Source organism: Aphidius gifuensis, linkage group LG3 (assembly GCF_014905175.1).
Source record: "Aphidius gifuensis isolate YNYX2018 linkage group LG3, ASM1490517v1, whole genome shotgun sequence".
Classification (NCBI taxonomy): domain Eukaryota; kingdom Metazoa; phylum Arthropoda; class Insecta; order Hymenoptera; family Braconidae; genus Aphidius; species Aphidius gifuensis.
The window spans coordinates 16223995-16345890 of record NC_057790.1 but is presented as its reverse complement, the minus strand read 5'-3'; the positions used below and the strand labels follow the sequence as shown (position 1 = coordinate 16345890).

The 121896-nt window shown below is 27.9% G+C and overlaps 5 protein-coding genes and 1 non-coding gene across 8 annotated transcripts; 4 read left to right on the top strand and 2 right to left on the bottom strand.

Annotated features, from left to right (window-relative positions):
- Positions 1-1096: 1096 nt before the first annotated feature.
- Positions 1097-97657, top strand: LOC122852144 (zinc finger protein rotund-like). 3 transcript variants are annotated; one of them, XM_044151763.1, is made up of 6 exons: positions 1097-2642; positions 37250-37519; positions 51003-51074; positions 51165-51216; positions 60216-60394; positions 94039-97657. In XM_044151763.1, exons 1-6 carry the CDS (start codon positions 2466-2468, stop codon positions 95305-95307), a joined length of 2019 nt encoding a protein of 672 aa, XP_044007698.1. In that variant the 5' UTR covers positions 1097-2465; the 3' UTR covers positions 95308-97657. The 3 variants fall into 3 exon arrangements, with proteins under 3 accessions (XP_044007698.1, XP_044007697.1, XP_044007696.1); XM_044151762.1 differs by having other exon boundaries at positions 37226-37519; positions 51180-51216; XM_044151761.1 differs by having other exon boundaries at positions 37226-37519.
- Positions 97658-102637: 4980 nt separating this feature from the next.
- On the top strand, positions 102638-104289 carry LOC122852142. Its single transcript, XM_044151759.1, has 2 exons — positions 102638-103893; positions 103969-104289. The coding sequence occupies exons 1-2, from the start codon at positions 102757-102759 to the stop codon at positions 104257-104259; spliced, it is 1428 nt and encodes a 475-aa protein (XP_044007694.1). The 5' UTR covers positions 102638-102756; the 3' UTR covers positions 104260-104289.
- LOC122852141 (vacuolar protein sorting-associated protein 11 homolog) lies at positions 104289-108258 on the bottom strand. Its single transcript, XM_044151757.1, has 3 exons — positions 108021-108258; positions 107832-107900; positions 104289-107760 (listed from the first exon to the last, which is right to left on the bottom strand). The coding sequence occupies exons 1-3, from the start codon at positions 108033-108035 to the stop codon at positions 104539-104541; spliced, it is 3306 nt and encodes a 1101-aa protein (XP_044007692.1). The 5' UTR covers positions 108036-108258; the 3' UTR covers positions 104289-104538.
- Positions 108259-108400: 142 nt separating this feature from the next.
- On the top strand, positions 108401-110794 carry LOC122852143 (carnosine N-methyltransferase). The gene is made up of 7 exons (XM_044151760.1): positions 108401-108769; positions 108979-109186; positions 109402-109559; positions 109618-109758; positions 109823-109985; positions 110057-110290; positions 110372-110794. Exons 1-7 carry the CDS (start codon positions 108657-108659, stop codon positions 110540-110542), a joined length of 1188 nt encoding a protein of 395 aa, XP_044007695.1. The 5' UTR covers positions 108401-108656; the 3' UTR covers positions 110543-110794.
- Positions 110795-111136: 342 nt separating this feature from the next.
- Trnal-uaa lies at positions 111137-111220 on the bottom strand. Its single transcript has one exon. It is a non-coding gene; the product is annotated as a tRNA-Leu (tRNA).
- A 1445-nt stretch (positions 111221-112665) lies between these two features.
- Positions 112666-114704, top strand: LOC122850953 (carboxypeptidase N subunit 2-like; the record flags this gene model as incomplete). The annotated part of the gene is made up of 3 exons (XM_044149995.1): positions 112666-112812; positions 114036-114340; positions 114569-114704. Coding segments are annotated over exons 1-3 (588 nt in total), but the record flags the coding sequence as incomplete, so codon positions are not given.
- Positions 114705-121896: the final 7192 nt, after the last annotated feature.

Sequence of the window (121896 nt, the reverse complement as noted above, 5' to 3'; positions counted from 1 at the left end):
TTTTTTTTGCAACAAGTCAGTTTCATTAGAGACTTGTTTGTGTGATAAATTTTGGAAATTGATCTTTAAAAATAACAACACAAACCCAATAACTAAAATGCAATTTATTATATAAAACGTTTATAGTAATTTTTACGCAGAACATATATTTGCAATTTTAAATTTAAAATATTCAAATTTAATTAATAGAAGAGATATACGTCACTAAAGTCTTCCTATATAAAAATACATATAAACTAAAAAAAAGTTTGAAATATTAATTAATTTAATAGTACACCAATAACGATGATAATAGTAATTTTTCAATTATTTTAAATTTAAAAACACATCAAGAAAACCAATTTAATATTTATTAACAACTTTATGTGGTCAATTTAATAGGACTATTTCAAACATGTATTATATATTTTAATTGTAATTCAAGTCATAGGTATATATTTATTTAAAAAAAAAAAAATTAAATTAAAGTAAATTACAGTGTTGTTTTAATGACAATAATATTTAACCTTAAAAAAAAAAATATAAATACATGTAATTAAAAAGAAAAAAAAAAAAAAATGATAATAATTTTAAAAAACAATTATAGGGTTGTTAGTTTCAATATATATATAAATTAAATAGAAGCTATAAAACGTTATGATAAAATTAGGGTGTAGAAAGTAAGATAAAAAAAAAAAAAAATACTACTGAATGATTTTATATGATAGTTATACAGAAGCAGCCGAGAGATATTGAGCCGGAGTAAAGCCCATCATGAGAATAGGGCAGTTAAGTGTACAAGGGTGTGTTGACTGTCCAAGAAACACCCGTAAACTCCCACCCTCTAATTTTGGTTATAACCCAAACCATCTTTTTCCACCACTTTGCAATTCTCGGAATTTTCTCCCTCTCTTTTAACTTGTGTGCAATTTTATTCTGTGTGCGAATATACAAACAATCATAAGCATGTATAATCCCGAGTGCTTTCAAGCATCGTATAAGCTATATAAATAATATATATATATATATCTAAAGAACCGAATTAATACGACAATTTACGAAGCTACACGAAGTTATGTTCGAATATTGGATCCCGCGTCAGTGTAGTAACCGCGTTCGCGGTCCACGGTTCACAATATTTCCGGGTGCTAGTGCCGGATTTGTTTATATTCATCATTATTATATTTAATTTAACATAATAATTATTATTGTATATGAAATGACACTGACAAGTTCCTACAATCAATAAATACTTTTACAATAAAATACTTTTAATAATTAAAAAAAAATAATTATTAATCATCTAATCATTCAAATAAAAAAAAAAAAAAAACTCACGTTTTTTTTTCCCGCCATTTTTCTTTCCTCTTTTTTTATTGTTATTATTATTATTTTTTTTTTACTGTATGATGCTGAATGACGGCTCAATGCTCCCGCCAAATTGCGGTGGTCAAGGTTACTGGTTGAAAGAAAATATAAATAAAATAATTATTAATAATATTAATTATAAATAATATATATATATTTCGAAATTAATTAAATAAATTTGCTCGTTTTTTAAATTTATTTTGTGTCGTGGCGGGAAAAAATAATTGGGGGGAGGGATTTAATATTGACTTAATAGTGTGTGATGAAAATGTGATTGTATATTGTCATATCGATGAACATGTGAACATAAAGACAAGTGTTCAAAAATTTAAAAATATATTTATGAATTATTAGACAGTTTTTATTTAATTATATATTGTTATTAATATGACTGTTTCAATATTATATCGAAGCTTGAAGAATCTAGTCAAAATTAGGTGTTGAAAAAAATTCATTGAAAATAATTAACATTATTATTAAATTTAATAATTATTTTTACACACAACCAAACGTGTATAATATTTTTTTGTCATATTTATTTATTTATATTTATTGTTGAAAAAAAAGTGTGTTCATGTGTGACGAGTTTGAAGACTGAACAAAAACAATATATAGAAAATGCATTCGTTGCACCTGAATTATATCAAGTGATAAACAAAAAAATTTAAAATTCAATTCGAATCAATACTAATGAATGAAAACACATTGATATTATTATTATCAAATAGTAAATTAACCTTGAGTGTTAAAAAAGAATTTTAAAATTTTTTTTATCACCTACTTATTAATGATATAAATAAAATATAAACATTTTTTTCAAGCAACTTCAAGTGATATTATTTTAACAAAAAAAAAAAAAAAAAACAAATGAGTTGTTGTAATATTAGTATAATTTTTTTTATAGTGACGTGCAATTTACTGTTATGAATTTTTCGAAAAAATATATATACAAAAGTTTAGTTGAAATATTATTCTTTTATTTATAAAAAAAAAAAAAAAAAAAGTGCTGATAAAATGAAGATGTTACTGTGAATTAGTTGCCAACGAAAAAAAAAAAATAAATATTAAGTGAAGAGTGACTACTAAATAATAATAAATAATAACTTAATTATTGTAAAATGTATCCATGGTATAGAGAAAGTGTCGCAGCGGCTGCTGCTGCTAGTCTTGGTGGTCCTGTTGGTGTTGTTGGTTCTGGATTCTGTTCTACAGCACCTGGACAAGGTGCAACAACAATTAAGACTGAGAGCGGATACTCCGACTGCATGCTGGCCCTTGATTACGTCCAGAGCAAGGTGAGTTTAATCAAATTAAGTATTAATTTTTGCTAAATGCATGAATACTAATAATTTAAATATAAAATAACGAGTCTTTACAGAAAAAATTAACCCTTAAACATGTGTTGAAAAGTTACTGCTCTAACAGTTTACCACACATGTCTATATACAATGATGACTGAGGGACTATTCACTTACTATAGCATAATCATGGTGTCATTTATTTCGTAGTCATGATGCAATCAATGTTATCATTGAAATTATTTATCTACAATTATTTGTAGTCATTTTATCGATAGTTAAATATGCAGTCAATCATCTAAAAATAAATAAAAAAGCTTCGCTGAAATATTAATATTCATTAGTCTTTAAATAATCATCATGATGAAATAAATGAGTCAATTATTTACATCAGTCAAAGGTAGTCAAGTGTATTCATGTATTCACAAATTTTTTTTATTTGTATAGCCACATAAAGTCAGATGCCATCACAAACATCTTCAGTCAAACTTCACTATGAAATTGATTACGTTTCAACTGCACTTTTTCATCATGATTTCAATAAATCAAGCAGCAAATAGCTTCATATAGTAATGACATAAAAAAAAAAAAAACTATATATAGTTAGTGTAAATTCAATTCTGATAATTCTTGTCTATTATATATTGCTAATAATATAATGAGCATACAGTAGTTTCCCCTTCGTCTTGTCTCGTCTTGCCACTTTTCCACTTGACAACCATAAATATATATTTATACTGCTGCATCGTCCATTAACTTTTGCATAAAAAGACTAAGCATTATCACCGTTTGTACACTGCAAAGTGTCTTTTTTTATAAAATCAAAAATTTAAATATATATAAATTGTTTTTACAAATTAAGTTTTAAATATTTATATTATGATAAATAGAAAGGTCAGAAATTAATACTTTTCTCAATCATCACTAGAAATCAACCACCTTTGATTATAACACTCCCTTTTCTTTCCTTCTATTAAAATTTTTGAGTCTTATCTCGTTTAAGTTCTTTTTCATTTTCTGTTAATAAATAACCATATTTTGTTAGATCAATATAGCTTTTAAAATTTTCTAAATTTGTAGTTATTTTCAAGGTATTTAATTTTAGCAAATAGATATTTCCACGGTGTGAAAAGAAATTTTCTTTTGTTCAAGAAAAATATGAAAATTTCATAAGACTCATTGCATTGAAAGCTTATATTTTATATTTTTTGTTTATAAAATTTTTTTCTTTGTCAATAAATTTATTTCAAATCAATACTTCTATGTAAAAAGAAATTAGAAATAAAAAAATTTATTTGTATGAAATTTATCATTATTAAAATTAAAAAAATTAATTTAAGCAAATTTCTTAATTTAATTAATCTTTTTTCATGAAAAATTATTTTTTCAGTTCTCTTATCATGCTCTAATATTATTTGGTGTATTTATGTGTTGTGTTAATGTTCATTTCAAGTCTCACTTATACAAACCACTGCTCTTCATGATATTATCTTTTATATATATGTGATTTTGCTAAGCTGTTGTTGGTAAATAAATTATGACTCTTTTGACTTGCAATATATGCTTATTTAGATAAACGCAGTTCTATTGAATCGTTAGCAAAATAGAGGTGGGAAATAAAGGTAATTAAATATATATATTTATGTACATATAGATGTCATTGAACCCTGTCAACATGATATTCACACACTTCACCCTCGTATTTTTTTTTTTTTTTATATATACGCACATTATCTCGAGTTATTGTATCAATCTTTTCTGTATTTTCCTTGTCATTTTCCATAAACGACTTGAAGAATAAATTTTTATCTACACGGTAAATAACATTCTCATTAATTTTATGTTAAAAATATTATCTGTTTCATTGTTGCATTCTTATAATTATTTATTCAAAGGAAATATTATTCTGATAAGTTTATAATTCAATTTTTTATGTCCACAATAATGACAATAGTACAATACTTTGCTAATTATATTATGTTGAAATTGTCTCAATTGAATTGACAATAAAATCATCAATTCTTTGAAATATTTATTTAAATTTAAATCAACAATCATCAGCTAAATGTAATTTAATTAAAATTGAATCATGTTTTTGAAATAAAATGTTTATTAATGTTACTCAATGTCAAGTTGAATGTGGCTGTATATTTTTCAACACGCTCTAACCAGCTTTACCAGTGCTTTCCATAAATGGCTTATCCCAGACTTGAATGACTCATATGATTTATATTATTTCAAGCTATAGGTATGTTCTTTGTACATAGACTTTGAATTTTTTTCTATTTTTGTTCGTATATACTTTTTCTAATTTTTTATGTACTTTCATCTTTTAAATGCATTTTATATATACTCTATTTGGATTTATATAACATTGTGCAATTCAAGTTGTACTTTATAATTAGATTTTTTTTTATATTTGTCAAGGTTGGACAAGGTCACGTCTTAGCTAACAATTGGAAAAAAAAATTCAATTAAAATTGCTATTATCGCTTCTGCAAAAATTATCAAATTGCAATTAACTATATATCAGTCTATGAGAATATAATTTAAAGACTCTTTTTTATTTGTAAAATTATCTTTCAAAACTACTCAACAGGATTATTGTTATATTAATAATCACAATTCAAGTGGAATTTCAATTGAAACGAAAAGAATGTATTTATAACAAAATCAGTTGACTCAAATTGCACTGAAAAAAATTTAAGGTTGTACCCATCAGAACGTTACTTGAATTAAGAAGCTTGCTTCATTTTTTCAGTGTGGTAGGCGATCAACAATCCATTTCTTCTTTAGAATGTTATACTAACAAGTCAAAATGGACAGAACCAAGCACCCCGGGTAAAAAAATTAAGTCTGTTTGAGGTCTCATAGAGATCCCTTCTAAATCTCGTTTGTAAGACAGGATAAATTGAACAAGTTAATAACGAATAACTATTTTTGAACTCCGACTCTACGTTTTTATTCGAGTATGGATTCTAACATTGATCTAAATATGTGTAAATAAATTCTTTTAATTTAATAATAACACAATTAAATAGAAAAACACCTAAATTTCAAAATTCAACAGTTTCTACTTGCACCGGCTCTAACTCTGATCCAGTCCGACTCTGACCTTAAATCCGACTCTACGTTTTTTTTGAAATATGGATTCTAGATAATCGATACCTAAATGAATTAACATACTTAAATAATATATATATCTAAATAATTTAAATATAGATAAACATCAAATATTTAAAATTTAATAATAACACAATTAACTCAGTAAACATTCAAATTTCAAAATTCAACAGTTTCTACTTGCACCGGCTCTAACTCTGATCCAGTCCGACTCTGACCTTAAATCCGACTCTACGTTTTTTTTGAAATATGGATTCTAAGATTAACCTAAATATGTGTGAATAAATTCCCTTAATTCTATAATATCTCAATTAAATAAGTAAACACTCAAATTTTAAAATTCAACAATATCTACTTGCACCAGCTCTAACTCCGACCTTCAGTCTGACTCCGACTCCGACTCTGACCTCCAGTCTGACTCTACGTTTTTTTTTATCTGTTTTGTCACTGGGAAATTTTTTCATCGTCTATAATTTTTCTTTAATTCTTCTTCGAATTGTCTCTGAAAAATCTCTATCCGTCTCACAAACAAGATTTAGGAGAGATCTTTATATGAGATCCCAAAAAGACTTAATTTTTTTACCTTAGTACGTATACTAAGCAGTTTTTTTTATGCAACTTTGAGCCTTCCTACACCTTATTCTATTGAAAACAATTATGAAGTTCAATAACATTTTGTTCTGCAAATTTAACTCTTTTTGAATTTAAACGAATAACTTTTTTCGATTTTTTAATTAGTTTTCGAGTTGCTGGTGTATGAAGATAAAAAAATCTTTGCATTATTTTTATCGTTCTATTTTTTTATTTGAATGTTAAATTTATAAATTATAACTTTATTAAAATTTGTTACAGTATTTTACATAAATACTTAACAATACAATTGTTAAGTCAAGAATTTCTCTTTGAATTTCCACTCAAGTCCATAAGGAAAATTAAGAATGTAAAGTTGAAAAATTACTGAGTTTAAAAGAAATTCATCCCTCAAATAACGTCATTTACTAACACTTTAGTATTCCTATTATCAAAAATCCACCACCATAAATGTTTCCTAAAAATTTATATATAAAATAAAATAATTTTCAACTTTTTTTCGTAAAAAAAATCTCTAATTTCAAAGCTTTTATATTAACACAAAGCAAAAGCTCATGCATCATGGTATTATTTAAACTTATTTTAGCAAATTTTATAAGAACAAAAATTCAACAAAAAAAGTGTTGTATAAAAACAAAAAAAATAAAATACAATTTAAAAAGCTGACAATGGTATATGTAGCAAATACAGGGAGATAAAGGAGAGCCACAAGGGTGTGGATTAAATCTAGCATTCTGGTATTCTCTTACTAGCAGGGATCAAAAGAAAAAAAAGAGTTAAAGCATTGGCGAATGCAATAAAAAAAAAAAAAACACACACACACACACACACATCAGTCTTGATAAGTTGAAATCGAAAGAGCGAAGGATTAAAAGGCGTGTCTGCAGGTGCGCGTAGGTGGATAGGCGTGGTCTCAGACTCCATTACAATTGGTTGCATGAGAAAGCTTCGCGGAAGTGGGGCGTTGAGTTGCAAGATTGTGGAATCAAGTAGTTGTGTTTCGCGCAGACAAAAACAATAATGCTCAATGCAGAGCAAAAACAAAAAACAAAGATAAAAAAAAAAACAAAAAAAAAGCAGTCAGGTGGCATTGCGCACCGTGTTCTCCACTTAGGGTTGAGTGGTAGCTTGGTTGTGCGCGTCAGGTATTATATGGGTTCAGTAAAGAATTGCAAAATGAATAAAGAAAATAAAAGAATGAGAATCATGTCTGATTTTTTGATGAGGCGTTTGGGAAAATGTGAAGAAGGTGGGATGTGAGTTTACGATTGGATTTAATTTTAAATCGATACTTATTCAAGAGTTTTTTTTTACATATACATCCAGCTACCATATTAAGACTATGCAGTAGAGCTTGTTTAGAGTTTCTTTGTTAAGAATATTTAATAGAAATTGGGTGGTCCTGTCTCTGCTAATATATAAAATTAACCATAAATTTGTATGAATTATTTCATTTGATGAATCGTATAATGAATTGATTTCGTTATTTTTTTGTTAAACATTTTAATTCAAAGAATAAATAGATTATTCATAAGTTCAGGCCAATTACAAAAAAATATATATGTACACTCGATAACATCACAAATATATATATCCGTTTTATTTATTTATTAAATTTTAATTAGACAAAATAAGTATATATCTTTTTAGTGAATACAACATATATATTTCGTATCCACCTGGTTTGTTTTGCAGCTAAGAAATACATTGGACTCTTGAGTGTATAGATCATTAAGCGGAAATGTTTTCTTGTTGAATAACTTAAAAAGGGACGTTGTTTGTATAGTCCACGCGGAAACTAAAATTCCATATATACACAATTCATAGATGTTTGTATAATATATCTGTCGATCTGTGGGAATTATATACAGTCGGTTTTAAATGGCATCAAGCGCGAGTGAATATGCATATAATATATACATACAAGTATATGCGAGATGTGTTCTATCTGATAACGATCGTGATCTTTACAAGACCTGGCTTCTCTTGCGTACATGCGTTCTTTTAAGTTGTGCACTGCATGCCCTCTTCACATTATATACTTATACCCTGTCACTAACGAATTTAACCACAGCCGGATACTCGTACTTTTCCCCTTATAACGTTTATACATACATATATATATACTCTTCTCATTATTATACTATAATTAAGTGGATAACATTGTTTTAATTTCAATTTCATGGAAACGTGTAATCGAAATAGGTGTATATATACTGCAGTGTACAACGTGTGGTACGTGCATGAAGTTGAATTGAAAATGAATTTAAAAAAACTTGCTAAATGCCGTCATCCTTATAGCATGTGTATACACTATAGTTTGTATAGTTACCACAAATGGATTGTACTATACTTCAAGCACTTCAATCTTTATCTTGTCATGAGATCCTAACTCTGACCCTTCACCTTATACATTGACTTTTCTGCTGGATGTTTAATTATTTACACAAGTTTGAGGATTACTTACCTTCTACCTTCACTTATTATTAAACATTTTAACATAAATATATTAAGAAAAAAATAGAAAAATATTTGATCTATAATTTGAATTAGCGAACAACAGACTCCGCAAAATTACCTGACTGCATCTCTTTGTTATAAAAAAAAAAAATATTCTCGAAATAAATACCAGTATATTTTTTACGGTGTTTTACCTTTATATTACAACGATATATTTATTATTTATCCATTTTACATAAACCAATATAGCTACACATAAAAATACAAATGTATAAATTAATTAGATAATTAATCATGTAATCAGCTTTTAATTAAACCTTGTAAAGTGTCAACTTAAACCGTACCAACACTGCAATCTTTTTCATCGAATCTTTTATAGATAATATACTCTTAAACTTACATTTACAAACATTTATTTATATCTGAATTGCATCCTCACAAACCCAATCTTGTTTTGATTAAAGATAAGCAGTAATTTAGCTTCAATAATACTTTCTTTTTATTTTATTAGAGTGTATATTACATTTTAAAGTTCGATAAGAACCAACTTATAAACATCTTTACATGTTTGTAAATATATATGTGGGTATTTATCTATGCATAGATCATGCTCTTCGATGTTGTAAATTGGAATCTATAATTTTCCGTAATTTTCGTGCTTAATCTTAATAAATTCTTCAACTTTTTACGTAGTCGGATTTCAATAAAAAAGTTCATTTCCTTAACAGGAAAATTTCATTTTTTTGAGAGTCAAGTCTTTAAACATTTCAGCTGTTATAATCACTGTTAAAAATTTGACCATAGATATATAGAGCAGGCTCTTAAAAAAATAAATAAATTTACATGTTAATTTACTCCTCAAAGTTATAAGTCAATTTTCACCTTCTTGGATTTTCTCACATACAGTGGTATTATATTGTTTAACGAGTGCTCGAATTTTACCATAACAATACTATAGCTAATCTCTCTGATTTTAAATCATGTTCTGATATTTAATTGTTTTGATATCTCATAATTTATGCCGTAGTATTTATTTATCTATTGATGCTTAATACATTATTCTTCTTCGTAAATATGCTTAAACATTACTTAAGTAAATTTCGGTAATTCTGTTCGATAATTAAGTGTCACATTTCACATATTTAATAAGTAATAATTATCATATTAATTAATTCTGAGTGAGTTATCTAAGTACTTAATTTGAGTACTTTTGTCTATTTATAGATATCACTTTAATGAACAAATTGCATTTCATTTATCGTGAATTATCAAGTCACATTTAAACAAATTTTTGAAACATCAATATATTTTATACATTATACTGTATTTTTATCAAGCATTATCTCATTCTTGTATATAATTATGTTAACTTATATCCATACAGATTGATTGATATAAATCATTAAATAAATTAGTCACTCTTAAGCAAGATATATTTGGAATTTAATCATTTAATATAACTTTACATCGACACAGTGTGTATATATATTATGTTTAAATGTAGTGCACGAGGTATTAGTTATTGTATTGTTAAACTTATATACTAGAGTAAAACTAAAAATACATAATATATTCACCAAAACAATAATAAAATTAAAAAGAAATGCACAGTAGTTTTTTAAAGATTCTGCAGAGTTTCATGCTCAATTGTTTTTCATAAATATACACCAACTAAGCATATTATTATATGGATGAAGATGTCACTTGAAAAGATTCATTGTTTTGCCGTCGCTTGGCATTAGTATACATACCTCTCATTTAATCTGAGTCTGTTTAAATCAGATAAGTTTATTTGTTTATTATATATTACAATGCTGCGTATAGAATCAGTATAGCCTTGTGTTGTTTATTGACTCTTCGAAAATTCTATTACGCTAACTGTTGCGAACATGAAGAACACGAGCTCAACATTGTGATGAAAGTTCACTGAAAACTTGGGTCTATTAAAGCGACAATTATTGTTTATATTACTCGTTTAACAGAAAAAAATCTTTCATCATAAATTTATCATGGATTCTACGAGGAAAGTTCAAGTTTTTAGAATCCATGACATATTTATGATGAAAGATTTTTTCTGTTAAACGAGTAATATAAATGATAATAATTGTTGCTTTTATAGACCAAAGTTTAGATTTTGAAACTGTTAATGTAAATGTTGATGAGGTGAACAATCATGCTGAATGATTGGACGTTCACTGAAATTTTAACTGCAATTGTTTTTCATTGATAAAATCATAATAAACAATCTATTTGAATTTTCATTGGTGCAATAATTCATTATTATGATTCCCTTTTTTTTCATTGTTTAAAAAAATAAATCATAGACTTTTTATTTAGATTTTTAACACTTAATTTGAAATTATCGAGTCGGAAATATCAGAGAATCAGATAATCTTTCCTATGATGAATTGATTAATATTTTTATTTTTGTCGATAATGATTACTTGAAAATATAGAGAAAGAAATTATTTTTGCATTTATCAATTTTCATGTCAGACAATTTTTTATACGTCCCTTAAGAATATAAACTATATACAGTATATATAATTACTTGTTCCTTCAGAAACAGATTAATGAATGAATAAATGAAATGAACAAAAAAATAAATAAATAAAAATTTAATGTCATTAAAAAAACAACTACTTTATTGCTTATTCTCTCGGAAACCAATAAATAAATACAAACATAGTCACACTTCAATCTTCATGTTGTTTATAAATAATAAAATAAAAATTGAAGGAATAAAAAATTATATTGCGATTAAATAAAAAATCACACTGACAATTAAATGATTTTTTTGAACATGTTTTCTCGATTCTTTTTAAACAATTCAAGGACGACACGCTTGTGAAAAAAGTTAATTTTTAAACTCCAAAATATTGAAAAGCACTATAAAGCAATGATGATGAAAATAACCCTCGAAGTAAATAATTTATTATCCACTTCCAAATACAAATATAAATGTTTTTTATCATTCGTTGAATCAATTACGATGATTGTTTCAAAATTTGAACTTTCCTTGGTTAACATGAGCTCCTAAAACTTGCCAGATTGAATTATTTATAAAAAATTTAGTAAATACCTTCAAAAGCTCTAAATTCTGGCAAGTGATTCCCACCAGGGTCAATGAGTCATCAGTTATGATCACCGAAAAAATTCGATGATGACTTATGTGCTTGGATCTATATTTTACTGTTCGAAAGACTTTCCAATGATCTTGGCAGGTGTCATCCATGGCCTGCATCTTTCGAAGGTTCTATTTTGATGATAAAACAAAACAAGTTTTTAAATTCTTCATTTACTGGATCATACTTGTCATAATCCGTGTGGTAATTTCAGTCTGATTTGGATTCAGCTTACCTGTTATAAGGTCCGATTCAGATACGAATGTAACACAGGTAAGGGATCCAGATCGGATCAAGAATACCGGATCCAAATTAAGCAAGGAAGTTTTAGCCATTCTAGATGTCAAAATTTGAATTCAGCATGATTGCTTCAGTGATCACTGTAAATCGATCTATTTGAATCTTTTGACAAGCTACTGGTCAATAACTACCTACCTTACAAGGTGCATATAGTTTTATAATAATCAAATTGGCGAATCATTCAAAATTGCAACAAACTCAAGAAGCCGGATCGACATGACAATTCTACATTTCATCACAATACGCCTTCTTTATTCTATACCTACTTCCTATTTTTATTTATTTATTTATTTATTCATTTTTATTTCGTTTTTTTTTTTTTGTTCTTGCCTTCGACTTCATTTCATTTTTTTATTTTATTTTGAGTCGCTGGCATGCCTGCCGACGCCGCGGGGGCTCGTTCAATTTTTTTTTTTTTTTCTCTTTTTTAAAAAATCTTGTTCATCTTTTTCGTCTCATTTTGCCGCGATGTTGCTGTACACCAGAAGGAATAGAATAAACGCGAAGTAAGAAAGAGTGAGATAGTTGAATTTCATGAAAGGATGCCGACGCTACCGTACGGTTTACGGTAGCCGTATATATACCGCCAGACTGTACCCAATTATTCCAGCGTGCTATACTAATGCTGTGGATCTCCCCACTTTTGTCTTGTCCCATAATGTGGTAGTGCACCCAGAACATATTGGACCCTTTGACTTACCCGACACGACGCAAGCAACCAAACCTATATAAGTTTATTTAATTCTTTTTTTTGTTTTTTTCAAATAACATTTGCGAATTTATTTTATATATATTTGCTAGTTTGTGTTTTTTTTTTTTTTTTTATAATAAAATGATTACATAGAACTAAACTTATAAATTAAATAATTTTTATAATTCATCAGTTTAAATAAATTGTTCTTCATTATTTTGACTGGGTAGTATATAATTTTGTAAAAGTAAAATTTTATTAAAATTATTTTGGGACTCTAGCTATTATCTCAATTGAACGAATCATATTTCATGTAAGTGTGTATATGAAGACAAGCACAAAACATCATTTATTAATCCTTTAATCCTCCCTTTTTTTTAGTTAAAAAAATAATAAATAAAAATAAGAAATCATCACTATATACACAAGTGAGATGCCAAAGAATACAGCCAGACATTAAGGATTGTATTAATCAAGTAAGTGTCAGTTGCTAGATGGTGCAACTTTTTTTATTTTTTTTGTTCATGGATAGAGAGATATCGTGGCTATCAAGCTGAGGGTTGAGGAGAGGCAAACTGAGGCTGCCACAAGACAACTCAACGAGTAGACATTGTCAAGGCAAAAGTAGGTAGTGGAAAAAGTGGAAAGAGCAAAACGGAAACTAGCAAGATAGACATGCTATGAAAGTTTGGGGTGGATCTGCCGATGACGTCGAAAAATGACACAAAAAAAAAGTTACCAGACACGACGGCGACTGGCCCACTCTATATATACAGGCAATTATTTTATTCCACACATAATATTATTTTTTTTCTGCCTAAAAACTCAATGAAATTTTTAATTTTAAATGATATTTTAAAATTGTAAATAGTTCACATAATGATATCATCTTTTTTTTCATTAATTACTCAATTTTTCTATTTATTTTAGTTTTACATTTGAATTATCTACGAAATAAATGATAGACTTTTTAAATACTGTAAATTTTAGAGTTCAAAAGAGGGAGTATTATTATTATTATTATTGTTATTATTATTTTTTTTTTTTGGTCAGCATCCAAATTATGAATGTCATTTTTTAAATAGAATCATATGTTTTTTTTTCGTTAGCCTAACCACCAAAAACCTCGAAATAAAAATGAAAAGTACTTGTGATTGTTAAAAATTTATGTCAAAAGGGGATATAATATCCACAAATTGGAGCTTTTTTTGTTCTAAGGATTTTTCATTTTTTTATTTGCTAATAAAAGAAAAAAGTAACTGCCATTTAATGGATTTGAGCTTATTTTATCTGGAGAACTCCTAATTTTATTTTGTGGAATGTTAAGAAAAATTGAATTTCTATTATCTAATATTATTAGTAAACACCTGAAACTTGTATAAAACAATGAGGAATAAAAAAAGCTTCTATTCTATAAGTAAGGCTATGATATACAGCCACAATATTTTAGATTGATTTTCTAATTGCAAGTCCAATTTAAAAAAAAATCAAATGAAATTCTCCAATGCAACTAGTTTTTATCTATATACATATATATACATTTTTGCTCGTTTGATTTTATTTCAGCAACTTTTAAATGCATCTTTATTTATCCTTTCTCACATATTGAGAAAAATTATTGATATTGTCCCACCAAATTTTCCAATGAGTACTTCCGACCGGAACCTCTTCAAGTAGATGAATGTCGTCTATATATATTCTAACCCTCACCATCAATATCATCATCATCTCCTTCACTTGAAGTGAAATAAAATATATATATATTTAAAGCAGTACTCAACCGAGGTTGCTCCTTTTACCAGGCAGTTTTATTTTATTGGTTGTCCGAGACTCGATTATAATACTGCCGACTTTAAATAGCTTATGTTCAACAGCATCCAAGTATTTCCAATATCCTGCAGGGAGCCAGTTTGCTTTTCTATCTCTTTTTTTTTGTATTATATGAACTCATCACTTGCATCTTCAATTCATTCTTTTTTCCATCTCTCTCTCTCTCTTTGTTTTTATTTTATTTTTTTATTTAACATTTTTACCTTCATTCATGCATCCTAATAGTGGTGGCGAGAACCTCATTATACCCGTTGCGTAAGTACTTTTTTTTTTTTTTCAGTATATTTTTTTTTTTTTGTTTATTCATCTTCTTCTTTTTCTCTCGCTCTGTCTTTATCAATAATCAAATCACAAACCTCAAGAGTCATTTTCCACTCATTTTTATCGATACAAAATAATTGGATACTGAAGTTATTTCTTTACTTAGCATCTATACACAGTAGTATTATAAAAAATAATATAAATTTCATCTGAAAAACCACAGGTCCAGTTCTTATTCTTCTGAATCGCATCATCATAATTCAGTGTGACTTCCGTTATTTGCAATAATCACATTCCTACCGTGCGTGCATCAATGAAAAATATATATATATCAGTGGATATAATATTACTACATAAAATTACTTTGAAAAAGAAAAAAAAATAAACATAAAATTGTGGTAACGTCAAAATTACATGAATAGTTTTCGTTGGTCGTTGAAAATAATTATGTTCAATTGGATTTAGTGAAGAAATTTATACATTGACCTGGACCTAACTTAACAAATAGTTACAAATTTAAAATTTATTTTTGCAATAATCACATTCCTAAAAATGAAAAATATATATATATCATAAAATTACTTGAAATAAACATAAAATTGTGGTAACGTCAAAATTACATGAATAGTTTTCGTTGGTCGTTGAAAATAATTATGTTCAATTGGATTTAGTGAAGAAATTTATACATTGACCTGGACCTAACTTAACAAATAGTTACAAATTTAAAATTTATTGATCAGCTAGTTAGATAGCACAAGCACTGAGCTGCCAGTCGATAATTAATCATCATCAATTTCTTCAGTCGATAGAGTAGACTGTGAATAATTTTGAATTTTAAAATATAACGGAGTACATAATTTATCTCAAACCAACACGCAATTTGTCTTGAAAAAATAATAACAGTGAATTTTTATAGATAATATATTATGTTGATTTAAATAAAAAATATAATCAAAAAATTATATTTATAATGAATTTGGTGTATTTGGATGTGGTTTAATTATGTTGCCATGCAGAGCAATATGAGGGTAGAAAGACGAATGTCATTGGGACGACGTGGAGAGTATATATGGTACGAAAGATTGCGTGCATACACTGGGCGGGTATTTTGATGCTGAGATGAATCTAAAGTCCAAGGACTAGACTGTAAGACATAAATAATTTCATCGTCATGCCAGAGATAATCAGATTGCAGCAGGTAGCTAAATGTAAAATGGGTGGTGGTAGATGATGCCTGACTAATGATTGAGATCATATTTGCAAGTTGTAAAATTGAGTATAGTGGAAGCCATGATGACCAAATGAAAAAAACCTTGAAACTATATGTACAGTAGTTAAACTACTGATTGTTTTTGTCCGTGACACTAGACATGCGTATAATTTATCTTGTTTTTTTTTTGTTTATATATATTTTTTAACCTTTGAAAAATTATTTCTATATTTTATTTTATATATAGTATATGTAACAATCTGTCGTTATTCATTGAAAAAGTGTGTTAAAATACTTTCAAATTTCTTATTTTAATTTATTCCATTGATCGTAAATGAGAATATTTAATCGTTATATTCGTTTACTTGAACAGTATAAATTGCCTATAAAATTTTTAATGATCAACCTCTGATGGTTGCGTATGAAGTTGTATTTCTTTGAAAATTACGATGCACAATGTTGTTGAGTTTTTTTTACAAAGAATTTTCTAGTTGAAATTTTCTGACAAGCTATCTACACGATGTGGATTTAAAATATCTATCGATGAAATAGCAAAACGAATTACTCACCTACCAAAAATATAACAATATAGTCTCTTTAATTTACAAACAGGTCTTGATTTTTTGTTTTTTTTTTTTTCTTCTGTTAATTTGTTCATATTACATCGTCTGATACGTGGTCTGTTAATTTCAAGTAAAAAATAAACAAAAGTAAAATAAAAATAGAGTCTTAAAAACCATATTGTACCATTTGGAGTTTTTTATTATGGCTGATAGTAAAATTTGTGGTAAAATATTTATAATATTTACTAATTTGGCTGATAATTTTTCCCAAAAAATTTATAGTTTCACAAAAATTACTGTTCAAGCTTGAAAATTATTCATAAATTTTTTTTTTTTTTCATAAAGCCTGACATTCTTTTCCGAGGGCAATCAACAGTTTGATTTGTGTGAACAGTCAACATTATTTTCCAAGAGAATAAATTTAAAAAATCATATTAATTTATAAATTAAAATTGTATTGAAAAATTGTGAAGAATTAAATTAATAATTTTTAAATGACTTTGAATAGAGCCGTCTTCGACATCACGTGCCTATATATGCGTATATATACGTTTCGTTAATTTATGAACTCCAGGGGTTGACCCATTGGAGAAGTGATGTTAACCCCGGCCCAACAACTAGACTCCCTGTAAACTACTCGCGTATACCAATTGTTCTCTGGTTTCTAAGTAAGTGCCTGCTCTCTGACATCGCTAATTAATTATTCACCATACGTACAAACTTAATTTGATTCTAAATGACATGTGGCTATTTCGTAAATCCCTTGCCTTTTTCCCATCAGGAAGCCTCTTTCTTTATATAAACATTGTCAATTATTTAAATTCATTTCTCCTCATTTAAAATTAGCAAAATATACATGTCACGAAAAAAAAATTTTACATACTCCTTGATGAATTACTTGATGATGAAAAAAAAAATAAAATAATTATACAAAATCAACGAATATTGAGTGAAAAAAAAAATATTTTATACGCTTCTTTTTTTTTTCATTATAAAAGTAAAATATTTTTGGGTATATATATATGTATGACGGAAGTGCAGAGACTCACTGTTTGTAGAAAAAGCATTGCCTTATAAAAAGATAGATGTTCGTTGGCTTCCGGTCGTGGCAGGGGTTGGCGTCGCTTCGGGATTACTTTAGCAATCCAAATTTTTCTCTATATAAGATATCGTTGTCAGCAACAAAGGGATGCATCGAAAAATTATAATTTTAAAAGTTCAAATGCAATAATTTTTTATTAATAAATTTTAAATGTATTTCTTTCATGACTTTTAAGCTGAAATTTGATTTAACATTTAATTTCTCTCATCAAGAAGTGAATATTAATATTAAAACAAAATATTAAACTTGTTTAATTAAATTTTTGGATTTAAAATTGTATTTTTATTTTGAAACAATTAAAAAAATATTGAATTTTGACATTGGTTCATTCACAATGATAATACTGGGTGCATGCAAAAGTCTGTATATAATCTACGTTGATGATGAGAATGAAATTGCTTGATCATAATCATATTTTCAGTGATTAAGATCACAGATAAATGTGATGGGGTGGATGTTCGAATTCAAGATATATGCTGTGATCATCTAATTTATCTATCTTTGTTCGTTCTGGCCTTCCTGGTCTAATGGTTCAGGAGCCATTATGTACATTAGCTTTTGCATATATATATAGAAGTATATATAAGTATATAAGTAAAGTAACTTATTTTTATTCTTTTCATTTTTTTTTTTCTTATTTTTTCCCAACCTAGACACAACTTGGTCGTTTTGAAAAATGACCTGTGCTTTTTTTTTTTTTTTTCTTAGGAAACAAGAGTGTCATCATCATTAGCAGGAACGCATTATGGATTACATATATATATATAGTTGTCAGAAAAATAGAGGAAAAAATATATCTTTATTTTTTGAAATATTTGCTAAAACTGGGGATTAATTTTTCTATTTAAAAATTTTTATTTATGCTCGAACAGTAATTGTGGTAGAATCATTAACTTTTCGGGAAAACTTATCAGTAAAATTAGTTAATATATTATCCATATTTTAATACAAATTTTACAATCAGTCATGGTAAAAAAATTTAAATGGTATAGCCCTTAAAAATATACTTTTTATTACACTTTTGTTTAAATTTAAGTTAGATTTTTTTTCAAATCAATAATAAAGTATAATTATTTTTTGAGTTCATCCAGTGAGCTGATGGTTAAGTTGACAAGAGCCCTGCCTACAGTGCTTGTGGTCTCGAGTTCAAATCAGTATTGCTTCTCTGCGCCTTTGAGCAGACCCTATTCAGATGTTATAGTTGTCGTAGGAAAATTAGTTAACATGAATGGCTTATTCATTCTGTATCTTCCGGTGTTTGGGGCAAATATAATCTAGTATAGACCATGTGAACTACGCACTTGGCCTACGCCAGGAAATATCTGCCTTAAACACCTCAAAAGATACCCTTTTTTTGTTTTTTAAAGAAAAGATAATGTATAACACACTCACACATATCTTATCTATCTCTCTCTCACAATTATCGATGACAACTGTTTTTTTAGGGAATTTTAATTTCCTATTGTTTTCGCTTTTCTTCTGGACCCCCCCCCCCCCAACCATGGTAGACACCCGCCCAAAAAATTTTCTAAGTCCCTTATAATCTTAACCAATACGATATATATGGAAAATATAAAGAAAAATATAGAAAAGTGACTGAATATAAAGAAAAAAACGATAAATATGGGAAAATATCAGTAAATATAAAGGAGAATATAGGAAAATATCAAAGAAAAATCGGTCAATATAAAGGAAAATATAGAAAAGTGACTGAATATAAAGAAAAAAACGATAAATAAGGAAACATATCAATTATGCCCCCCCCCTCCCGAAAATTTTCTAAGTCCCTTAATTAATCTAAACAAGATGAATATGGAAAATGAAGAAAAATAAAGAATATATAAACGAATAAACGAAAATATAGAAAAATCACTGAATATAAAGAAAAATACGATAATTATAAGAAAATATTAGGAAAATATGAGTAAACAAAAAAGAAAAGTATAGCAAAATATCATGGAAAAATCTTATTTAACAACAAGATTTTCCAACAAAAAGATTTAAAAAAAAATTATTAACATGATAAATTATTAAATATTCAAGTTAAACAAAATATATACGATCACTGGAGAATTAGTGAGAAAAATTAATGAACAATACCCATCAATAAATAATAAAGAAATAATGATACCAGTAGAAGCTAATATAAAATTCGATGACGATGAGGAAAATGAAAATATACCAAAAATTAATTTCGAGATCAAAAAAATACAAGAAATTGTACATCTACCAGTTAATTCATTTGCAGGCAAAATAATTTTAGCGAAAAAAAAAAAAGAAAACTATTCAATAATAATAATGACATTATTTAGATATCATCGCAATCATAATAGCAATAAATAAAGTGGAATTTATATATGCAATGTCAGGACGGTTATTAAAATAAAGAACTATTGTTCTTTAGATATTATTGATTAGATTAAATTATACATTAGCAGACGACAGTGATTATATGAAGTAAAATAAAATTTAAATGAAAAAAAGTTTGATTAAACTAAACAAAGATAATTAATTTACCAAAGGAAATATATTTTAGATTGAACTAACTTTATGGAATGAAGAGGCAGAAAATTTCTAGGGAAAAAGGGTGATGTGATAGCATTAAAGAAATTGAAAATAAATGAATATATAAAAAAATTAAAAATATAACGACGACTTCAGCAACAACTAAAACGTTAAATCCTGATTCAACCGAGAGAAAAAAGTAAATAAAATAAATATACAATCGAACTCGACAATTTTGTAATAAATATTTAACATTGACAGGCTAAAATCATAGTACAACAAAATGAATAAAAACGGAGAGTTTATAAGGTTAGAAGAAAGCGATTCTGGACATGGAGATGACCCATTAGAAGGAAGAAGCAAAATGAATGAAAATTAAATAAATTTTAGTTGTAACAATAATAATTGTAACGATAGAGAATGAAATAAATTTGTAGTCACGAATTTCGATATATATTAAAGAAGAAATTAAAATTCCCCCCGCAGGGAAGGCACAGTTGCTTCAGCAACTGTATGATCATTTTTTATAATAGGACTTTTGTTTTATTTTTTACACGGTCGAGTTTAACAGACTCGAACAACTTGTATTATACTTTGCCAAAATATTTATGATAAAAATTTATATATAAAAGTGCATTTTTCTATTTATTAGTATTATTTATAAAAATTTTTATAAAGTTAAAGTTGACATGCAAGCGCATTTTTTATAAAATTTACAAAACAAGAGAATCGCAAGAACAGTTTACAAAAGATGACTTAAATTTTTATACTGAGTTTTAAAAATAAAAATGCTACTGAATTTTTGTCGTTGTTTATGATATAAAAATTCATGATAATGGCAATTTTGTATGTGGTTATAAATATATATATAATAAAATATATAATAAAAAATAAAATAAATAAATAATAAGTTGAAATTCTTGAATTGGTATTTATACTACGCGATGGACTACTAGTAATTCCCGTTTGTGTTTGACGTAAGATTGATGTGTGCTTGAATTTTGATACTTTGTATGTTGGCGAATGACGAATAAAATAAAAATAAAAATAATAAAAAATGAAAAAAAAAATATAATACTAATAAAAAAAAAAAAAAGAAGAAATAAAGTTAGAAAGAAGTTGAGGGATGTTGACGAGAAGACGAAAGGTAGATTGAGAAACTCATGATGGTGCAGAACATTTGAAGAGAGGCAATGGGAATGAAGAGAAAAGAGGGTGATTTTTATACCTTCACAATATTCTGTTTCTATAGACATCATCGAACTTCTACTTCGTGTTTCGATATATACACGCATAGTCATATACACACAAAATCCAAGTTTGTCGGTTGTACGATATAGGGTTAAATGGAAGCAAGAAGAGAAAGAGGCAATGAAAACGATCAGTTTCTTGCACAAAAGATACCGCCGACGGAATTTTGAGCGTCGGCTTCACAACTAAAGGATTATTTTCTGATACCCCTACCATTTTTAAATGTTTGACTCACTCATTCGTTTAAAACTTTTCTGTGTGATCATGGCATGCCGACTTTATATAAAAAACCATCAAATATTTATAATTTTTACAAACCTTCGAATAACAACGATTTTTTTTTTTACTTATCTTATTATTTTCTATTATCATATAGACTTGTTATAAACATTTACATTTGTATAAGAATCACGAAATTCCATCGATGCATATATATACACAGACACATGCATATTTTGTCAACTAAATTCTTATCACATTTTTATAAATATATATATTGCATGTATTATATATATATTCAAAAATAACAGACAAGAAGCTTGTCACTAGTGTACAACTATAATTTCATGCTGTCATATTTTTCGTAGTCAAATTGTAGTCAGGATATATTTACTGGTATACTCTCAAGTAATCATCACAGTCATTGAAATTATTTGACTGCAATTATTCGTTTAGTCATTTTATGTAGTTGAAAAGGTATTTATTCGTACAGTCAATCGTACTTATATAGTCAATTATCCAAAAATAAATTTGAAAAAAAAAAAAAACAATAATGAAACGCTTTGCTAAAATATTAATATTTATTTTCTACTTTTAATAGACATCATGATAAAATAAATAAGTAAGTATTATTAACAAATACTTTTTACTGTATTCATCTATTAAACTCAAGTGTATTTACTATTTTTGTTTGTATAGTTGTGATGCAAGAAATGTAGAAAAAGAAACAAACTATCCGTAAATCTTGTCGCGAGAGAAAAAAAATGTATTCCGGAAACCGGAACAGGGCATGACTTTTACGAAGACAGGAGCTGGACAGGAAAAGATGTAGGGGATTTTCCTCTTGCAATTTCCATGAACTAGAGAAAATACATGATTACTTGCTCTCACCCTTTTCCCCAATTTTATACTCACATTATAAGAGGGTGAAATTTGTTATCTATTTGAATAAACTTGATATATACACAAGTAAATATTAATTCCACAAATTTACATGAATTTTTCATAATTCATTTGATCTATCAATGTATTTATTTATCACGTGATAATTCTCATATATAAATATATAAAATAGATGTATAACAAATTAATATTCATATAGCAAAAAAATAAGATAAAAAAAAAAACATCTTACGTCAATGATTAATTGGAAAAATATATAGTAAAACAGTGTCATTACGCTGGTGTACAGAGTGCGTTAGGTTACTTATGTATACGACTTGTTATGCGTTAGGAAAGAGAAACCAATAAAACAGGTATTAAGTGCAAAACACGTTAGACTTGAGTTCAATGCTAAAACTTTGATTGATAGGTAACTTATAACCTTATTTTGCATATTATTACGAGTGGTATATACGGTTCATCGATTATATTGGTTACATGCATTTCTTATTAAGCAATAAAACATATATCTATATATTTTTTTTTTTATTTATATACTAAGTGTCAACAATGCAAGGGTAATATTTTATACGAGGTTCATCATACATAATCATTTTTTTATATTAATAACAGCTTTCAACATTTTTTTTATGCTTGAAAATTGACAATTTTGAAATTAATAATTTAATATAATTAAAATTTTTTAATGAATGTATATCTTTATTATTTTATATACAATTTAAAAATTTATTTCATTTAAGACATTACATGGAATTTGAACATTGCAATGGAACTTTTTATTTTATTGTTATTACATTGTTGCATAAAACTTTTGTCACAGTTCACGAGAAATTTTTTAAATAATACATTAATGTCATAGGTGCATATATGAAAATGATGATGATGATGATAATTCATCCTTGTATCTTTAAACTGATCCTTTGAACTTGTATTGATGTTCAAGTATACACTTGAGATTTCATAAAGATTTTTATGTTATAAAAATTAACCATTTTGAAATAGTGTCATCAACTTTAAATTGTTTTTTTTTTCAATTTTTATCTCATTAATTTATAATTAATAATTATTATATTTATATCGTTACTGGCTATGTAGAATAAATTCTTTTTATGTTTAATAATTGAGGTTAATTATTCGGCTCATTTTTTAAATTACTAGCGAGAAAGTGTTTTATAAAATAAGGGTCGCTGGAGATTGAATAAGGGTAAATTATGATTTGATTTGTTTCAATTGAATCATCTCTTGTTAACGAATTTGTTTTGATAAATTACATAAGGGTTCCAGCGTCCGGTACTGTTACCATCACTCGGTAGCAACTTAAAGGGTGAAAACACATTGTAAATATAAAAATATATTTATATGTAAATGTAAAGATATTATTTTAGGGGTCGGTTAGCTACCCTGTATCTACAGTAGATACAGAAGGTCGCTGCACACAGGGTGAAATAATAGACCGTTAGGGGTTGTTACCGTTGTCATTTGAAAAAAAAAAAAAACATATCTACTCCACTATAATCATAATATGTCATTTGAAATTAGCTTCCATTCACTGGATAATTTTATTACAAAGAAAATATGAAAAACATGAAATGAAAAAAATATATTTTCACATTAAAATTGTAGTGTTTTGTCCTCGATTCTCAGTTTAAAAAAAGTAAAAAGTGGTAAATTAACATCTCAGAGTGTAGAAAGTTTAACACAAAGTATTTTACACTCATACTTTTTTTATCTTTTGCATATTGATGGTGATTAAGTCGTGGGAATGTAAAGGCTAATTAGAGATTGAAATATACAAATGGAGTTGAAGTTCATGTAGTAGTTATCATACCCAGACAATTGACAAACTAATGATAAGCTCAAAATCAAATATTATCTCCCTGCTGTTACATTTTTACGTTACTTTTTTTCACTCATTTCTTTGGCTTATATATCTTGTATCTTTTTTTTTTTTTTATGTAATTTCAAGCGGTCAGTCTGGTCATCAATTGTTTTGACGATTTTTCAAAATGAAATATAACATTTGGACATAAGTCGATGAGGTCTGGTTGAAAAGTGAACTATAGAATCACTATACAAATATATATATATGAAAAAAGCGTAAATTTATTGGTTTAATTGAGTAATTGGTTGAGAAAAAAAAATTATCAACTACTATCAGAAAGCAAAAAAAAGAATTAAGTTAAAAAAAAAACTGCATGAACAAATTAATAACTTGTATATTTATTCTTAATTGCGATTAGATTTTATTTACTTAATTTATATATATTTTTTTTCATTCAAAATTTTAAACAAACTCTGGAAAAAATATAAAATGTCTCAAGAAATTTTTATGACTATCACTGGTCGTGTATTCACTTGAATTATTTTTTTGGTTAAAAGAGACGTTACAAAAGAAAAAAAATATAAAAATATACGATAAAAAAGAGTAAAAAGAAAATCTAGAGCTGTTTATCTTTTTTGAAATTATAACCTACCCTGTTGTGAAATGTAAAGAGCAGCAGGAGGGGTTGAAAAAGATGCAAGACATAAGGGAGTGTGGTAGTTGGGAACTTAACTCATGATGCGAGATAAAAAATACAAGGATGATGAAACTACTGAAAAATATAAAAAAATAAATAAAAAGAAAAAGAAAGCATTATGGAGGCAAAAAAAAAAACATATGCTCTTTCCAGGCAGTGTACCACATGGCACAATGAGAAAATCTACGACCTTTATTATTTGAAAAAATATCTTACGATTCATGTCCACATGCATTGAAAATTCAAATATTTTGCGTCTTTTTTTTCCTCATTTTTATGACAAGACAAGTAAGGACATAATGTTTTTGACACATGTCATATACTGGAATGACAACTAAGCAAAAAAAAAAACTAGAAGTCATTGTAATCAATACATTATCACATTAAGAAAAAAAAAAAACTTTCATAATTCTTAAATTATTCATTTTTTTTTTTTTTTTGCTAAAATAAGTTTTGCTATTCAAGGTCAGTAAACTGCACTGAAGTTATTTTATAATGAAAAATAAAACGACTGTTTTCAATGCAATGAAATTTCTGAAATTTTAATAATTTTTTTTCAAACAAAAGTCAATTTTTAAAGAATTGCAAATTTGAAAAAAATGAAAATAAAATTATAAAAGCTCAAATTAAATCATCCAAAAATAAATTATAGAAAAAAAAATACCTAAACTTGTAATTATTGAAGTAAATTTATATTAAAAAATGATATTCCCTTTAACAATGTTTTCGAGAGGTTCTACTTTAAGGCTGAGACGTTGTTGTATTTAGGCTGAAGTATAGTGGGAGTTCGTGTCGTTTTTTTTTATTTTCCGAGGGTTGAAGGTGGAACACACAGAGGAGTCTGTGCATCTAAAAATTCACCCTCTATACCCTGTTTTGTGTTTGAATTAATACGACGTAGTATAGGGGATTTGAATCACGTCGTACACTGTCGGTGACCTCTGCGCTATAGAGTCGCATGAGATGTCTTCACCACCTCAACAAACAAATTCACTGATATAAAAAAAATTTCAAGTAGGAGGATTTTGAGTATAGCACACACACACCATCACACAGCAATCACAAATATAATATATGTGTGAAGGAGCATCATCATCATCAGACTAAGCAAAATCCTTTATTTATTTATTTTATTTTTTACAAAAACAAAGATGAGTTGGGCTTGCGGGTGGATGTAGAATTGGCTATGGAAAAAAAACAGGCCTACTGATGGAAGATATCGATTAAAATATGTCTGCCCTTCAAGACAACCTAGGTCACGACCCGTTCGTCACCCAAAACCCCTCTGTTCCATCAACAAAAACACATTTCGTTCTATCTATAATATATATAATACATATCATGCGTATACGTCACACGCAACCAACACTTTCACCCTACATAAATATACATAAATCCATATATATACCCATTATAATTGTATGTTTTAGATATTCATTTTTTTTTTTAACCCTATATACACTTTTTATCAACTTTTTTATATGACAACTTTAAAAAGTTTTTCATTTAATTATGAAAATCATAATTTCAATGATGTGCAGGTATAATTACATGCAACAAATTTTAAATCTCTAGAGGTTGATTGAAAAAGAGGGCAATGTATGTTATACCATAGAAAAATAAAAATAAAAAAGAAGCAACGATAAGATCATAGCGAAACGACAAGGAAAAAAATAAAAAAAAAATCAATAAACACTGGCTAGACACCGCCCCAGACAACATTTTTATTTTTTTTTTAATTTTTTTTTACCTTAGTATTGGGACACCCTCAATCCTTAATAATCCAACTCAACAGATTATTTCATATTCAACGCTTTGATCAAATAAATTTTATCTGTATACATCAATTTATGATTGAAATTTTTATATGAACAATTGGGTTTTTTTAAATTAATTATGTCTTTAGAAGAGTTGTGTATGAAGCTTAAAGTAAATGACAAAAATAAAAAATTATCAAATTTAAAATTCACCAAGGATTTGGATGTATTTATGGAGAAAAAACTTATTAATAATTTACATACGTGAACTGTATAGTTGAGGTGAAACTATAAGCCTTTTTCGGGAAAACTTATTAGTAAATATTATACTACAAATTTGACTATCCCTCAAGGTAAAAAATTTTAAATGATGTAGTATGATCCTCAAGAGTTAAGACTGTATTTTTGATTATATTTTGTTTATTTTTTACGGTGTAAAAATTAATCAACTACCCTACTTTTCAATCTCCGCACAGTTACAAAATTTATCAAATAAAAGAATCATGTGAGTAATTATAATAAAGCTTATTAATTTTTAATTAAATTTTCGCCAAAAATTTGTGAATTTAAAATGCGTATATAAAGTATAAATCATTTTGCAATTATATACTTTCAATGGTAGACATAACGACCTTCGATTGGATCAAAAGACCAGACATCATTTTTTATTGTAAACATATACGTACGTATTATATATTGTGACGTATTAATTCAAAATGGCCGTTTTGTTTGAGCCCCCATATGTAAAATTCGCGTCGGCAGATTGACATTGTGCGATAAAACAGTAGAAATAAAGAAACAAATAAAAAAAAATGAAAAAAAACATAAATGTTGAGATCTACAGAGAGTGGTGTACATTAAGTCAGCAATTCAATAGCAAAACAAGATTGTTATCTGACTTAATTTATTATGTTATATATGCATTCAACTTTTACTCACTTTTGTTTAATACACACAAACACATACGCATCTTCTTTTCTGCTGCTCTGCCACCACCCTTTTGGGACAAGTCCAGTACAATATAGGGTTTCTCTCCTTGTACACACTTCCGCCATTTTTTATATATATAAACTTTTTTTTATAACGAATTTTTTTTTGTTATTTCTATATATAGAAAGCTTAAATGTCTTTTTTTTATATTTATTTTTTTATTCTCTTATAAAACAACATAAAAATAACATTTTCAAATCTAACGAAACGAAAATTGAGAAAAAAGAAATAAAAAAAAAAAGGACATTCAAAGAAAGCTCATCGCAGTCAAACTTGAGGTTGATGGGGATGAAGGTGTAGGGTACAGATTTGGTCCGGAAAAGCTGAAATAAAAAAATAAAGTCAAGTAGAGGTTTGAAAGGGCGCGGGGTTGAAAGGTGAGGTGAAAGGGTAATAACCAATAGAGAGACAAAGCTAGACAAAGTGAGACAAAATGGGCAACTTGCAGAGAAAAATTCTACCTTCAGTAGGGCCAGATGTTAGATGGAAAATTTAACCACGATATATCTATTTTTTTTCACGTCAAATACACAGCAATTGTGTGATATTGTGGTAAAATTTTTTATACAAATAAATGTAATGCATGTATATGGAAATTTTTTTCAAGAAGCTTTATTTATTTTTCTTCGTTTCTTCGTGGCTTTAAGCTTTCTGCGTATGTATAACAATCAAGAATCGAGAAGGTATGTAAGACTATAATAAAAAAGGGATGCTTGGCGGTAACCTACCCCAATGATTGTAATAAAAACACGTGAAATAACCACAATACCATATGATAATGGATATAATAATATGAGAAAATTTGCGGAAAGAAAAATATAATATTTAAGACGCCAGTCAGGATCTAGGTCGAGACTCGTTGTCGTCATCGTCGCCTTTTACTCCCGTCTTAGTGGCGCCAGTTTTTCCCTGTCTCATTGTGCTGAAAACTATATAAGAGGTAAAAAAAATTGCGAAAAGATGTACAAAAAAAAAAATAAAAATGTTTCTACAAACGATAAAAAAAAATATTAAAGAAAATTCTCAATGGAAAAAAGAAATACAAAATTCGCGAAAAAAACAAAAAGGCATTTAGAAAATAACAATTTTTGTATTAGACAATATGGTTGTTGAAAAAAAATAAAACATGAAATATTTGGTTATTTAATATCATAAAATTAATATTTAATAAATGATAAAATGTTTTGAAAAAAAAAAACACCAGTCGTCGAATATATATCTGTGTACTTGGCAGTAATTATTTATTACAATTTGAAAAGTTTTTTCTATGGCTTTCAACATGCAATAAAAGTTGCATCTACAACTTTATCAAGCACTGGTTTAAATTTTTATAACTGCATTGACACGCCTTTTATGGTTTAACAGTTTATAATTTTAAAGTTGGAATCATTTTTTTCCAGAAGAATATAAAAAGCATAGATAAATTTCGAAGTGCGAGTAAAATAACCCCTCAAGTAAAAATAAAGTTGACTAGAAGCAAAAAAAATAAAATCATAGTTGCTGTTTCTATATATTTCAATTTCAATGTTTATTATTAATTATATCCTAGCTCAAATATAGTTTTTGAATATTAAAAAAAAAAAAAAAAATCAGTTATTAAATATTTTGAGAAAACTTTATTCATGTTTGTTTTCATGTTATTAAATGCTTTTGATTGACAAAAATTTTTTTCATTAAATAACTTTTTTAAAGCTTTTTTTCAGTGGTTTTAAAAAGCTCATAATATAAAATGTCTAAAAAGAAATTTCATTGGTACATCGTTGAGTAAATATAAGACAAAGTATTTTATGTTTTATTAACGTGCTGAAATAATTCTAATAAATTATATTAAAATATAAAGAAAAAAAAAAAAAAATTAATTAATTTTATTATCAAGGAGATTAGTCATTCGAGACATTAATATATGAGCAATATAAAATTTTATTTTTTGAGTAGATGGATACAGTAATCATTGTGATGCTGAACGTAAAGGAAATAAAAATAAAAAATATGAATTTGTGCCCTAAACGTGTTCACTTTCTTTTTTCATTGCACGTACATTTACAATTTGTTTCTCAAGCTAGTGAACGATGTACCTATACCATAACTTTTCTCACTAGCATATTTACTCCCTTTTTACTAGTCCGCCCTTTCAGGGTCGTTTACCACCCCTTTTTTACATCAACCCACCAGCGCAGACCGCCAACTCTTCAACAAGTGGTTTTTCATTTTAGCGCCTGGTTTAGCACTTCTCTGATCTTTCCCGTTCTCTTTTTACTCCCTCACTCCACATTGGTCCAGCAGATGATACATTCATTACAAAAATAAATTTAAATTCTAATAAATTACAAGGATAATTTTTTTAGACAGTATAATTAACAACAGTCATTGATTTTATAACTTATTTTATTTTTTACAATTGACTCTGTCTTCAGGTCTTCAGATAAACTGCAAAATTAATTTAAAAATTAACACTAATTAATAAACAATTACTAATTAATATTTAAATTCCATAAACTGCTTTTAAAATTGGGATCCAATTATTAATTTGTAATTTTCAAAATATTTTTTTGCATCATATCAGTAATTTTATGATTACTACTGCAGTTACTAATGCACCGTTAATTTTCATAATGTTTAAATACATTTATAATAATCATAGTGAATTATCCATGTTGACAATAAAACTCCAATTAATTCTCACGCAATGTAAAATATTATATGCAAAAACTTTGAGGGGAAAAAAGAAATTCAAAATATATAAAACTTGGAGTGAAAAAAAAATAAACATAAATAAACATCAATCAGTTTTAGACTTGATATTTGAGAATTAGTTGTATATATACGGGTAATTTTGTATTGAAATGATGTTTGGTATTTCCGGTGGTTCATTAATGACGCCCAGAAAAAAAAAAAATAAATAAAAACCAAAACACCATACAGTGTATATCCTCCACCACAAAATACATAAATGTAATGCAGATATTTCATGATAATATTATGTGTGGCTGTATTTATTTATTATGTCTTTGAGAACTAGTGAAGTATACGATAGGGTTGGTTAAGGACTAAAAGTTTGAAAAATAAAAATTGTAGAATGTCTTTATAGAATATGAAAGAAGAAGCCAACTAGATCGGGACCGGAGTGTGTGAAAGTATATCTGCATGTCAATGGGATAATGGTAATTAGAGGATCCACCGTTATTGGTATGGTTACACCTTCTATAATTTCGTATACATCAAAAAAAAAAAAAAATCTTCAACACCTTTGTTCGAGTCACGTACCACATTGTGTTAGTTGGATGTAAATACCTTGTCTCCAACAACACGGAAGTTTTATTGAACAGTAAATCTGTACACGAACAATTCAACTAGAACATATACCTATATATTTTCATCAATATATTATCAATATATGAATAAATTGCAGGACCATTTAATTTGAATAAACATTGTTGTGTTTATTATTATTTTGTCTTATTTTGAGATCGACAGGTGTTAACCACAATGCAATATATATAATCTTTGAATATATATTTAAAGTTTTTATAAGAAGAAAAGTTTTATTTATTCATCTATTAGCTCAACAGTTGTATAAATGTTTGCAGGGTTATTTTCTTACTGACTAGACAATACTATATATAAATCTCGTTTGTGAGACAGATAGAGATTTTTCAGAGACAAATTAAAGAAGAATTAAAGAAAAATTATAGGCGATAAAAAAATTTCCCAGTGACAGAATAGATAAAAAAAACTTAGAGTCGGACTTAAGGTCAGAGTCGGAGTCGGAGTCAGACTTAAGGTCGTAGTTAGAGCTGGTGCAAGTAGATATTGTTGAATTTTAAAATTTGAGTGTTTACTTATTCAATTGTGTTATTATTGAATTAAAAGAATTTATTTACACATATTTAGGTCAATTTTGGAATCCATATTTCAAAAAAAATCGTAGAGTCGGATTTAAGGTCAGAGTCGGACTTAAGGTCAGAGTTAGAGCTGGTGCAAGTAAATACTGTTGAATCTCAAAATTTAGGTGTTTATCTATTTAATTGTGTTATTATTAAAGTAAAAGAATTTATTTACACATATTTAGGGCAATTTCAGAATCCTTTTTTTAAAAAAAACGTAGAGTCGGATTTAAGGTCAGAGTTGGCTGTCGGACTTAAGGTCAGAGTTAAAGCTGGTGCAAGTAGATATTGTTGAATTTCAAAATTTGAGTGTTTACTTATTTAATTGTGATATTATAGAATTGAGAGAATCTATTCACACATATTTAGGTTAATCTTATAGTATTCATATTTCAAAAAAACCGTAGAGTCTGATTTAAGGTTAGAATCGGACTTAAGGTCAGAGTCGGACTTAAGGTCAGAGAGAATTCAGAGAGAGCTGGAGCAAGTAGATATTGTTGAATTTTAAAATTTAAATGTTTACTGATTTAATTGTGTTATTATTGAATTAAAAGGATTTATTTACACATATTTAGGTCAATCTTGGAATCCATATTTCAAAAAAACCGTAGAGTCCGATTTAAGGTCAGAGTCAGACTTAAGGTCGGAGTTAGAGCTGGTGCAAGTAAATACTGTGGAATCTCAAAATTTAGGTGTTCTAAAATCTATTCCATTGTGTTATTATTAAACTAAAAGAATTTATTTACACATATTTAGGTCAATTTCAGAATCCTTTTCTTTAAAAAAACGTAGAGTCGGATTTAAGGTCAGAGTCAGCTGTCGGACTTAAGGTCAGAGTTGAAGCTGGTGCAAGTAGATATTGTTGAATTTCAAAATTTGAATGTTTACTTATTTTATTGTGTTATGATTGAATTAAAAAAATTTATTTACCCATATTTAGGTCAATTTTAGAAACCATCTTCAAATAACAACGTCAAGTCGGAGTCAGTGCAAGTAGATATTTACTGTAAAAAAAGTTCAAAAAGTTGATCACTGTTAACTTGTTCAATTTATCTCTAATTCGTCTCTAATTTTTCTTCAATTCTTTTTCAATTTGTCATTGAAAAATCTATATCCGTCTTACAAACGAGATTTAGAAGAGATCTCTATGAGATCTCAAAAAGACCTAATCATCATGATTACAAAGTAACTGCAGATAAAAAAAAAATAGTAAATACCCGCCTTGAGTATTATAGATGAATACAGTAAAGAGTATTTGTTAATAATTTACTTATTTATCTTATCATGATGTCTATTGGAAGTAGAAAATAAATTTTAATATTTTAGCAAAGCATTTCATTATTGTTTTTTTTTTTTTTTCAAATTTATTTTTGGATAATTGACTATATAAGTACGATTGACTGTACGAATAAACACCTTTTCAACTACATAAAATGACTAAACGAATAATTACAGTCAAATAATTTCAATAACTGTGATGATTACTTGAGAGTATACCAGTAAATATATCCTGACTACAATTTGACTACGAAAAATATGCTAGCATGAAATTATAGTTGTACACTAGTGACAAGCTCCTTGTCTGTTATTTTTGAATATATATATAATACATGCAATATATATTTATAAAAATGTGATAAGAATTTAGTTGACAAAAATATGCATGTGTCTGTGTATATATATATGTATCGATGGAATTCCGTGATTCTTATACAAATGTAAATGTTTATAACAAGTCTATATGATAATAGAAAATAATAAGATAAGTAAAAAAAAAAAATCGTTGTTATTCGAAGGTTTGTAAAAATTATAAATATTTGATGGTTTTTTATATAAAGTCGGCATGCCATGATCACACAAAAAAGTCTTAAACGAATGAGTGAGTCAAACATTTAAAAATGGTATAGGGGTATCAGAAAATAATGTTTTAGTAGTAAATGATAACTATACTTATCGAGGCAATATATCAGTAGGTGCATTTAATCAATAGGCTGATTTCAAAAAAACCATTCAGCTATAATATTGTTGAATAATATTTATTTATAAATACACTATAAGTATTAATTTTTATTGAATCATTAGGAGATCCTTAAATTCAAGTGTTCAACTTGAAAGAATAAGATATTTTTATACAAGTCCAATAAGTTGTGTGTGTCTATATACGAGCACAGTAGCACACAATATATACCAATCGATGTATGTCCTTCATCCACCTTTTTCAACATTGTTTTTTTTTTTTTTTTTTTTTCTTCTTTTTTTTCATCAACTATATTTTCTTGTTCTTCTTAACCACATTTTATATAAAAATATATGTGTACATGTGTGTGTATATTTCGCTAGAGTTGTGATGGATGTTATAGAAAAGTTTTTTTTATATATAGCAATATTTGTGCAATGTACGAAAAAAATAATTTTTTTTTTTTGCTCAAACTGCACTGCGCAAGTTGTCTTTCTTAGTGCCCCTTCTACAAGAGTCTCAACATCCCCAACCGATGAAATTTTGTTTTCTTTTTTCATCCCCTTTCGTGGCTTGAAAGTCTTATTATTATTTTCATTTTTTTCAATTCTAGATAGAAAAAAAAATGTAGAAAAAAAATTCAATGAGGCAAGAGGGAGTGAGTGGGAGAAAAAAAATAGGTAAATATATATATAGTTGGTGAACCAGGGGACGGAGGTAACTGGCGGGATGGTACCTTGCTGGATACTACCTATATATGAAATTATATTGGTTATTTCTTGGGGGTTTGCGACGTATCCTTTTTATTTTTTTTCATTTTGACTGAATCATTGTATTTTATTTTTTATTTTATTTCTCTCGTGTCCTCTACGCTTTCCATCGTTTTACTCTATTTCTTTTCTGGTTATCGATATACTCCAGTAGAATTTTCTTCAACACAAAACTGGAAAAAATTTTTTGTAGCTATTATTCAGCGAGATTGCGTGTGTTATTATGGAAATTAGTTTTTTTTGTTTTTTTAATTTTAAATGAAGAGAAATTACAACATGAGAGTAATAAAAAAAGAAATTGGAAGACATCAACAGCGCGAAGCAATAAGCAAAGAGAACGAAGAAGTCAAACGAGACATTAAAGAAGATCAAGATGATGATGATGACGATGATGATGATGATAATCGTAATGAAAAATATGAAGAATTATGATAAAAAAGAACAACAAGAAAAATAAAAGCAATATGAAGAAGAAAACGAAGAAGACGACGACGACGACGCTATGGCGTTGGCCAGTGCCATCGCGACGAAGCGTGCGCGCCCGTTTTCTTGCGAAAAAAGAAGGCTACCCCGTGAGGAGTGTATATATGCTGGTCCCCCATTTTCCAGCTTCCGCTTCCTTATACTCTGCTGCGGACTGCATCAACCAGTCGCGCGGTTTGTCTGCATCTGTTTGTATAAAAAAAATTTGGCAATTGAAAAACAATAAATAAATAAATAATATTTTTGTAAAATGACAATGTTACAAGTGAAATTTAAATATTGTCATATCATCCAGATGAAGACTGCAAAAAATAAAAATTTTAAAAATGATTAGTCGAAGAAAAAAAATAGTAATTCTTATTTTTTCTGTGAATTTTATAAATGAAATATTGACGTTAAAAAATTTTAATAAAAATATGATAAAAAATATAAATCAATATTTATTTTAATAATTTTTATTTATTAAAAATATATTAAAATTTTTTTTTTCATAAACAGTTCGAACACGTGCAAGTTATATTAACTAAATTGAAACCTGAAGATTGCAAGCTCGGTCGGCCTATTTGGCCGCCGGGCATACCACATTAAGTGTCATCAGGCAAATTGCAGTAATTAAAAATTCAAAAAAAAAAAAAAAAAGAAATGGAAAATTCATCACGTGGAATGACATTGAACGGTAGTGAAATGATATTCAAAATGATAAAAAGAACGTTTATCCTATTCGGCGATGTAACATTACCATGTGATAAATCAAAATAATAATAGCCAAATGTTGTGAATGAAAAACAAGTTACCAAAGTTCCTATTTTAAATAATATAGCAACAAGAAAACTATAAAGAGTTCGTCCAATTAAAAAAAAAACAAATAAATCTATAAAATTTAATTGAAAATAAAATATTTAAAGGAGAAAATAAGTGAGATAAAATATACCTAACGTTTGGTTAATAAATATGGTGCATGCTCTTACCTCGTGGCCACGAAAACCTTGAATATTTCCCGCGTTAATTAGCCAACCAATTACAAGTTACCTCGCGTAATAATATGCGCACGCAAAAAGTTCCTAAATCATAATAAATATAATAAATTAATTTGTTTATTTACATATTAATAATCAAAATATATTATATTGTGAATTTTTTAAAAGTTTTTTTTTTTAATATCAACAAGCAATAGTTGAGTGATAATAAATAAATAAATTGTTGAATATTTATTTTGACATTGTGTAAATATGTTTATCTTAATAATTGATAAATTTTTAATTTTATTAGTGAATTAATAGACTTGAAAAATGTCGAATATCAGTGTTGAGTCAAATTCGTCGGTTGGAGTTGACAGTGAAACATCAAATGACATAAATTCATGCAAAAATGATGCAAATAATATGTTGAATATTGTTGTTGATGAGGATAATATTAACGTTGATGAAGTTGAAGAAAAATTTTCATTATCAAATGACATTTATAAAAGTTTATTGGCACGAGTTGTTTTAGGAAAATCAGTATTAAATCGTAATATTGATTTTAAAGAAAATTTTGCAAATATTAAAGACAATTTAGATGCATTGAAGGATTATAAAGATTCGAAAAATTTAACTGTCAGTACTGTGTCTGCTTTTCCACGTAATTTAGCACTTCATCGTGATGACAGTAATGATATTAATTCAGCAGAGGTCAGTTATTCATAATTTTGCGCAAACCCTTGTGAAAAAATTACTCCGTTAACTCACTGAATCTCACAATTTGGGGATTTTCTTAGATTCTCACCGTAAAAAAAACGTTCTCCGGATTTATCTGACAGTTTTCCGTAACTTAATATTTTTCAATGGAAAAAATTGAAAGCAATTTCCGGATTTTTCATCAAAACTCTTGTAAATTCGGTGAAATATTTTCATGAGGGTTTCACTGTTAATATTTTTCAAGTTTTTTTTATTTTAGCATTTACCTTCACTGATCACCACAAAGCTTCTGATATATTTTCTAGATCCTTGTATATTTAACTAATGAAAATTTATTTTTCAACAATTTTATATTATTTTTAAAATGAACAATTATATTGTTTGAGAGCAAGCATAACAATTAATACCAGTATCCATCAAATTTCTACTTTCAGAAAGCATCGTTTGCTTGGTCTGAAGGTGGTGAAGATGGTGCCGTTGGCGGTGGGGTTAATGCAACAAATGGAACGAATGGCAATGGCGTAACCGGAGCAGGTGCAACAAGTGGTGGGGGTCCTGGTAGTGGGGGACTGGCCCATTGGGTCAGTGTCATGGCCGAACACATTCACAACCCCCACTCAACTACTGGTGTTGGGGGTGTCCATCATCAACAACAATCACCATCACAACCATCATATCCATGGAACAACGGAATAACAAGTGACGTAAGTTTATATTTTCCCCGAAAAAAAAAATCATTTTACATACATTGTTTTACCCTTTTTTTAATTTTTTTTTTTTCTGTTTCAATCTCTACCACATGTTTTGTAAAAAAAATATTCTTACATAATATATTTGCCTGCATAATTTTAGTCTAGACCTGTGTGGGGATTAGAGTTAGAGTACACACAAAAAAAAAAAGAGAAAAAAATGATATAAAAAAATAGTAGAAATATAAGGGTGACGACACTAAAAGAACGCATGAAATAAAAGTTAGTCAGCGGGCAAAAGGGTTGGGTGGGTACTTTGCATTTTTTAGCATCTGATCTGAAGCCTGATCTCTAGCATCTGATCCCTACGCGTGAAGCAAGTAAACAACAAACAAACGGAAATGCGGAAGGAGACGAAAGAAGCTGGAAAAAAAAGTGGAATGACGAGGATATGTTTTTTTTTTTCTTTATATATTATTTTATTTTAATTCGTTTTTTTTTTTTTTACTTTGGGTTGGACAAAAAATATATTTTTTTTATCCAACCGAGGGATGCTCATTTGAATAGATATATAATTTTAGTAGATTTTTTTTTTTTTTTTTGGAAGTATTCATAGGATGACAGTCCAGTAAAACACAAGGTGTGTGTATGGTCATGCCCTTTCCCCTTTTGTCTCAGGGCCTAACGGTGCAGCTTCCTGCACTCGATTGTGCTCAGTGAGAAAAAAAATTTTTTTTTTTTGCTCCATTCTGTTTTTTTTTTTTTTGGTACTTTTTTTTTTTTGCACGCGTTCCTTCGCATTTTTTCAATCTGTAATATTCAAATTAATTTTTTTTTTTGCTTTTTACCTTTGGCGTGTTATACCGATCCTTTCCTGTGTTCTATTTCCTAACAATATTTTTTTTTCACAATTTTTTTTTTTTTGTCTAATCAAAAGATTATTATTATTTTTTGTTTTTTTTTTTATTAACCCAACATCTGCCTCAAACGAATTTAATTTATTTAATTTTTTGACAAAGTAATTTATATATTTAATTTTTTTTACAATAATTTTTATCTTAATTTTTATAACAATACTAGATTTACACAAAACGTTTGTTAAATTTGTTAATGATGTACATGCCTAGATAATTTCCCACAAGCTTATTTACCCTCTCTTATTTCACTTCCCATCTCTAAATAAATGCCTAAATTAAATATCATCGCACACAGTAAAATAATACAAGATATATTTTTTTATTTAGTTATATACACATCAGCCATGAACGTTTGTTTTTTCAATTCGAAAATTAGGATACACATAGAGACCGGTGTTCCATAGTTTAAAGGGGGGTAAAATGAATTTAATTTAAATGATGTACGAGCTAGGATGAGACTGGGTATACCTCTCGAGACAGTTGAGTACAGTTGAAAAGACAGTAGATCCTAAAAACAAGGCCTCAAACAATAACTGAATGATTTAAATAATCCAGAATATGCAAATAACCGTGAGATAATATGCAAATAATTTTTATAAGAGACACCAATGTCTAGTTAACATCCATACTGGACCATCAGGGAGAACTATGAAAACGCGTTGTTTTGCATAAGGGCCCCAAAAAGTATTTTAGGTTCAAGACAATCATATAATAATATGCATTTTTGACCCCAAGGCATATATATTTTTTTGGGACCACCTCTCACTTGAGTCCCTTTTAGGCTACTCAAGGGCCCTTAATGGCTCTCCTGCATTTGCAAATGGAAATTTTTTACGATGGGTGACAAAAATTTTTATCTCAAGTGTCCGTATAAAAATTTTCTTGGGAACCAAAAAAATATATATATATTTATTTTTACCAACTACATATACATTGTCTCATAAAAATAAATTAACTATAGTATTGAAATTATTTACTTATGCCCAGCGGGTGGTCTAAATTTTTAAGACATATTTTTTTTATTTACGCATCTACGGTCATAATCCATTAAAACGCTTAGGAGTATTTAGGATAATGTTTTTAGGAGCTGGTTTTTTTCATACAAAGGGTTACGTTTATATATATATACAGTGTAAATAGTATATATACATATATGTATTTACCAATACACAAGAACGTTGTGATGACGTTAAAGAAAAGAAATAGGAAAATTGAATATAAAAGAGCAAAGTAACAACGAGTTGAAAAATGCAAAACATTGGGTACGCAGATACCACTTAAGGGTGTGAGAAGGTTTGTAGTGTGCTGAAAAAAAAAAAAATAAAAAAAAAAAAAAACTACCCTAGTGAGATTATGCAAAATAGTTGATCACGGCGAGTATTTCTTGGCCCCCTCTTTCACCCATCCCACGAGAATTAAAATAATGGTTCCTGGACGACGAAGGTGCTGAATGAAGAAGAAGAGCAGAAAAAGGGTGAAGCAACGAGTTAAAAAAAAAATTAAATATAAAAAACAAACCCCCGTATATATATGATGCATGTGGAGCCTTAAAAATACTATTTTTTTTTTTGTAAAATTTTTTTTCTACATCCTCTTTTTTTTTAAACACAACCACGATCAGTGTTTTTTTTGGCCGGTTCTTTTATACATATATTGGCCAAGGAAATAAATGCAAATATGTACTAACGACATTTTATATAATATAGCGGGCCCCGGGCCAGGGCATTCCAAGGTATTGTTTAAAAGGGGATGAATGAGTGGTGCGGCATTGGCCCACCAGTATATCCTAGTCAACTGACTTTTTTATTATGATTTTTTTTTTTTTGCTCAAATTTTTTTATATCAAGCTCCCATGAAGAAACCGTTTTTTACTCATTTTTTTTATATATGCTTTTAATTATTATTCGTTGGGATTTTTTTTTTTTCCGGGGTTTTTTTTATCGTCATAAAACTTGCTTCACCGGTCTGAAGGAATTAAATGGTATTCATCAGAGTATGATAATGCGTTTGTATAGGACTCGATATATGCCCAGAAGCCAAATGTCGCAAATTTTTGGCTTCAAAAGAATGCTGGGTCAATGAAACGTGGATAAGAATTCGGTTGATTTCTTCATTAACAACAACAACAACAACAACCAGGTGGTATATGCACTGCAAATATTTGTAATATTTGAGATAAAAAAAATTGAAGAAAAAAGTGTGAATGATATTTTTAGAGGATGTTGCAACTTTATATGATAGGCTTCATTGCATACTGATACCCAAAGATAAAAATACTGATTTTTTTCTATGTAACATTCCATAAAAATTGACATGCTTGTCGTAATTTTTTTTTTTTTATTTGGAATTTTTGTAAAAAATTAACAAAAGTATAATCAATTGTATACTGTACCATTTAGAAATTTTTTACCTGCATGACGGATAGTCGAGGGGTTATTCATAAAAAATTTTGGTGACAACATGATTTAATTTTGAATCAAATTGCCGATGATTTTGAGGATTTAAAATATTAATAATGATTTATTCGATTCATTTAATTTTTGTGTTTTTAAGTCAATCAAATATGCTTACTTTAAATTATTCAAATCGAGATTTTTCATTCGCTGCTTAAAACTAATTTGCATTATTGAAAAATGAATCTATAATTTTATTAATATTGACAGCACTTTTAAATTACTTTTTAATTTCAACAATCAATATGTTTTTTATTATATATAAATATATTTATTTATCAATGCAAACTATATGAGAATTTATTTTTTTACTTCAAGATACATTGCGTCTCCAAATTTTAGTGGTCCATGCTCACTAATTATTAGCATACTGAAATTTTTTATCAACAACTATATGTTCAAAACGCAATTTCCCCTCGATTAAATGTCACTAAGAATTAATTATTTAAAAAAATAAATCAAGGCAGCTAGATTACATTTACCTGTAATTACACGTGATATTATGCTTGAAAAGATTTTGACACCATGATTTTCTTATCATAAATTTTACTCTGCGAATTTTACTAATAAGTTTTCCTAAACAGTTTATAGAGCTTTATCACGACTACTATATTCAAACACAGAAATTATTAATGAATTTTTTTCATCTTCGTATATATTATGTATTATTAAAAAATTAATAAATAACAATAATTTTTTATAAAATAAAAGGGTTGTCAGGGTTAGTTTTTCCAGTTGAATAAACACACACACACCAATTTTTGCACTTGGACCTGAATATATAATAAAAACAGTGCAAAATAAAAATGAATAGGGTTGTCGAAGGGTTGAGAGTTGTTAAAATAGGTGGAGATGTCTCATAATTTTACGAACAAGGCCAAATGTTGTGACACTCAATGGTACATCGGCTTAAACCTTTACCACGAAAATGTCTTCTCTTTGTGTTACACACACACACACTGCAGTCAGTGGTGTATCTTATTTTTATTTTTTTTTTTATATTATATTATTTTCATTTTATTTTCCACCGATCATCGGGCTTTTAAAATTATAATCCTAAACAATACATATAAACGCAGCAGGGCGTCTTCGATGACAACAATTTTTTTTATTATTTTTTTTTTTTTTTTATCTAAGCAAGGGTCGAAAATTATTTTCCCTGGTGACGATGCAACAATTATACCAGCAGATGTCTAGCCATCACATATCAGCCATTTAATGATCTCAACGGTGGAATAAAAAAGCTGCAAAAAAGTGATTTGACAAAGAAAAAAAAATAACATTATTAAGATTATTATTTTTTGAATGATTTAGCTAATAGTAATACACAAATTTCTGTCATTAGATTTAGATTTATACAGATTTTCAATCATCGATAATTTAATTTTAAAATATGATTGATACTTGCGTACTTTTATAACTTCATTCTAATCCACAATGAGATTAACTTTAACTATAAATAAATAAATGAGACATTGTTTTCTAGCTGTTTTAAAAAACATATATATGATAAAAAGGCTGAACCGTAAATGCAGGAGGTATACATATGAAGTTAAAGATGGATTATACCATGAAGAAGCTTTATAAGTACCTACATGTATAGTCTCACGGTATCATAGGGTGACCAGGTAAAACAAAAGATCCGCCCTTTATATTGTTAACCCTTCCCTCATCACCAATACAACTGTAAAGTTGTATAGTATATATAAAACTATCACCACTACCATTGCTACCATGATAATCATCATCATCATCATTATCATCATCATGATTTTCAGGTTATATGCGTCTATAGCCAGTAAGGTATAACGTAAAGCGTAAAAAATGCGTCAATGAATAAAAGGGTCACCCCTAATGTCATGATGGCCCAGTGATGTCTCTTTAATTTTTATTAATGACATAAAATTTAAATATTTGAATCAGTGATATGGGAACATTCAACAAAGTAAGATTAGCTTGGTGTGATATGTGGACATGTGTCTTGATGTTGTTGAATAATCAAAAATATTTAAGCGTACGTGATGTGGACGCTTGAGGTAATACTTAGGAACGATGAAACGCGAAATGGGCTTGAGCAGTTTATGCACAGAGGGAAGCACAAAAATAAAATTAAAAAAATACAGTTGAAACATATATATAGGATTGAAAATAACAGTGAATCATCGATCATAATTATCCGGTTGACAGACGTCAAAAAAGTGCGATGAATCGATGATTCTTCTATATAGTTTTGTTGGACAACATTGATGGGAAAAATTCAGGCTCATATTGATCCACGCATGCACTATTATAAAAGTAAAAAAATAAAAAATTTCTTGTAATTTTATCTAAAGTAATTAGTATATAATTTTTCAAAGTGTACTACAAAAATATAATCTCAATTGATTCTATGAAGAAAAAGTATCTCTGGATATGAATTTTATATGATAAAAAAAATATATAATATATACCTCTTGAAAAAATAATCCAACAAGTATATTCATTTGCATTTTATGTTATTTATATTTATTTTTTTTTTAAATTTAACTCAAGTCATCCAGTACTGTGTGATATTATTTAGTTTAGATATATAGATTATAGCTGCCTGACTCTTTGTACAACAAACGAGTCAGTGTTTGAATGGGTCACGTGTTTAATGCATGATGAAAAACAGACACTGTTTTAAAACTATTTTCTCTGCAAAGTATCATGCATCACACCATCAAACGAAACTTAACAATCACAAGAAATAAAATATATAAATCCTTGCAAGTGCCTGATTAAATAACTAAATGATATAAAAAAAAATCAACTCAATCAAAATTTATCATACATAAAAATATATTATATTTTTAGTATAAAAAAAAAATTTACGACTGACCGAGTTTTTCTGTTTTCTTTTTTTTTAGAAAATATATATAAACAAAGATAATATTCCAATGTGAAAAATAATAATATGAAGAATAAAGCACAAGAAGAATCAAGCGTCTAGACAAAGACATAAAAGCTCTAGGTATTCGAAGCGAATCAGTTTTTTTTTTAAATAAAAAAAATAATATTTTTTTATCGTGATATAGCTGTTCTTTTCGCATATCCTCGCGTACACCTATTTTCATTTTCCATCAACAAACCCCGACGGTTACTGAGTGCGCTGGTAAAACAGCCTCTTAAAACGTTTTTACTGCTCAATACGGGGGTGCAAAATGACGTCTAGACACACAGATCGTAAAGTTTGACCTACTCACCCTCAACTATATCACCACAGTGCCGTAAAATTTACCACTAGCTCCCTATCATCTCGTGAAACAAGACAAAATTTTTTTTCCTTTATTGTTTTTTTCATAAAGCTTGAATTATTTATTTAATTTTTTTTTTTCATTTTCATTTTTGATTGAGATCATTGTGCTTTTATTTCATTATATATTTTTTATTTTGTGAATAAGCCAAGTATATTATAGCATAAGTATCATTTTCATATAAAAAAAAATATATATAATTGATAAAAAAATTGAAATAATTGAAAAAACTTGTTAATAATTATTGAAAAAAAAAAAAGAAAACAATATTATAATTATTGTTGAAAATATGTATATTTAAACTGAGTATTTAATATTTTAATTAACAGTAGATATTATAAATGTTAATTTTCTATGAAATTAAAGAAATTCATATACTTTTAAATTCTAAAATTAAATAAAATAATTAACACTTGATTTATTTGTTAAAATAAATATAAAAAATTAAAAATTAATTTAAACAATTAAAATTATTCAAAGTTTAAAAATTACATTTTGTTTTTTATTACTAATATTTAAATAAATATTTTTATAATAAAATTCATGTGCAGTGTATTCATCTGGGGGATGAATGAAGTGACCCTGACAAAGTTTGGCTCAGTGCCCTACATTTACATCGCAGGTACATGTTCGTGTAATTCTCTGTCGTGCCACACAAATACCACTACTACCACGACACTAAAACTTCTTCTACTACTACTACTATCACCACCACTAAAAAAGGCATATATGTCGAAAAGAAAAAAAAAGGGGTAAATAAATTCTTCTTGAAATTTAACGCCAAAGAATTTTGAGAGCAGACGCCAGATATACTCGTGACAACAATGTCACGATTACCAGGTGTTGTCTATAATATATGGCATCTTCATCAAACGTAATCAATACCATCATTTTTTAAATTTAAGTTTTTTTTTTAATCAAGAATTTTATTATTTTTATTTTAGCTGATAGGTATTACTTTCTGAGGACCTTGTATGTATAACAACTAAATGTGAGGAAAGTCAATTTGGCGATGTTAAAACCTTACAGTTTTAAAATTAAAAAAAGTGCAAGTTCAAAAACTTTTGTGCTATGTATTTTCTAAATCCTGAGATTGCCACTTTGCGTGGTAATTAAACAAACTGTACTGTATAAAATTAGCACAAAAAGGGTAAAGTCTTTTTTTTAATCAGATTTATATTAACTTTTACATTTTTTTTTCCAACAGTGTATTGATTTTTTTTAGCTGATGTTTTGGCAATTCGAGATGCCAAAAAAGATTGACATTTGAATGAAAGCATCACAGTATATACATGTTTATCAGAACAAAAGAAAATTAACCGGAAAATGTAACTGACCCGCATGCTTGATGAGAAAATACAAAAGAAAAAATAAATATATAAAAAAAAAAAAAAAGCATATCGGTTTATAGTTTCCGCAATCAAAGCTTATGCAAGGAACCAGAAAACGAAAAGAATATCTGGCGCACGGCTGGCTGCTGCCATTGAGGGTTGTAAAAATTTTATATGCAAATTGTCTGGAAGTGACTATATTTTTTCTTTAGCTTTAAAATAGCATTGGTGTTATATAGTCGAAAATAGAACAGTGAAAATTTTCTATAAAATAAAATCTTTACATTCAAAAATTTTACAAACACAGATACACAAATATAAACTAACACAAATACACTTTCTACATATAAATTTTAAATGCAACAAGATGTCGTGATTGGCTTGTTCAAATTTCTCCTTTTTTTATATATTTTTCTTTATCAATAAGATTTCATTTTTTTTTTTATTTTTATATAATTTATTAGTTTTTTTTTTATCATTTTTCTGATTAAATTGACAATGATTTATTTTACTTGTTGTTTTTTTTTTTTTATAAAAATTTTTTAATCAATGAATAATGCCACTGATTTCAAAATAATAATAATATTTTTCCCATAAATATATCTGATGTAAATATAAAATAAAAATAATGAAAATAACTTGATTTGAATGTTTGGAATTTTGCTAAAAAATTTTTGATTAAAAAAAAAATACTCTTAATATGAGAAATAAAAAAATTCCATTCATGAAAATTTTTTATTTTCAGTTTCTATTTATTTTTGTATATATTTAAAATATTATATATCAACAACAGCATAAAAATATATAATAAAAGATTTATAAAAATGCCAAAGTGAGTCAAACACTTGGTCCTTGAATATACATAATAACACAAGAGTGCAGGTTGTTGCGTGTAATGCATATCGACATTATAATATATATCAAAATTTTAAATTTAAACTGGTTGCGGTGAGTCGAGTTGAGTATATATAAAACAAGAGATATATAGAATATCATCAAGCAACACTGTAGTCACCATTACAGGACCAACTGTTGAATTTTGTCGTTTGTCTCTTTTACATATTATGCTTATTTTTTTTTTTATTTTCATTTTTAGTATATTTATCAACCAGCAGCTCTTTTTAAGGCTTCAAATTTTTACGTAAAATATTATTCAGATACTTTTATTATATGTTTAACTCGGTCATCAACATATGTTGGATGATTTTTCAAGAAGAAGCCAGTGTTAGATCACATGATCATCTCAAGATATAGACCACATGTGTTTTTTTATGTCTATCCTTATTCATTAAAGTACTCTACAATCTCAAAATTTATCCTCTTTTTTTTTTTTTCTCTCTTTTTCTTCTTCATGAAGACACTGGAATTATGTCTCTGAAATTATAACTCTGCTTAGAAGGGGACACGCGAAGAAATAAAATAAATAATAAAAAAAAAATGTAAAAATAAAAAGATAATATATATAAAAGACTTGTGTATATATGAATCTTTAAACTTGTGGGAACACATATGTTGTAATATATTTTTATATACGAGTGCTACATATTACTTCAGAGTTATTTTTGTTAAATTTCGATGACATTAATGACATCTATCATCACATTAGCCACTTGTTCTATTTATGGACTATATTATTTTTACTCTTTTTTATTCTTTCAATAGTTTCAATTTCCATTAATTATTTTTAATTGTATTAACAATACTATATATATACAGAATTTAATAATTCACATTGTCAATCATTTTTTCAAAAATAATTCACAATTTTATCATTGAATTACAAAGTTATTATGGAAAATTTAGAGAGAAATATTTTCACCAAGGTGGCATCGATTTATCACCCAATTTTTCCTTGAACCCTCGAAACCCATATACCACCACGACGAGGGTGTTTGAGGTTGACCCTGAAATTTGACTCTTTGTGTGTGTAATTACTCTATACATTAAAAGGGACTATTATATTTACACACACACACACAGTGCCAGATTTTAATATCCAAGATAATATACCCCACCTCGTGTTATGTCTGTTTTTTCTCATATAATTTATCATATATTTATGACTATTATTATTATAAGTGTTTTATTTCATTTTTTATTTTTGGATTTTATTTGAAACAGTTGTTTTTTCGTGTTAATACCATTGGAAAAACATTTTTTTTTATTCAAATAATGTTTGAATGATTATGTCAACACTGAAGATGAATTTATCGTTATCGCATGCACTTGAAAAACTTTGTTTTTTCTTTTATTGTATTAAGCAAAAGAGTAGCAATAAAGTTACAAAAATCCAATAGAATTTTTTATGGTATATATAAATACAAGCAAAATAATATAATATAAAGATATTGAAGTCATTCGTTACTCTTGTCTGTGTACATTTATACAAACAGCTTAATTTCTTTTGTTTGCGTCACATTGAGTTTTCTAAACAATGAGAAACAAACAAAAAACAAAAAAAAAGAGTAAAACAGTATAAGGTAAAAAAAATACATGTCACGTATGTCTTTTGGCATTTTGATGTGTGATGGGGACCGTTGGGCTAGGTCATTCGAAAGAGGATGAGAGGTAGATATATAGTAATAAAAACTAAGCCTTTTTTTTTCTATACAACCAGTAGCAAATATAGTTACTTTTTTCTCCAGGCCACTTGGATGGTAGTGGTGGTGGTGGTGGTGGTGGTGTTCTCATACCACACTCTTTGTTATACTTTTATATGTGTGCCGAAATAAAAAACAAGGCTCCAGAAAAGGACGACTGGCGTCGTGGGGCTCTTTGGCTGATCAATACACCGCCTCGTACGCGAACGGTCACGCATGTGCACCATGGTGATGGTGGTTGATTTTTTTTTTTTTTCTCTTCTCCATCTACCCACCCACCCACCCAACCCACCTACCATACACCCCAACGTTCTTTTCCTAGGCTGCCTGATTTTTTTCCCGCTGTTACCTCCAACATTTTTACAATTTTTTTTTTTTTCTTTTTTATCAACTTTTTTTCTCTATTCTTCCAATTTTTCGCCTCCATTTTTCTTCTACTCATACCCTCCCCTTATATATATTTTTTTTCTCTTCTACACACATACTCACATACAGGTATATATTTTACACATGCTTTCCTCCATGTATGTACGTTAATGTGTATGTCTATATAGTGTACATACGACGATGACTCTGGAGGCTGCAGCACAGGTCTTTCAATTTTTTTTTTTTTTATTCTTTGACCGTTTTGATTTTTTCTTTTTCTCCCACGTCATTTCCTATTTTTATTTTTTTTTTTATTTCTTATCTTTTTTCCCTTTCCTAGACTCTATTTCGCCTTTTTCCCGCCCAACAGCAGTAATATCGCAGAGATAAAAAAAAATATATCTATAAAATAAAAAATATTGAATCTCCTTCCATGTTTTTTTTTTTTTTTTTCTATGGGGGCGTCGGCGTTCTTTTGCTATACCACTATACTTTTTCTTGCCTATCATATATCTATGTACAAAATCCAATACCTTCAAACCATTCTTGGTCACATACAAGTATCTCATCATGCAGTGATAGATGTATATCTATATAGAGTTGTCAATTTTACCCTATCCACCACTGCCAGTACAAATATGATTTGCACCCCTTCTTTCTTTGTTTGAAATTTTTTTTTATAAATATTGCATCGTGTAAAAATACCTGGGTAAGCATATCTTGACAAGTGGCCTTGGACATATTATTTACTATGCACAGAGTATTGTTGGTTTATTTTTATTGACATAATATCACTTCATCAAATTAATTATTAGAAATATAAATAGAACGAGTTTGTCAGGAGTAAAATCACCTAATCATTTCACTCGAAATCACTCAATCAAACTCAATTAAAAGCTTTATGAATAGTTTTGAAAAATATATAAAAAACTTCAGTCAATTTTTGAAATCATATAATTCCTTTTTAGAAAAATAATTTCAATAATTTTATCAAAGTCGTTTTGGAATTATGATTATTTTTGTCAACTAATAAAACAATAAATAAAAATTGATAATAATTAATAAATTTTAAGATGCATGAAACTAGTTGATTAATAAAATAATTTATGATCACCAAATCACTTTCGACCCTCTCATATAATCTATAAAAATTTATTTAAAATATTTCTAAAACTATATACAACTAAAAAAAATGAAACAAAAAAAGTTCCCACTGTACACTTATTTCTAAATTATCATGGAAATAAATCAGATATATATGAAATTTTACGTAAAAATAAGAGAAAGATATTTAAATTCAGTGAGAAAGTTTTTTTTTTTAAAATAATAAAATAAAAGACATGGTTGATTTGAAACAAAAGTCAAGGGTATTAGGCTGAGATTTTAAGGGTCCTGAGAAGGGAAACAAGGTCAGTCAAGATATATCCTTTGGCCCTTTGGTACTATATAAGCAATATATATATATTGCTCATATAGGGTCGACGCAATAAAAAGAAAGAGAGGCCATTGAACTCGAATGTATGTTTGCCTTAGAGATGTATGTTTTCTTTAAATTCTAGAGCAAAGGTTCTATTAGTCTTGCTCTATTTTTTACGTACAAAAATAAAAATAATAATTTTTTAAAATAATTATTAAATATTGAGTTTTATCAATGACAAATTAACTCAATTTTTTTTTCATTTTTTAAATACAGTAATAAATAATAATAAAACTATATTTAAACGAGAAATGACATAAAAAATTTAAACTTAAATATAAAAAAAAAATAAAATTGAATTTTTATAAAAAAATTTCCATCTGTAATCAGAGAAGCACAGGTTTGAATCTTCCATTTGTCTGATTATTGTTAGTCAAGGATTGGGGGGGTGTTTAAAAAAAAAGGATGAATGCATTAAATATCTATAAATATATATGTATCTCAAATAGACAGGAAGAGGGCTAATGTTTTGAGGGTGTATCCTGAGTACGTGGACCTCCATGGGAACGTCTTGGATGATTATTTTCCAGCGATACTTTAGAAGACCCGGATATAGACTGAAAATTCAGTGAAAATGACGTGAGACAGGCGAAGAAGATCATTAAAAGATACATCCAAAAATCAAACCCGGAAATTCAACAGTATTTTATTTTTATATATTCAAACTACTTATTATTTTTTTTTTTTTCTTTTGCTACAAATAACGGACAACTATTATATAGTTATATACATATTATAGTTATTATTATAATAAAATATTCAACTGAATGATAAAATAAAAGAATTGAAAACAATAAAAGTCAGCAGGATAAAATCATTGTGTTAAATAGTTGCTGAATCGGTCAATGAAAAAACCATTGCAATTCTCTCACCTAAAATTCCAATTCAACTATTGTTTCATATTACGGGCCAATTTGCATATACTTACTTTCAATATAATGTTATACAATATAGAAAAAATAAAGCCCTCTATTTATTTTAATTTAATTTTATTCATCTATAAAAAGATTTCAATTATTATTATTATATTTTTTATATATTTAGTAATGTTTTTCAATTCATTGAATTTTGTTTTCTAGCAATGTAATCCCCATGAGAAGGACGGAGATTATTGGGGAACCGGACGTGGTACTGCCAAACAAGGTTACGAGGTTAGTTAACCCTTATGCCATAATAATATTTTTACAATTGTCATGTAATTTATGGCGTTGAGTTTCAATGTTCTATTTCATAAGATTTAGCATTTTTTGTTACAGGCTAAAATGAATGCTGATCATGGACACATACAAAAAGGTATAAATTTTTTTTCATTTTATTTGCCAAAAATTAAATAATCTATAAAATTAAATAATTTATTTGCGGCGCATCTGTTCAACAGGCAGTTTTTTTTATTTTGTCATCTTACATCACACATAGCGAAAAAAAAAAACGCAAAGGACAACACAACCGGTTTTTTTTTTTTATTATTTCACTTTTGCTCCCGGGACCTCTGTGATGTTTATGTTTTGTTTGCATTGTCTAACACCATCGAGATGTAAATGTACACGTAGGCAATAGATATTTCAGGTTTCACCCGTTCTCTTATTTTTTATTAAAATATATTCATAAAAAAAAAGTATAGACAGAGAACGTTGAATTCATATATGGGCTTCCTCAACCTTACCTCTTTTTTTTTTTCATCATTATTCTCCATTCGGTCATCCAGGCACAAGGTCATCATATGTCTCTTTCGTAATACATCTAGGTCAAATAATTGCAACAAATAGTAGCTTATGTTTTTTTTTTTTTTTAATTTAATTTGTATACATTTTTTTCTACATTGTACTTGTTGAATTTGGAATTAAAACACTGTACCATTCAACTATGGTCTTGTGGTAAAATTTAATAGACTAGCTATACCTTTCTCACCAACTCAACATAAAAAAATAGTAAATCTATATCTACAACATTTTCTCCGTTAACAAAACGATAAAAAGTCCATAAAAAAACAGAAAATTAACCCTTTTATTATTTTAAATTTGCTGTTAATGATTTTATTCAATGAAAATGCAAGATTATATTTTTTTATGATGAAAAAACGACTTAAGAAAGTCAATTTAACAAAATTTCAATAGTTCCTTTGACTGTCTAAAATATATAATATATTTCATGTATAAATTTGAGTCAAAAGTTGGTATAATAATTGTGTATATGATATACACATACCCACATCTATACTTTTAGATGAGTTATAATAACAAACCATTCAAAAAGCCATTAACAACAGAGGCATTAGTTTGATGATACAAATGTGAAGGGGCGTGATGTTAAAACCTAAAAAAAAAAATTATATATAAAAATTGTGGGATAGTTGGTATATACGGCAATGGCTTCTTTTGGAGCCAAACCACATTAGACTGTGGTGCCAAGAGTATTCCGTCAATATTACGCAATCTTTAAGCTAAAAAATCAGAGAAAATAATATTTTTATCTCATTTATAATATCATCGTTTCTTTATCTCTTTTGCTCTTTTATATTCTGTTATATTCTCAACTGGATACGAAATTCTATAATATATGTTTAATGCATGAATCGCATGACACCCAAATTCCTCTTTGTGAATTTGTTCTTTGCTCGGCCACATGCTTCAAGGCCATCTTCTTTTTTTTTTTTTCTTTATATATATATGTTTTTTTTTTTATCACAATTTTGTATATACATATATATAAGTCTACATTTCTAGCTAACAACTCTTGCTCTTGTATAACTCGCGTGTGTTTTTTAGCCTTGTCTAGCTAGATGACTTGCACACAAACTCATACCCACATGTATACAATATACATCAACATAAACATGAAAAAAATATATATAAAATCTTGACTTTGGTCGTCAAATAACGCCTGGAAGGCGTCATATTCTGGCATTTCGTGATGATGATGATCATCATCATCATCATGCGAATATTTCTGCATGTACGCATGTATATATATTTATAAATCTTCAAGATCTTTAATGTGCGTTTTCTACTTTTATTATTTTTTGGTTTGATCCTTCAATGCTATATAATCAATATGTTTACATTCCTGTGTCTTCTTTGTCTAGATTTTTTTTTCCGTTGAAAAATAGAATTTATATATACGCCTACTAGAAGTTTTTGGTACTAATCACTTCCTGATTATAGCGTCCTTTTTTCTAGGATACAATATGCCGCAAGAAAACTGTTATTTTTGGTGTATTTTTTTCGGAATAATTTAAATGAGTGATGACTTGATGAGATTTACTTGCGACATTAGAAAGGTCGAAAGACACATATGTTGTGTGTCTTGTGATCTTAGCAGGTATTGAAATTTATAAATGCTATTTGGATCGTATTTTTTTTTACGAATGATCCTGACAAAAGGATCAGTTGAATTGTTTGTATATATTTTTGTAAATTTATTAACTTTTGCTGCTGCTGTTGTATGTATAAGTTTGTTTTTTTGTTTTCCAGCAATGTATAATTTTTGATTCTATATATTTGAGGCAGAATGGTCAGCCATGTTAAAATTCCTGACCCTTTCCGTTTTAGTCAGCCAATTTTATTTATTTTTATTTTTTTTTCATGTGTTAGCTGAACTAAACAAGTCTTGATTCTTTCAATGTCACAAAGATTGCAATAAAAAAAAGTATATAAAAGTTTATGTTACTTCATGTTGTGACGGTCCAATTGAACTGAACATGTATAAAATAAAATTGCTGATTATAATAACTATACATATTAATATATTTAAAAGAAAAAATGCGTCTAGATTTAAATTTTTATTACTTTATATCATAACACCTTGTAAGTATGCTCTATTAAAATAAAAAAAAATAACTTTTTAGAAACTAAAAAAAAAGCTAGAACCCCAGAGAATAAAAAAAAAGAACCACAGTTTTGTTTTCTTTTTTCAAAGGGTTTTTTAAACCTGCTACGTTCTTTGAAACTTGAATATAATTTTTACTTGTATAGTTAACTGTTTGCAAATAATTCATTATAAAATTATATTTTAATTGTAATTTGTTTATTTAAAGAATTTCAATACTAGACCATGTGTTTTCTTCGTTTGGGAAATTATTTTTTCATTAGACAACACTAGCATTTTCTCAAATGATCAAACATTTTTCGTCAATCATAATATTGCTTCTCCTCCCTAACAAATAAACTTGATTTACTGAAAAAAATTTCCATAAATAAAGAACATTATCTAAGCCGAAAAAAATATCTCAAATCAACGAAATTTTTTACCGAAACAGCCTTAGATTTTTTTCACTCGATATATATACAATTATCTTTTGAATTCTAAATTTCACATTGACTTTTTTTATTCTTTTAATTCACCAATGAATTTTTAAAACTTTGCAAATTCTTGACCTTTTGCCAGCAGACCATGTCCTAGGTAAATTAATCTTGAAAACATCGTCTAAAACATACAAAAAATATAAGTGTCTAGCTGATGTCTAGATTTCATTATAATATTTTTTTATGTATTAATATTTTTTTCTTTTTCAATCTGTAATTTTTTTTCTTTTTGCATTTAAATAAAGAAAAAAAAAACACATATGCCTATCAAATTTTACACTCGATGTATATAACTGTATATTATTTATTTTTTTCAATCAAAAGGAAAAAAATTTAAAATTAATACAAAACACTTGCTCGATGAAGATAAACGAGGCCAATCAATTTATTTATTATCTTACATAAATTTTATATTTTCTTATTTTTTTAAATTAACGGTATTTATTAATTAATCCACGCATATATAGTTATTAAGCGAGACTTTAATATTATCATAATTCAATATTAATTTTTTATCTAAAGTATTTTCCAAGGATGCAGTATAATTGTCCTTTTTTTTTTTAATCTACATATCTTCATGTTACATTTTCATATCACATTAAAAAGGCCTTAGATTTTTCTTCATTTTCTCTGAATTTTTTAGACTTTAAAATTCATTTTTTACATACCAAAATATTAATAAATGTTTGCTCCAAGTTGGATGAAATATTTGTAAAGATTTACCGAAACTTTTTGACTTTAGTATGATTTAAATTATGTCCTTGAATTTTAGCCAGTAATTTATTCTATATCTGTGTATGCTCTCACTGGTTTAAAATTTAGTCGTAGTTCAATACCAATAATAATATTCGATTAACTGATAGTGTCTTATTTTATAGGCATCATTGACATTTGCCAAATTATTTGCATAATTCATCAGTGATTTTTTTATTTTTTATTTTTGGTCGGTTGCACTTTTAGAACCTGTCCAGTTCTTAAATGTTGTCTGTTGTCATGTTATTACATTATATTTATGTTTGTGCGTCTATAGTGTAGCTTGTTTTTTTTATTTTTCATGATTTTTTTCAGACAGATTGTGAAAAAGAGAAAGAAATAACCAACAAGCTCATTATTATGTATTTGCGTATACATAAAGCTATAGCAATCTTGCATGACCTTACTTTATGTGTACAATATTATTCAACATATGAATAATAATATGCGATGCTCTTGTGACAACTTTATGCCAATATATTTTTTTTTGGTTTAGGGTATAGGTCAGGGTTTGAAACACTACTGGGCCATATAATAATGTATACACTTGCCAGTAAATTTTTCGAAACAAAAATTGAGAATGTCCAAGCAATAGGTTACACGACAAAATGACAAATAACAAAATAACATAGACAAAATAGCAACAATGAAATAACAAATGTAAAAATATTTTTAACAAATCAACAAATAGCAGAATAAGAAAATAATAATTTTATTATCATTACTATCACGTGTTTTTTTTTAATCAAGCAATAAAAAGTTTTGGTTTTTTATTCATTTGAAATATTTATTTATTTAGTCAAGTATTACAATAATATATTAAATGCTTAATTAAAATTATATTTATGTGATAAATATATTTACCAGAATTAAATTTCAATGTCTTGTTCTGTTATTTAATTTTTTTGCTTTATTTATTTTTAATTTTTTTTTTCAAAATCAAATTTGCATTATCTTGTTGCAGCCAGTCTGTATTAAATTAACAAGTTTTTTATTCGAATGATATAACGGAACTTGATTTTGAGCTGTCTTAAAAAAAAAAAAGTAATAATAATAAACGACGTAGAAAAAAAAGAAAAAAAAATCCATTATCCCATAGCTATTTTTACTGATGGTATAATAAAGTATTTAAATATATATTATTTATTTTAATTGCATCAATCTTTTATTTATTTATTTATTTTTACATTCGTATACGTATAGTATTTTTGAACAAAAGGTCAAATTTGAAATGAAAAAAAAAAATAAACGTCATTTTCGGCTATTTTAACGTAAACCAGTCAAGATTTTATACATGAGATTTAAATTCACTGTTTTCCTGCTAATTTTATACTCGCAAAAACAGTTGATATTACTTTGATGTCTGGGTATTAAAATAATGATAATAATAATTGTTATAATATACAGTAAAATAAGTACAATTTTATGTGTCAGACAATGGGAAGTAATTGGCAAGTGTTCCCACGAGCATAAACTAACCAGCCAGTTGATTGTCTAACAGATCTCATTTTCTATATACTACACTCATGAGATATCAACTGTAAGCTCACCTCGAAGCATGTGTCGGACTAGGCTTGTCTATAGTCTTTATTAATAATGTAATATTCATATTTTTTTTCAATTTGATTATTCATATCTGACAATTATTGTCAATATTATCAGGAACATACATAGATGTATCAAGATTCAAGTAATTTGTAAAACTTACCTCTTTTAATTCACGCAAAAAACTTGAAATATGAAAATTCGAAACTTTTTTTTTACTTAAATTTTTTGCACACACAAACATTATGATGGTATGTATTATCAAAAATTTCGTAATTCCTGATACGAACTTGTCTCTTACAAAAAAAAAATACATTGTCGAAATTTTTAAATATGAGGGTATTATAAAATAAAAGGGGTGAATTTTCCTCCAACAAAATACGTTTTTTTGGTTATTCTTTGCTCCTGGTACGAACTTGTCTTTTATGAAAGAAATACAGAGTCGATTTTTTAAGATAGAAAGGTATTATTAAGCAGAAGAAGTGAATTTTCGACTACACAAAATACCTCCTTGGTCATTCTATGTTCCTTATACAAACTTGTCTTTTTTAAGAAAAATACATAGTCGATTTTTGAAATTCTCAGGGTATTATAAATTGGAAGAGGTAATTTTTCGACTATACAAAATACCTCCTCGGTTATCCTATGTTCTTAATATGAACTTGTCTTTTTTAAAAAAATACATAGTCGATTTTTCAAAATATTAGAGTATTATAGATTGAAAAAGGTAATTTATAGACTACACAAATTACCTCTTTGATCATCTTATGTTCCTGATACGAACTTGTATTTTTTAAACAAAAACATAGTCAATTTTTGAAATTCTCAGGGTATTATAATTTGGCAGAGGTAATTTTTCGACTATACAAAATACCTCCTCGGTTATCCTATGTTCTTAATATGAACTTGTCTTTTTTAAAAAAATACATAGTCGAAATTTTAAAATATTAGGGTATTATAAATTGGAAGAAGTAATTTATCGACTGCACAAAATACCTCTTTGGTCATTTTATATTCCTGATATACGAACTTGTCTTTTTTGCTAGGAACGTAAGATGACAGGAGAGGTAGTAATTAATTTGAATGCTTATCTTTTTGATTTCATATTTCCTGAATAATATTTTAATTTTACCTCTAACTTTTTGGAAAAATCTGACTTTACTACTAGGAACATAGAACAACTCAAGAGGTATCAAGTGATTTGTAAAGCTAACCTTTCTATTTCGTATTTCTCCAATAAATTTCAAATTTCACTTTTAATTTTTTGAGAAAATTCAATATTGGTATAAGGAACATAGAATAACATAAGAGGTATTCAGTGATCTACGAAGCTGAATTCTTTGGAAAAGCTAAAAATGAAAATTTGTATCAGGTACATATAGAAGCTCTAAAGAGGTTAAGAATTTCAGAATTCAGTTATAAATAAATTTTGGTAATTACTCTTCAAAAATAAAAACCATAATTTACTAATTAATGATTTATAATCATTGGATAATTCCTCCAGGTTTATGAAAAAATAAAAATCATTAAAAGACCGATTGAAATCTTATCTAAATAAATTGATGATACAGTTAAAAACCCGCTTATTTACAAACACATAATAATATTGAAAAAAAAAAAGTTACACAAGACTTAAATGCGTACAGTCAAAGTCCGATTATATCGTCGTTATTACACATAGGATTCAGGTTTTAGATAAATAAAATTATTATGAATGCAAATCATAATGATTGGGTTCAAGCACACTTGAAAGATCAATTAGATAAATATATATACATACTGTTTTACACTATTGCTATTTTGTCTCAAGCATATTAAAATGACAATTAAATTTCTAAAGAAAAATTTTTCATTAGACAATTTTCAATATAATATTCATAGATAAAAATTAAATGTTATGAAAATATTAAATGAAAAAATGAAAACGAAAATAAACAAGTTGTTAAAAGTTATAAAATAGTTATAATAAATAATTAATGATAGCGTAGATACATATTACAATTAGAAATCAAGTGTCAATAAATATTAGTATATAAATGTATGCGTATATGATGCAACGAGTCATGCAAAACTGTGCAAAGGGCAAGGATCTTGGCAATTGCAAGGACACAAGTTGTAATTTGATGTTACAACTACCATCGTTAATTCTGGTATAATTATTAATTTTTACAAAACCAGTCGTCAACACTTTTATCTACATATATTGAATAAATAATCATATATTCATAAATGCATTTAGTTGACTTGCGTGATGCAAAGACGATCACAACATCAATAAATAAATAAATATATACATGCTGAAATAATAATCCTGTCATTTATTTTCATGCAAAACTAGATCGTCTTGATGCTAATGAGATCAAACGAGTATTTCATATTTATTTTTCATCATTCATGACAATGTATTATTTTCTTTATAATATACGCAAATGATCTATGTAGAAATAAAATTTTTTAATCCTAAAAATTTACTTCGTGATGAGTGAAAATTATGACAAGTAATTTTAGAAAATAAATAAATAAATATTTTACAATATATATTGTTAAATAATATTTGATTACTTTTTTATGAAAAATTTCTTAGAGATCTCTTCTAAATCTGGTTTGTGAGACGGATAGAGATTTTTCAGAGACAAAACAGATGAAAATTAGAGACGAATTAGAGATAAATTAAATAATAGTTAACAATGAATAACTTTTTGAACTTTTTTTTCAATAAATAATAAATAATTATATTTTATTTTCTTAATTTATACTTATATTATATTTTTCTATTTATATTTTACCTCATTTTTTTAAAAACGTATAAAGTCGGACTTAGGGTCGGAGTCGGAGTCGGACTTAAGGTCGGAGTCGGAGTCGGACTTAAGGTCGGAGTTAGAGCTAGTGCAAGTAGATATTGTTGAAATGAAAAATTTGAGTGTTTACTTATTTAATTGTGTTATTGTTCATTCGAAGGGTCCATTTACACATATTTAGATCATACTTGAAATTTATATATTTGAAAAAAAAAACGTAAAGTCGGACTCAGAGTCGGACTTAAGGTCGGAGTTGGAGTCGGACTTAAGGTCGGAGTCGGAGTCGGGCTTAAGGTCGGAGTGCAAGTAGATATTGTTAAATTTTAAAATTTGAGTGTTTACTTATTTAATTGTGCTATTTCTAATTCAAAGAGTCCATTTACACATATTTAGATCATACTTGGAATTTATATTTGAAAAAAAAACGTAAAGTCGGACTCAGAGTCGGACTTAAGGTCGGAGTTAGAGCTGGTGCAAGTAGATATTGTTAAATATAAAAATTTGAGTGTTTATTGATTTAATTGTGCTATTTCTAATTCAAAGAGTCCATTTACACACATTTAGATCAAACTTGGAATCCATATTTAAAAAAAAAAACGTACAGCCGGAGTTAGGGTCGGAGTCGGTGCAAGTAGATATATATTTATTGAAAAAAAAGTTTAAAAAGTTATTCATTGTTATCTCCTTTAATTTATCTCTAATTCGTCTCTAATTTTTCTTCAATTCTTCTTTAATTTCTCTCTGAAAAATCTCTATCTGTTTCACAAACGAGATTCAGGAGGCTTAATTTCTTTGCCATCATTTATTTATAACAAATAATATATACTTATTTTTATATTATTATAGGATAAAATAATATATATATTAATAAAAAAAATTATTGATTGATTTATAGGGGATGAACAGTATCGGGGTACGGGTGGTGGAAGCAGTAGTGGAAGCCCTCCAGCGAGTCTCTTAGTTGTCCCTCAACCATTGACTGTTAAACCCTCACATCCATCACATCTTAATCCTCATCTGGGTGCACCACATTCGCATCCAACCAGGAAGTATCAGTGCAAGATGTGTCCGCAAGTAAGTTTTATTTCAATATATATAGGTGCTATAAAAATAATTTAACTTTATACACAAAAAAAATAAAATCAATTCTTCATATATACCTCTTCACTACTCGCAGGTATATAAATTTTATCATACACAAGAAGAAAATAAAAATGTCTCAAGTCAAAATGAAAAGACATAAAAAAAAAAAATCAATAACGTCCGGTTCTCTTTTATTCTTTTTCCGCCTTTCTTTTTTGTTAATCCGTAAAATTTTTTGGGTTCAAAAAAAGGTGCAGGAAATACAACTGCAATTATCATAAAAATTTTCATGTCTAGGATAAGTATTTACGGTACTTAAAAAATATATACATCCTTGAAAATAAAATATAGTAAATGGCCAGTAATAAAAAAAAAAAAAAAGAAATTGTAAAAATAAAATATTTAAAAATTTTCCAACACCAAGTTCAGGTAATTTGTTTCTTTGATGAAGAAAAAAAAAAAAGAAAATGTAAAACCGCTGTTTAGATATACCTAAAAAGAATTTAGCTGTGACCATCAGGTAAAGCTACTAGAAAAGAACGTTGTAATAAACCTTTCTTCTTTTACTGACTCTCTTGCATTGTCCCTCTAGCCGCTGTCTATACTGTCGGAATGTCGAATCCCATCGATGCATTTAACTGCCGCCACGGCACCGTATACGATAAGCCAGGTAGAAAAAAATTAAATAAAATAAAAAAAACATCAGTCCAACAGAAAGATAGGCCCTTCGGGAAATTGGCTTGGCATTGCGTTTTACCATTGACCATACTATTACAATCACAACCCTTAAAAATGTACGTCATGAAAAAAAAATATATATAAAAATTTCTTCAACAAAAAGTCAGCAGACAATCATAACTAGATCCATTGTTACAATAAAAAAAATACATGTAATTTTCCTGTATGAATGAAAAATAAAAAAAAATCAAAATAAATAAATAATAATACTATAAGTCGTTATAAAAAAATTGTTTCGATTTGTTTTGATGAAAAAATTGAGGAAAAAAAAAAGCCATAAACCCGGTAGAAAAAAAAAATTGTTAAAAAAAAAAAAAATGAGTTACTTTGTGGCATTGCTCAGCGGCAACAACGTGGAATAAAAGAAAGGCCAGAGATCCAAGTCCAGGAGGCAAGTGTACCGTGACGACACAGCATCCTGTCTACCGCCAACTTTACTCCCTTCACTTCTCATCACTCAACAAATATCATCTCAACAGCAGCTATCTCTTTTCGTCCATATACTCATTCAGTAGTTTTATTTATTCATTTTTTTTTTTTTCTCTTTATTTTATATATATAATATATTTATTTTTTTATATATATTCTGTATTATAATATACTGTAACACCAAGGAATCTCTTTGCTCCCGGTCTTCCGCTGAATCTTGCCATTGCCCCATGTAGACTTTTTTCTTCATCATTATCATCATCATCATCATCATCATCTTGTATATAACCGACCTCAATCGATATTCGATCTCAAGAATAACCGCAACGACCTTAACTTTACATACGTAATTTTTATTTGCACGCAAAAGTAAGAAAAATAAAAATTAGAATACATATAAAATAATGATGATGGGGTTATATATTTTTTTGATATATATTTTGTGCATGTACATTTTTATACATGATCTATATATATAAAGAATCAATATATATATCAAATTGATTTTGATATACATCAAGGTCCTGAAAATAATAATATTTTAAAAATTCATTGAAAAATTTATAGTCAGGTTGTTGGTCTTGTGTGAAATATAAAGATGGATGGATTCATGGATTATAAACCACAGTGGGATTCCAATTATCAGAGAGTCAGTAGAGGTCACCTTTACATCATACATGGCCATGGCCAGAAAATTAGGAAGTATGGTGAAATATGCGTTTAGAATGGATTTGAAGCAGCTCAAATATTAAAAAAAAAAAAAACACGGTTAAATGGTCTTCGAATAAGGGGCGTTATAGAGTATATCAAGAGTTTCTTCAACACTCGGTCACGCACCACGGTACTATTTTTTACCACTCTTATTTTTAATTCTGAGTATATAGACCCTCAACTATCCTCCACCTCTTACTCTTTCATCTCTTGATTGCAGTGAAGTGATCCTGATCCCTCTTATGACCATCCTAAAAACATTCGCTTAAATATAATTTTAATCTACCTGATGATGATGCCCTGTAGTTCTTTTTTTTTTTTACTATAACCATCTGTCTCACTTCCGTCTTCAAGACCATTACTAGCTATTGCCTGGACCTCCATCAAAAAACCATATTTTTTATTTAATGAAATAAAATTTGAAAAAAAAAAAGAAAATAATAAAGTTGCGTTGACAATTGATAAAATTTATATAATATAAATTTAAGATTCTATTTATAATTTGATTTACACGACAGTATAATACTATTATAGAAAATTCATATCCAATTTTTATGAAAAAAAGTTCCCATAAGATATATATTTAGCGCGGGGGTTTTGTATATACTATTGGGTGTTTTGTGAATAGGTTTTGCTGGTTTTATTTTATTTTTTTTTGATTCAGGATATTGGGTTAGGTTGGGTAAGGTTCGGATCAAGTGCCTCTAACATGTTGATGTGTGCAAAGAAGAAAAAATATAATAAATCTATAGGAATAAGAAGAAGATGGTGATTACCTTCTTCTATTTTATTTTTTTATTTCTTATAATATTGGGTATGGAATAGAGGAGCATATATTGCACCCCGTGGGCATCTCACATGAGCCTCCCACGCCAAACAAAAGTTCTTAAGCTTCAGAACTGAACATGATACCCCATTTACTGAATCTATGTACTAAAAATATTTCTTCAAGTCCTCCACTTTGTGGCCCCCTGAGATATAGTATATATATACACACACAATACATTGGACACATCCCCCCGAGAGTTATGTAACCGTCCAACATCTTGGTTCATCATATATATACGTATGTGAATAGGTGAATATATACCCTATATATATTTTTATTTATTTGGAATTGAGACATGACCCCCTCTAAAAATAAAGAAAAAACATAAACTTTTATATAAATTTTTTTTTTCATTTTTTAAATCAACAGATATTATTTACAACCAAGATAGAAATTAAATTTTAAATCAAGCAAGCAGAGATATTGTGATGAAGATAATGATGATGATGATGATGCGTGATAATCCAAATTTGACCGTAATTATTATGAGTCGAAAGATGATCAGAGAAAGTAGCCGAAATTACTCATAGTCAATTTATTAAAACCTTCTTCTTTTTTATTTTATTTTATTTTTTCGTAAATTTATATTAATTGTTTTTTTTTTTTTTATTATATATTTTTGTTTCAATTATACGGTTTTTTTTTTTTTTAAATATAATATACGTGCACACAGTCTTCAGCTATTCACCGAGAAATATATACTTGTTTTATGATTTTTGAATTTTGAGACTTGAAAATTTTATAATGGCTAGAATGATGATGTATTTTGTGTGGAAAAAATTGTTTTGAGTTAACCCGAGAAGCATCAATTAATCAATATTATTTTTCTGATTGAAATGAATTTTTTTTTGATGAAAAAATTATTGACTCACCTGCATCAAGGATTTTCGCATGATGGCAAAAACAATCAATAATTTAAAACTGATTCTTGGATTTATTTTGTTGTTTTCTAAAATTAATGCTTGATATTTATCACACAATTAATTCGATATTCAATCATCAATTGGCAATTTTGGATTGATTTTTTTAACCATCACGATCTGTACTACAGGTGAAACAATATAAACCAAGTCTTATTTATGTAAAAAAAAAAAAAGATCCTATACCGGATGAATGCGCAATTCTTCATTAATCAATTCTCCATGAGCTAATATTCATTAGAGAAATAATCATGGTGAATTCATTCTGCAATCATCCCGAACGAGTTGTCTTTTTTTAAACACTGTTATTACACTATTAAGCCACTATTTAATTTGTATTATCATATATACTTCTCGTAATAGTAATAATAAAAATCATCATCAAAAGAAAAAAAAAAAACAAAATGAAAATAACAGTATGCGCAGGTAAAAAAAGAAGAAGAACCATATGACAATGTTTAAATTATTCTTCGAGTATATATATGTTTTTAATTTTTGTACCGTTTAAGATAAATAGACATCGGCTTCTTTGCATATAATGGTGCAGCTGAAGAATATATATTAATAACATGATGAAAAAATAAATAAAAAAAAAACTGGTTGTATGTGCTCGTAAATCTGTGGTTGGACCTCATCATCGTGGACTTCATCATACTCAGGACCTTTATATCCACTTCCTTCTTTTTTTTTTATAACTCATTCTTTTTTTTTTTTCATATACTGTTCTTTTGAGTCTGATTTTTCGCCTCTTTTTTTATCTCAATTTTTTTTATCCCCAAGGCACGAATAACGAAAATGGAGAGTCTCTCGCGAGTGAATGTAGTTAAACAAGTCGGTAGCTGTATGAAGAAGCCGCTGGAAATTGAGTAGCTATAAAATTAATTAGCCAACGTGCTTCATCGCCTTGGTCCAAGAAAATACATATCTACAGTTGTTTAATTATGACAATAAAAAAATTAAAGCTATACAAAAAAATCTGTTTTGAATAATAAACTGAATAAGTTTGCTCTAATGCAGTTGATTGCTTTTTTTTTTTGTTACTTTTTATTAATAATAAATAACCATAGAGAATTTTATTCAATATATATATGTTATTGCTATTAAAAAAGTCCAAAAAAAAAGCATCAAATGACATAAGCTACACTTGTTCATGTCGAATGAAATAAATAAATAAAAAATATTTTTTCTTTTAAATTTTGGTGGTGCTGTGTGGTCACACAAAATTAGTGAAATGAAAAATAATTTGTGGGTGATGCCAAGCAAGCGAGATATATGTGTCGAACATACGCTTAGGTGGGTTTTGCTATCTGCGATACTCGCAGTCCTATGCAGCTGCGAGCTTGCTGCGAGGTATCCGTGGCCCTTACAATAACAATAATAATAATTTATTTACGCGCAGGCATTTCAGATTTTGACATTTAACCTTCACAATAAGCATAGTTTATTAAAATTTTCAATAACAACTTGCAAATCCATTTTTTCCTTTTATATTAATTCACTACTAAATTGTATACTCTTTGCTATAGTTATCATAGTAATTCAAACATGGATCCAATTGAAAGAAACAGAATAAAAAATTTAATTCGTGTTAGAAAACATAGAGCAATTAAGAAGCACAAACTAGAAAATAGTATACCTTTAATCGATATTAATAAAATAAAAAATGATTTCAAAAGGTTGCCAGATAACTGTAATTTTAGAAGTAATGAAGGTTTTCTGATAGATGAACCAAATGATAGTGAAGAAATGAACACTCATGAAAATCATGATCAAATATCACATTGTCAAGGCAATAAAAATATTGATATAGGCAGTAGTAGTTCTAGTGTTGAGAACCAGGTAATTGATCATCAAAATGATCAAACTGATGAAAGTGAAAACGATCTACATAATATTGAAACTGATCCAAGTGAAGAAGATAACAGTGCTGATGATGATGAAGGTCTTAATGAAAATCATGACAGACTACAATCACCAGAAATTGAGTTACTGAAACGATGGGCTATTCGTTATAAAATTGCTCACGTTCATTTGAGTGACCTTCTTGTAATTTTACGAGAAAGATTGTTACCAGAGTTACCACGATCATCAAAAACATTTTTAGGAACAACCAGTGCAGTATATGAAAAAAAAGGTCAAACCAATTTATGAAGGTCGAGTGGTACGCAAGAAGTCAGAACGCCAAAAACTGAAAGGATGGGATTGTAAAGATTGTGAAAATTGGTATAATAATTTAGATCTTAGTGCTGAAGAAGTGCAAAAGAGAAAAAATTTAAGTTCACGACACCGTTCAAATTACAACCCACGTTATGAAACCCCACCAGGCTTTTGGAATCCAACATTCTCACAATCATTATCATCATCTGATGAAAATTAATGTGTTTAATGTATTTTTGAATTGAATAAAAAAAATGTTTTGTTATTAATTTTATTATTATTATTATTATTATTATTATTATTATTATTATTATTATTATTATGAAATTTACCCCCTAATCCACCTAACCAAACCTGACTTGTCTATATCGCATGCGACTTCGCTGCGACTCAAAACATCATTACATTGCGGGCTCGCCACGAGCTTTCTGCGTTTTTTTTTGCGATACTGCTGCGACATTGTATATCGCGCACAAACATCGCAGCTATATCGTTGCGAGGTCAAATTTCTACCTGGGTCACCACGATATAACTGTTCAGTCATGGTAATTTTAAATGAACTTTTTTTTGTGTAAACTTGTGGCCAGCTTGAGGTCGACAAAAGAACCTGATGAAAGCAGGTCGAAAGTGGGTTCATAAGTAAAATATAAAGTGTGAGTGGTGATAAATATTCTTGTCCACAAATGGCAAATTTACTCTTACTTTATAAACCACAAAAAAATTGTCAAACTGTATCGAAAAAAAACCCTATATAAAACACAGGGATATATTTTTTTATCTTCGTTGCATAATACACTAATATTTTTTTTTTTGTCGTGAAACAATATATATATTTTTTAACCTCATTTCGTCATTAAAGACCATGACGATTATATTAATTGTATTCATACAATGATCTGGTTCAACAACCTCACAACTTTTACATTTAAATAACTACTGTATATAAAATTAAACATATTCTCATTTGTTTGTAATTTATAAATTTAAAAAGAATAACAATTAAAAGATCATAAAAAATTACTCTATGTAAAAAAAACAACTGTGTGCTGCTGGAATTATAATGTGAAAGTAATTTTTTAAATAAAACTCAGGTGGAAATTAATGTCTATATACTTTCGACCTTCAATCTCAGTTCAACGCATCTAAAGATATATCGAGTTTAAATTATATTTCGATTCAAATCGACGTAAATATAGCATAGTTCAAACACCCTTGTAATATATTTCAGTTGATGATGAAAATTCTAGATCAATGTCAACAAATAAATAAACTCTTGGTTTTTGCTGATAATGGATTGTATTCTATAAATAAAAAAGGAAAAAATAAAAGGTATAAATTAAAAAAGAAATAAGAATAATTACCTATCTAATTCAATAAGTAAATTTTTGTTTTTTTTTTCGGTAGAAAGAATAATTCAATTTTAAATTTTTTTCAAAGTTATAAATTTAATATATGATGAAGGAAATTCTGTAGAAATTGAACCTAATTTCTCATATAAAATATCGCTTTAATACATGTTTTTAAGAAACAAATAATTACCAGGTCATCTATTACTAATTTTTGATGTGTAAATAATTTATTATACATTATTTACGAAGTTTTATTTTTCTTCTGTTTTCGTTTTTAGATCCTCACTAACCCTCTTCAAAGGGACCCAAAGTTTCCCACGCTAAGAATTGAAACGCCTCCCCTGCCCTCCCTTCAAAAACCCCTTGGAATCTCAGATAAAATTAAAGAAAAATGACGAACACATCTTGCAGATAAAATTTGAGGTTTATAAAACCAAAGAAATATATATAAATATAATCAAGTTGATTTATTTAGGCGTTGCTTTAAATGAAAGAAAAAATAAGGGGGGCTTCAACTCCAATTTGAAGGGTAAGTTATTTCGAAAATAAAAGACTTAGATGAGACTTAGAGAGGGAAAGACAAGTGATTTCAAAAGTATATTTATCTAGTTGAAAAAATAAATTATTAATTCGATGATTTCAATTTTAATTACTATCTGATGATTAGTTCAATAAATTGATAAAATGACAATCATTTTCTTCAAAACAAAATGAATTTCACCGAAAAAAATTACCAAAGATTATTTAAAAAATAATATAAATTACAATAAATAAATGTCAATTGGTTTCCGGTCACCATACATCATTTCAAAACGAGATAATTGTTTCCATGAAAATTTCCAGCATCAATAAAATATTGAGGGGTGCTGCACCCAAACTTTTTACTGCTGTAAAATCTTCAAAATGAACTTAATATAATAAAGCCCAATAACGAGCCGTAAAAAACATAGAAAGAAAAAAAAAAACGTCAACTTTCAAAATAATACCGAAGCATCATGATCCACACACGCGCCCTTTCCATAAAAATCCCCAAAACGAATGAACAAAAAACTAAAAAAATATATATTTCTATGACGTTATATGGGCACGCGCGTTTAACGTACAATTTTTTTTTTCTTTTTTTTTAGCAGAGTAATAAAAATCCTTGTGTCAGAATTTTTTTTTTTTTTTTAACCATCAATATCCGTAAAAATACGGAGACCGGATAAAAAAAAATTTTTTTAGAAAGAGGGATTGATGCCCAGTGGGTCCGTCATCAGTTGATTTTCCCCCTGAAAAGCTGCTGGTTTTTTTTTTTATTTTTTTCATCTCGCGCGCGCGATCCACACCCCTCAATATATATCTATGCATCTCTCCTGATGCACTATAATAAATATATATATTTTTAGAAAAATCGAATGAAGAAAAACAGTTACAGATAAAAAAAAAAACACTAAAAAAAATGGTCGTTTCCTTGTTCCCCTTTTGAAAAAATTATATGAAAAAAAAAAATGTCCGCACGACCACGCGCCACATGGCCCATAACCAGCGTTGTTTTTTTCGCTATTTTTTTAACGCTCAATTTCCAATTCATATATAACAACTTGCACCGGGTGCCCTATGTCCGGCAACTAGATTCTTATGCCCCCCTTTTTTTTTCCATCATATATAAAAAAATCGAAAAGAAAGCAGTACACAAAAAATACAGAAGCATGAGAATAAAAAAAAAAAAACCTCATTTCAAATTTCTATCTATAAAAAAACCGTTGAGGCCCCCCATTGAAATCAACGAGTCCCTAATGTCCGATAGAGAAATTTAACCTCAAGTATTGTAAAAAAAAAATATATTTATTTAAAAAAAAAATCATCCAAACAATAAGAAATAAAAAAAAAAGAAAAAAATAGATATTTTCCCGCGTAAGATTTCGTGCGTAAAGTGTTTAGTTGAGATCTCATTGTTAATCGGATTTTATATATTATATAAAACTTCTCCTCCCTCAATATTTTCAATAACATGCGTGTGACCTAAACCCAAGGTATAAGCTATTTTTAAAATCCATGCGCGCTGTTGTTGTGCAATTGAATTTGATCAATGAAAATTTTTTGACGGCACTAGACATATAGTCACTATTTTTCAATAACAAATTTGCACACCTAAACGGATTACAGATGTTTTTTGAAACTTTTTAATAATAGATCCTCAACACCCATCATAAAAATGACAGAAAATATAAATTTGACATATTTTGTATTCATGAAAAAGGCTTCGTTTTTTTTTTTCTATTATACAAAAGCCAAGAAATTGCGATACAACTGAAGAAATAGAAATAGAAATTCAACATATCCATGAATAATCGTACAGCTAATGCGGGGTCTCAAAAAAAAAAACCAACATTTATTATAATAAAGCAAACACATGTCTAGACTAAAAATGCAGGCACCTATTTATTCAATTTTATATTTCAAATGTGGATTATATCCATTGAAGACATAAATATTTTTTAAAAAGAAATTTAAAAAAATTAATTAAGACAAATTGAGAAATGAAAAATTTTACTTAATGACCTGTGAGAAAATGAATAATGAAAATAGAAAAAAAATAAAAAAAAAACATGTGGTAATCATCAAAAACTCAAAAAGTCAAGCAGTGTCAAGACACACACTGAAATAGTCACAAGTGTGCTCAGCAGGAGGTGTAAAGCTCTGAGAAAAACAACAAAAAAGTCAAAAGGAATAATGTGTTTCTAAAGGTGCTGAGAGACACCCTCAATTAAGATATTTCATTGGGGTATATATTTATAAACATATATAGTAAAAAAGCCAAAACAGACGTACCACATTTGGATTGCATATAACCAACAAGTCTCTTGGGTTTTTTTTTTTTTTTCCATTTTTATATTCTTTTTTTCTACCAAACACAATAACCTGACTACCCCCTGACTATATATAACCTGTCTCAGAAAGTGGCAGCAGGCTTGTCCAATGCTTGACCACCCCCGTCGTCTTGCGGACCAAACATTCAACGACTAACTATTTCTCAATAACACTACTCCGCCTATACAAAGTTTGTTTATATATCTTGTTTGTTTGGATAAACAAGACGTGTGCAGCTCAATGAATATACTGGTTTTAAAAAAAATTTATTGTCTTACAAATAGTACGTATAGAAATTAAAATAGTAACGTTCTAGTTGTGCGTAGACAAATAAAAATCATCGACGTAAAACTGACTGAACAGTAATCACGATAAAACTACAAACTTTTTGGGGAAATTTGTCAGTAAAATTAGTTAATACCGAGAGGCTATTCATCGCCAGAATTAGTGACACCACGACTACGAAATGAAGTCAAAAAACCGCACAAGTACTACACTTACTACGTCTTATACATAACTATACAATGACTACACCAACAAAATATGATGACTGCACTATTTTCTACATTTCAACTATATTTTTTAAGTTTTTTATCGAGATGACCCAAGCTCTAATATTGTGTAGGAATTGAATCAGAGATGGCATTGAGCACACGAAGAGATGTATCATATTATCAAAAAATATTATTATGTTATTTAAGTCTAATTCATGACAATGAAAGCAGTAGAGTTCTTTTAAATTTTGAAAATAAGGGAAGCCTGAACCAGTTGTGCCTGGTATAGAGCTCATTGTTAAAACTTCTAAATTTGAAAGTATTGAAATATGACGTATACTAGCATCCGTAGTATTTCTGCAACGACTGATAGTAAGTTTTTTTATTTCCCTGGTAGAAATAATCTCTCCAGATTTTCTCCCGACTTTCACCGGATTTCTCCGGATTTTTTACGCAATTGAGACTTCTCGAGATATTATTCCGGAGTTTTTCGGTTTTCCTCCGGATTTTTTCAGAAAAAATTTCTTTTTTATTTTTCGTATGTAAACTCTTATTTCTATTGTTTTTATTGAATTTTCCATTTTTTTGTGTTTGTTTTTTTAAGCGAAAATTCCAGAAAAAATCCGGAGATATTATAGAAATAGTCTGGAGCTAGATTACTCCGTAAATATCTCCGAAAGTCTCAATTACGTAGAAAATCCGGAGAAAATCGGAGAGATTATTTCTACCAGGGTGGTTTACAATTTTTAGATACACGATCAAGAAATTGGTCATTGACATAATGATTTGCAGGAAGTTCAAGTTTTGTTAAGGTGGATAAGTCCCCTATAGACGTAAACAAATTTACTTCCAAATTGCAAGAAACCAATACTAAATCGACTAACGAAAAATTTCCAATGATATTCATCGAATTCTGCATGGTGATTTGACAATGGTAAAGCACCAATGATAAAGGATCAATTTTTTTTAGCTGCAGAGTAAATAATTATATGAATTTAAATTAATTATAGAATATAGTGGTATGAGAAATTCAAAATTAACTTATTGTGAATGGTTTCATAACTGATATTGCAATGTCTGCATTATTAGTGATGGCCATTTTTTTCAATGATTTTGGCAGTTTGTCTATGTAATGCAGAAACGAGTCATCATGATGAACAATGTTATGAATTTCTATAGATTGCAGTTTTACTAAATTATCAAAGTTGTGCTGTTTTCTCGGAAAATTTTCAAATCCAAGTGCTAAACTCACGACATTTCGACAATTACTGTAAATTAATGATGAGACTAGATTGTTCTTCAATCCACTGATAGAAATTGATTGTAGTCTATCTCCACATAAATTTATAATTTATGTCGAATGAAATTTTCCCATTTTTGATAAGTTGTTAAATCTCCGAGGCGATTGCTTATGGCTTCAAAATTTTTAGTGTCTTTCCAAGTCATCAGACCGGCTATTTAAATGTTCAATTGAAATGGAGCTAAAGTTGGCAGGCAAACTAGCAATAGTTATTGTTTAAAAAAAATAAAATCCAAGTAACCCACCCACTCTCACCCACAATACCACTTCTTAAAATTTAAAATTTTACCCTCATGTACCTATCTATATCCCCAATCTATTTTCCAAAAACCAATACGTATGAGGCTAAATATAATATATTTCAAATATTTCTTTTCACATTTCTCCACGTTAGTATTTTTCGGAGAAAAAAATTCTCTCCTCATTTTTCCGCATGAGTCAACATGGGAAAAAAACGGAGTAATGACGGAGAAATTCAAAGTAATCGCAAAGAAATTCGAAAATAGTATATTTCGTTACAAGTGCCCACTCAGAGAGTGTGCTCTCAACGAATTTGGAGGGGCAAGCACGAGCCTTGGCGAGTGTTTCCCCTCCAAATGAGTTGTGAGCGGGCTCTCTGATTGGGCACATGTAACGAACCATATTTTATAAAGAAGACAGACATGTGTGAATTTCTAAAAAGCGCACTACCCCTCTTGCGCTTTGGAAATTCACACATTATTCCCACTGCCCTTGTAACATAAAATATTTTCACATAAGTTGTAGTGGAAAAAGTATTCCACTACAACTAGTATTCCACCATATACTACATAACTAAACGTGACTACACCTTGACTACATGCTATACTTCACCATGACTACACCAATAAATAGCCCTTCAGGCAATTGGACTTTATCATGTGATCTTGATGATTCTTGAGATCTTTTGTTTAATATTTTTTTTTTCAGAATTTTTAGGATCATTAAATGATTTTTGTATTGAAAACAATTTGTTATTTTCATGAGTTTTGATTACTTTTTTAATAATTTCTGCAGAAGGATTTCTCCGTACCAAATACGTACAAATCAGAATGGAAAACTTGCATTGTAGTTGTTATATTATCTGTCTCAACTATTCGGACTGCGTGTTTTGCAATTATTGATACGTATCACGGAGAAATTCAAAGTTATCGCGAAGAAATTCGTAAAAATATTTTTACATAAGTTGTAGTGGAAAAAGTACAAATACTATACATAATTTAACGTGACTACATCATAACTACACCAATGAATAATCCCTTGGTTAATACTATACATATTTTACTTCAAATAAAAATGCAGTACAGTATTATTTTTAAGACTGACTTTATTTTTATTTTCTACTGTGTTAAAAATTGAAATAAAAAATTACAAAAACAATTTTAATTAGTTTTTGAATATAGTTGAAAATTTAAATTTCAAGTTCGAATTTGATTTGTTAATAAAAAAATAAAAGAAACCATAAATGTCAATGAAATCAATGAATCTAGTTAAAAAGTCACAAATAAAAAAATATTTTAAATCCTTTCTGGGACTTGAGAGAGGATAATAAGCTATATCCCCGTACCCTTTGACAACAATATATGTTTTTTTCACTCCCGTCACTCCCCATCTAGGTATACATATACTAAATACCAATTTCACCTGTTCTGCCATCACTACTGAACCCCTTAATATTTTGATAGCTCAATACGACACCGACAATGCTATCAATCCAAATCTATAGGTCCCAAAATCGCTCCCCTTTCACAATAATTTTCTTTCAATACACAAATTGATTCGTGGCTTGTATATACCACACAAAATGTCATGGTACAAATAAAAACTAAGAGAAAAAAAAAATCAACAAGAGAAAGAAAGAAATAAAAAAAAATAAATAAAAAAGAGGGGAAATATTTATTGTAAGGCTTTACAACTATATCACCAGATAATATTATATATTTTTTTTTTTATTTTTTATACTAGGCTTGTATATATTTTTAGGCTCGTGCTTGGAAAAAAAGAAAAAAAAATGAATAAAAAAAAAAAAAAAAAGGTGTTACCGATTGAAAACCAGAATCAAAGGATTCAAAACGAATCAAAGAATTGTATCGATCATCACACAACGATGTTGTTTGTGCATAAGGTGTGTGTGAATATAAGGGTGCACTACTTAAAAAGGTTTTTAAAGATTTTTTTTATTTCTTTTACACTATATACAAATTTTCAATGTTCAGTAGAATCTGTGCCACGTGATCATCTATATATATCTAATTTCTTTTCATCATATTCTTTTATCGAATCACCGCAAAATGCATTATTATATAAAATATTCATTTTAACTTGTATAATTCTGTCTTTTTAAATTTTTTTTTTTAAATAATACGATATTTTTTATTCATTATGAGGATCATCCTGATTATATAAATGCACAGTTAGTAAAAAAATTAAATACTTAATTATTCAACTGACATATATTCTTAATGATTTTTTTTTAAAATAATAAATGTTTAATTTAAATTAAACTCTGTAGATCAATTTGAATGGGGATAAAATTCTAATATTTCAAGGGTTTGTTATTGAAATAGGCAGCTATTAATTTCAGGTAACGTTGGACAAAAAATAATTTTTTTTTGACCAATATACTATATGCATATCACCATCAGCCAGCTACTTAAAAAAAAAATACATATGTATACAAAATCACAGTGAGTTAAATAAAAAAAAAAGAAAAAAAAATATCCCATTGATGAAAATAAGAGAGAGGGAGGGGTAAATGGTCACCTGGTGTATGTTTGTATACATATATGGAAAAATCAATGTGTCATCTTTGGTTGAGGGGTGCAATGGCGATGGTGGTAGTGAGGGAGAAAGCAAACGACAAAGTATCAGCCGAATGAGTAAGGCCCACACGTCAAGGGACCCCCATGAGTTCCCATGACCCAATCTGACCTCTTTGGCCCTTAGCATCTCTTGGCCAAAAGAATTTCGCGACCTCAAGCAGTCAAAGGTCACGCATATGTTTTACAGGCAAAAAAAAATATAAAAAAAAACACAAGGAAAAGGTACCAGTTGCTTTTGGGCTTGGTCAACATAATCATGATGAGAATATTTTACAGTAAATCTAAAAATATCAAAAAAGAAAAAACACATATCGTGAGAGTTTTTTTTTTTTTTTTTTTTTCATGTTTTTCATTGGTATATTCATAATGAACTCTTGCCAAAAGGTGATGGATACACAAAAATATGGGAAAATATAAAAAAACACTCTAAAATTTAGTTGCTGAGAATTTTTTTTTGAGATGACCGTTGGTAACCTCCATGATTGACCTCCCATGACACTATACATTTTCTCCTCTTTTTTAATTTATTTTCATGGCAATCTATGTGATTTTTAAGAATTGAAAAAATCAAGATGACAATTTTTTTTTTTTTTTTTTTTTTTTTTACAAATGTATTGTGTATAAATAATTTTATAAAGAAAAAAAAAAACAAAATTTAAACTAACGATATTAAAATATATATACCATATTGACAAATATATTTTTTTATTTTTTCCAATGCTTCTTTTGAAATCGAGACTTTATCATGCCGAAACTGACCGTTGATGACCCAGAATGATTTCATTTGAACTTTCCAGAATAAAAACGTTTTTTTTTTATTTTTTCCCCTAATGACTCGATATATTTTTTTATATATTATTTATTATTTTTCATTTATCAAACAGCTTAATAAAGATGTGAGAAATTTAAATGAAAAAAAATAAATAAATATATAAGTTGAATATTTGATAAATTTTGATTAGAAATTTTGGGGTTCAAAGATTATCATTTATAATGCAGTTGTTTATCGTGAGCATGTCTTATTTGACTGTGTAAAAAAAAACTGAGTCAATTCTATGAATTGATTTTGTCATCAACGGAAATTTAATGTGATTATTCGAGAAGTTATTCATATGTCATAACAACAAAATGTGACCGGAGATAACAAATTTTCAACACTAAATTCTTAAATATAAATTAAAGACTCGCAGCATATTTTGTTTTTCATTGTTTAATTGTTGTGTTATTTTTGCGTTAAACAATTTCGAATTTTCTTATTTTTTTCATACATCTCACTATGAAACTATTTAACAACACTACAGTGAATAACCCTTCGTGATTATTCGTCTCTTCCAACACCTCGTAAAAATAAAAAAAAAGAGAAAATATTTATGCTTTTCTTCGACGCAAAACTATAATTTATTTACAATCCAATGTTAAACATTAAAAGGGTTGACGTGTTTCTATTCTTTAACAATAAAAATTTTTCTTTTTGATTTATTTTTATGGTTAAAAGGTGAAAAATAAAAATATTGCAAAAGGGTTATGACCACTGGTGATCCTTGGAATTTCAAATGTTTTTTTTTTTTTTTTTCGGCAAGTACAAAGTCAAACCCTTTTACTTGTCAAAATCACAAACTCTTTCAATCATTTTAGTTGAAAAAAAAAATTTTTTTTTTTTTTACTTTACCTTTTCAATATTTTTCTTGACCTTCGTATTCAAAAAATATTACGGGCCCCAAGCAGGGGGTCCATACCAACAATAGCTAAATTGGTGAAAGCCTTTTTTTTATGACTACTGGGTTTTTTTTTATATTTTTTGTTTCGATATTTTAACTGGTTATTGATACATTCTATCTTCGACCTTTTTTTTTTGCACTGTTTTTCCGGGGGACCTGTGGGCTCAACAAAAATTTTCGTCATGGGCATTATTATCGGCACCATGACTTCTTTCAACAAGTTGGAAGGAACTTGTTCGTATTACTTAAGTAACTTATTTAAAAATATTTTTTTCAACACAACAAAAGAAAAAAAAATCGGTAAAAAATCAAACGAATTTTTTAGTTGTTTTTTTTTTTCATTTTGGGTCTTAAATTTTTAAGGGTTCATCCTAGAAAAGAGTTAAACATTGACAGGAAAAAAAAAAAAAACATGTTCAATTTGTTTTCTGTTTTTTTTCAGCTATTTTTTTTTACATCAACAAAATTTTTTACAAATAAAAACTAACGAAAAATCCGTGAAATTTTTTTTTATTTTCTTTGATTATAGTATTTGAAGTTTTTATTGATTTTTATTGCCAAGAAAAAAAAATGGGTATACAAATAAAATGCAAGCATGAAAGATGAAAGTCAAGTTATTTTTTTTTTTATAATCTCGTGATGATATAGTATATTTTATAGTCTATATATATAACGGGTACTTTTTATTCTCGGTTTGTTTTTTTGTCTGTTTCCCATTTTTTTTTTGGATTTTTTTTTCGGGTGTCGATCATATAATCGGGGTCTGTACTCACACGAGTAAACACGAATAATTGTCGAGGTGGCAGATCAATCGTGACTGATCAGCAACAGTCAACGCAACATGTGCGACTTTTCTACATATATTTTATAATATCATGCGGTTTTTGTTTGGTGTTGCCTGCAATGCCGTGAAATCGGCCAAGTCATAGGCGTTTTAATAAATACTATGATGTTTTTTTTTACATGTAGTCTATTGCATTTAATACTTGTACGTGTGATGCGAACATTTAAAGTTGTTTTTATTCAAGTTTTTAAAAAATATGGGTAACATACTCCGTGGCTTGAGGGGCATCACTAATTCATCTAGACGACTAGACCAGTTTTTTTTTTTGTCAAACGACAGTTTTTTTTAGAATGTAAAAAAAGTTACACGCACGCCAACTTTTATATACATAAAGAAAAAAAAAAATTTAATTATTTCAAACAAATTTTGGCGTGACCATGTTGAAAAAAAAATTATATCCGGGGTATTTCCGAAAGGCATGTATTTTTAATAAATATATTTTATCAAAAAAAATAATATTTTTTTATTAATTGCCAATAAAATACTATTTTTTATTTAAAATAAAAATATATATTTATGTTTATTCGAAAATAATGGATCATTTTTTTGTTGGAATAATTAAATTTAATTTTGTAGAAGTACTTCCGCAGAGTGTGGGCACATATGGAATACTTGAAGAGTAAAATCTTGAAAAAAAAAAATGATAATTCTCAACACAAAATATGAATAATATTTTTATAATTAAAAAAATGTTATTAATTATCTAAAATTTATTAAACCATAATTTAGAAAAGCTTTTCCGATAAAAAAAACAACAAAAATCTTATGATGTATCTCAATCTCATCTTCAGCTTCTACTTCCGCTTTTTCATCTCGGTAAAAAAAAAATTAACAAGAGAGAGCGAGAGAGAGAGTAACATCTGTTGCTTGATGATGGACCAGTATAACTGAGATGCTTATATTCATCACACACAAGTATATATTCACAACAATTTCCCTCTCGAAATTACGAGAGACAAACTCTCGGCGTCCGGCTCCCACGGGCGTCAAATATATTTATATTCACACACAGAGATATACACTGATATCGTATATATTTAAAAATAAATATGAACGACAACGTGGTGGAAAAAAAAAAATAGAAATAATAAATAAGGTGGGGTGGTATTAATCATATAAACAAAATGAAAAAAACTATTTTTTATTAGACAAGAGAAAAATTGAAAATTAAAACATTAACCTTTTTGTAAATTTATTTGAATACGAGCATGTCACTGTGAAAAAAATTGTCATCTGCAATGAAGGAATAAAATATTTTCTTCTAATGCACAATGTACCGAGGTTCAGAACCCAAAAAGGGTTAACGTGCAACAAATAAGTCGAGAGATTTTAAGACACATTAATCACCCTCCATTTAGACATAAATATTTGCATATCAAATTTCACTCAAATTTATATCTTGATCGATCACTTACTCACAGGTATCACATCAAATTTTAATGCTCAAATATAAAAATATATATATAGTTAAAAATATTTATAATTCAGTCGGCCTCAATGATATTGTTATTCAAAAAAAAAAAATGAAAAAAATTAGCGCTAAGAATCAGACGGTTGAAATTAGGGCGCTCGTTGAAAAAAAAAATAAAATAAATATAAATAAAAAAATAGTAAAGCCAGATTAAAAAGAGACAAAATAAAATGTAAGTATCAAAATGGAAGGGGAAAAGTTAAACAAAAAATTGAAGTAGGGCCAAAAGCATCAGGGGAAAAATGACGATACATATAAAACATTATAACACACTATGGCAACAAGAACAAGACCTGGACCATATGCAAATTCGGCACACAGATGCTTATATTCACTGACGAGAGGGACAGCACGCCGGCCGTTTTAGAAAAATAAAGCTTTTTTTTTTTTAGCGTAGAAAAAAAAAGTTATGAGAAAAAAAAAAGAAGGAAAAAATTGCGCAATATTAATAGAGGGGTGTCGCAAAAGACGATAAACGGGGTTGAAAAAAAAAAAAAGGGGACGCACATCACAAAAAGCAAAAACAGCTGACCGCCATTATGGACGTTGTACTGACCGATCGATAAGAATATATAAACCCCTCTTTGAAAATAAAAAAAAAAAACAGTCACGAAAACCTTTTTTATATTTCTTTTCGATAAATATCATAAAAAAAATATTTAATTTGAAATTTAAGTACAGTTTTATAATTCAATTAATAAATAAAACATAATGGGATGAATTTGTACCAAAAAAAAATGTATCATTATTGATACTGGATGCAGTGTTTTTTAGATGCACAGTTTTTTTATTTTTGTATAATTATTGATGTGAATGATTCTGCAAGATATGAAAAAAAAAAAATACAGAATATATTTATTCACACCGAAATTAATTTTACATAATTATAAATTTTTCTTTTATATATTTTTTTGTTCACTGTAACGATTGTAGAATCGCACGAGTGACCATCATCATCATCATCAGGAGTGCAAGTGCATATTTTCATTATTGGCAATGGTACCAGCATTGTCCAGTAAACACTATTGCATCACGCTTCGTTGACACTATAATCACAATGAAACGTGACCAAGGTAGTCAGACTGTTAAAGCTTCATAGTGCGCGAGTAGTTATATACCTCAAAGCCCGATTTATATCGTAATAGGCCTTTTCGTTTTTCTTTTTCGATCGTGTTTGTTCTCGTACTTGTCTTTACCTTTTTTTTTTTTTTTGCTGACAATGTGTCTCGTCTGAATTTACCCCCCCTAGATATATTATTGGCCGCTAGTGCGATGCCGTTGTGTCATGTAAAAAGCGAAAATACAAAACAAGGACTTGATAATCCATAAACTTATTGGCTGTAATGCGCGCCTTTGACAATATGACTGTCAGCGATATCGAGCATATACATCTTTTGCCCTTATGTGGTAATTCACATTGTACAACCCCTGTGTTTCTTTATATATTTTTTTATATACTTTTCATTTCTTGTTTTTTATCATTGAGTTTATATTTTCTATATATATTGCGTCTATAGATATTACGGTTTGATACCCATCAAGCTTAATGGAATCTATTTCGTGTTTTTTTTTTTTTTTTTCTTTTTCCGTCGGCACCTTTTTTTTTTTATTTATATATTCTTTACACTTATTCGACCTCTGTTGAAAAAAAATATCCAAAACGCGTTCATGCGTTTGTTTCGTTGGTCTTTTTTAGTTTAGATTTTTTTTTTTTTCTTCATGGCTGATTGCAACTTCCTAGAAATCGTGGTGCGCGAGACAAATATAGACTAAATATTACATGGTCAAAGTTTTTTAATCAGTATTATTGTAAAAATAAAAAATACTTGGTAACACACCCAATGAAACCTATGGTTTTTGTAACCGATCTATATATAAAACTGAAATGGCTCTGATAGGATAAGAACGTGACAGGTGGAGTATAGCAATCTGATAAAAATATTGCAATTAATTAATTTTTTTTTTTCATCAAAAAGCATACAGTCAAAAACAATTTATTGATAAAAATTTCTGGTCAATTCATGAAAAAGATGAATGACGTTTCGAATTTTCCAACAAGTTTATTAATTTTTTCATTATTCAATAAATGAATCAAAAATTAATGAAGACAATCTTACATTTATTCGAATTTAAAAGTGAGATATATGTATCAACTTTTGAGACTAAATGTGACCAAAATTATGACATAGTCAATATCATCAGAAATGATAACTGTATTACATTTCAGCCATAAAGTAGTTTAAAGATATTTTTTTTTTTAGTATACTAAAAACTAACTTTAGTAATGTTTTTTTAGATTAACGACATTTGTTACTTGTTATTTGAAAATTATACTTGAATTATTGGGCATCATCATTCGAATAAACACAGTGCTTTGAATATAGCTATGAAAATATAACCACACAAAAGAGTATCATGTGAAGTTAGCAGCGAGTCTTGGAGAAGGGATAGCGATTTAGGAAGATAACGCGTTATAGAGGGGAGAAGAAATCGCGACAAAATCCTATAGATTCAAGATAAATTATTACAATGAAATAGCACATTTAATGGCAAAAGAAAATATAACAACGAAACGAAACATCATGTGAAGTTGGCAACGAGTCCATGACCAATGATTTTCCCGCGCATATATTATTAAAAATAATAAAGAAAAACTTTATTTTTTTCATATGAGACCAGTTTTAAAAATGCCCAAGGCCCAAAAGTTCACTATTAATAAATTATCAGTATTGGTATTTATAACACAAACTTTTTTTATTGTTTATTAACCAAGCTAATAATTGTCAATAAAATAATATTTAAAACTTATCCCACGCTATGGATATTGAAAAGAGTCTCACTTTGATTCTAACTCAAAGTCTCTACATCAATTGGTTCAAGAGCATTATTTTATTTTTTCCAAGTTTCTTAATATAAAGATCCTTTTATTAATTCTATAAAATAAATTACACAGATATAAAGCTAAAAATTAATAATTAGTGTCTATCACACACCAAGTGCTTTATATATTAATTTTTAAATTTATCTAAAAAACCTCCTACAAAAATTTCAAGTTCCAAAAAAGATATAATAATAAAATAAGCCTTGTTCGCTGACAAATTTCCACTTAAGTTTGATGTAACATATGGGTATACCTTTTTTCTAAATGTATTCTTTCTCTTCCGCCGCCAGCATCACCTTTGATTATAAAATTTTTCGATCCTCATAGTTCGAACCATCATATTTATTCAAAAAGAAATCGATGCATCATTTTAACTTGAAAGTTTTATATTGTATATATATTTGTTGCGGTGGCGGCAGTATAGATGAATGTCCATACTAGTAAAGAAGAATAATTTTTTGACGATATAGAGCAGTGCTTTTTGAGGCCTACAACAGTTAGCGGCAATAGCGCGCGGTTAGGCAACAGAAGGCATCCGGGTGTGACGGTGCGTTTTCAATTTGATCATAGAAATATTATATCTTTGAGTGTGGGACTGCTGTTCGTTACAATATTGTGATATTGATAAATTCATTTGTACTTGTGTGTATATAGCTTGACTCACTTACTCACTGTTTAATTCTTATTGCCATCATCATCATCATCTCTATACTATATAGCGCCTACATTTGTTTTCATGTATATATTGTAGTCACGGCTGCCTGACTTTGACAGTCACTATGCTTTTCAATCCCTAGACCGTCAGTCACTGTGATCTGTTTCACAACTATTTTTTTTTCTCTCTATATATATACAAACTAGATAAAAAAGTAATATAAATTGTTTATATATAGAATTTGTTTTTCTTATATACATATTGAATTTTTTAACCAAAAGACTATTATTTTTCACGGGACATTAAATACTAAATAATATTTTAATTGTTGTTATTATTAATCTGTGGTTTCAATCAATTCAGGACAATGCAACATTCATGTTAATGACTTTTTTTTTTTTTTTTAACTCATTTTGTTACACTTTTTTTTTAGCTTTTGACCGCATAAATAATTTTTTATTTTGTCTATTTCAACATAATGAATAGATTAATTCGATGAGAAATTAATGTATATAAATTGATTATATTTAAGTGTATTTTAAAAAATATTAATACAGTCGAAATTTTAATAATTCTATCAAAATTCAATCGCTATCAACAGGCGCTTGATAAGATATAATTACCACTGAAAATAAAAATTTTGTCGGATGATCCATTAACAGGTTATCATTGTGACGAATATTAAGTAAACACGCACGCGATTTTCATATCTGATTTTTCGATGCCTCTGACGAGATATATAACGTCGAAAAAAAAATATTTTTTTTATAATTTAGAAAAAAAGTTAATTGAGTTGTGATTTGTGTGTCCAAAAAAAAAAAAAAAAAAGAAAAAAAAATGGAGCAAAAACTTACATGTAAGTAAACATCAGAGGCAAAGAAAAAAAAAATTATGAATAGAATCTCTTTTAACTCAGAGGGGCATGGTGACTGCGCAAAAAAAAAAAAATCTAAAAAAGTCAAACTGATGATGAAAAAAAAAAGGATGAGCCTGACGTTGTGTCATGGGTGCAACATTCCAAAAATAAAAAAAAAAAAAACTACGTGAAAAAAAAATAAAACATAAGTGATGATAAATGAAAAAAACTTGTCAGTATAACGAAAAAAATTCAAAAAAAAAAAAAAGTGAAAAAACACCCTTAAAATCATCTTAGAACAGATTAATAAAAACGAGCGGAAAAAAAAATTTTTTAAAAAGTATTACATATTAAGTATGGAGTAAAAAAAATAAGTCTATAAAAAAAAAAAAAAAATAGTGAGGGAAAAAAAGAGGAGAAGAATCGACGAGAGAATATACATGCCTATTTAATTACCCCTTCCATTTTTTTTTAACAACAAAGTTTGGATAAAACATGCGCACATACTCATTGCTGCTTTTTTTTATGTAGTATTGTGTATGTATGTGTCCCCTCTGCTGTATTTTTTATATCCATCTTTCCTTTTTTTTTCTCCTTTTTTTTTTTGTATACTTGGACGGAATGAGGCAAGGGAAAGCACGAGATAGACGAAGCTCGATTGATGCTGAGATGAAAATAGTTAGTGGTGGGAGATAAATCGAGTATTCGAGTGTTCCCGATGACGAACGAGGGACAACGATGTTTTCTCAGCGGGTGGGGATATAAATAGTGTGTATAAGAGTGAGATAAAAATATTATAAGCAACGCATGAGAGAGCATGAATTTAGAACAAGAGGGGATAAGACATGCTAGACACTCACTCGCGCGCTGCCACGGTGAGACCCTCACAGTCACGGCGCAAAACATTTTCAGTCGGCAAAAAGTAGCCAAGGGGTGAAGATTACCCCGCGCAAGCATTTCAAAAACACATTGACAATACGCTCAAATTCACGCCGCGGTTTACCACGTTTCTGCCATTTTTTTTTTTTTTTTTTTTCTTTCTTTTTATTATAATTTTTTTTTTTTTTTTGTGAAGCTTCAACTTTTTTTTTTTTTTTTTTTTGATATTCAATTTTTTTTTTTTTTTTCACCGCCCATGTGGCTGAATTCGTTTTTTTTTGTTTCTTCGACATTTACTAGTGGGTGTATAATTAATATTTATAATAAATAGTGACAGTGTTGTTTTAATGCAATTTAAATTAAAAAAAAAAATTCAATTGAACTTAATGACAATTGTTACATCAAAGTGTCTTTAAAATAAAATTATTTTGGAGTAAAAATAAACAAAAAAAAAAAAAAAAATTAAAAAACGATATGTACGTGTAACGACATTGATTCACTTATTTAGTTTAACGTGAGTCTGCGATATATTTTTATTCAAACATATACACATACCTATATAAACACACGCATTATCACATGTACCTATCATTGCATATTGTATGAGTTTATTATTATTATTATTATTTATAATATTTTTTTTTGGTTTATTTTGCGAACTTTTGTTTTGATTTGTGGCCTTGAGTTTTTGGTTTTTAAAATTTTTTTTTTATTTAATTTGAAAATTTGTGTGATATAATACCATGTGGTGGACTTGATTAAACCTCTGAGTTGCAGTATTTTTTTGAATTAGCGCGGGAACGCTCCGAATAGAAAAAAATTATTATACTCGTTAGAAATGTGCTGATAATTGTTATGTCAATAAATTGAATAAGCAAAAAAAAAAAAAGAATATATAAATAAACAAATAAAAGTAAATATTTAAAAAATAAAATAAACGGCCTCAAGCTGGTTTATTCGGGCTATACATACAGTACCAAAATGGAGGTACGCGGAATGGAGTATCGTCCAATTGTACCAACTGGTGTTGCACCAGCTGGCATGCCGGATTATCATGCGGCAATACCAGACTTAAGTCCACCCAGAAGTCAGGGATCATCGACTGGTGGTGCATCATCAATTGGTGACTATGCACCTCGTATGTATACACCACCAACACCACCAACACCACAGGAAGACGAGAAGGTAAACACTCAAAAAACAAAAAAAAAAATATCTGCAACGCATCACAAAAACAACAATATTAACAAACTTCTAGAGTTTAAATCATAATTATTATGTATATCAATTGACACGTGTCTTTTCAACAAAAAAAAATTAATATAATAATAATAATAATGAAAAACCAATTTAATAGCACATATTTGAGATAGATGTTAAGTGAATGAACAACTTTTTAATGATCATAAGAATATAAATAGGTATAAAAAACTTATTCCAAAGAGAGTCGTGTGTCCGAGGGATCAAAATTCAAAAGATATATAAATTGAGAGAAAATTCATCCCTTCTTTTTATATTTTTCTTGCCTATATATATTTATTTTTTATGTATATATATATAACAACACCTTTCAGCTCGTGTTTCTCATTCTTTGCGCGCAATTTTCCAGAAGTGTGACAGAAAGAAAAAAAAAAAAGTTATATATATAAAGAAGAAAAAGTATATATATTTTTTGTCAGACAATGAGGGTATAATCGGTAGCTAAATAAATGATACAATCGAACTTGTCAATACATAAAAAAGAGAATATAATAGAATAAAAAAAAAAGCAAAAAAAAAAAACTCTCCAATGTCCATGGAGGCGTGTATTGTCAACATAAATAGATAAGGTGAATGAAAATGAAAGAAATTGTAAAAATAAATCTCACTGTAATTCCATTTATGAGTCATTTGAAATTCTCATATTTTTTTTCATCATTTTAATATGTACTCCGAAACTTGACCCCCTCGAAAAAAAAACGTCTATTAATATCTTTAATTTTTTTTAAACAAGATTAAATAATATGTACTAATATAAAGTTCATAAAATATTTAAAAAATAAGAAAACAACATAATCAATTTAATTTTAATATATATTTTTGACTGAAAAATTAAATTTTTTAACTCTTTTAGAATTGAATTTTGTTTGGTCTGCATGCGTGTGTAAATTAATGTTTTACTGATGAGTAGATGAGTTAACATTTGAGGTATACCTATTATATTTTTGGATAAATAAAAAAAGTAAAAAAAAAAAAAAAAATAATAATTTATATATATAAAATGAAAAACACAACATTAAACCACCGCCGGTTTTCATTAAGAAATCGTTAGCGTCATCCACTGTTCTACTCATCAGCAGCATCAACGGCATTCAACTTCTGTTCGTTTCCCTCCTTTCTCTTTTTGCCTCTTTCTCATCCCTCTTATTTTGCTCTCACTATATACACCTGCACAAAATAAAAACCTCTTTTTATGACTCCACTGATTTTTTGATGTTTCCCTCCAATCATTCTCCACCACTATTTTTAAAACTCAGCTTTTTTTTTTCTTTTTTGATAAAATTATTACTCATTTTTTTTTTAAGTATATATTAATCTTGTAAAAAATTAATTTATCTGTGTGTGTGTGTGTGTATTGGCGTAATAACTCTATTGAAATAATATATTTTGATAATTTTTTTTTTTCTTTAAATATTTGTAAAACTTTATTATTTTTTTCAAGTAAAAATATTTTCTTTTTATTGAATTTATTAAATAATACTTTTTATATAAATATAAAAAAATAAATATATAAAAAATAATACGACGGATAAATAAAGGTAGACGATCAATTGCGACCATCGTCCACATCGAATTCGTTATAAACGCGTACGCATCTATCCCCGTTTGTGAGCGCAGATGGTTCCTCACTTTGATAATCCCGTGGCCCCGATCGTTCGTCGTTCTGTGTATATATATATATGGTCGCCTGGGCCCATGGAGGTGAATAAGGAGTGTAAGCTTTGCTTTTTTACTGAAGCCGACATTTCGGAGTAAATGAGGGCGCTGGAATCGAACTCGAACGACAGTGTCACGTGTATTATTTTACTTACTGTTTGTTTACTTTTTGTGTTGTTTGTAGTGCAAATACTGTTAATGTCAGATTTAATCTACTTTGATTACAAATATTTTACAATAAATGGATTGAATTTAACTAATTAATAGATTAATTGTTTTTTTAGAACTTGTGTGTTAAGTCTCTTTCTTTTGTCTGATTTATGTGTCTGAAAATTAATTTTATAACGTATTATCAAATAAAAGTAAGAATAACTGTACACTATAAGAGATCATATTTTATTCTGAACAAACAAAATTAATTCTATCCTGAAAATTATGTATGACATTTTATTGATTTATTTTTTTATTTAATCGCTAAAAGGGTGTAATTAAAACCACATTAAAATTAATACTTCGTTTCAATTCAAGAAATTATAAAAAGATTCTCAAGAAATGACATCTCTCTAACAATTTGAGTAGCTGTAAGATGTCCTTTAACTTTATCGAAAAATAAAAAATTAGAATTCAGTGGAAAATTTAATTAATAAAGTCATATCATATTAATAATTAAACTGCACCTGAATGGTGAAAAAAGGTAAACATAATTGTACAGGCTAGAGTGAATAAGAATATTTTGTTCTATCTCTCTTTTTGGTCAATGGTCGATGTCAGCGCTGCAGCTGGTAGTTTTTCGAACTGACTTACTCCGAAATTTAGGCTTCAGTGACAGCCTATGCTTTAACACAGTAAAAAATCAAAGCTTACACTCCTTATTCACCTCCATGCCTGGGCCACATCAATACACATATACATACAAATTTATATATATTTATACAGTATATAGATGTATAGAGAAAAAACGCCAAACTCTTATACTCTCGCTGACATAAAAAATGAAATGGAAACAAAAAAAACGTGAGACGGACGCTGAGCGTCCTGGCTAAAAAAAAAATCCTCCCCTAAGGCCGAGAACTCTCCCGGTTTATACACACACACACACACACACATACACATATATATAGTAACAAGGGGGATACTAGAATCTCACACCCCAATGACGAGTAGAATTGTGTGGTGGTCGATACACTGAATTTACTTGAAAATATTGTGAAGAAAATTGGAGTAAAAAAAAATATTAAATTTTCATTTATAAATAATATATAATTGCGTTTATTGTTAGTTAAAAAAAATATTGATGATGATTTAAAAATGTAAACATTAAGATTACTTTGCAAAAAAAAATTTAAAAAATTATATGAATTTTTTTAATGGTTTTTCGTAGAACAATATCAGAGTTACACCTAATTATTACTATACACTAAATTTATTATATTTCAATTCTTGATATAGTGGTAAATCTGAGCTACATATTTTTTTTTTTTTTTTTAGAAGTAACCGAGGTCTCACAAATCATTTACGACGGTTCGTAATTGTTACAGTCGAAAGCATTCTATCGTGTTATTTCGCGGAAAAACTCCAAAGAATATAATCCAACTCTTTTTTTTTTTTTTATTCGCAATTTGTTTTTCTCTGGTTATATTCACTTGAACTCTGACTGATGTTCAAATAATATTTGTAATTAATTTTTTTTCTTCAATCATTTTTAATGATTATCATTATTATTCTATATACTAATCGAGTTTTTTTTTTTTATACCTTCCTAATAATTGGTTGAATTTTTTTTTTATTGAAAATATAATAGTTATAATAACGTGTGTTTCATAATAATTTTGAAAAAGTCAAAATGGTGCATTCATCATAAAAATCCGACAACAAGGTATATAAAACGGGGGAGGTGTATTTTAAATGTGTGTGAAAAACTGGTTTTTCGTCGTTTCATTCACATGGAATAATGATGTGAAACACGATGATACTCTGTCATGATATAGTATTTTTGAAGAATCCACTCTCTGAATGTATATACCTGCCTTATTCTTTTGAAAATATATATACGTGTTTTAAAAATTTATATCTTGTGATGATCATTCTTCAAGTATTATTAATACAAACTTTGATGCCTTGAAAAAATTATTTTATTTGTTTCTTGATTTCTAAATTCAATTATTTTCTCTTTATATATACTTCTCAATTAATTTGTACAAATGTACTTTTGAAAGCAGTACTTGGTTAAATAATTGAATTGAATTATAAATATTTTTCAGTAGATTATAATTGAGTGTAAAAAAATAATCATCGGTAAGCTAGAAATGTTTCGAAAACAAACCTACCAACTTGACGGATCTATTTTTACTTTGAAAAACTATTCAATTTTGAGTTAAACAGTGAAATTGGCGGGAAAATTTACAGAGAAATAATTTAAAAACAACAGGATTATAATCCTTGTATATTTGCAAATGCCTAAATGAAAATTTGAAAAATATAAAATACAGTTTTAACTGACTCAAGTTGGTACTTCACGTTACTCGTCACTGAAAAAATAAAAACAAACTTTTTCCATCCTTTTTTGCTTTTACACTTTTAATAATTATAAAAACCCAAAAAATAGATGTTTTTTCTGATTTTACTAAAATCTATTTACGTCAATTACAATAAATTTTTTATTTTTTATAAAAACATTACTATACAGTTCTCCGTCGCGTGTGAGAAAAAAAATTATTTACTCTAATATTGAAAGTCAATATTGATCCACTTGTATTTGTACATGATAACATTGTTAAAAAAAAAAAAAAAAATGATATTCAAACATTTTCAATTTTTATATTTAACATAATAAATCTTAATATTTATTATAATAAATTTTATTTCAAGTTTTTCACCTGTCGTCTTTAGGCACTTTCTCTCCCTTGACTGACACGGGTACAAAAAACCCCTCAACTAGTCATATAGTTACAAAAGTCTACAAGGGAAAAACTTGATAGTTCAAGTTGGTGAATAGTGTCTATGCCTTTTTGAATAATAAATAGAAAAAAAAAAGAAGGCAAGATATATCTCGGCCTTGCTTCAAGACGTCCTCCAACCTCCCCATCATCAAAATAGTCCACGACACACGTTGTGCTTCGTGTGTTGCTGTTTCTCTTGCGCCACAATCGTGCAACAAAACCGCAAAAAGAGAATGGGACAAAGTATTTGTAGCGTGACAGTAGCACGCACCTTTAACACATATAATTTTATATATATAAATGATATATTTTTCATACATGTGCCGTTTTATCCACAATTTTTTGTTTCAATCGATTCGTAGACTTATGAAACATTTGAATATTGCAAGACAGAAAAATAAAAATTATTATTTAATTTTATCAGTGACTATTGAAAACGTGATGGCCACGCTCTCTTCTTCAGATGAATATATCTTTTTTTTATGATTTGATACAATAATTGAATGGGTTGTCAATGTTCCATTACTTCTTTAAACATTGAAAATACATAGTGGAGTAATATAAGAACTGATGATGATGATGATGATGGGATCGTTTGAATAGTACTTTAGGCAAACAAGCTAATGACGGATAGAACAAGAGCTAAATATATTGAAATATAATATATATATGCAGACGATGGAAGTAGTGAAGCTGTATGTGGATACTGCATAAAACTTTTGTGTACTGGGTGTTTGATGTTAAAAAATGATGAGAAGGCTACGCATAAGTGCTTTTTTTTTTTCCTTTTTTGAACCATCCTTATGTCAGCATGGTATTCAATAAGCTCTATAGAAAATTTCAAAGTATATAGTAAACATAGCTGTGAAATAAATATGAGGGGAAAAGAAATGCAAGGAAATCGTAATCTTGTGATTCTTATAGAAATTCAAAGAAGAAAAAAAAATACTTTTATAGACGATGGGGTGACGAGATCAGTCTTCAAAAAGTTGAGGCTTTTTCAATTCAATTATGATTCAACTATTGATTTTTTTTTTTTTTTTTTGATTTTTTATTTCTACTTTGTTTAGAAGATTGAAAATTAAAAAATTATTATTATTAATTCAAATAAAATTGTTGAAAAAATTTAAAAAAAAAAGTACAAAAATATTATTAAATTTTAATACTTTGCTAACAGTTTTTGATTAATTTTTTTTTTATTAAAATCAAAGTAAATATATAAAATTTATTATTATTTGAACGAAAACAATACCCGCTGAATTGTTTTTTTTTTAAATCCATTTATAAATTTGAATTTGGTAAATGTTGATGTACGATTTCACTGCAAATAGTCATATAAAAAAAGTAATTTGTTTTATATTTAATTATACAAATTGTTTATCAATATTACAACAAAAAAATTTAAAATTTTTTTTATTAAAAAATACTTAAAAATCACATTCAGTTGAAATAATTATTTTATTCAAAAAATATTATTTATTTTTATTGAAGAGAAGGATCATCGTTATTCAACTAAAAAATAAATTTATTTGTTCTTTTGTCAATCGTCAATTCATAACCCAACAGCACACATGATATTGACTAATCCACTTGGACTCATATTTTCAAATATTTCCAAATCCAACACCAAACAGATACCCCAAAAAATAGAAAAGAAACCAAAGAATATTTTGTTTCTAAATATACTCCTAATCTACAAACAAAATATAGGGAATTTTTCAAAATATTTTTACCGCGTCAAATACTCTATTTTATACAGGAAAAAAAAATACATATCTATCTTTTTTTTTTTAAATCTGTATTTATAATAAATTGTCGTAAACTTAATCTCTCAACGGTCTATAGAAAAAAAAAAACTACAATTGTAGTTTTCCATTTCAATATCCATCATCAAATAATTTTAACAAAAAATTTTCTTTCAATTTACTATTTTCTAAAATATTTTCCACAACAATGATAAAAATATTTAAAATTTTCTATTTAAAACGAGCATGGGCCTTGATATAATTACACCAAATTAACAATAACCGTTTACACAGGAAGAGGTGATTACTGGTTTCCTTTTTGTTTTTGTTTAAATTTTTTTTAATCTTTCGAAAGCAACGTTTTTTTTTTTTTTTTTATTTTCGCTGTTTTGTTTTGTCTAGCTTCTGGTTCATTAATGTCTTTATCGTCTGGAGCTTACCTCTCATCTAGCCTCTTGAAATTGACTCATTTTATAATCTGAAAATGACCATGACTCTTCTAGATTCTTTACGAAAGATTATTCTCAAGTAACGTCATTAAGGTCGAATATATATTTTAATGATATTCAACAACTTGTTGTTATTATTATTGCCAAATTATTTTGATTATTTAAATAAATAATTGACGCTTGTTTTAAAATATTTTAAGTCAATCACGTTTTGTATAACAAACCATGAATATAGCTGTGTTTAAATAAAAAATAAAAAAGTGTGGGCTGACGAAAAAAATTTAAAAAAAGCGTAAGAAGCGTTTTTTATTTTTTTTTTGTGTGCGTGTATATATATTTATAAATATAGATATATATATACGAACTTGAACTCATGAGAAGGACGTATTTCGAAAGGAGGAAATAAAAAATACATTTTTAATGTTCCCAAAGAGTAATTTTCGAAGCACAAGCTACATCATTATATATAGTCTTGAAATGTTGAATAAAATTTTCAAAAATTATCTGAATAAAATAAAAATCATCATCGCAGCGTTAAAAAAAAAAAAAATAAAATTACCGGTTTAAAACTAGCAAAAACATATTATTATAATTCTCAAGAATTTAAAAATATCTTGTGAAGATGATGAATTACTTTTATTTAGGATGGTTAATGATTACTTGACGAAATTACGCGATTCTTAGCTCAAAAAAAAAAGGAGAAAAAAGGAGTACCACATGACAAAATTATTTCATAATTTGTGATTGTTGTTTCTTTTTATATAAATGATTGTTTCAGCTGATAAAAAAAATATAAAACTGTTTGATTCATTAGTTTATTCGTTGGTTTAAAAAAATTCGTTGATTGAGTCGGTTATATATATAAAAGCAGCAAGTTACAAGTTATATATCTATGCGGTAGCTAAACTGAAAGGCACCAACTCAAGATCAAGCTAGTCAGTCAAATATATTATACACACATATGTGCCTTCAGGCAGTTAAAAAAAATAAAATAATATATATATATATATTATATGCGAGGTATGATAGACAAGGTCAGCCTGTCTCTCAATGTTAACTAACGCATAACATATGTAACTCGCGCGCAACAACTATATACCTCGACTAGTTTAGCTTTCAAAACCAGCATCAGTCTGCATACCTATACCCATAGAAAATAATAATCGATCATTAAAGTTATCTATTTATTTATTTGTCTAATAATTTATCTATCTTACTGTCTGTCGTTATTTTACCCGCATTGTAAAATATATTTTTAATATATCAAACCGACATCACTTTAATCTTCTATATAGTCCATAAAGTTAAATTTTAATTAAATAATTTTCAACACATTGCATAATAATATAGTATATGCAAACTTGACGTCATTGAATTTGGACATCAGTATGTCATCTTGACAATCTCAACTCTATTTATGCTATAGACTTGTTGTGTGTTATCGTTTACTCTGTTTTTTTTTTTTTTTTTGAAAATAAATAAATGTGCATGCCTTCATTACTCATTTAATATATGAATGAAAAAGAATAAAAATATACCATGATTAGCTAATTTTTCATCAACATGCTGTATGAAAAATAAAAAATAAATATACATATGAATCAATTGTTGTTTTACACATATAAAATATTAATTTTTGTATGTATATTTAAATTGTTACAGATATTTGGAAGTAAAGCAGATCTTCAATTACACACACAAATCCACATGAGGGAGGCTAAACCATATAAATGTACGCAATGTACAAAAGCATTTGCAAATTCTTCATATTTATCACAACATACAAGAATACATCTTGGTATTAAACCATATAGATGTGAAATATGTCAACGTAAATTTACTCAATTAAGTCATTTACAACAACACATTCGTACACATACAGGTGATAAACCATATAAATGTCGTCATCCTGGTTGTACAAAAGCATTCAGTCAACTAAGTAATCTTCAAAGTCACTCACGTTGTCATCAAACTGACAAACCATACAAGTGCAATTCATGCTACAAGTGTTTTTCAGATGAGCCAAGTTTACTTGAGCACATACCAAAACACAAAGAATCAAAACATTTAAAAACTCATATATGTCAATATTGTGGTAAAAGTTATACACAAGAAACATATTTAGCAAAACATATGCAAAAACATGCTGAAAGAACAGATAAAAGACCACCAATACTTGGTACTGGTTTAAGGCCATCAATACATGGTATGGCTGCACCAGGACATCATCAAGAACATCATTATTGGCCAAAAGTTAGTCCAGATTCAGTTATAAGTGAATTACATGAAAGACTACCACATCATCATACTGCAATTGCTGCTGCTGCTGAGTATCATCAAAATCAACAAAATAACGATAACAACATGTTACTATCAAGTCATGGAGGTGGTGGAGGAGGCGGTGGAGGTGGTGGTAGTGGAGTTAATGGAAGTAATGGAGGAGGAGGAGGAGGTAATAGTGTTCATCGACCTGGTGATAGTGGTGTTATTGAAAATGATTCAAGGCAACAAACACCACAACCACCACCTGGTAGTAATCATCATCCAAATAGCAGTTCAGCATTTACACCAATATCATCAATTTCAATAAATTCCATATCTTCAATGCACAATCCACTTAATCCATTAAATCATCTTCATTATCCTGGCAGTCATCATCCAGCATCTAGGCCATATTTATATGAAGCATTTAATACATCACAAAAATCATCACCAACATCATCGTCTGGTATTACACCTGGCACAACGACCAATCAGAATTCAACCTCATTTCCTAATCAATTGATTAGTTTACATCAAATTAGAAATTATCAACCAAATCTTAGTAATCTTGGTAATCTTGGTAATTTAGGTAATTTGAGTAATCTTGGTAATTTAAGTTCATCAATAGAAGGACACACGCTATTAGGTGGTCTCAAAGACAAACAATAAATCATTTTAAACAATATTTTTTAAAAAAGAAAAGAAAAAACTAAAAAAAAAAAAACTTGAAAATTCATTTTTACTTATTTAATTTTTCTTTTTGGAAAAAACTTCTTTTTTTTTAAAAAAAAAAAAAACAACAAATTTGACTCGTGCTATTATCATTATAAAATATATCAACTGTTTTTTTTTTTTTTTCAGTACAAAATTATTCTAGCTTTTGTGTCTGGTTGGTTTTTTTTAAAAAAATTCTTTTTAATCACGAAATCGTGGTGTTTTTTAATCAACCGTTCGAACTGTAAATTTATTTTTTTTTTTTTTCAACAAGACTCTTTTACCACAAGATTTGTTGGCAAAAAAAAATTTTAAAAAGTCCAAATATAGATTATTTTTTATTTTTCTTATATACAACACAAACAACAAGTACTTATTAAATATATTAAATTATTTTTTAATTTTGTGAAAATAAAATATAAAAAAAAAGAAAAAAAAAAAAAAAACAGAAATCAATTATATTATGTATAAAAAAAAAATAAATGCAGCACGTATAGTCATGAGGGCACAATACGAAAAAAATATTTTCTGTTTTGTTATTTAAAATGACGATAATATTGAAGACATTAAAAGGGGAGTATATAAGTAAATATTTGTTAAATGAATAGAATTTTGAGTGGAGATCAAGTCGACACGATGATTATAAAAATGAATAAAGTTTATCAAAACGTAAATCGAGAATAGTGGAAAAAAAAAAACGAGAGAAAGGAGAGAAATAAAAATTAAAAGAAAAATGTTGACTGCAAATGAAAAGTGGTATAAAAGACGTCTTTGTAAATAGTTATTGTATGTGTATATATGTATAACTGAGCATATATACATATATATTTATGAATATATAAATAAATATATATATTATTATTATTAATTAATTAATATTACTACAATTATTTGGTTAAGTGTGTAAGATGAAATTGAAATAAAGATGAACAAGTATGAAATAGACATTAAGAAAATTAACAAGATAGAAACAAAAAGAAAAAATAAATAAAAAAAAAGAAAAAAAAAGAACGGAGAACAAATTATTATTCTATATATAAATATATGTACCTTATCCGAAGGAAGTGAGATAGAAAAATTAATCGACGCTGTCCAGCAAAAATATAATATTCTCAATTATCTTTCGTGATTTGTTTTTTTTTTTTTCTTTCTTTTTTCATTTATTATATATACAATTCAAATTATGTACTTGAAAAGAGATAAATAAATAAAGATCATAGCTTACAATTCGATGAGAGTTATTATTCTCAAAAAAAAATTTATTAAATAACAAAATAGCAATAAAGTATGAAATATTATTATCGTTGAAAATTTATTAGTAATTGAAAAATAAATAATACAATTTTTCATGATAATTTGTCTCATCGAATTTGTGATCTTGATCATCTAACGCATTCTCAAGGAATAAATGTAGACAAATTTATTTAAAAAAAAATAATTCAATATAAACAATTTAAAAAAAAAAAAAAAACATTAATTGTTTTAGCAATGGGAATACGTTAGGATAGATTTTAATAAATAAATTTAAATTAAAAAAAAAATACATAAAATAACATAAAAAATAAAAATACATAAAAAATAATTTTAAAAAAAATTAAAAAACACTGTAGATAATTTCTTGTTACGGCGTGAGCTCACTCTGGGTGATTTCTATCCAGTTATTATTATTTTTTAATATTTCATAATTTTAAAAAAATTTATTTTTATCAAAAATAATAATTAATTTTTAATATTGTCAATTTTTTTTTAACCCTGGTCAACTTGTACCACAGTACAAAAATTATATTCAATGTCAATAAAAAAAAAAAAAATAAAAAATAAAATAGAAAATGTCTCGTTAATTATAATATATTATACAAAAAATAAAAAAAAAGAGTTTCAATCCCGGTGAGTTAGCTTTACACACAAATTTAATAATAAAATAAAAAATTATAAAAAAAAAAAATGAAATTTAGCAAAAGAGAATAAGTTTCTCGGTAGTTATCGCCCGGGGATTTTTTTTTAAATGTTCATCAGGCTCGCGCCTCACTTGTGCTCAAGTTGTTTAACTATTACTTTTGTTATTAAGAAACAAATAAATAAAATATCGATATTTTATCGTTATAACGAATTAATCGTAGTCGTCGAATGAAAAAAAAATAGGGAGTAAATAATATGGTGAAGAAAAATATCGCTCTTTTGGTTTCCTTTAACAATAATTTAATCAACATGCAATAAAATATTATAAAAAATATATTTAACTACTGTTTTCACTCTTACATTACGTAAACATCAAATTTTTATTATTTGCCCATGACAAATTGTATTTTTTTTTTTTTTCATTAGCAGTAAAGGGAACCGAGTGAAAGTTACTTCCATTTTTTTTTTTAATTTTTGCGATTTATGAATGAATTTTTCTTTTTAAATTATATCTTTATTTAAATAAAAATAAAAAAATTATAATTTTGTTACGGGAAACCAGGGACCTTGCGCTTTAATTGTGATTTTTTTCTGTATATCTTTAATTTCATTGATTATATTGCTATTATAATATTAATAATAATAATTATCATTTCGTTTAATAAACTATGCTGTTTAAAAAAATTTTAAATTATAATTTTGTCGTATTTGTTATTTATTCATCAATCAATTTTATTTCAGGCCAAAAAAATATACGACATATCATCGTTGATTTTTAAAAATGAAAAAAAAAAAAAAAAACTATTTTCAGTAAATGTTGCTATATTAATTGCGTTGAAACTTTTGGATCCATTTTTTCGTATAATTTATTATTTTATTGTTAAATTAAATTTGATTTTAGATACCTAAATTTTTACTATATAGATTTTTTTATTTTAGGCTCATTTTTCGATTGAAATAATTATCTACACTTTTAATTTTTTCTCCTTTGAACTTTTCGAGATAATGAGTGTCAAAGTTGACAACTTTTATATACACAGGTGAATTATTATTTCAATTATCCATTTTATGAATTTCACAAGATTCTCATTATTTTTATTTTGCAATTATTCTGCCCCAATTGTACCCTAAGCCTCAAATATTGATACGTGTAATATACCACTTAGAATCAACCTTAAACAATTGAACAATAATTTTACAATATCTACCTTGGGCTTTATTTTAATTTAAAAAAAAATGAAAGTGTAATTGAACAAGTTTAAGGATAAATTCAATAAAATGATGCATCTGTGAAAATTTTTCAAGCGTCGGTGAGAATGAGAAAATAATTAACATGCTGTTGCAATTTATCAATAAAATTTTGATATTAATTGATGATAAAAATATTATTTTGTATATACATCACAATTTGATGTATTAAATCTCAAGATTATTTTTCAATCAGTAAGTATATCAAAATAATCAGCTGTATAACTTCAAGCATTTTTATAAGGTCAATCAAATATTGAATAATTAAATTTGTCCATTGATTTTTTTGTATTTTTTTATTTAAAAATTTCGAGAGATTTTTAAAGATTAAATTCTATTTAAATCAAAATTTACAATCTTTATTATCAAAACCATTTGTATTTTTGTAAAAAGTTTATTTCATAATAAACATAATTGAACTAGCTCAAAAAGAATTAATTGAGTAATAAATATAGAATTTTGTTTATACATATACAAATTTAGAAAATATTAATACTTTTTTTAAACTCGTGAAAATATTGTATTGTATATATTAGAAAAAAATATACTTATGTATTTTAAAAAGTAGAAAAAGTCATTATTAATCAGTCATTATTAATCATTGAAAAAAAACAATAATTTGCACGGACTACTAACGCCACGTAGTGGAGGATTGAGATAAGCTTCTTGTTGAAGCGATAAAGAACTGATTTACCTTTCCCCAGTTATCAATGATTGTTGATTGAAAATAAAACTTAACCAGAAACGGGTCCAAAATCTCCGGTTAAATCATAAGACACACAATGTGACATTACATGAAAAAATAATCTCAAAAAATGTATGTTTATGGAAAAATCTTGTTTTTCTAGTCAAAGTGCTTGGATACACGATTAATTATTATCAATAATAATAAAATTTTTTATCAAAACTGAAGCTCGATTATTATCGAAAGTTTTAACCATAACAATAGATTTAATAATAAATGACTATTATGGATGAATCGATTGAACGTATAAAGCTCTAAAAAATCAGTAAAGCAGACTTTAAATTTGTCGTCAAAATAGCTCACTTTTTTATCGACAATAAAGTCTTGACAATATCAGTGATAATTTATCACTGATAAACCGTAACGAGAATTAATTGACCGATTTCTTTTCCATCATTGATTTTTAAAAATATAAACTCGGATAATTTACGGAGGAAAAAACTTACAAAAACTTGGAAACTGATATTTACATTAGTTGTAAACGTTTATATAAAACTCCAAGTCATTCGATCAAACGTTTCCAATATAAATGGTTACAGTTAAATTTGTGACTTTGTTTTGTTATATTTATAATTATAATTATAGGCCAAAAAATTATTCAAAAAAAATTTTTATAATTATTAGATATTTAAAAACATGTGACTCATTAATGTTACTCTCATCCTAGTCCCTTAAATCTCGCATACTCTCTTCCAACTTGTTCAATGACGCATATATGCGAGGGGTTATTCATCGCCAAAATTAGTGACACCACGACTATGAAATGTAGTCAAAAAACACAAGTACTACACCTTATACATATAGCTACAATATAATAACTACACTATATTTACTAAATTTCAACTATATTTGTTAAGTTTTTTATTATTAAGTTTAGGAATATCTCTTTTTACATTTCTCCACGTTATTATTTTTCGGAGAAAAAAAGTAAAAAGTTTACCGTAGTTTTTTCATGCCAAAAAAAATTCTCCTTATTTCTCCGTATGGGTCAACATGGGAAAAATTCGGAGTAATCACGGAGAAATTTGAAGTAATCGCGCAGAAATTCGGAAAAATATTTTCACAAAAGTTATAGTGAACAAAGTACAAATACTACATAACTAAACGTGACTACACCTTTACTACATGCTACTACACCATGACTACACCTTGGTTATATGACTTGAATACTACAGTTCAAACACATAAAATCCTTGAGTGTCAACCTTAAAACTCTTCAGTTTATTTATTTGTAAATTTAAAAATAAAATAATTGATCTGAAATAGATTCTAATTATTATTTTGCGTCAGTGATCCCAAATCATTGAATACTCCATGTGTAATAGATGTTATCGTGGTGTCACTAATTCTGGCAATGAATAGCCCTTCGTTTCAACATCTTTTACACAAGAAGTATTTAATGGATTGAGATCTCTAAGTGGTTGAACATTCAACATAAATAAATTGACGCATCTTGAGACATTGGAGCTGCTCGCTTATGTAGTGAAGGTGTAGTCACGTTTAGTTATGTAGTATTCGTACTTTTTTAATAAAGAGAGAATTTTATTTTGCATGGAAAAATTACTGTGAACTTTTTTCACATTTTTTCCGAAGATATTTTCATACGTCACGATTTATTTGGTGGCCCTGAAAAGAGCCATTTTTCTATATATTTATTATAATCAATCAATGTAATCAAAGAGATTATGTGATCTAAATTTGTCAACAATATTTCAATTTATTTAACAAACTGATTTCAAGCAAGTAAAGAAAATTACGACCAAAATCCACCACTTTGAAAAATAATGCGCCACACAAGCCCACTGAGAGCCAATTTGGCGCATAAGGACTATATATCACTAAAAAATCGAATTGTTTCTGATCATAATCGGACAATGAACATCCTTTAAATTTGAAAATTCGTAATTGTAATTAACATAAATCTTGAAACGGTTAATCCCAAAACTATCTTAAATCAGCTTAAATTGATTAATTGAATTCCTCGAATTCTCTAGAGTCTAGGGATAATTTGAGAGGCTTAATTTAAGCAATCATCCTTAAGCCTTCGATTGTACCAATCAGTGTTGGGTAAATGGTCGATTTTTGGGTTTAATACTTTCATACCGGTATGAAAGTATTAAACCGGTATAATACCGGTATGAAAGTATGAAAGTATGAAACTCAGGAACGCCCCCCATGGCATCAAAATTGTCTACCATACCAGCATAAAACTCTCGAATGTCAAATTTTTTGTTGATATATTAATAGATGTATTACAGAATAAACAAATAATATGAACAATATTTGATTATAAAAACAACAACAGTAATGTATTTTAATTTATTTGAACAGATAATAAGCTATTGACAAATGGCTAAGAAACGGAAGCTTCCTGTTAATTTTAAAGAATTAATTCAGCCAAAGTGAATATATCCTTAGCTACCATTTTTCCCATAGCTTTTATTATAATTTAAATAAATAAATGGTCATAGGAAAAATGGTAGCTAATAAGGAAGTTGTCACATGTTAATTTATACGAAATTAATTTTGCCAGAGAATATAGAAACATCCTTTCCTTGGATAATATTTTCCCATAGCTCTTATTTATTTAAATAAATAATGGTCATAGAAAATGGTAGCTATGAAAGGAAGTTGTCACATGTTATTCATTGAAATATTTGCCAAAGAAATTTGTAGGCAACATCCTTTCTCAACCATTTTTCTATGACCATTTATTTAAATAAAAGCTATGAAAATATTATCCAAGGAAAGGATGTTGCCTGCATGTTAATTCTCTGTCAAAATTACCGTATACATAATTAACATAATAATTCGCTACACTTATAGCTTTATTTGTTCAAATTAATAAAAAGCTATGGGAAAAGTATTAGCCACGGAAAGGATGTTCGTATTAATTTCTTTGGCTAAATTAATATTTTATGAATTAACATGTAAACAACATTCTGTCCATAGACATTTTCCAATAGGTTTTTACATAAATAAAATAAAACTATGGAAAATAACTAAGGAAGGGTGTTGCCACATATTGATTTATAAAAATTAATTGAGCCAAAGAAATAATAATCCTCATCCTTTCCTTGACATTTGTTAGTTTTAATATATTCATAAATTTATTACTATGGTCTAGGATGAAGATTTTCTATAATTAAAGGAATGATATTCTTAAATTTAAATTATGAGCAATTCAAAATGGTGTGTGACGTAATATACGAAAAATTCCTACAGATGGCGCTACTAACGTGGTATGAAAGTATGAAAGTATGAAACCTCCGCGGTATAATACCGGTATTATACCGAGGTTTACGACCGGTATGATACCGCGGTATTATACAAACCCAACACTGGTACCAATAAATAATAATATAACCTAAATCCTAATATAACCTTGTCAAATTGAAATAAACCAGTTGGTGACTCGTAAAAAAAAAACAAACCGGTAAACAACCGTTTACTGAATGAAAAGAGTTGTATATAAATTGTGTTATATTTAGTTAAAATTTAGATAAATTGTAATGTCTGACAAAGATAGTGGTAAATCACTTTCAAGGCCAAAAGTAAGATTCAGCCAAAAATCATTAGAAACAACAAATGAAAATGCTGCTCGACCAGTTCGACATGGACCAGTTATTCGTGACATTATCACATTAAAAAAACCAGTAATTATTGTTCGTTCACAAAATACTAATAAAGATGATCAAACTTCAAAGTCCAGTGAAAAATCAACAAAAACTACAGCTCCAAAGAGATTTGCAGAAAACTCTTCAAATCTTACTGAAAATACTGTCAACATAATTGATCAACTTCAAGAACAAACACAAAAGTTAAAAATATCATCAAATAAACCAATTATAAATTTGAAAAATCATAAATCAACAGAGTCTGTATCGTCTAAATTGTCATCAAGTAAATCTTCAAGGTCTGGTCATAAACCATCAGTAACTTTTGCTGAACAAGAGCCCAAAGTTGTTGAAAATGTACTGCAAAATCGTGGACAAAATAATGATAATATATCAAAACCACAACATACTATCGAAGTGCCACTATTAATAATTGATGATGAAACAAGTTCCAAGTCATTAAATGATCAATCAAAAGTACATCATGGTCATGTTAGTCGTTCTGGAAATAAAGAAAATGTCGTTAAAAAATTATCCAGTAATCGATCAACAACAAAGTTGGCTCCCAGCAAGTCAGAAAGTGTAAAAAAAATAAGCAAAACAAATTCCAAACCTTCAACTGTTACCTCAAGGTTAACTCAGTCAAAACCACCAAAAAAAAGTTTACCTATTTTAAAAAAATCAGTACCATTGTCATGTCGAGAGCCAAAAATACCAGTTGCTGGAACAATGGCATGTTTAAAACCAAGAAAAAAAAGTAACCAGGTAATAGTAAAAAAAGATGTTGTTAAAAATAAAGCTGGACCACTTCCAAATATTTATGTTGGTCCAGGATTACCAGAAAGAAAATCACCAACTACTGTTTGTGATGTTTATAAAAGACCAGATGTTTTATCATCCAACAAATTAATAAAGCCAGAATTTAATTCAAGTGTTGGTACAATGAGAAAGCTTCAAGAAGTTAAGAAAAAGAAAATTGTCAATGACATTGACAGCCTACCAAATACTTACAAAAATCTCATCATGGGAAAAGTAATTGATAAATTTAAAATATTATGTGTACAATTATTAATAATTGTTGTTAATTCTAAATACTTTTTTTTTTAGATGTCAAGTGCTTTGGATTTTCCAGCAAGTGAGACTGTTTTTCGTGATCTTGTTGATATATCAATAAATGAAAATCAATTACCATCAAGAATAACAAGAAGCAAAGATCCAGAACCAAGACAAAAAGATATTGTTCCTAAACTTTCTGATTTTTTTAATCCTCAATATTGCAAAGAGTACACTGAGCCATCACAAATCCGACCAAGAACACCAGAAATTTTAGACAATTGGAGTGCTTTTACAATCAGTGATCGTATTAAAAGTTGGAAAAATCGTCTTGATAATAATTAAAACATTTAAAAACTAATCACAAGTATTTAACTGCCAAAATAATTTTACTTATAATTAATATATTTAATTAATATTTTTGTAAATGTACATCTAATATTTTTTAAAATTAAAACTAATTTAACATAGAGTTTAAGAATTTTAAGATACATGTATATGTTGATAAATAACTTTTTTTTTTTTTTTACACAATTATAGTTTATATTAAAATGGAATTTTTGTTATAATTTTCTTTTTTTGGTAAGCAAACTATTTACATAAAAAAGGGTTATTAAAATTAGATCAAGTTGCAAATGGATTGAGATCTTGGTTATAATTGTCAGCCTTTGAGCTGGCTATACTTTCATCAGCGTCATTATCATCATCATCATTGTCATCTTCACTAAAAGGATTATTATCTTCAGCAAATGGATTTTTTTTTTCATCATAATTGTCACTTGTTTCTAATGGATTACTCGTGACAATTGGAGTTTTTGGAGCAACAAATGATTTACTAGCTGGTGAAGCTTTTGGACTTTGACTATTAATTATTCTAGCTTCTCTTATTGCAACTGGTGATGATTTACTTGACACAGATTTTGGTGTAGAATGACCACTTTTACTTATATTTGCCTCAAGTGATGATGAATATATTTCTACAGGTTTTCGTCTTTCTTCAATTGCAAATGGATCAGCTCTACGTGTTTCATTTTTAACTAATGTTGAATTTTTTCCCTCACCAAGACGTAATTTTGCTTCAGCACCAGGTCCATATGGAGCATAATTACCACTTTTAGTATCTTGATTTTTTTGTAAATTTTTATTGGTACTTGTTGTTGATTCAACAATTGGCTTATCATGATCAGTTATAACCATTAATTTTTTAAATACTCCACGACCAAAATAATCAGCAACCAATGAAAATGGATCTTCAGCTCTATCTAATAAACTATGAAAAGTTTCATGAAGATCTCTTGATTGTTCTTGAGCTTTAATAATATCTAAAATTTTTTTATTATTTGGTAAACAAACAGGGCATTCATTTTCATTTTCTGAAAAACTTTGAAAACAATGCTGATGATATGAATGTTGACACATAAAATGTACTGATGGCAATTCAAGTTGATGATGACATGCACTACATCTTGAACCTTGAAATATAATTGTACTATTTTTAATAACATCAATTTGTTTACGTAATTTTTTAGTATCTGTACGATATTTTGTAACTAATTCAGCATCTTGTTTAATTTGTTCAAATTCAGATTGTAAAACACTATTTAAATAATTTCTAACATCACCAAGTGTACATGTTAATGATGTAGAAAGTGCATCAATAACCATTAATGGTGATAATAATTTTTCTGCAGCAATAAATTCTAATATATCAGCTAATAATTTTGGTGATGCTGTTTTATTTCTTGCAACACTCCAAAGTGCTTGTACCCAAAGATTTGGATCTTGATGACCAAATCTTTTGCATGTTAAAAGTACCTGTTCATTATCACCTTCACGTAAATGATACTGTAAAATTTCTTGATATAATTTACGTTCTTCGTATAAAAATAATATACCACGTCGAAAATTATGTTGATGGCACAATATAAGAATTTGATCTTTGTCACAACATGTATCAGAACTTTGTAATAATCTAATGACTTTTTGTTCATACTGTACACGTCCCACATCACTATCTTGAACTGCCCAAACATGAAGATAATGTTCTACCAATGTATTGTATACCAAAGTACTCCATTTAGTATCAGATTTAACTAAATGTTCTAAAAATTCAACAAGTCTTTCTGAATTATTTAAAAATAAATGAATAAAATCTTCTGGATTTGCTCGTTCAACTTGTTCTTCTTGACTTCCATCAATAACATGTTGATCAATTAATGGACGATCAGATTCTCGATAATTTGTACATAATTTTTTTAAAAAATTAGTTGCTTCATTTGGTACATTTTCAATTAATATATTACCATATTTTTTCATATTTGATTCTGCCTCTTCAAAATTTAAACTTTCCATATATTCAATTGCACTTTTATATTCCATTTTATCTTCAATTTGTATTCTTAAATACCATTCATGTTTTTTATGATTTTTAGCAAGTAATAATGCATCTTCTGGTGATGCTTGTCGACATACTTTAATTGCAATTTCTACATCAAAATCAATTTTTCTATCTTTAGACATAATAAAACTTTTAAGTTTTTCTGTATGATTAAGTTTTGTATAACAATTTAATAATAATGTCGTATGATCTTCAGTAGCTTCACCTTGTTTATGTAATGCTTGAAGATAAGTCGTTAAATTATCAATATGTTGAGAATCTAAAAATTTTCTAATAATATATGATGGTTCTAATTTACCAATTGTTCTTATATACTGTTCAATAGCACCATTATGATCACCTTTTGAATACAAATGATCACCATATTGTCTAAATATATCAACAAGACCTTCAGCATCATAATGTTGACTTTTAGCAATTCTTATTGAAACATCATATAAATTTTTTTTAAATAATAAAGCCAATTTTGATTGTAAATCTTTTTCATCAAGATGATAAAGTTTTGAATCACCACTAAGAATAAAATATCCACCCCATTCAGCTAATATTGCTTGAATTGATAATAATGAAGAAGAAAATACAATAAATTTATTTTGTATATCAAGTACAGTAATCATATGTTTATCAGCACCTTGAGGAATTGGCTCAATTGTTGATGGATTTGCTGATACTGTTGTACTTGTTCTTGGTAAATTACCAGATTCTTTAGCAATAATAACAAGATAACCACGAAACCAATCAAGCATTATTTTTTGTCCTTCAACAGCATAGCATGGACCTCGACCATCTAGAGTATAACAATAAACTGCATCATTACGACCAATCATAAAATGACTGTCTTGACTTGTTTCAGCTAAAATACTACATTTATCAGCACATCCCATATTATCTAATACTGTTTTAGTTTCTTTATCTTTAACAGTTATATTGTAAAGATAAGCATTAAGTGTTGTTGCTACAAATAAATAATTTTGCTTTCCACTTGTTTTTATTGCAAGACCAGTTATTGGTGTATTACTATCTTTTAATATTTTTATTTTATTTTTACGTTCTCTTGTTAAATCACCACGATAAAGCATTATTGATCCATCAGCAAATCCAATAGCCATAAGTGTTAAACTTTGATGTACACATAATGTTGTTGCCATAACTGCTCTAAAACTTGGTACAGCTCTACTTGTTCTAACGCATATTGGAGTATTTTGTTTATCTAATTTACCAAAATTCCAAACTTTAATTGTTGGATTACAGCCTGGATCATCATCACCAATTGTAAATAAATAAGGAGAATGTGGTATTTGCTGTGCTAATGTTAATGACATTTCATATCCTTTAAATGTTGATACTTGATATACATTGCTTATTCTTTTTATCACGTGAATGTTTCCTGTATTGTCGCCCAAAATTAAATTTCCATTACCACTTGTTGATGCTGTCACTTGTGCTCCCTATTAATTTCATATAATACAATCATTATGATATTAATTCATTAGAAAAATATAGGTGTATATATATTTACCGCAAGAGCTTCTGCAATGGATCCTCCATCAACCTCTTTTTTGAGGTCAAAAAAATTAAATCGCCGCCACTAAAAATAATAATTATTTATTTATTTTAAAACAAGTCATACAAGGAAATTATAATTTTAATGCCTATTAGTAAATATAATGTTTATGTAGCTATTATGATGATTTTATTAATTAATTACCTCGAGAAATGCCATTGTTATTTGATTTGTCTTAATAAATTCTGCTACATAAAATTCACATAAGAGTAGTTTAACTAGATTAACTAGAAAATGTTCACTGAATGACAACAAAAATAAATAAAAACTGACAGTGACAATTGATTATTTATGTACCATATTATCATAAAGATTGAAGAATCACTTTTGTCAACAGAAAAACACCACTTGCACTATTTGCACAGTGGACATGCTCCTTAAGGTTTTTTCTAAGAAAACTAGAAATTACTAGTAGTAACACTAAAAAAACCTAGACTTTCTAGTAATATCTAAAATTTACTAAAGTCTGCCATTTTAAAAATCCGAAGAATTAATTTCGGAACGCATCCCCAGGTCCCCAACACACTTCAACAAGAGCATCTGAGCATGGACCATGAACAACAAGAGCAGTCAAACAAGATCATCTTGGCACGTGTATTGTTATTCAGTTATTAATTTACCATAACGAAATACACAATCTTTTGACAAGATTAAAATAATTTTGTACTAGAAAATCGTACTAATAGAATTTAAAAAAAAATCTAAACAACATTCAAGAAAATTAAATAAAGTACTAGTTGTTTGTTTTTTTCTTGTTTTCTACCAAAAAATAAAATAACAATGGATTATATGGGTCATGTTTATCAAAATAAAAATAAAATGGCAGATACCTACGAAGATGAAGAAGAGAGAAAACATTCTCAAAGAATTGTATCTGCTTTTAAATATTACAAGTAAATATATTTTAGCTATAATCCTATTAAAATTAACATCAAGTTTAACAATCATCATTGCTTTTTTTTTTTTTGTCGGCATAAAATTTTACATTCAAACTTATATAATCATTGAGGTTGTTTATTACTAAAAAATTTACTACTAGATTTATCTTTAATGATAATTTTTCTAAAAATAATAATTAATAATTTATTTTATTATTATTTAGACCACATTCTCTACAAAGATTAAAAAAGACTGAGAGTTATTTGTTAACTCTGCCTTCTCATCATCTTAAATTGCTGAAAAAATATCGACAACATCTACAGAATATAAGACTGTGTATTGAAAACAATGATGCAATAATAAAACTGATAATAAAAGATGTTTCACATATTTTTGAAAATGTCAATCCAGCTTGTTCAAATAACGACAGTGTAAGAAAAGCATTATCCAGTGTGTGGCATGCCATACCAAATATTTATAATATTATAATATAATAATAAAAAAATACAATTGTAATTAATTATTTATAAATTATTGTATCAACAGGCACAAAATTATTGTCATTATCATGTTGCTAATTAATAAACTTTAGTAAATTTACAGAGACATAATATATTGTATGAAATATAGGTAGGTCTTATTGCAGACATTGAGTCCACGACCAGTATTGGCTGATCAAGAAAAAGTTCAAGCAACAATCAAACAACTTGTAAGAGATTGGAGTATTGAAGGTGCTGCTGAACGACAAACTTGTTATCAACCTATTATTGATGAAATAATTGAACAATTTTCACCAGATTCATGGTAATATTATTAATAAATTATTAAATATATCACTTTTAATAATAATGTATTTTTTTAGTGATTCAAGTGATGTTCAAATACTTGTTCCTGGTGCTGGACTTGGACGATTGGCTTATGAAATTGCTAAACGTGGATACACATGTCAAGGCAATGAATTTTCTTTGTTTATGCTTTTTGCATCACATTTTGTTTTAAACAAGTAAGTACAAAATATTAATAATTGATAATAATTATAAATAATTAAAAAAATAAATTTTTAATAGATGCAGAGGTATAAATACATATCAAGTTCATCCATGGGTTCATCAATATATGAACAATTTATTAGCTGTTCATCAAACACAAGCTGTTTACTTTCCAGATGTTAATCCAAGTGATTTACCTGAAGATGCACAATTTTCAATGACTGCTGGTGATTTTTTAGAGGTAAATATTATATTATTAATATATTTCTATTGATTATTATTTATTAATAATGATTTATTATCGCTATACAGGTTTATACATCAAATAATTGTTGGGATTGTGTTGCAACATGTTTTTTTATTGACTGTGCAAATAATGTTGTTCAATTTATTGAAACAATATATAATATTCTTAAACCTGGTGGAATTTGGATTAATCTTGGTCCATTGTTGTATCACTTTAGTGATATGCCAACAGAAGATTCAATAGAGCCAAGTTATGAAGTTATTCGTGAAGTCATTCAAGGATTTGGCTTTAAAATTGAGGTGCTGCTTTTTTTTTAAATTATATTTTAAAATTTATTAATTATGTGTAATCATTTTGTTTTTTTTTATCTTTCATATCAGAAAGAAGAGACGAGAGTTCAAACACGATATGCACAAAATGTTAATAGTATGCTTCAGTGTGAATACAACAGTGTTTATTTTGTCTGCAGAAAATTAAATCAAGAACTGATTAACGAGCATCGACATGGCAATGAAAATAATAATGGAACAAAAGAAAGAGATAATAATTAACTATGACAAAATGTATTTAAAAATTATTATCATATAGCTATACAAATCAAACATATGACTGTAATTGAATTTAAAAAAGAAAAAAAAAAACACTAACAAATATTCAATAGCATTAATAGAGTGATAATTTACAAAGTAAATTTAAAAAAATTCTTCAGCATCTATTGAATTATTTGTTTTCTGTTTTTTTTTTATTTGTACCATTATTATTTTGAATAATAAATACCTATGTTTCTATTTTTGTTTGACAAACTTGTATTCATTATTTTTATTACTTTCATTTGATTTTATCATTGACTATTTACTCGAAATAATTATTCTAACTTTTTCAGTTGTTTTTTTTTTTTTGATATTTTTAATTAACTCGTATAGTTTATAGTTTTTGAATTATTAAAACGAGGGTGTTTACCAATTGAATAATTTGCTGGACTTTGACTTAAAATAAAAAAAAATAGTAATTGTTAAACCATAAAAAGACTTTTAGCTGGGATAATCCAAAATATCAACAAGATAATCAAAAATATTATATCCATATTACAAATATAAACAAATTTAAAATTGTTATACCAAAAAAAAAAAAAAAAAAAAGAATAATGCTAGGTGTGGGGTTCGAACCCACGCTCCCAATCGGGAACTAGAGCTTAAATCTAGCGCCTTAGACCGCTCGGCCAACCTAGCAGTTGTGATTGAAATTGATAAATTTCCTAAAAACTCATTGGAGCCAGCTATTAATACTGACTAAAAATGAGGTCTTATATACATTCAATAAGTAAATTACAAAAACTAATATACTTGTAATTTGTTATTTAACAATCGAACCTTGGAATATAATAAAACTAGGAAAAAAAATCTTATGCTTAAATTAACCAATGCACCGACGCGTCGCTAGAGATAGCGATATACTTTAGCATTTCCCTAGGTGCTTTTTTTTAGGTGTTTATTTTTTTTAACTTCAATGCGTATGATCATACACATGCGCATATTATGCAAACATGAAAAGAGCTGGGGGACGTTCCAAAAATCACTCGGAAATAGATGGAACTAAATAAATTGTGTAGTTATCTTCATTAACTCCTTATATATTTGCTAGAATAAATCAAAATACTATATTGACAAATATTGTTAATAGGGACGGATGTAACCAAACAAATTGATTCGTAGTCTAGATTAATTTCTCAGCAATATTTTCTATAATAAATTCAAATAATTATCGCAAATGGCTGAGGAATTAATCTAGATTACAAATTAATTTATTTGGCTACATCTTTTCCTTAGCTATTTTTGCTAAAATTAATTAATTGAAAAACTATTGGTAATTGTTTTGAAGATAAAGATGTAACCAAATAAATTAATTTGTAGTCTAGATTAATTCCTTAGCCTTTGGCCACAATAATTTTAATTTGATATAGAAAATATTGATGAGGAATTAATTTAGACTAGGAATTAATTTATTTGGTCACATCCTTTCTTTTGCAAAATTTGCCAATAGGTTTTAATAAATTATGGGCCGGTTTTTTCGTCCAACATTACAGTTAACTGAGCATTCACTAACTTTAATTAACTAAGCATTAAATACTTATTGATTGATATTTTCAATACTGAAGCATGTAAAAAACGCAGTCAGTAACCGAATCCTTAGTTAGCTAACTAGAGATTTAACCTCAGTTAATACTGTAATGGTGGACGAAAAAACCGGTCCGAATTATGGAAAATGTTCCTATGATTATTTTATCAGCCATTTGCCGAAATAAATCAAAAAATGCAAAAAATGTCGAATCAAGATGACTGTGGAATCAAGATGGCGCAGTGAACTTTGTGTGAGATACTTCATGTAAGGAACCAAGCCGTGTAAATTACTGTATCTTACACGGTATATTACACGTGTATAATTTACACTGTAAATTACAAACCCATCACTGGGGAAAATGCCTACCATACCGAGTCTGGCAACACTGCGCATAGATTCTCTCGATCATTTCAACTTCGTGTTCCATCAAGAATTCATTAATATTTCGGCATATTTCAACAACGAACACGTGACAACTGTTGCAATATAGTGAAATTTTGTTGCATCGTTCTACAATAAAAATATTATTTTAATTATAACAAAAAAACAATTCAAAATGTCAAAAAATTCAAGCAATAATGCCAGCGATACTACATACAGAGAAGAAACAAGACGTAGTGATTATTCATCTGGTATTGACAGCAAATCTCGTGAAGAACCATTTGTTCCCGTCGTTCCTGAGGGTGATTGCAACAAGATTTTTGTAAATATTTTTTTAATTTATGTTTTAAAATAATTAATTTTAAAAAATATTTTCTTTCCCAAAAGCTGTCATTATAATATTTGGTTAATCGTAGGCTTTATTACATTTAATATTCAAATATTCACAGGGCCCAAATGTAAATACTGACTGATCAATTCCATTGAGGTTTCAATCGAAAGCGCTTCATGAATAGACTTCACGATATTTTTTTTGAGTCATAAGGTCCCACAAATATTACTTGATTTTTTTTCCATATTTTTCTTTATTGTGAGCAAATTTCCTGTAAAAAACCAACAAAAAAACGTGTTGTCTGCGATATTGAAATATCCGCCGGAAAAAAATGAAAAACATTCAATGAAAAAAAAAATAAAAATACTCCTACTGAACACTTAAAGGTGCGACGAACACTTGACTATAATTTATTAAGAATTTGAATTTTTCTTTTTGTTTTTAATTAAAAATAAAAAAATGTCAGTTTAGAAAAAACAAATTCTGATACCACATACTGTTAAATAAAAAAAAAATAAAAGACCTAGAAATTTCGAAAAACTATCGTAAAGTCTACTAGTAGCTACTAAGGCCCATATATTTCAACCAAAACGTCCATAGTTTTCGAAAAAAAAAATAAAACAAAATAAGTAACCTGAAAGACAATTCGATCAATGGATGCAAAAGTCATCACAAAATAACAAAAGGCGAAAACAAAACACGAAAACTTGACTGAATTTTAAAATAGACTGATTAAGAAAAAGAAATGAATTATAATAAATAAAATTGGGAGATGCTGGATGATTTGAAGCTGGCAGCAGTATATCGATGAATGAAACATCTAGAGACGAATCAACATCTAAAATACTATCATCTAAAATATTGTCGTTCACTGTTTTTTGACGGAATTCTTAAGGATTGAGACAGAATTAATATCTCTTCCAAAAGGTTTATTCAATGAATTGAAATCTCTAACAGTGTTGAATTTACAATCGAACAAACTGACCAACATTGAGTCTAATATTTTCAAAAACTTGTCCAATCTCAAGGATTTAAATATCAGTTATAATGTTTTATCATCTCTTTCAGAAGAAGTATTCAATGGATTGAAATCTCTAACTGATTTAAATTTGGAATCAAATAAACTGACAAGTCTTCAGCCTCATATTTTCAATAACTTGTCCAAACTAAAAAATTTAAATATTAGTAATAATGTTTTAAAATCCTTGTCACAGGAAATATTTAATGGATTAGAATCTCTAGTTTCTTTGGATTTGAAAGACAATAAACTGACAAATCTTCAATCAAATACTTTCAACAGCTTGTCCAATCTCGAATTACTGAACGTCTCTGGTAACAGTTTAACATGTCTTTCACAAGATGTATTCAATGGGTTGAAATCTCTCACTGAGTTAGATTTGGAATCAAATAAACTGAAGAGTCTTCAGTCAAATACTTTCAACAACTTGTCCAATCTCGAGCGATTGAATATCTGTGAAAATAAATTAACATCTCTTCCACACGAAGTATTCAGTAGATTGCAATTTCTGTCTCGGTTAAATTTGAAATCGAATAAATTGACCAGTATTGAACCTAATATTTTCAAAAACTTGTCGAATCTCGAATCATTGATCATCCGTGAGAATAAGTTAACATCCTTGTCACAAAAAGTGTTTAATGGATTAGAATCTTTAGCTTATTTGGATATGAGTGACAATAAACTGAAAAATCTTGAGTGTAAAACTTTTAATAACATGATCAATCTTAGGGTTTTAATTGTCAGCAATAATAGTCTAACATCTCTTCCCCAAAAAATATTTAAGGAATTGAAATCTCTCATTTTTTTGAATTTGAATTCAAACAAATTAAAAAATCTTGAGCCTGATACATTTAAACAATTATCATATCTTTTATATTTAGACATCGATAATAATAATTTAACATCTATTCCACATGGAGTATTCAATGATCTAAAATCTTTACAAGCGTTGTATTTACAATCCAACAAACTACGAAGTCTTGAAGCTAATACTTTAAATAGTTTACCTGAACTTGAACTTTTAGATATAAGTAATAATAGTTTAAAAGAGCTTCCAATTGATATTCTCATTGAAAATAAAAAACTCTCAACCTTGTATTTAAGAATAGACGAGCCCATCGAACTTGAGCCTATCACTTTATTTTTACGGCGGCTGGGAGCCGAACAGGCTTCGCCGTATACGGTTATACCGTTATACTTATACGAAAAAAATTTATTTGTAAAAGTGATAGACTTTTGGAAAAAAATTTATAAATAATAGTTTTCATAAAATAATAAAAAATAGATTTTTTTTTTGTAGTTTTTTTTAAAGATAGAAAAGAAGAACTGACTGGTAGAATTCAAACGTATCCCCTCAGGGGTGATAGAATTTTAAATACCTTTTTTTTTTAAGCCTAATTTCTAACAAAAGTTATTAAAGGTTGCCTTAGTTTCCTCAGTTTTATGTAGCTTTAACAAAAAAAAAATAAATAAATCATTGTATTTAAGAAAAATAGAAAAAAATGTATCTCGTCGAATTCGAAATTCTTGAATGATGTTATCGTAAATGAACTATTAGAAATCAATCAACAGATAAAATTCAACACGGCCCTAGTTTTTTCAGTTTTTATTTTTCAACGGTAACGCGGGCCACACGCCTCAACAAACGTTACCAGATATTTGTAGTGAAAAAAGTTATATCGTCTTAAGGAAGTACTTCCGCGCGAATCGAAATAGAAAGCTAGTTCACAGCGTGAACCCTTAATGTTGAAAATAATCATAAATTTAATTTAACGAAAAACGTTGAAATATTCATGCCAATTTGAAGACAAGAATAATTACATGTAATCTTCTCCATATGGTTTTATAGAAAATAAAACTTGTAAAATTTTTGAATAAAAGTTTAATAAAATAAATTAATTGTCTTGTTGAAAGCTAATTAATTTTTTTTCTATTTATTAAAATGAATGTGTTCAACTTTGATAATGTGTAGTTCTTCAAATAATTGGTCGATAAAAGTATACCTATAATTTTTGGAATAAAAGTAAATGAATAAATTATTAATACAGTCAAACTTCAAAATTCCAATATTTTTAGGTATTTGTTTAAAATGTAAATATAGTAAAAAATTAATTTTATTACAATTAATAAATGTATTTTTATTTTATAGTTGCGATTGAATTTAATCAAAAAACTTTCAACGATTACTTTGGCACTTGGTGCTGAACGTACTCGTAGTGAGTTGATGCCTTTTTTGACAGAGAAAATTTATGATGGAGATGAAGTTTTATTGGCACTCACTGAAGAACTAGGTACATTCACACCAGCCACCACTTGTAGTTGGACTTAATCATGTCTATTGTTCATTGGTAAGTGCTTGAAAAAAAAAAAAGATAACTATTTTAATTGACTTTCAACAATTTAACATTATTGATTAGGTTATAGCTTGATTTATTAATCAGAAATAAATATAAGCAAACTTTAGATTTGTTTTTCCCATGTTTCAATGTAAAAACTATCATACTCACATTAACATTAATTTAGTTTTTTTATCCTAAAGACAGTATTAGGTACAGTTATCAGAAGCTCAAAATGAAAGCAAGTTGTGAAAAAAAAAAATATTTTGATCTTCTCAACTCTCAAGCATATCCTCTCACAGGAGGAACTGATCAAAAGCTAATATATATTTTTGAACAATTACCTTTAGGTATGAATCTTTCATAAACTCGATAATACTTCATTTATAGCTATTCTTATCATTTATTTTCATTGCATTTCAGAGGTTAACAAATGAAACAATGTATCATCTAATAGAAAAAGCGGAAATGAAGTATCAGGTAAAATTACACATAAAAATAAAAAACGGTTTTCGTCACGCTGTGCCTGATAATAATAATGACGATAAAGCAATTGTAAAGGAGTTATTGTCAAAATCTTTTTAAAATGCTGGGGAATGTGCCAAGTCGATAACCAGATTTTTATGGACAGATGAGGAATTGGTAATTCGGGAGATATGTATTATTATAGAGATATTTAATATTTAAATGTATCATTTTATGAATCCTAATGAGGAAATGTATACAAATATACTAAAAAATTACTGTGTAAATTGTCCTACCTTTTTCCGAAATGATCCATTGTTTTGTTGTATGGTATTTTCAGGGCTGGCAAGATATATAACCCGCTAATAACCCACCAAGAACCATTGGCGGTTTTAATATTTTGTGACGCGATATTTGCGGGATCTATAACCCGCTAATAACCCACCAAGAAACCATTGGCGGTTACAATATATTGTGGCGGGATATTGGCGGGATGTATACCTACCAAGAAATCATTGGCGGTTACAATATATTGTGGCGGGATATGTAACCCACCAAGAAAGAATTGGCGGTTACAATATTTTGTGGCGGGATATTGGCAGGATATGTAACCCACCAAGAAAGCATTGGCGGTTACCATATATTGTGGCGGAATATTGGCGAGATATATAACCCACCAAGAAAGCATTGGCGGTTACAATATATTGTGGCGGGATATTGGCGGGATATTTTTCCCACCAGGGCAATAGGTTCAATTTAATATAGAAAATATTGCTGAGAATTAATCTGGACTGATTAATTTATTCGGTTACATTCTTTCCTTAGCAACATTTGCCAATAGTTGTTTAATTGAATAATTATGATTTATGGCAAATGTTGCTGACCCGGGTAGGAATTGCCAAGACTCACAACACGGCCAAGTCTTGTCCCAATAATGGCAGCCAATCGTGCGCCATCCATAGGCCAAGGCTTGGCTGACTCATGGCTGGTTATTTGCTTACCAAGGCTTGTATTCCAATGCTTGGCCGACCATTGGTTGAAGAAGAGGTGGCCAGCTCTTATCAAGCCATTTATCGGCCGAGTCTTGGTAAATTATTGGGTGGCCAAGACTGAAAACAGATGATTAAGCCAAGGCTTGGCTCATTAAGGGCTGGCCAGCCATTGATCGACCGTTCATTGGCCAAGTCTTGGTTCATTATTGGGCGGCCAAGACTGGAAACAAATGATTGAGCCAAGGCTTGGCTCATTAAGAGCTGGCCAGCCATTGATCGACCGTTCATCGGCCAAGTCTTGGTTAATTATTGGGCGGCCAAGACTGGGAATATACAATTAAGCCAAGAGTTGGCACATTAAAGATTGGTGAACTTGACTTGCCATTTGTCGGACGAGTGTCGATTGTTCTTTGGGTCACCAAAATTGATTATTTTTTATTCTCTCGACATATGTGAATATATATTAAGAGCCACTGTTATGAATTTAATATTGAAAATTTTTTAATAAAAAATTTTTATTCAATTATATATATGTGTATAACAGATATACTCATTTTTTTCTTACATATAACGAAAATTTCAAGAAAAAAAATTTTTTTTTTATAAATTATTAAAATATATTCCGGGGTTAATCAAACACATAAAATTTAAATATCGGCTGAGTGTCGGTTGATTCTTGGATTGCCATGATTATAATGTAAATTCAAGTAGAACAAATTTTCCTCATCTCTAATTGTTGCTGCTATGGTTAAGGAGGTTATGCACAAATTACTCTTTTTTTAAAAAATATAATGAGAATGTTCTGAAATTTTGTACACAAGTAGATCTTTTCATTCTGAATACAACGGTATAATTATTTTCTTATGTTGATCGGTTAAATTTTTTGTAATTAATTATTGAAAATAATATTTAACATTGGCTCTGATGAAGATTTCAACCATTTTTTTCGGATAGAAAAAATGATGAAAAAGTCTTGAAAAAAATCACACATATACTAGAAACCGAGTTTTATTAATTGCGCGAAAAATTTTCATATGTTGATCGGTCAATTAATGAGTAATTAATTATAAACTTTACAAAAATTAGATGTGGCAACGTATGGCATGTTCAAACACACACACATACCCGCAATCCCATATATTGTATATGGGGCGCAGGCGCTTTTCACTTTATTTTTTTACAGTGTAGTCGGATTTCAGTTTTGTCTGTGACGTCAGAAGCGCCCCGCAACACCCGCAATGAATTTGTGCATAACCTCCTTAAGTAAGTAAGGCTCTGGAGTTTCAACTAGGAGGTCCCGTGTTCAAGTCCTGGTGAAGTCAAGTATTTATGGTGTAGTTTTTTCAGTCAAATAAATTATTAATTATGTGACGTACTCGCTTTTGCAATTACGATTTTCACAATGTAATTCGATATTTCAAATATAAATTAATATTTCAACATTTTGTCAAATTGTAAATTAATAAATTCTTTTCTTTTCATTTTGCTGAAACATACAATATTTTAAGTCCGTTGAACCAAAGCTAAATAAAGTCAGCAATAATTAATTGCTGATTATTATGAGAACCGTTTATAATTATTGGTCAAAAGATATTCCTACCACGAAATATTATTGTTACGAGTTCTATAAAAACCTACGTATTTTCGGAAACAATTGCTCTCGTGAATAACTAATTATAAAGGTAACATCTACCTTTCTTTCGGCATATATTTTAAATCATGTAATTTATACAATAAATAAATAGTTTTACTTTAATTTGTGTTGTTAAATTAATTAACATTTACGCCATTTTTATTATCAAGTGATTATCATCAAGACATTTTCCATCTACAAGGTCGACCATCCAGATTGACAACGTCTTAAAAACCTTTTTGATATTCACCTCTAACATCTTTAAAAATAAACTACGCACATTTACCTCTAATCCTGTTACCCGGTTGGGAATAACTAAATAGAGGACTTTAAAATATTGTCTACTGACTAGTTTATTTTATTATAAACAAAATAAACCTGTCACGTAACAATTATATAAATAAAAAAATTAAATTGTTTAAACAATTAAAAAAATTTTTTTTTTTATAAAATTATTAAATTTTTGGGAGTCTTGGCCGAGTATTGGCAGCCAATGCTTGGTATTATTAATAAGCTTAAATTGGTGTCAATCCCCAAGCCTGGTGCAAGCACTGACCAAGACTGGCAGCCAAGACTTGGCAACATTTTGCCAGGCTTGGCCCAATGCTTGGCCATGTTGTTTTCTCCTTCACGGGGAGAAAAGAATGTGACTAAATAAAGTAATCCGTAGTCTAAATAAATTCCTCAGCAATACTTTCTATATTAAATTGAAATTATTGTGTCAAATGGCTGAGGAATTGATTTAGACTAATAATTAGTTTATTTGGTATTCTTTTTTTTTTCTACTATATACTCCAAAAGAAAGAGTAAATTATAAATTGGGAGATATCGTGAATTTTTACGTAGTGATCAAGAACGAAAAACTTCTTACTACAACCTTCTTACATCATTGACAAAACATCACATATAATATAGAGTGGGTATAAGCAGAGTGCTTATACCCACTCTAATATAATAGTGCGCGAAGCGCGCCAATTGGTCTAGTAAACAATTAAAATATAACTAATCCAGCCCCTCATGTACTACGCTGTTGCAAACTGTCTTTTTGCTGACTGCTGAAAAATGAAATTAGAAAAAAATGAACCACTGAAAGAAAGCACCTAATGGGGTGCAAACTCACTACAAGCTTGTAAATATAGCTGACGTTATTCTGCGTGATCTGAGCTTGCGCAACACGTCAAATAAGAGGTGCTTTCTTATGTGTATTTATTTTTTTTCTTGTCTATTTTTGCGCATGTAGAGTTGAATGAGCAGTCAGCAAGAAGTCAGTTTGCAACAGCGTAGGGAATGAAGGGCTGTATCAGCCATGTTTTAAATCTTATTTTTTTAGAATCATTCGTTCGACGCCACTGTTCCTTCCTCAAGTTTGCATGACATGCACATTAAAGTGAAAAAAAGATCTGGTAACGTTTGTTGGGGCGTGTGGCCCGCGTTACCGTTGAAAATTAAAAATTTTCAATACTCCGGCTAGGGCCGTGTTAAATTTTATCTCTTAAATGGTTTTTAAAAGTAACAATACAATAATAGTACATTTTTTTTTATTTTTCTGAAAATCGATTTTTTTTTTTTTTTTTTCGTTCAAGTTAAGGCAAGCTATAACTTCTGTTAGAATCAACGGAATGACTTCGTATTAAGCTCAAAAAACGTAGTTTTTAAAACTCCATCGCCCCTTAAGGAGTTTATCCTGATTCCAATAGTCAATTTTTTTCTATTTTTGAAACAAAAGAGACAAAAATATTTCAAAAATTCTATTTTTTACTATTTTATGAAAACTATAATTTTTTTTAAAAAAAGTTTCGACTAAAAGTTGTAGGATTTTACCACACATGCTTTTTAAGTCTTATACAAAGTATCTAGGACGATTTTGTCGAAAGTTAGAGCGTTTTTCAGAAATTACTCGAAAATTAGGAATGTAATAACTTTTGATAAAATTGTAGTAGAGACTTCGTATTAGGCTCAAACAACGCGTCTTCTGAAACTCCATCGCCCTTCATGAGAGAGAGCATTATCTGTTCAGTCACTTTTTTTTTTTTAAAAAAACGAGACTGAGCGCCCGCTTGCGCGGTCGTTTTTATTTAACTTGAAAGGTTGATGTGCTTGGGAATAATTACGTTTTTTCATATGTTTTTTTATATACATACACTAATTTGATATGCATTTACATACTTTCAGTTTGTTATTGTATCAATGGCCTTTTTCATTTAACTGTACATATATATAAAAACAAAAAGAAATATGATGAATATTCCGATATTCAGTGCAAATATTTTATATCAATTTCATTAATTTTAATTCTAAATGAGTGACAGTATTTTATCTTTCACTTAAATCCAGGGGGCTATTCATTAGTGTAGTCATGGTGTCACTCTGAATGTAGTCATGGTGTAGTATCGTGTAGTAACAGTGTAGTTATGTAGTCATTGTAATTTTTTGACTACAACTTTTGTAGTTATTTTATGTAGTTATTCGTAGTTACACCAGAAAAATAATACTCAAGTGAAAAAAATATATTTATTGGAAATATAAAATAAATTTAATTTATATTTAAAATATATGTGAATTAAATTTAATTAATGTTTTAAAAAATATAAATTAAATTTAATTTACATGTAATTTATATTTAATTCATAT

Bases quoted from the DNA above. Each gene is read 5' to 3' on its own strand.
- LOC122852142 (XM_044151759.1), top strand. From the start codon at position 102,757: ATGTCTGACAAAGATAGTGGTAAATCACTTTCAAGGCCAAAAGTAAGA. The intron at 103,894-103,968 runs GTAATTGATAAA...TTTTTTTTTTAG, and splicing joins AAAATCTCATCATGGGAAAA to ATGTCAAGTGCTTTGGATTT.
- LOC122852144 (XM_044151761.1), top strand. From the start codon at position 2,466: ATGTATCCATGGTATAGAGAAAGTGTCGCAGCGGCTGCTGCTGCTAGT. The intron at 2,643-37,225 runs GTGAGTTTAATC...AATTAATACCAG, and splicing joins TTGATTACGTCCAGAGCAAG to TATCCATCAAATTTCTACTT. The intron at 51,075-51,164 runs GTTAGTTAACCC...CATAAGATTTAG, and splicing joins CTGCCAAACAAGGTTACGAG to CATTTTTTGTTACAGGCTAA.
- LOC122852141 (XM_044151757.1), bottom strand. The intron at 107,761-107,831 runs GTAAATATATAT...TGAAATTAATAG, and splicing joins CCATTGCAGAAGCTCTTGCG to GGAGCACAAGTGACAGCATC.
- LOC122852143 (XM_044151760.1), top strand. From the start codon at position 108,657: ATGGATTATATGGGTCATGTTTATCAAAATAAAAATAAAATGGCAGAT. The intron at 109,187-109,401 runs GTAAGAAAAGCA...GTCTTATTGCAG, and splicing joins CTTGTTCAAATAACGACAGT to ACATTGAGTCCACGACCAGT. The intron at 110,291-110,371 runs GTGCTGCTTTTT...CTTTCATATCAG, and splicing joins GATTTGGCTTTAAAATTGAG to AAAGAAGAGACGAGAGTTCA.